Source organism: Phragmites australis, chromosome 3 (assembly GCF_958298935.1).
Source record: "Phragmites australis chromosome 3, lpPhrAust1.1, whole genome shotgun sequence".
Lineage (NCBI taxonomy): Eukaryota > Viridiplantae > Streptophyta > Magnoliopsida > Poales > Poaceae > Phragmites > Phragmites australis.
Window position 1 is genome coordinate 7130476 of NC_084923.1, and position 116139 is coordinate 7246614.

Sequence of the window (116139 nt, forward strand, 5' to 3'; positions counted from 1 at the left end):
AGAGATGAAGCACATTCAAGTGACCAAAATTCGAAAAAGAGCAAAAATATGTCACTTGACATAAGAAGTATTGCAAAAGGCTGAAGAGAGGAGAAGACAAGCTAAAACCTCAAAAGAGGAAAAAAATTCAAAACAAATGCCCTCCCTTGATGAATGCATATTTTTCATTTTTCTTTAAGGTTGCAATTTTTCTCTTTTCTCCCATTTGAAGCATATTTATACATATTCTCATCTTTGTGCATATGCTATCCCCCTTTAGCAATGCATACATCAATTATACAAGATAATGCTAAAGACGTGTAAATGAAATGCAAGCCTACAAAACTTCGTATATATATATATATATATCATAAAGCACTTACAAGGACTAGAGACGTCAAAGCACTATAAGGAGTAAACAGTATAACTCAAAGGCGCACAAGGCCTCAAAGTGAGTTCATGTCACAAGCACTAGGAGTGAAGTAAGTTTTGATCATATTGTTCAATTATCCAAAAGATGCCACCACAAAAGTATCCACAATTTCATGATCAGTGCAAATATTAGAAAAACTAGTGCTATGTCAAGTTCAAACTAGGCAACTAAGTTCAACCCGACGGGCTATGCAAACACCCACATATCAATCCAAGTCTTAGTTTAACAACATGAAAAGAACATTCTTAGGACATTAAAAACACAAGTTAACTTTCTTATATGATCATTTAACTATCATCAAGTGAGCTTTAAGCAACCATGGGTTTACTTCTTTGGCAAACCACATTAAGCTTTAAGCCATGATATTAGATTTAATTTTAGCTCAAAACTTGATCATTTATTTTATTAACTTAATATAGAATTCAAGATATGCAGTTTTTCACAAAGCCAAAACAAGTTGTCCCTTTGCGATACAAAAGAGCACATACTCTCCCAAGGATTAATCATGGGCTAAACATTTACATAGACAAAGACCAAAGACCTCCAATCCGCTTAACTGAACAAAGCGGCCTAGCACAAGCTTTTCATAGAACTAGCCCGAATTTAAGCATTGAGTAGAAAATCAAAACTCATACTCGAGAGTGTGCTTGAGCTATCTCAAAATGCGTTTCACCGCTTGGCGGTGAGACATCCTCGGGGAAGGTTGGAAGTGAGCACACAAGCAAACGACGAGGTGGATGTTAGGTCTTGTTGCCGTCAACTGGGGTTAGTCAAAAACCTCTTAGAAATCCAGTAGTGGGTCATCCACCCTGAAGTAGTAAAGTAGGTGCAGGTAAAACTGGTCTAGTACGCTGAGGGTGAGTACCACGATGAGGAAGACGTACTCTACCAAAACGTTGGGACTTAAAACCTCTTACACATGGATCAAAACCATATGAGTCATGACAAAATCTTTGTCAGGCAACACCTCTAAGAAGAGACGAAAAAACACTAGGGACTCCTGAGTGGAAGCGAGGAAAAGGCTCATGTACACTAATAGAGGGGCAGTACATGTCCCAGATGCTCCACTCCCGCTCACTCCGTTTATCTCTCCTACGGCGAAAGTAGAACCCAACTAAGTGACCCTCTCTTTAGCAGTAGGTGCAGTGGTAGCGTCTCTTAAAAACTTGACTGCCGGTCACTTGTGGCTCTCTCACAGGCTCTTTCATCTTAGGCTATGGAGCTCTCTTGGGTTATGATGCGGGTTTCTTCTTTGTGGGTTGAGGAATGAGTTTTTTGATGGGTTGCGGTGTGTCATTGATTTTGGACTTCTTAGATTCTAAGGTAGAAGGTGTGATGAACACAGTCTTACTTTCCCTACTGTAAGTCACCATTTTAAAACCCAACCCAAGAGCCAAACCCGTCTTATCAGCATACATCTTAGTATTGGCCAAGATCAAATTTATTTTCCCTTTGCCCTATGAGCACTTCTCCACCAGAGAAAGGAACTACTCATTCTCAGTTAAAAGATTTTGAACTTGCTCTCTAACCTAGCTAAGTTTGTCCTGAAAGATGGTGCAGATGGAACAATTTAATTGCACATCCTTAGAACTCCCAACACTCTCAAATCTAGACTCTAGCTTCTTCAGGCGCTTATCTTTCAATTCAATATACTTTGCAAGTAAAGGATAATTCTTACAAGCACCTAATATAGTAGACCTAGACTCCTCCTTAAGAAGCTTCTTCTCGACACTCTCAAGCCGACTGGCGATTTGAGCATGCACTTTACGAAGCTCGACAAGTTCAACCATGACAATTAGGCAACTCTCACACTCCTCAACATCGGGCCAAGACCTAAGCAATACAAGTTCAGTAGAGATTCAAACTTAGGCCTAAGATCTTTCAACTCACGCACAACTTTCTTAAGTAACCTATCCTAGCTAACGAGAACATCATTCAAGGTATCGACTTAGATGGAAAGCTGGTCATAAGAAGGTAATACCTCAGAAGGATCCAACTCGGGGTCGCTGTCATCGTTGTTGTCGTCCGCCACGAAGCAGAGGTTGGTGAAGTCCTTGGCCTTCTTCTTGTTCTTTGCTTGTGGTTCATCCTCCTTCGAGCTCTCCGCCTCGCGGAAGAGGTGTTGATGTCACTAAGAGCCGCCATAAACACCCTAGAAGCCGCCTTTTAGCTATCTTGTCACAATTTTTCTTGAAGAAGGGTTTCTTATTCTTCTTCTTATGCTTATTGTAGTCATGGTCATCGTCCTCCCTTTTCTTGAGGTTGGGGCAGTCCGTCTTGAAGTGGGAAGTATCATCACATTCAAAGCAGGCACAAGAACCACTCCTCCTTCGGTCTCAGCGATTGTTGTAGAAGCGGGTTAACTTTTTCATAATCAGTATAAGATCCTCATCATCCAGCGCGTCCATCTGCTCCTCTATGATAGAAACCAAGTAAGACAAGGCAAATCCACTCTATGAAGTGTTAGCACGAGAAAAGCCAACTACAGATTGATCGCCACCACCAGGTATGGAAACCAACGCCATGTTCTGAGACAGGGGATTTTCGAGACCGATTTGAGCCGCCTTGGCTATCTTGATGAACTTGAGCTTGCTGAAGAGCTCATCACAAGTCAACATATCGTAACTTGGAGACTCTTCAATGCTCGAGATCTTCACTTCCCATATGCTACGGTCAAGAGCATAAAAAAGCTTGATTGCTCTCTTATGATCAGAATAGGGTAAAACATCAGTCGATCGAAAATTGCTAACAATCTCATCAAAATGAGCAAATATTGTATCCAAAAACTCTTTGGAGCCTTATACAAATATTTAGTATTCTTTGTTGTACGTGCTTTTGCGTTTGGCCTTAATATGATTAGTGACTTCATGAAAGACACTCAGAGTATATTAGATCTCTCAGGCAACACGAAGGTGCTGGAATCTATCAACCTCATTCCGACTCAGACTAGTGAATAAAATATTTCTGGTCTTATTGTTGGCCTCATACTGTTTGATTTGAAGCTGAGTCGTGCGAGCAGCAGGGATCTCGTAGTTGAAATCAACTACTTCCTATATTGCACTTCCTTAGTTTAGAAGATAAGCCTTAATGCGTACCTTCCAGTACGAAAAATCACGGTCATCAAACAGTGAAATCTTCTCATTTCTCTCTATGTCTCCTACAGATCACAAAACCGGTTAAGGTCAATAAGTGATCAAACTAGCTCTGATACCAATTGTAGGATCGAGAGTGGCGACTAAAAGGGGTGAATAGACGCCTCAACAAATTTCTTAAGAAATTATTGGTCTTCTCCTATTCGATTACCCAACACACTTTTAAAAGAGAATCACAACAAAAAGCAACACAAATACGCAGCGTAATAACTACACCTACCCAGAAAGTCCGAAGACTCTGGAGATGGGACTGGAGCGTCTGGAATTTTCGAAGAGTCCACAGATTCTGAGAAAGATCAAAAACCAAACTTGAAGATTCAACAAAATCTGGATCTCATTGTTGGAATTAAATACTAGGTTCCTTTGCAAACCAATCTATGACCCATCCCTACATAAATATTGAATCTTAAAAAAAGATCACTCAAGGATCATAAGATGGACATCGAGTGAAAAAGATCTTCAAAATAATGGTCAAAAGGCAACAAAATTCAAGACTATCATATATGCACGTGTATGTGAATTTTATGCATTTAGCATCCGGAAGAACAACCTCTCAAGGTGTCAAAATTTCAGCTAAAAAAATAAAAATCAATACTGAAAAGAAAAAACTTGCACACAAAACAAGTGAACCAATAGAGGGAAATTAGAAGGAGGAGAATTCAAGCATATGTAACAAAATAAACTTAATTACTTAAAGAGATCAGCCATGTTTTAAATAGATTACAAAGACTTTCTCTCAAAACTCTTATCTATTACATAGGTTAAACACTCATCCTCCTTTTCTCAAAAACTCTAACACAATACTCTCAAATAGGTGGCATAAGAAGCTCAAATAACTTGTTCAAGGCTCTCTCTAGCCCTACATCTCTATTTATAGGTATAGAAAATTTAATTCCTAAGATTCATAGTTTTTTTCTAAAAAATACTCCTCTTATATCGTACACTCATACCTACTATCAAAAATATTTTTTTCTATTTTGTTCTTCATTCATCGAACGATCGTGGTGCTTCATAATTTAACTTTATCTCAACGTAAGTTTTATAATAGTACCACATGCTTTTTTCTAATCCTCTTATATTTTTAGGTCGAATAGTAAAACTCTCTGCACGTTTCTCGGAAACCCATGCGGCCAAGCGGATTTTCGCGCGCGGGAGGCAGCAGGATCCAGGCAGAATCGAAAGAACGGACAGAAAACTGTCGTGGCCGCCGGTTGGATAGGGTGGTTCAGCGTTAAAAATCTCGACTTCCTCGAGGTTTTGCCAAGAGATGCTAAAGGCGAGAACTCAGTCCAACGACCGAAAGCTCTGTCCTCTATCTTTCTTTATTTTTTCTTTTCAAGAATACTTGTGGCTGAAGCTACTGATCGAAGAAGCAACAGGGTTGTTCTGTTGATAGCGCGCAGCAGTTACCTGCTAAGATTAGTTGAAGCGTGCTTGAATGGACGTATTTGGTTGGGTGAAGAAAGGCCATCATTTGGTGATGTCCGGTGTGGTGATTGCTTCAGCACAGAACATCGAAGTTGTGTTAGGACATGTCAGAGTGAGATGTCAGATCTTGTACGGCTAGCAACTTCTATAATCAGCGATTGATTTCTTTTCCTTCTAAACTGAATCGGCGGTTGAAATCGAAGTCGGATTGCTCATTTTTTTCTAGTTTAGTGGCAAGTGGCAATTACATTCATTTTTTTTTTTCAAACCTACTCCCTTCTCGTAACCCTGAAGGCTGATGAGTTTCCTGAACTGACGCTCCCCTCTGCCTTGTAGATTGGTTTGCCTGAAACCTGAATAAACAGGTTGCAGAAACTAAGATTTAACAGAGTTTTAATCATACGCATTCATTCAATAGTTTCCTAGACCAACTCATCATTGAAACTTCAAAAAGAAAAAGGCTATGCTTTCGCAAAAGAGATGGAGAACTAGTTATAAACAAGAACACAAACCGAAATATCTCTGTTCATTCACATACCCCAGTATGATCTGCAGGAGGATCGATACACGAGGAGGAATGGACTACATCTCTGAGCCCAGCGAGATGGATAGATACGTACAAGAGGAAACCAAAGAGAAGTCAAAGAAACAAGAACTGTTCCACGGCAACAGCAGCAGAGCTGAAGCGGCAACCTTGATCTAGAAGCCCCGGCAGAGGCGGAACCTGTCGGTCCACGGCCGCGGCTGCCGGCCGAACCGGCTGGGCCGCCTGGGCGCCGGCGCCGGCGCCGTGGTGCGGCTCAGCATCTCCCACATCACGTGCACGTCCTCGTACTCGCACGTGCTCACCTCCTGCCGCAGCCTCCACAGCCCTGCAAGCAAGCAAGCAAGCAAGCAAGAGACGCCATAGTCAGACCAAGCCAGCCAGGACCGCCTGCGGCCGTCGGATCAATGATGGGGAGCCGCAGACGCCGCGCCTTACCAGTTTGGCGAACCCCGAAGCGGGACGCGACGCCGAGCCAGACCCGCCGCACCGGCAGCACGACGCGGTCCCACCAATAACCCATCGATCGCCGAAGGAGAGCAGTCGCCGGAGTTGCGCCGTCCGAGACCGGACCACCACTTCCCCAGTTCCCCTCGATTATTAGAGCAGGGCCCGGTCGTCACGCTGGTCGCTGCCCCTATTAGTACAAGCGGGGGAAAGGGGAAAGCACGAGCACCGGTCCTCCCAGCTCCCGCAAAGCCTGACGCATGGGCCCCGAGAGCTAGTGACGCGTGGGCCGTGGACGTCAGTTGGTTGGGTGGGACGGTGGTTGCGGGCAGTTTGTTAACAGGGGCGGCGGGCACGTGGCCGGAGGCGGTAGGCGACGCCGCACACATAGGCGCGGGTTCCTGATAAAGCGGGGCCCAGGTGGGATTTCATGTGCAGTCGTAGCCGCGGGTATGTGGCGGTTGAGTGGTTGTTACGGGGGGAGGGGGGGATGTCAGTGGAAGGAGGCGGTAGGCCGGTAGGTCACCCGCGCTAGCTGTCTTGCTGAGCCCTCACGCTGCAAACTTCGTAACAGGTAATAAATTCTCGACCCTGTTGGTGCATTCTAGTTCCTCAAGTAGGGCGTAAAGGACCTGATCTTCTGAGTGTATTTTACTGTAGCAGACAAAATAGTAAATAGTGATTTTGCACATCTGATATGTTGATTTTTATCTGACAGTTAAGGAGGGATCCTACTATATTTTACTGTAGCTATCTCTGCAGGATCCCGATCGGGCGAAAGAGCATCTTTAGTTGGTTTTGTATCCGGCTCTCCTAGCTAGATACAGCGATTGGGTTAAAAATAGTAGTTACAATTGGTTCCCTGTTCTCCCTCGTCATTTTCATGCCTCTGTCGCCATATTCGTTACATGTTAAGGAGCTTGCCATCTCGTTTAGATCGTAATTGTGTGTCCTGCATGTCATCCCTCTGGTCATTATTCGTCGCAACTGAGATCAGCACGAACTTCAAATTGACTGGGAGCAAATAGGATTCACATGTCGTTGGGTCTTAACGAACTTCCTAGCGGGATCTCAAGCTCGGTTGGGTGGGAAAAGGAGCTTGGGCTTCAGATTTAGAGCTCATCTTGCACTGCAATGGTGGTGGCTAGGTTCTGTTCGGTTCTGATTCGGCTAGGAGGGAGAGAAGAGAGAGAGCTGCATGAGGGAGGGAGATGGGATGAGAGGGAAAGAGCAGGGCCCGAGGGATAAGCTCCAAGGGAGGGGCGCCAGCTCGGGGGGATTGTGGTGGTCATGTAGATGCTCACCCTGCTTTGTATGGTGTGTGAGGAAGGAGAAGGAAGGAGAGAGAATGACATGTGGGGCAGTCAATAATTGATTCTTCTTCTCCCTCTCTTTCTCTAACTAAATAAAGTACTTCCTGCTATCAAAAAATTCTGAACATTTTTGTGGTAATTCAAAGGTGACCCATTTTACTTAGTTTGGCCAAAAAACCTGAGCCAAAATAAAATTAAAATTCTTCAAAGTTGCCTGTTATAAGAACTTCTACTAATTTTAGGATTTCAAAATAATTCTCAAAAAATTAGTTAAAAACCACTAATATCCTTCATAATTCATGGAATAATTTCTAAAATTGATTCTAAACCTAAGTTGCATAGTGTTTTTTAGTTCCTTAACAACACATCAATTTTACATTAAGTTTTAAAATGTTCGTAATTTCTTGTGAAATCTTTTCTCTATTCGATTAGTTGCTCAAAGTTTTAAGTGAGATGCCAAATAATGCAACATGAGTGCTCATTGCATGATAAGAGACCTGATGATGTGACAAGTATAGATTAGTAAAGTATAGGAAACAAGATTTTAGGAGTCTGTTGGAGCGTGTAAAGTAATAGAGGTAATTTTTTGAAGAGACTACCTATATGTAAATTTAAAAATTGAGATTTAAAGAGCATGTTGAAAATGCTCTAACAACACGACTTTGTGGACCTGTCTTTCCTACAGGGAAATGGATACCAAGCTATGGGCTACGGACTTGTTTGTTCACTTACTTGGCCTTGCTACGGAGGGCATGTTTGGTTCACTTGCCTTATCTTACTTTGGGGTAAGGCGAGGCGAAGGAGCAAACATGTTCGGTTTTTGTTTGCCTATCAAGCAAGCATATTTTTACGGCTGGTGAGGTGTTGGGTTCTATCATATTTATATTAGAGGATTTTCTATGGGTTACTTTTGTTTGCACGTTGTTAATGTGGCAAAGAGAATCTTTTGTGGAGGACGAGATCTTCCGTGTAAGTGAGGATTGTTTAGATCTATTCGAGATTTTAAATTAAAGCTCAAACACATGTGCATTAGTGTGATATCACTGTTTATGCAATTTTTCCTATTCATGTCTTGCAAATGGGGTTGAATTGGACCCTTAAACCTTTTGTAGCCGCAGAGTATGTTGTATTCCTCGTCCACTTCTTGCAATCTTCTTGAAAAGTTTTGTATCTAATTTTGATATACCTAAAGATTCTCACAAGGCATGTCCATGCTTTGTAAGAAGGTGGAAATGATATTGAATAGGCAGGAGGAAATGAATATTATCGGAGGATAATCCCTAACAATGAATCTAGGTATACCGGTCGATGGATGTGTTGATCAATGTTTTTTAGGGTTGGATCCAATGGACTCAAGAACACGAGGATTTTATTCAGGTTTAGACATCCCATGGGATAATAGCCATACATCATGTGTATAGGGATGACAATCGGGTGTGACGGGTACGGATAGTGCTTACCCATACACATACCTGCCAGGTTTTACCCACCCGTGGGTATACCTGTGAACGCTCATGGGTGAAGAATGGGCATCAAACCCGTCACCCGCGGGTACTCATCGCTTGTGGGTATGACTAGATGGGTGGCGCTAGTCTAGGGCGACGCAAGGTACGGCGGGGTGGGTCGGGACGGCTTAGGGCAAGGCAGGTAGGTCAAGGTGGTGTAGGGCCGACGAGGCATGGTGGGGTACCGCAGGGTGGGTCAGGGGCTTAGGGCGACGCAAGGCGGAGTGGCATAAGGCGGGGAGGACGGTGCGTCACGGGGTAGCACCGTGTGGGTTGGGGGCTCAGGGCGACGTGAGGAGGGGCGATGCAAGGTGGCGTAGAGCAGCGCAGAGCCAAGCGGGGTGACATGGCATGAACATGTGGGGCAAAGTGGCATAGGTCTAGGAGGGGCGACATTGGGGGTCGGTGCGATGCAGCACAAGGCGGGGAGGCGTGGAGCAACGCAGGGTGGGTCGGGGAGCTCGGGATGGCATGACATGAGGTAGGGTGACATGGGGCGGGAAAGGGCGACATGAGGTAGGGCAAGGCGGGGAGAAGGTTGTGGGGCGTGCTGAGAGCTCAGGACTCGAGAGAGGAGCAACGTGCTAGGAAATGAATCAGGATTTAGAGGATTGGGTTGCCCAGTTGTCAGACTTATTTCATGGGTAAACGCTGTTTCGTAGATATGAGTACGCCTTACCCATACCCGTACCCATTTACCCGCCGGGTAGCATTTTTTGCCCGCGTACGTATCCATGGGTACCAAATGTTAGTCATACTTTACCCTATTTGGGTATTTACCCACGGGTAAATGGGTAATCGGGATATATTTCCATCCTTACCTATGTATTTACTTACGGATTGGATGAACTTATTACATAATATGTTTTTTATATCCTACAAGCTGGGTCCTCCCCCTATATATAATAGGAGAAAAGATGCACATAAAAACGGATTATATCAAACTCTGTGGTAGAATTATACCTGACAAAGCCAACTACTCCTACTCATCATGACGAAGGATAGGCACACACACCCTGCTCTGGTCATCCTGCATGCCGCGTCCCATCATTGAACACTGTCAGGATTATCTACGAGGCCATCCCGTAGCATCTAAGGGACGGGTCACTGCGCTACCATGTCTGCCCACGACCTTGCTTGCTGAAAGGGAGTGCTTGGGGAAGAAAAAAAAAATACTTGAGTGAGTGACATTAAATATGATTTAACCGGTTAGGTGAGGACCTGCCCTGTGACCAGCCTTGCTGGTTGTAGCATTTTGTCCTAGACTAGGGGACATGTCGCAGGAGCCCTGCCTTAGTTGCAAGGTGAGGCCATGGTCTTGAGGGAATTCGTCCACCGGTTGACACGTGATAGCATGGGGCCCATCAGGTGGGGCACCCTCTTACATATTATACCAACTATAGCCCTCAAGCTCCATTGCGAATATGGTGGACTAAGTGATCATGGTTGTTGTGCGACGTGTGGTCGTGGTTGGGTCCGGTCGTGCCACTTCGGAGCACATTTCTACCTTGGGGAGTGGTCGTCGATTTAGCCCGACTTGGTGGTTGACTTAAAATTCACATCCTGGGGGAGGTTAAATGTCTGGAGAGATAGAGAGATAGAGAACATGGGAGGGGAAAAATGAAATGGCGCCGGACTCGAGGGAATTTCGATTCCCCAAGTGTGGTTTTTTTGAAATTCGAAATGACTGAACTCTGTGGCGGTTGAGATACCTTGGTGACCCTTTAAATTGGAGCGCTAAGGTCCTTCACGAACCTTTTCATCGACTCCCTTAGCCCCCAAACTTACGTGCCCAGAGCCCACCATCTCCAAGCCTTCTATTGGGTTAGGGTTTCATGGTTTGCGCTACTTCAAGGTCTTCTTGAGGTTGATGTCTTGCATTCGATAGTCAATGAGGTCATGGGGGTCACTCGGGACATCAATCCTATCGCCAAAATGATCCCTCTATCGCCTAGTACCGCCTTGGTCGTCAACCAATCTAGTCACGATACAGACTCATCTGGTCACGACAATGACCAGGCTACTGGAATCGACTATTGACCACATGGTTTAGGCTATATGAGCAGTGTTGGTTAGTAGAGGGACAACCAGCCTCGCCCCAATTTGGTCGAGGAGGACCATGCCGCTGCTTGTCAAGCATCAAAGCAAGGAGCGAAGAGATCAACGATAGATTTGGCCTCCCTAGAAGCGTCCAAACGGGCCCGTGGGACGCTGACCATCGGTGTCTCTCTGGCGGTTACGACCCGTCGCCTCCCTGTCTATCGTTAGTGGCTTCGTGAGGACGAGAGTTGTGCTCAACTCTCGGATCACACAGTAAACCCTCCAGCTTGTCGTAGACACTTCGAGTTCTTTTCCTAACTTCGTAATTAATGGTCTTTGCTAGTCCTCGACCCTAGCAACAACTCTAGCCGTAAACCCTCCTCTTACGCCCCAGCCAGACACTACAAGCCCCAGGGTAGCCACGATCCAGACACCGAACTCCGCTGCTGAGGTCTCTACATCCGCATAGCCATCTACGTCATTGCTCTGACCCTCTCTCTCTGGTCACCGGCCTTTCAGCCTCTATCAACAAACTTATCATAGAAAAAGAGGCGGCAGATCGTAGATGTGCCAAGCTGGAGAGGTTGACGACTAATGAGAAGGAGGCATGGCACACACTTCAGCAGGAGAAAGCCAAGCTCGTTGCCCGGACTGCCCAGCAGCTGGAGGTCGAGAGGACGACCCACAACATTCTTAGAGACTCCGCAGCAATCACAGATTCGGACATGGGTAGCACAACCATTGTTTTGGAGCTTGAAGAAGCACGAAAAAAATGCCCCTTACCTGGCATGCCAACTGTTAGGGGATAATCCCTGACAGTGAATCTGAAGTATACCAGTTGATGGGTGCGTTGATCAATATTTCTAGGGGTTGGATCTAATGGATTCAAGAACATGAAGATTTTATCCAGATTTAGACCTCCCATAGGATAATAGACATACGTCATGTGTATTTTCTTATTGATTGGATAAACTTGTTACATAATGTGTTTTTTTATATCCTACAAGCCGGGTCCTCCCCTACCTGGTGCGACAGCTGCCAGGGGATAATTCCTAACAATGAATCCGGGGTATACTAGTCGATGGACACGTTGATCAATATTTCTTAGGGTTGGATCTAATGGACTCAAGAACAAGAGGATTTCATCTAGGTTCAGATCTCTTGTGAGATAATAGATCTACGTCATGTGTATTTTCTTATGAATTAGATAAACTTGTTACAGAATATTTTTTTTATATCTTACAAACAGGCTCCTCCACTTTGTATAACAGGAGAAAAGATGCACATACAAAAGGACTGTGCCAAACTATGGCAAACCTGCACCTAACGGAGTCAACTACTAATAGCTCATCTTGACAAAGGATAGACACGCACGCCCTGCTCTGGTCATCCTGCATACCTATCCCATCATTGAACACAGTCACACTTATCTGTGAGACCATCCCGTAATATTAGATACTACGAGACTAGTCACTGTCTCATCACGTCTGCTCACGATTTTGCTCGTCAAAAGGCACGTCTGCTCACGATTTTGCTCGTCGAAAGGAAGTACATGGGGTAAGAAAAAACACTCGAATAAATGTTATTAAATGTGATTTAACCGATTAGGTGAATACCTGTCTTACGGTCGCAAGGTTTTGTCCTCGACCAAAAGAATTGATTGTATAAGTCATATCTGGGTCACAAGGTGAGACGATAGCGTGGGGTACGTCGGATGGAACATATTTTTTCTTATGAAAAGACATCATATTTAACAAGGGTGAAACTCTACACCAATCAAGCGGAAAGGACATGCGGAGATTAGCCCTGGAAGCCGTCGTCGAACGGTTCCCGTTCCATCCTAGGTGGACGCGAGAAATTCCTCAAGTACAAAGAAGACCATTGGCCTTTCGCTTTGAGAACCTCCAACGGTTGTTAAACCATTAAAGCAACCCAGGCGCTGCACGTTGAAAATAAAATCCACAAATCAAATCAACAAAGTCACAAGTCCTAAATTAGTAGCCTTTATGCGTAGGCATTGGGCAGAGTCTAAATATATTAGATGGAAAAGAGGTATATAGCAGTACCGAATCTAAAATAAAAATAATAAAATATGCTATTTATTGAGTTAGATATTCAAATATTCTACTTTTCAAGTTAAAAGATGTTATATAAGTTTGATACATATCATAAATCATAATAAAATGAAAAATTACTTATATGTTATTCATCCTTTTCAGAAAAGATGGGTCCGTGTCCGTCCCAGATTGTGTACACAACTGCAGCTACTAGTCGTCCAACATTTTTCTATTGAGCTGACTAGTCGTTCAACTTGGTCTAATGGCTCCCATTCCATCTCGAAGGCGGATGTGGCGAATTCATCAAGGTGCAATGGGCTGGCATTTGACTTTGAGAATCTCCAAAGGTGGTTAGTTAAAGCAATCCACCACACTGCCCATAGAGAACAAATGCACAAATCGAATTTTATAGCAAACTACAAGTCTTAAAATACGTACCTTATGCATGATAGTACCATCTAAGTTCCTATCTGAAATTCTAATGGCGCACCTGGTTGGTCAGTGTTAGCTCACCCAGATTACTAGTCTCAGAACAAGAGTGCACCCAGACTAAAGCATCTGCATATCCTGCGTCACTCATGCTGATAAAATCTGATAGAAAATGTTCGTTACCTCGATAGCGATAGCGAAAGGGAGCCATGTGCAGCAAGCAAACCTCCTGATTGCCTAGACTAAACCATCAAGCTTGCACCAACTTCCCCGTGCTAATTAAGCAGTGAGAGCGGCCGGAGCGACGCATGTAATGGATCATTAAGGATGTGTGAGAGTCTGTAAGGATTTTCGTAGAGTTGTAGTGTATATTTTGGATAAGTAAAAGTAGACTGAGTGGGTGTAATAATTTTGAAAAAAAGAGTGTTCGGTTATCTACATGGATGATAATGATAATGTGAAAGTGTTTGGTTGTCTGCATAGATAAATGTAATAATCATATATCTGAAACTAACGAGAGAACGTGTTGTAGTATTGTAGCAGATGCAATACATCACCGAACTAGACTCAATAGAGAAGTTCAATTCAAACTTATCCATCAAATTAGACTCTAATCATATAATTACATTAACAGATATAGGAAAATAATACATAGATGTAACTAAACAAATTTATGAACGAGTAACCAAACATATCCTAACTAGGTTGATGAGCTAAACTGTATCTTGTTCTGTCTTAGAGCTGCTCTGCATTGGATAATTGGAGCCCCAAATGCATCATCATCGGATCCCATCAAGATCGTCGAGGCCAAAAGTTGCCGAAGAGACCATCAGCATAGCTCTAATGGTTAGCACTAACTATTACCTCTAACCATTAAAATATACTTATCAAAATTTATATAAAATCTGTATAAATTTTAAAAGTGTGCTCGAGCCTAACCCAATCTGTATGTCTGTATAAGATCTGGCCTCATGCTTGCAAAACCGAGAAAAACGCCGAGCTGCTGCCGGCGCTGCCATTTGCCATGCCTGGGGAATCCGCGGTTGATTACGCGCTTACCCATGCATGCTCGTGGACCATTACGTTTCCAACGTCGAGGGACAAACACTACGCAACAGCTTGGCCCATGCAAACAATTGAGATGAAAACGAAAACTAGAATTCTCTTTTTTTGCGAGAAGGGTGGGATTTATATTAAATGTGAAGCACAATACAACCCCTTTTACATCCAAGCCCCTGACAAGAGCAGAAATTACAATGAAGTAAACCAAGGGCCTCCTCCTCATCTTACCGAAGCAGAACCATACATAACAACACGCTTGAATCTAACCCTCCTACCAAGATTACCACCAAAGCCCAAACCTTCCCGAAATCTCCCAGGCGCATCTTCCCTTTGAAAGAATATTGGCAGCTTCTATGGCGAAATTGATAGAGAAATCTCACCGCTAGCACCACCACCTTTGGCTTCACCAAAAATGGAGGTCCAGCACACTAAATGGCCGGCATCCAAAGCGGATCCGGTGATTCCGCTCTAGAAACAAGCAACAAAGGGGATGACAAGCATTCCACCTAATCGCTTCAACAAAACATACACATACCTCACATGAGCATCGCCAGAGACACCGTCAACAACAATGACCTCAACGAAGACAACATGGAGGAACAAAAGCTAGCAAAACACCATCTCCGAAGACTCCATCAGAACCTACCTAACTGCTAAAGCTACAAACCTAATACCTGGAAACTATGCTATAAGCTTCACCCGATATCGATCCACCTGACCCCACGTCCTCTAGAGCCAGAGAGACCGTCGGAGAAGTGGGGCCAGTTGGATCAACATCGGAAGCGGTGTCGCCTTCGTTGTCCCCTTTGCTACTGTAGGAAGGGGTAACTCTAGGCCTTACGAAAATTAGAATTTTCGATTTACCTGAGCTCATCTTTGAACTTTTTCAATGGAAGCAACCGAAAGCAATATACTAGGAAACTCAAACAAAAATAAGAAATCTACCAAAATAATAGCGCAAACGAATTCTAGACTTTACCTATCATTTTTAAGTTTTTTCATTCTAAGTCCATAATTACCGTCGATATTGCCTAGTCACTCTCAATTTTTGTTCCTCAAATCCTCACTCGATTCAACCAGTACCCTAACTCATTAGGCTATGACCGCCACCTGCTAGAGTGCCTCCCTGCGGCCTCATCTTACTGAACATGCCTTGTTGTTTGATTTATGATATGTCAATATTATTATATTCCTATGCACATTGCTAGCATCCAGCACTAGGTTCAGTGTTAGTTCTAAATTATACATTTCACATCGATAACGGCATGATTTTATCCTATCAACATTATTTTGTATTTTTTTCACAATACCAATGTTGTATTTATTTTCGGATTATCGTTATCAACTCTGTTCTCGAGAGAAAATATGAAAGCGAAAATAAATTTTCAGATCATTTTCATGCAGCTTTGCTATATCTCACCTGCACAAGTTAAGTGGTGGTCTCACCTGAATTTTCATTTATTGGATCTGTGCAAGATTTACGTTGGATGGTTAGCTTTTTGCAAAATTCAGACTCTCTCCTCACCCTAATTTTTTTATACTACTCACACATACACATTTTATATCAAATACAATTAGTTTTTATTGAAGTTACAACTATTTTACACGAAAATTATAATCATATTTTTATATAATTTTTAAGTAATAATGGTGTAACGGGTAAGAAACATCTCACTCTCATATGAATTTTTGTCACTGCTATCATCCAATGGAAGTTTAAGCAATAGATCTTAAATCTAATAGTCAGAAATATGGGTGAGATTTTTTTTTTAAATCACCCGGATGAGATATAGACAGACCCGTATTCGTGCTGTTTTCATCCCAACTACCAATCACCAAATCGGACGCCTCACGCACGTGACAGCCGATCGGATCGACCTCCTCCGGTTGGACCAGCCAGACGATGAGCCGAACTCCCTGTCTGGCTCGTGCGGTCACCGCCTCACCGGGCGAAGGAAATTATATGAGATCGAGTTTTACAGAAAGACTCTCATCTGTATGTGACATATGTCCTCTGCTCTTTTTATATGTGTTTAATCAAATCGTTAGATCCAGAACGAACGGTATAAATTAGGATCTCACGAAGACATTTGATCTCATATAATTTTCTTCCCTCACCGGGTGAGGATTTGCCAAACCTACAACTCCTACAGCTTAACACTCAAAGCAAACGCGTCCACTCTCACCCTGCGTGAACTTCCGGCGAAGTTTCAGCGAGAAGAGGCAGCGGCAGCGAGCCGAGTCTGCACGGCCGGACCCGTCACCTTGTTGCCGTTTCCGCTCACAAGCAGGCAGCCGCCACATGCGCGCACCGCCGCCCGTCTGGCGCAGGCGGGCGGACGCCGCGGCACGGCAGCACGCCGCGGTCGCGGTCGCACCTTCATAAACTACCGTTTCTTTTCGCCAGACGGCCAGAGCAAAGAGTAAACAAACGGCACAGCCACAGCGCGAGAGCAAGGCGAGGGAGTGCAGCAAAATCGCGCACGCGCACGACGCACTGACTGGCCGCTTGCGCCGCGCCGCGCCCGTGCCTCTCGTCGTCCTCCGCCGAATCCTATCCCACCACGCGAGCCTCTCGCTCCAGCGGCCGCTGATCCCCGGCCCAGCTCGGACGCGTTCGAAGGCCACGCCACCGCATTCGTCTGCAGGGGCAGGGAAGGGAGGGATCGAGGTTGTTCCGTCGCGGGTGGGGTGGCGACGTGGTGTACGCAGTAGTTCGGAGCTGAGATGTTCGCGAGCCGGCCGGTGGTGCATCCGTTGGAGGTAGCGCCGCCCGCGGATCCGGTGGAGCAGCCAGTGGGAGTGCTGATGAAGGACCTGCCCGGGATGCCGGGAACGCCCGGGGGACTCGGCCTGCGCGTCGCGCAGCTCCTCTTCGCCGCCATCTCGCTCGCGGTTATGTCGTCCACCAGCGACTTCCCCTCCGTCTCCGCCTTCCGGTAGGTCCTGCCGCCCGGCTCTCTTCTTCCCCGTCTCTCTTCTGTTCCGCTTTACCATCTCGCTTCGTTCTCCAGTTGCTTGTTTAGGATTTGGGAACTGCATTGTGCGTTGGTGTGAATTGTTGGTTTAGAAAAAAAAAAAGCAAAATGTTGTGATCTGTGCTGCTAAGCTTAGCGGGTAGTACACTAGTACGTGGACACATTTGAAGTTGGAGGTAGTTGGGAGCTTGCTGTTGAGGGGTAAAGAACCAGGGACCTCATGTATTGAATTGTTGCTTAATGCAGCAATGGTCTGTGAAACCTTGGAACTCCATTTCTAGCACGACGTGTGGGCAGTTTTTCCTCTGACATCCTGTGTCAGCTCAGAGTGAACCACCAAGGTGCATCTTGCGCTGGTTTTCTTTCACACTTTTTGAGTTTAATCCGACCAGTATTTTCATTTGGGGCTTGTTTTAGCTCACTGAATTTGAATCGAGTCTCAGGCTGTTACCAACTAAGTTGCAAATCCAATTGTCCCACCAAATTATTGCCATCTTTGGTTAAGTCCAGTGGTTTCAACTTTTCTCGCTGCCATGCGCCTCAGTTAAAGCCTTCTTGGTTGTCACTTAAGGGGGGCACATAGACGAGAAGAATGACAGAGTAAAAAGGGCAAGTTTACTTGGAGTGCCCTCTGCACAAAATCGTATGCTAGCAACATCCAGCATCCATTTCAGTTGCAGTTCAATAGTTGGTGGTTTTGGGGATCATGTTGCAGAGCGTCGACATTTCTTGTAGCCACTGGGCCCCAATGCTACAACGAACATTATCTCTAGTGTGTAAGCTTCATAACTTGATTTTGTTTGTAGATTAGGAATGTGGACAAACATATCTATACCTTTCACAAAAGATTAGTACAAACCATGCTCAAACGTTGCGTAGTATTTTCACTAAACTAACAGGAAAGGATCAATCGACAAAGCAATACCCATCTGATCTCTCGACCATTTCCTATTTTATTCCCTGCTCAGGTTTGAGATGGAGCAGGCCTGGGTTGGGCACTTGGCCTAGACTGACAAGGTTATGAATGAACCGTACTAGTGCTGAGTTGAAATTACATTGAGGTTGCGATGGAGTGAACCTAGCCCCAATGTCGAACTTTGGCAACACTTAAGTTAGGATAATCGTACTATAATATCTGCAAGCTTCTCCAAAGATAGCAAGCTTCTTCCACATTACACACTTAAGTTAGCAAGCTTCTTCCACACTTGGGAGTGCCCTCTGCACAAAATTGTATGCTAGCAACATCCAACTCCCATTTCAGTTGCAGTTCAATTATGGGTAGTTTTGGGGATCATATTGCAGAGTGCCGACATGTACTGCAGCCACTGGGCCTCAATGCTAAAATGGACATTATCTTTGGCGTGTAAACTTCGTCATTTCAATTTATTGGTCGATTAGGAATGTGGACAAGCAGATCTATATTTCTCGCTACAAAAATCAGTTTTGAATTTTGATAACACTTAAGTTAGGATAATCTCACAATAATATCTACAACTTAATTCTTGCTATGTCATTTACCTTCTCCACTGCACATTTTTTTGTCAGAACAGTAGGTCCTCGCGATCTCTACCCTGGTAACACAGGGATCCCAATAACATATGATCGTCATCTATATTATCGAGTTCTTTTTTAGTGAGCAGCAACACAAAATATCATCTTTCACAAGCTGGGGAATAATCAGCCGTTTCTTTATTGTTTTGCTAGCAGATATGTTTAGCAGTAGCTTTTTTTGTATAATGAGCATGGCGTATTATGGCACTTTACCTTACTAAATGATTCCTGGTACCAATATGTTGGATTTTTATGGAACTATGGTCTATGGATGCCCAGCCTTTCAAGTTGACTATGTAGTACTTTTCTGCAGAATTTCACATCAAAATCTATCTTGCTGGTCATACTTCAATATGGAACCTCAACAATTCCGTACAATTCATTACAGTGTGGTTCCTGAATTAAATTAGAATCCTAAGAGGAAAGTAAACAATTTTAATGTAAAAAGGAGGATATTTTCCTAGTTTAGTTTAGCTAATCCTTCCTCTTGGACATGTAGGTATCTCCTGTTTTGTTACTTATTTGCTTCTTGTATGTGCAGCAGTTTCATAAACGCTGTTTTTATAATTACTCTATATATTAATGATTTGTTTTTTATTTTATTGTAATAGACATGGTTGGACACTTTTTTTGCTGACTGCTGAGAAAAAAGTGCCAATGTTGATGCTTGGGTGAAAATGGCAATTCTATTGTGTTGTTATTATTCTTTGTGACTGTTGCAGCATACTCAAGCCTGCCTTGTGCACCATTCTGCATTTCTCTTTGGCATCCTCAAGCCTTTTCCATGAAATTTGGTTTAATTTTGCGTATATGAAACTGATGAGTTTCTTTTCTGCCCAGCTACCTTGTTGCTGCTGTTATTTTACAATGTGTGTGGAGCCTTGCACTAGCCATTGTGGACATATATGCACTGCTTGTTAAACGCTGCTTACGAAATCGTCGTGCTGTTTGTCTGTTTGCTGTTGGAGATGGGGTAAGTAAAACACACGTCCTTGTTCCTCATGATACTTATAGAATCATTAGATTAATCTCGCATGATATTTTGTAAGGTTTACAGATAAGTGTGGTTGAGAAATTTCTCAAGTCCCCTCTTGCAGTGAACTTGCTCGATATACCAAAGCTTACCATATAACTTGACTTTTCCGACACCCTTTAAAGGATATAGGGGTGCACTGATGTAGAATATTAATCGTGTAGCGCAAGTGAAACAAATAAGTAGTTAGATTATGCAGTTGAATGAAGTTGGCCTCTTGTAGATTTGCTTTGGGGAGCTAGGATTGCATTTGTATTTTGACGTCCTGTATTCTGTTTTAGTGACTAGTTGTTTGATTGCAGATCACAGCCGCGATAACCTTCGCAGCAGCATGTGCCTCGGCAGGAATCACCGTCTTGATCGATAATGATCTGAGCATATGCTCAGAAAACCACTGTGCTGCTTTTGAGACTGCAACAGCTATGGCGTTCATGTGTTGGTTCTCTCTTGTGCCGTGCTTTCTGCTGAACTTTTATTCGTTCGCTTCTAGCTGAAAAGAAAGTAGGATAGAGCTTGATTTTAGAGCAAGTTTGTGCACCCAATTGCGGTTTTAGTGACAACTGGATAGAATGGCACAGCTAATAGTATTAGAATTGGAAGCTGATGAACTCTATGAGGCTATGACTCCACGTATCTCGTTTAACTCTGTAAAAAGCATAGGGAGTGGCTTGTTCGGCAAAGGCATTGTTGCTGTGAATCTTTGCAGTTCTATTGAGTAAGGTACGTGTCCTGTAAAATGCTTGGAGCTGTTAATTTTCTCCGTGTCCTGACTCCTGAAGCATACATATTGCATATAAAGAGCTAATGTTGCTGAGGTATTCGTATTAGTCCATTGTCAAGGTTCACTTTTAAATTCTGTTGCAGTTGTCATGATCTTTGTGAAGAAGCATTGAGATTCTTTTTGGGAGAACCATTGAAATTCTCGAGGACTTTTCATCGACAGTTGGCATGCTCGAGCAGGACCCAGATCCTCTGCCGTAAAGAGGCAATGCAGGTCACCGGCTAACTGGTCTGCGCCGTTGGCTTTTGCTTTTGATCTGACGGCTCCGGAGTGACCCTAATACCTCTCTGCAGTTGCCAGAGCATCCCGATCCGCGCGCAGCAATGATCAGTTGGACATCCATGACCACAAGTCGAAAAATGACAAGCATCTCATCACGCAACCATACTCGCTCCTGGTAGAGTGGCAGTGTGGGATTTCTCTCTTTTCCTGGCATATTGCGGTGGTTATAGCCTTCTCGCTTTACCTTCTATTCCTTTCATTTTCTTGTTTGTATCGAGGATGTCCATATGTACAGGAGCCAAAAAGGCATGTCATCATCTAGATGTCATTTGTCAGAGGGAAAGAAATTTTGACCCGGTATATCCAATATATCGGTTTACCAGATCTACTGATGGACCCAGTAGAAAAAAAATCATATTTATTGATCTCCAGTAAATCATATTTTTTTGAATTTTATCCGATATATCAAATAAATCATATTTATTGATCTCCAGTAAATTTTATTTACTAGTAAAAAAATCTGATTTGTCATCACATGTCATCTGTCACGAGCCGGAGATGCAGTCCTAGCCAGGAAAACGCGATCCTAATCGTCCGACAAGAGAGGATAATGCCGTGCTTACACGGTCGCTGTTGCCTGACAAGCACCATATTGGCTGGGGCATCTCTAATGGAAACGACATTTTTTGTACCCTTGTACGTGCTTTTAGCAGCGAAAATGATTCTGGCCGCACCAGACGCTTTCAGCAATTCAGCTCCAGGGTGAAAACGACACGCGGTCATGCGCAACTTACCACAGCAAAAATTGTACAGACTACAGAGCTTTGCACTGAAGTTAAGTTCAAAATTCTATACAGAAGTTCCATTGTAGGACTTTGGTACAATGCGTTGGTAAGATCATCCTCCATCGTATTTCTTTCGTTTCTTTCCTTTTCGATTTCACTCTCCGTTTCCATTCTTTTTATTTTCTCTCTTCTCCAATAACTTTCTTTCGAAGAGATTCGTGAAGAAAAAGTAGAGAGAATCTCGTCCTGAAATTAATGACCTTAAAAATCTCTTCATGACGGAAACTGTGAAGGGAAATCGTTGGAATACTGAAGGGAAAAAAAATCCCTTTTGAAGAGATTCTGAGTCTGTCGGTGACACAGGAACCAGGGGACCTCGAGTCTCGAGACCAGTTAAGCAGAGTGCCACGTGGCGCCCTCCTGCAGGGGGTTATCTCTCCGAGGTACAAGAAGACCAAGACCCGGGAGAGTGTGCTCGGGGCCATAAACAGTGATCCCTAAGTACTCGAGTTTCTCGATGACCCGAGAAGACCAAGTACCGGGAAGAGAGTGCTCGGGGCTGCGAACAGTGGCCCCCGAGCACTCAAGTCCCCGACGACAAGAAAAGCCAAGTACCGGGAAGAGGGTGCTCGGGGCTGCGAACAGTGGCCCCCGAGCACCCGAGTCCCCCGAGGATCCAAGGGAAGTCAGTTCCGGGAGAGAGTGTTCTGTTCTCCGAGGACCCGAACAGCCAGTTCCGGGAGAGAGTGCTCATGGCCGTGAACAGTGACCCCAGAGCACTTGGTTACCCGAGGACCAAGAAAGGGTATATCCGGGAGAGAGTGCTCGGGGCGGCAAGCAGTGGCCCTCGAGCACTCGGTTCCCCGAGGGCCTGAGGAGTCCTTCACCGGTGGCCCCCACAGAGGCCTAGCGGTGAGGTGTCAGCTGGTGAGAGGCCCGATGCTGCATTTAAGAGGACGCGTGGCCTGTCACTTCTAACTGCTCCCCCCACGCTTGCTGTCAATCCCTACCACGGCCTGGCAGGGAGGCGTGGGGACATTTAATGCACAGGTCCCATCGCGCGACATCTGGCGCGCCTCAGGATAACATTGCGAAGCCCCAGGCGCCCCGCCTGCCGCCCTGCTGTGTCAGGCTTGCCCTGACCGGCCGGGCACGTCGGGCTGCTCGGTGGCTGCCCGGTGGGCTCTACCCGCGACGCCCGTTGAAAAACGGCATGATGACAAACAAGACTGGACGGGGGCGCGTTTTCAACCCTCCCCGTCACCTCGCTCAGTAGCCCATGATGATTGCTTTCTATTTATGGTGCTTTGGAACTTGCGCCATCCTTTCTGATCACGCTACCGCCCCAGCGGGTATAAAGATGGGGCGGGCTCCCCGGAAAAGGACGGAGCAGTTTGGGCTAAGATCGAACCCTCGATAACCGGCGACAAGCACCGAAGCATAGATCGGTCGAAGAACAAGGAGCACGTAGCTCTAGACTAGACAAATATTCTTGTAACTTAGCAGATACTCAGAGAGACATTCTTAGAGTATTTATAGCATACACACAGGAGTAGGGTGTTACGCTCAGTGCAGCCCGAACCTGTCTAAAAATCCCAGAGCATTTACTACTTTCTGCATCCGATTCTCCCATTCCACTTGCATCTTATTTACGCCCATTTATTTCACCCGCAAAACGGATTCAGAATCATCCTCCGACTGAATCTCAAAAGGGTCCCTCCGGATTCCTGCTTGAGGAGTTCACCCCCCCCCGACAGAATCCTGACAAGAATCGGTTAAGTGACACATTTACAACCCACTACATCCATGTTCCCTAACATAGTACTTGTGCAAGATTATTTATGTACACGTGAAATTGCTCCCTAGATCTACTCTCACAACTCAAGCCATTCGATTCGTGAGTCATTTATGTTCATGTGAAATTACCATCAAGATTCAAGACGAAAGAAGCCTAGCCGGCCATAAGCATGGGCCACTTCACCAGATTGATCAAGAAATGGAGTGCCTCCGATCCTTGGGAGGCTTAGTGCGCCCTCTCCCGCCACCCACCGCGTCCAGCCTCAGGAACGGGTTCAGCCGCCCGAGCTTCTTGGACACGTTGTTCATGAACCCGCCGCCGCCGCCGCCGCCGCCGCCGCCGCCGCCAGCCTTCTTCGGCAGAGGGGGTCGACCCGACGGCGGAAGGCCACCGGCCACCGGGAACGCCGACGAGTCCCTCATGCGCATCTTCAGGCGCAGAAGCTCCATCTTGAGCTCGTCGTTCTCCCGCTGCAGCCGCGACACCTCGTCCGGCACGCTCCGGGCGAGCCGGCCCTGGAGGCTCGACGCGAGCTTGTAGGGCAGCGACGGGGAGTCGCCGCCGTAGAACGACGACGCGCCGCTCGGTGGCGCCTCGCGCAGGCGTCGCTGCTCGTGGTACAGGACCTGCACAACCGTCTGCACCGGCAAGCGGTCGTTCTGCGCCGCGTGCGCGCACGCCTCGCGCGACAGCTTCTGGCAGTCCATCACACTGCACACCTTCTTCCTCTCGGCCTCGCTCAGATACGGATGCGCCTGCGGAATCCATAAAAGCGATGGACGATCATGTCCTGAACTAGTAACTAATGGAGAAACACTTAGTTGACGTCTTGACGAGCAAACCAGCAAGCAGTAAAGATTCTGATCTGAGAGATTCTTACCTTCAAGTAGATGTCAATGGCGCGGTACATGCCGTCCTCGTTAAACCTGGCGCGTTCCGGGATCATCTCAGCGAGGCCAGTGAACTTGTCAATGGGCAGGTTAATGTCCGAGGCGATCTCGGCCAGGTAGGCTTCCATGAGTTTGCCAACCATGCCGACATCGTTGGGCGGCGACGCCGTCGAGATGAAGTCGTCGTCCGTGTTGTAGTCCAGCTGGGTTGCCTCTCCCTCGTGCTCCAGGTACCCGACCAGGATCCTCTGGACCGCGTCGACGTCGAACGCGGTGCTGGCATCGGGCGAGAAGGACGGGATGAGGAGGTCGTCGAGCACGGCCTGCCCGAGCTGCGCGGCCATCCTCTTCTCGAGGTCGAGACGGCACGCCAGCGTCGTGTCGAGGTAGAGCGCCGCTCGCAGCAGCATCGACAGGAAGCTCACTGACATCGTGTTCTTCTCCCTCGGCAGCAGGCTCACGATCGTTTCAAGAACCACCCGCTTCTCGTGTTCCTGCCTCGGTTCCATCTTCTTCCTATCTCTTCCGTGTATGTCCTGCACCAAACTCAGCAACGTCAGATGAATGCAAGAAGAACTGTATGCTGTGCTGACGTATCTAGCTAATCTTTTGTGCATGTGTTCACCCAACAAACTCACCAGTCTTCGCAGAGACTTCTGAGCATAGAGCATGATCAGTGTGCCCAAAGCAATGCCCTTGAACCCTCTTGACTTCATCGCAATCAGAACTCTCTGGAACGTATCAATGCGCAGCGACGTCAGCTCGTCGGCCCACCAGTCGTCGACGGCCTTCGGCGGCAGCACCGACAACCCGCTCACGCCGTCGTAGCTACCGGCAGTGGTGCCCAGGGACATGCTGAACTGTCTGTCGCTGCAGGTTATGTACGCAATGGCGTCGATGCACCTGCCGATGAGGTCCACCTCCTCGGACACCGGGAGGAGCTCCTCGGACTTGCGGAGCACGGTGACCGCGCCCGCGAGGCTCATCAGCGCCACGGCCTCCAAGTATGCCTCCGTTCTGCCGATCAGGTTGCCGGCCTTGCTCTCGTCGGACATCTCCAGGTGCTCGGCGGCGCACCGCAGCATGGCGACGTTTTCCTCCGTGATCTCGAAGTTTTCGCCGTAGCAGAACTTGGTGACGAACTCGAACGCCTTGGCGCCGCCCGGCATGCCCGTGATCTCGAGGTGGGTGACCTTGGAGCCATTGATTCCTGACACCTGCTTCCTTATGTAACCGCATCTCGAGGCCAATGGAAGCTGCAGCAGCGTTCGCGCACTTGTCACAACTGAAATTTTCTATTTTTCTTAGGATCCCAAGAACACCAATGGAATTATTGCGTTTCATATTACCTTGTGCAAGTTGAAGGTGGATTCCCCAACCTGGATGGTAATATCGCTTGGGAGTTCTTGTGAGAGGATCCTGTAAAAGTCAAGGGAATAAAACTTCAAATTCATAAACCACTGCTTGTGACAATCTTCAAATTCACTGTTTGGTCACACAATAAAGCGAGTAATGACATAGACAAGATCTGAAGTACTAGTCACATGTTGCTTGATGGAAGTTGCTGTTTAACTAAGTGTTTGCTTGATGAGCAATTTGAAGGAGCTGTCTGCGCTGATTACCGAGGTGTATACATCACACAATTAAACAAGAACCTCCCGAATCAATTGCCCAACACATCAACATGGCAATGGAAAGTAAAGCGAGGAGAGCAGCAGGGAGGGAGGAAAGCAAGGTGGTACCAGTCACTGGTTCTCTTCATTGCCGGCGTATCGAACCGGCCCTGCATCCTGCAACTCTCACAAAGTCACAAGCTGTTGTTCTCCTCTCCCCCTCTATCCCTCCCGTTCTCTCACCATATTCTCCTCACCTCCATCCCGGGCGACTTCGACGTCAGAGGAAATCGCGACAGTGCAAGCAGCGAGTGAAGCAGGTGCATCAGCTTCTGGATCGAGCTGCGGCTGCCACCGGACTCGGCGGTTGGAAGCCACACAATGGCACCATCACACAGCTCCGTGGATGGATAGATGAAACGGAATAACACGCATCCGACCTCTTGTTCTTTTGGCACCTAGCTGCGCAACTTGTTTCTTCTGCCGAGGCATCCCGGCTGTTGGAAGAGCCGTGACGACAGCCGCGTCCACGGCCACGCACGCGGCTGGCGGTGTCTAATTCGCGCGCGCGTTAACAGGCCTGCTTGCGTGCGATTTTAGACAGTAAAACGATAATCACGCGGGTTAGCAGACTTCTTTCTTCCTCGCCTCCAGTGGCTCGCCCTCACCTCGTCCTCCTTGGCCTGCTCATGCTCCTCCTCCTCCTTCTCCAGCATGCTCGCCCCACCGTGCCCCTCTCCATCGTGTCCGGTGGCTCCCGTCGCTGGATCCGCCACCGCCACCCGCCGCCACGCTAACCCGACGTTGTTAGGCAGTTGCTTTGTCACCCCCGCCACCGACACTGCTTACCAACGGTCCTCCATCGCTTGGCCGGCGGCACCCTCTAGTACTTGGTAATTCATGAATTTGATCCATATTGCTGTTGCATAGGTATCAATTTGAGTTCTCTTAGAAATATCTGGAGTATCCGCAGATTTCTAAGGAACATCTGTGTATTTGCGGAGGTTCCAAAAAACTCTTCAAAAAGTCAATATTTTGCTAATCTACTGTGTTTAGTTTGTAAAATTTTTAGGTTCTGTCTATTCACCCCCCTCTAGGTGATATCAGATCTTTTTTAAGAAAGCATAGCTCTGAACATGGCCGCGCCATAGGGTGACCCGGTGGTAAGTTAGAGAGCCCACGGGTGTTGGTGGGATTTGCGAGTCCCGACGTGCACAAATGAAATGCCTCGATGCATGGGCACCGCCTGTGGAGCAACATAGCCAGCCGACGGAGAACATGTTCGCTTTTAGTCCTTGGCTAGGTGGTGAAAACCATGACAATGCAAGCACCTCGTGGTCAACTTGCATGTGGCCACCTTGTGGTTGTACTTGTAAGAGAGACAGTTGATGCATTGTCTATTGAGGTTCACTGGGAAGCGGTTGGGCAACCACGGTGAAGGAGGTGGTTGCTCTGTGCATTGTTAGCAACAACAACAGTGGTGTGACTAAAGAGCCTACTAGCCGTCCGTACCCATGTCTAGAGTGGGGTTGGAGGTCCTCGCTGGTTGCAGGCGCTGGATGCCCGACGTGCGTCGGCTACACTCTCAACGCATGGGTGCACAACGAACATCAACCTGCAGGGAGGCCAACCACCAGCTGGGTCTCACGGTGAGAGAAGCAATGCGACTGGCGACTTGGGTCATTGTAGGCCTCCGATGGTCGGTGGGTAATGATTGTGGATGAAAGTCTAAAAGGTGCAGAGTGGGGTGTGGATCCAACACCATGAAGCACGGTAGATGAGCTGTGGTCCTACACAATGATAGATCTCACATGGGGTGGACGACGTGCGTCGGCCATGAAGTCATGGTCCTCGGCGTGGCGAGGGAGGTGCTTTTGGCCACGGGGCAAGGGGGGCCTTGCCCAATGCCACATCCTGATATGACACCTGCGAGGAGGGATGGTTCGAAGATCATTAAAATGCCACAGAGAGTGGATTGTCGTCCCTCTAGCGCACACCCTTGGGACGCCCTATCGACAACTCCCTGGGTAGAACAGTCGCGCAGTCGGAGATTGGGAGGAAGGGAGTGGGACGGCTAGGGTGGTGGCTGCCGAGCTCATGATCAGCATCAGCATGGGGCTGGTGGGTGGGTGTGGGGTTGGGTTGAGGGGGGATGTGTGGTTGGGACTCCGCATCTGTACAAGAGCCAATCCTTATCAAGCTTACTCATTCAGGATACCAACAAATGCATGAATTTCAAAGTTGGTGCAGGCACCGTCTAGGTTCAGTCCACCGATCTTGGCTTCCGTCCCACCACGCTTCTCCCTCGTACCTTCCTCCACAGCTCCCCTCCCCCCTCCTCCCCCCTCCCCTCCCCCAAAAATGCCACGAACTGAGAAAGTCATTGCATAAAAAAGGCCATGGAAATCTAGGGGTTGTTTGTATGCTAGCCCATACAGACCTTACCAAACTTTGATGCTACCCATGAATTTTGGCCACTGCTTGGTTCATTACCGAAGTTTGGCATGCCCTCGGTACTCTGGCGACCTGTACTAGAAATGGCGCCAAATCGCTGGCGTTTTCACGGGCGAGGAAATCGGCCACCAAAATTTGGCATAGCCAACGCATGATAGGCCTAGCCATTGTGCTCACCACAAATAAAAGGGCAGTGGGCCTAGGGTTCTCATTTTCCCTATTCCTCATCACACTGTAGCCGCCTCTGCTTCTCCATCCATGCATGCCATGGATGCAGCTGTGCAGCAATACAACTCCCTCCTCTGATTTGTTGATTGCTAATCACCTTTGATTTATCTTTGCTAATCACCAAAATACTAATCAGTAGAAGCAGCCTAGTGCGGATGAATTGTGGAGTGTGAGCTGGCTATCGATTTGACAAGTCAAGAATTAAAGGTGAGACTTTCCGTTTTCCCAAGTACCATTGTTCTTGTTATTGTTGTTTCTTTTTTTGAGAACAAATCCTTTTCAATCCTAATTTGGTTTCCTATGTGTGCTTTACCCCTTTTCAATTGACCAATCAGCTACCTTGTGCAATTAATCCGCCTTCATCTGTACTTATTCATACCATCCATATTTATTTTGCCTAGATGGACATTAATCTGCCTTCATTTGTACTAGCTATTCTTATTGTTCTTGTGATACTGTGGTGGAGGAACAGATGGTAGGAGGACCAGAGGTAAAGGCATGAAGTATGGTCCTCTAGTTGATACTGATATTTGGAGGGGTAACGAATTAATTAGGATGATCGACACCTCATATAGGACATGTATTAGCTAGTTGAGGATGGGAAGAGATATGTTCTACAAGCTCTGTGCTTGTCTTAGAAATAGGAGGCTATTGAATGACAATTTTCATGTTTCAGTAGAGGAGCAAGTTGTGATGTTTCTGAAGATTTTTGAACAATATCATACTAATGCATCCATAGGATTTTCCTTATGGCTATCCAGTGAGACAGTGAGTCGATATTTCAATGTGATGCTACAAGCCATGGGTGAGTTAGCTCGTGATCTTATTTATGTAAGGTCTACAAATACACATGTTAAGATCATTAGCAGCCCTAACAAATTCCACCCCTACTTTGAGGTATTCTGATCAACATATTACAATAAAGTATACTATAAACAAAGTTACTTAAATTAACACGTGTTTTCTTGTATAATAGGGATGCATAGGAGCACTAGATGACACTCACATCAGGGCATGTGTACCTATTAAAATGGTGGATAGGTTTAGAGGCCGCAAGTCACATCCCACACAAAATGTGTTAGCAGTTGTTGACTTCGACCTCTGATTCACTTATGTCTTAGCAGGGTGGGAGGGTTCTGCTCATGATTCTCTTGTGTTATAAGACGCTCTATATCATCCCAAAAGCCTCAAATACCTGAAGGTATTTTGATTTTTTAAAGTTCATCTCACTAATAATACTATTAGTAAATAGTAGTAGTTGACAGTAGGTCCTTTCTTAACCTTGTTGTTGGGAAATTTTATATGGCTGATGTTGGTTATGCTACAAGGCTAGGAATATTGCCACCTTATCGTGGTGTTCATTATCACCTACAAGAGTTCTTTGGAGCGCAAGATCCAAATTACCCAAAAGAGCTATTCAACCATCGACATTCCTCACTTAGGACAACAGTTGAGTGGGAATTTGGTACTCTCAAGAACCGTTTCAAGATTCTTAGCAATAAGCCATTCATACCACTCAAATCACAAATTAAAGTGGTCATTGCTTGTTGTGCGCCTCACAATTGGATACTAGAAAATGAGCCTGATGAGTTTGTATTTGATGAGGCTACTTGGTATAGTCACCTACCAAGGAGTAGCAACTGTGTCGCTGGCCAAGAGGGTGATGTACGCGAGTGGGTTGCCAAGCATGATTTATTAGCACAACAGACGTGGAATGATAGACAAAATTTGTCCAATAATGAGGCTACAAATAGCGAGAGTAGTGCATTCTTCAACCGTGTCCATGGAACATTGATGGTTCCTACGTTGTATCAATTTTTGTATGCATCTTCTAAGGAGTTGGTTGTTTTGCATTCTTGTAACCAAAAAATATTTGTTGTTAAATGCATTTCCCTTGTTGATGTATCTCTTTTCCATACTATATATACTTCACCATCACATATGCACAAATTTGTATTATTTTTCCTGTTTCTCTATACTAATATAGATAAACCAAGTGGATTGGCACTAGAGGTGATGCAAGGAGAACTGGAACTAGATATCTTAATCTATGAGTAAGAGTGGCTATGGATTTGATGCAACATCATGCAAATTCAATATAGACCTGAGAGAGAAAGAGACAAATATGCTTGGTGTAAGAACTTTACAACCATTCATTCAATAATAAGTTGTGATGAGTATATTTTTGTTTGACTTACATGTTTTTTTTATGGCAGACAACAAGATACAACTATCTTACTAAGCCTATCAAGTTCTTCCATCTTTTAGAAGAACTATTTGTCAACCAGGCCAAAGTTGATGGTTCACTTGCTCTTGACTAGTCCGCTGTCCATGCTGCAATTGACAGTGATGACAATTATTATGTGAAGGAATTAGAGCGCTATGCACTAACAGGGGATGATGATAAAAAATAACTCTGACACCATTGCTCGCAATAGTCTAATTGACTTGGAAGGTAGTGTTGATCCCTATTTAAGATCAAGCAAGAAGCACAAGCATGTGAAATCACCTTCCAAGAAGCCACCCAAGGCAAGTCGCAATGGCAAATTATCAAATGATGAGATGGCTACTAGTATTAATATGCTTATAGACTATTATATGTGGTAACTTTGTTGCCCTTGTTCAACAACCAGCCTCAGCAGCCTCAGTAGACCCTAATGCTAATCTTTGGAAGAGAATTGAAGAGCTAACTATAACAACAAAGGACAAGATTGAGATTGTGATATTTCTTGCTAAGCTAGACTAGGATAACTTTCATAGCTACCTCAACTTTGCAAGTGATGAAATATGAGGAACCGTCCAAACAATATTCTAATTAATCATCAAGAAGATCATTAAACATAATCATAACCTCGACGATTAACCAGAATACCATCCCAGTAGCCTCGGCACATGTTTTGCATCCAAGATCAAAACACATGCCTTCCAACATTTAGCATCACAACATAGCTTAAGAAAGAGCAAGTATTTAAAGTTATACTACAAGTTCTTAAGCATGTAACAAGTTATTACAATTTACAGCGAAAGAGAGCTACAAGGAGACTAAAACCTGCTCAACTCCTAACTAGCAAAAGAAACTAAGCGGCGAAAGACTAAAAGCTATACAACAAAAGAAGTCTACCTTAGGCTCCACCCTAAAAGCACAACATCTGAGAGTAGGATGAACTACTCTTGCCCGTCACCCTGATCGGCAGACACGAACTAGCCAAACACCGGTCCTTCCTCACCTGCAAAACCTGTAGAGGAGCTGAGTACGAAGGTACTCGCAAGACTTAAACCATATATAGCACATATACATAGCTCGACTCCAAGGATTATGTATTGAGCTATTAACAAGGAAAAACCGCATGATTAAGTTAAACATAAGCGGTAAGCAACCTAGACACATAGATATGAGCAACTAACTTAACCAACAACAATATAATTCTACTTGGTCATAACCAACTGAACATAAATAACAGAAACCATTGAACATACATTGAACATATATGAAACAAAGACCAACTCAACCATCTCCCACATATCCAACCATCAACCACAAGCGAAAACTCTATGACCGATGCAGATGGACAGAAGCATGCTCATGACCGAGAGTACGACATTTCAAAATATTTTTACACCCTGCAGGGGGTATTCCTGGACCCACACAACTTGAGGACCATACGGCTTGCATGACCACATAGGTCCATACAAGGGGTACTCATGCCAACCTTTCCCAATAAGCCCCAACCATTTGGATCATGCATCGCTCGACGCGGAGGTACTAGAACTATTCCCGGAGCAAACTAGCACCTCTTACAAGCCCGCCCACTCACACCGTCGATGTTCACACCCAAATGATCACAGCTACAGAGGTATTCGGCTTGCCTTACCATTAAATCGGTATGTGGTGAGTAAGGTAAGTGCTAAAACCGACAACATCGACGATCGGTGCTTAAACGACACAAGTGGTCTATAGTGTCCGGGTTCCTCTCCCAGCCTGCCCCCAGGACTTTCCTCTGGAGCCAATAACACCCCTAGCACCACCAACATCTCGTCTCATACTCACCACTCATTCAACCATCATCAACCCATATCCCACATTGTGATCATTATGAAAGTAAACATCGCCTATGCTCGCGAACGATGAAACAATCACCGCTCGACTTCTACCGAATGACCTATGCATTACTAAGCATTTCTATTTGACTTGTAAACTAGGCATCAGTAACATACTTAAGGCGACAAGGAAAGGATGAACAACAAATCAAGGTAGAAGTAATGCATTCAACATAGGATCTACCCATTTGTACCCGATATCGACTCAACACATGCAAACATACATAAGCATAGTTCATTCAATTTTAGACTTCAGTATAGGAGGCGACGAGATGTACCTTTTGAGATCTTGGAATGCGGCCTCTGCCTCTGGCGTCCACTGGAAGTAGTCATTTTTCTTCAGAAGTTTGAAGAGTGGCAACCCCTTTTCTTCCAACCTCGAGATGAACTTGCTCAAAGTTGCCACACATCCCGTTAGTTTCTGGACTTTCTTTAACCTGGTCGGGGATCTCATCTAGTTGATGGCCTTGATTTTGTCGGGGTTCGCTTCTATTCCTCGGCTAGACACATGGAAGGAGAGCAATTTCCCTAATGATACCCCATACGTGCATATCTTTGAAGGCAGCTTCATGTGGTACTTTCAAAGGTTGTAGAACGTTTCCTAGAGGTCCATAACCAGGTTGTCCTTGGTCCTACTTTTTACGACCACATCATTAACATATGTCTCGATATTTCTACTAAGCTGTGGTCGAAGAATAAGCTGCATACACCACTGGTAAGTGGCACATGCAATATTTAGACCAAAAGATATTTTTACATAACAAAAGACCCCGAAGGGCGTTACAAATTCTCTTCATCTTCTCTACACATGCTAATCCAATGGTACCTTGAGCGGGCATCTAAGAAGCTTAACAGATCGCTACTGACGGTTGAGTCAACAAGCTGGCCGATCCGGGGGAGAGGTAATAGATCTTTTAGGCATGCCTCATTGAGGTCGGTGAAGTTGACGCACATCCTCCACTTGTCACTAGGTTTACGAAATATGATTGGGTTAGCCAGCCACACTAGGTACTACACCTCACGGATGAAGCCTGCTTCTAGGAGCTTGTCTATCTCCTCATGAAGTGCTTCCTTATGGTCGACTGTGAACCGACATGCCTTCTGCTTTACCGGTCACGCGCCCGTTGTACTAATAAATTGTGCTTGATCATGTCTATAGGAACTCCAGTCATATCAGACAAACTCTATAAAAAGACATTTGCATTCGCCCAGAGGAAAGTGATGAGCATTAGTTCCTATTTGGGGTTCAGGTCGGCCCCTATCTAGACCGTCATGGATGGCTCGGAGTTGTTTAGGCAAACCACCTTGAGCCGATCGTCTGGACTGGTGACAATATGGACCTTCATCGGGTCACCACTGGGCCTGCATTGTCGTGCTGTGACTTATTAGTCAGCTCGATCATGTCGAGGCTTCTCTTGCCGTAGTGTAGGATCATCTTTATCTTTGTGTTTCCAAAAATGGTGATAGCCCCCACAAGGCTAGGGATTTTGATTGCTCGGTAAGCGTAGTAGGCGATGGCCATAGATTAGGCCATCGCCGAATGCCTCAGGAATGTGTTGTAAGCGGTCCTAAAGTCAGCCACATCGAACAGGACCCATTTGGTCCTGAAGTTACTCGGTGAGCTGAAGGTGACGGGTAGCTCGATCTGCCCCAATGGCTTAGCCGACGAGCAAGGGGTAATTTTGAATAAGGGAGGAGATGGTTTCAATGCGCTCCTCAGAATCTATCGGGCTTCCAGCGCGTCGGCGAAGAGGAGGTTGATGGAACTCCCTCTATCGACCAGTATGCGACCCTATCGGATGTTTTGTACCGTGGGTTCTACCATGATAGGATAATGACTAGGGCGTTTGATCCACGCGGGGTGGTCTGTCAGGCTGAAGGTGAGGGGCGTGGTCGCCCATACTTCACGGACCACTGACTTAAAATCCATGTTCAAGGAATATGTTACGGTGTTCCCAAAGATATGGTGGACCATATGATTAGCTTGCTGGAAACCTAGCGCCGACTGGTCAGGGTCAGTCCCATCCTCACCATTTCATTACGCTCTCCAAGCTTCTTGTCGATGATGTCCTGCACGATCTTGCATTCTGTCAGGTCGTGGGCGTCTATGCGGTGAATCGGGCAGTAGCCTCAGCTCTTCTTTTCGTCCTTTTTCTCGAAACACTAGCGCGGTTAGTTGGTCTACTCGACTACCATGACAACGAGTTGTCTTGCCTTACATTTGCTCTTTTTCTCCTTCTGGTCGACCCCCTTGAAAGAGATGAGCTGGTCAGATGTTGGTTGCGGCTTTGGGCCGCTCTGGCGCACTCAGGCCTCAACGGCATGCATGCACTTGTTTGTGAGCTTGAAGAACTTGGTGGTACTTCAAACTTCCTTTGTGGCTAGTTTTTTGACCATCTTTTGGTCTTTGACCCTCCTCTGGAATGCTACGACCATGGACTCACCTGTGATCCTTGAAATGGTATTCTGGCATTCGGTGAAACACCGAATATAGTCTCGCAGTGACTCACCCTGTTGTTGCCTGACCTAGTACATGTCATCCTCGACCCTTGGACGGGTGTAGGTCCCCTGGAAGTTAGCGACAAACCGGTCGCACAAGTCCTCTAGAAGTGAACTGACCCGCGAGGCAGGTTCATAAGTCAGGACCATGCTAAACCGGCCAAGGCGGTTGGGAAACAGTTGCCCATAACTTTTCCATGGCCTCTTGTGGCATGCACCATGGTGGTGTAAATCTGCAGGAACTCCTCAGGATTGGACAAACCATCATTTTTTTGGCTAGGATTGTCCGACCAGCGCACCTCTCGTAGCCAGGCGGACAAGGTGTTGCACCCATCCTGTAAAAGGGAGTCACTCGCTGATGGACGGCGACGCGTGCTCAAGGAGAAAGATGATGACCTCACGGTTCTGGCGATTTGGTGGAGGAGTCTGACACCTCTCTGCAATCGGGAGGTGAGTTATAGGGTTGTTTGCCCTTTTCCTGCTCCCGTCGAGCCTAATCTTCCTGCTCCTGGCCAGCCTTGTTACCCTGGATCACACCACGGAGATTGTGTTAGCAAAGAGAGTAACACAGATCAGTGGATCGGCTTTCCTAATGCGGCGGGGCATGAGATCTTTCCTGCTGCATGGCCTACCGCAATTCTTGCGATCTCGGCCTTCACCAGTCCCTGCAACGGATGTGGTGTTCATAGCCACAATTTGGCGTCATGCGGTCTCTACCAAGAGGGCGATGTCGTGTAGCCATGGTGCTACTAGTGAACCCTCTAGCACGACCACCGTCGGGTGGCTAAGAAGTATTTGCACGGTTTGTAGATTCTGCGTAGGCATCATGGCCTTGTAGTCGAGCTGCTAAGCACGAATCGGTGATATATAATGAAGAGGGGAGCCCCCAGTGCTCACGTCATGTGATGGTGTAGATGGCGACGTCATCGAGGGTCGCGCCCTATGCAGTGGTTGTATCGGAGTGCCTCTTTGTTCGGTGCCAGGTTGGTTTCCCCCTAGACGCAAGGCCTTAGGCTCACTAACGGTGCTCGGGACACGAGGGCCTCTGCTACCCCTTGCTGCATGATCTTCCATGCAAACTTCGCATTGATTCTCGAAGCTTTCATGCTCCAATTCAGTGTCTCATACTTAGAGCACACCGAGCTCATCTGGATCCTACCCTATGATGAAAACCTCGCAGCGACCGGAGTCCTCAAAACAAGACTTAGCGGTTGATGTGGATGCGATCATAGATAGCCCAATCAAGTTATTAACACTTCCTGAAACGTGAAAACTGTAACACCCTACTTTACAACTAAGCCTATTTATATGAAAAATAGGACATTTTGGCAGCATTTCCTCTATAAAGAGGTATAACTGACCAAAAGAAATATCACAGACAGGCAGAAACAGATATAACCAGCATATATATAACCTTCACGACGCTACCAGCGTCTCACCACAACATGAACCAAGCAAACGACAGACCACCAAAAACACCATTTATAACACCGGTTGAGCTACCAACAAGGTGATGAGGTAGTGTGTGCAGCTACCAAGATCCATCCCCAAAATGCACGTCAACATCTAAACATACCTGTAAAGAAAGCACGGGTGAGATTCGAAAATCTCAGCAAGTGAAAGGTACTTTAACAAAAAGCTATTTAGCCACAGTTGAATGTGCTAACAATTCTAAATAGAAACTAGTACTGAAACAGACCGCCACCACTAGGAGAAATAATTCTGACTAAGCAAGTCCAACAATAACATTAAATATTTTAACAATCGATTGGTATAAGCCTTCAGAGCCGCATATATATCTATATACAAGCTAACTTAAAGGAAATAAAATTCGATGCGAATGATTCATTGAATTCCATAAGAAGACATAACCATGTACATGATATGCTCTCCTTACCCTTACCCCTCCTCGGGTAACGTAAGGGTGTGCACCATACCCTAAGAAGACATAACCATGCGTATGATATGATCTTCTCACCCTTACCCCTCCTCGGGTAACGTAAGGGTCACCCTTACCCCTCCTCGGGTAACGTAAGGGTGTGCACCGTACCCCTCCTCGGGTGACATACGGTACTGTACCGGTACGGTCGCGGCCAGAAGACGACGACAAACTTCCAATGCATGAGATATATATGTATGACGTGCTTCAAGCATAACCGACATAACTCCCGAAAAATACTTGAGACTTAAAACAACATTGCATAAAACAATAATGAACAACTGCAGAATGGCATATCGTGCCTACTGCACTTCATAAATCAATCATCGAGTAAACTTCTGGAAACGTAAACAACATAGTGCTCAGCCCAGAATCAGTCATTCAGATTAGATGAATGCACTGTAATTAAAGAATGTAGGCAACCCAATATTAGGTTAAAGCATAGTCATACAATACATTCACTTGCCTTTACCGACGATGAAGAAAATTCGATCAAGAACGTCCGGAAATAGTACCACCTGTACAGGCATACTATTAGAACTAAAACACATTTATAACACATAAAATATGAAGCGTCAATTCTACGTCTGAAAACGTCACATATACGCCTACATTCCGAAAAACTGAACATACAATTGTATCACATGAAATGATACACTATTTTCAATTCAGAGTCGAACTAAAATCTCACTAATTAGACTTCGCTCTAATGATCAAAATAAATACTTCGACTCAGATATCGTATCTTCGAATCAATAATGATTATCGAAACAAAACAGACTATTGATCACATGAAATAATACGACAGGAATTGATTGATTCGATTCAATCCAACCACAAACGTTTAGAAATTACCGAGGAATCACCTTCGATGGAATCGACGAGGAATCCAACAAAATTACGAAATTTCCAACTTTCTCCTCTTTTCCCCTTTTTCCCTTTTTCTCCTTTTTTCTTTTCTCTTTCTTTTCTTTTCTTTCCTTCTTTTCCTTTCTTCCTTCCTGGCTTCTTCTTTCTTGCTTCTTCTTTCTTTCTTCCTTGCTTCTTCTAGCTTCTCTCTTCCTGGCTTGCTTCGGTTAGTGCACAGCATGCGGCAGCCGGCACAAAGCACAGCGGCACGACGACACGACGGCTCGGCAGCGACACGCAGCAGCACGCGACGCGCACGCACGGCAAGCAGACAGCAGCACGCGGCGGCGGCAGCACGCAGCGCAGCACGCAGGCGCGCGGCAGCGCGACGGCGAGCAACAGCGGCGCGGCGGTGGCGGCGACGAGCAGGCCGGCGACGGCAGGTGGACGACGGCGCTCGGCGACAGCACGGCACAAGCTGGCTGGGAGAGAGAGAGAAAGAAAGAAATGAGCGAGTGGATAAACACGAGGCTGGATGGATCGGGTTGAGGGCCGATCCATCCGGTATTTATCCAATTTTTTTTATTTTTTTATAAAACAACCAACGGTCTAAATTTATTAGGCTTGCTACGGGTCACAAAGTGCTCGGAACGGACATATGAATAGCAAAATGGGTTCGTCTCGACGAGATGAACGCAACCGCGGTCTCCGATCGTCCATACGAGCAACGGATCAAAAAGTCAACTTTTTGTCAAATCTCTCTCTGTTTTTTTTTCTCGAAAAATTTAGTATTACATTCTTCCCTCCTTAAAAGAATTCGTCCCTTACCGTAAGGGTGAGAAGATCATATCATACGCATGGTTATGTCTTCTTAGGGTATGGTGCACACCCTTACGTTACCCGAGGAGGGGTAAGGGTAAGGAGAGCATATCATGTACATGGTTATGTCTTCTTATGGAATTCAATGAATCATTCGCATCGAATTTTATTTCCTTTAAGTTAGCTTGTATATAGATATATATGCGGCTCTGAAGGCTTATACCAATCGATTGTTAAAATATTTAATGTTATTGTTGGACTTGCTTAGTCAGAATTATTTCTCCTAGTGGTGGCGGTCTGTTTCAGTACTAGTTTCTATTTAGAATTGTTAGCACATTCAACTGTGGCTAAATAGCTTTTTGTTAAAGTACCTTTCACTTGCTGAGATTTTCGAATCTCACCCGTGCTTTCTTTACAGGTATGTTTAGATGTTGACGTGCATTTTGGGGATGGATCTTGGTAGCTGCACACACTACCTCATCACCTTGTTGGTAGCTCAACCGGTGTTATAAATGGTGTTTTTGGTGGTCTGTCGTTTGCTTGGTTCATGTTGTGGTGAGACGCTGGTAGCGTCGTGAAGGTTATATATATGCTGGTTATATCTGTTTCTGCCTGTCTGTGATATTTCTTTTGGTCAGTTATACCTCTTTATAGAGGAAATGCTGCCAAAATGTCCTATTTTTCATATAAATAGGCTTAGTTGTAAAGTAGGGTGTTACAAAAACGCATCCCCTACCTGGTGCGCCAACTATCGAAGGTTAGTCCCTGATAATATATTCGGGTTATGTCGGACGATGGGTGCGTGATCATTTCTAGTAGCTATTGGTGAGTATGTATGTGTCGAAGGAACTCAAGAATACTAAGGTTATCCAGGTTCAGGTCTTCCTTAGAATAATAGCTCTACGTCTAGTATATTTTCTTATGAGTTAGATGATGAACTTGTCCACAATCCCCCTTTTACAAGCCCGATCCTTCCCCTTTATATAACAGGAGGCGAGGTGTATATACAAATAGATTGTGCTAAAATACGGTGGATGTTCTATACCTGACAAAGCCAGTTACTCTTAGATCATCATTACAGGGAGGCAGGCACGCCCAGCATGCCTTGTCCCATTCGCCAACTGTCGTCACGCCCGCTGCACGCTCATCACACCCGCCTGTCAAGCCATCACGCTCGCCTATCAGGTCATCTTGTAGCATTAAATACTACGAGATGAGTCACACTGTCTCTACGTCGGTCCACGATTTCACCCATCAAAAGGGTGCTTGAGGAAGAAAAACGCATGAGTGGATGTCATTAAATACGATTAGATTGGTTAGGTGAGTACCTGCCTCGTGACCAATAAAGGCTAGTCTCGGGGTTTCCATCTATGACCAGGGAATTAGTCGCGTGAGTCCCGCCTACTCGCGCGAGGGGACATAGTTCTGAAAATAATCTTCCAGTGCATACGCTCCTAATAAAAAACCTCTTATTCTTTACATCGACAATTATATAGCTGCATACATATACAGGTCATACAAATAATCACAAGTCGATAGTCTCAAGTGTGCATGCTTACGTGATAGGTGGTAACCTCATCTCTCTCATTAGTAGAGTTAGCATATTTCACCTTCGCTGTAAACCAAACAACAGGTGATAAATTTACCAAAATTTGGTAACTAAAATTGGCTCCAAACCAAACAACAAACATCAACCACACCAAATTTTGACAATCTGTCTTGGCTCCAAACCAAATGTTGTACTCCTGCCAGTGTTTTGGTAGTGCCCAAGCATCGGCGACACCAAAGTTTGGAAAGATTTATACGGGCTAGCATCCAAACACCCATCAACCAAATCCGTCTCGCGGCAGGCGCCCCGTCTGTGCGGCCATGACGAGTGCCTCCGAGCTCTTCACCGTGCGCCGCGCCGGCCGCGGGCCCCGCCTCTCGGACCCCGATCCCGACCCGGATCCACACGCCGACGCGCTCCGGGACACGCACGGCCTCGGCGGCCGGCGCCGCCGCCGCGGGTGCCGCCCGCGCCGCCAGCTCGACGCCGCGGGGGACGTGCGGCAGCACCTGCACACCGGGGCCCCGCCCCCGCGCCGCCGCGGGTCGTACACCGTGAGAATTTTTTCCACGTCGCCCCCTTCTCCCTCCCACTTGATTATCGTTGTAGCATCGCTTGTGTTATGGTTGGATCGGAGCATCCCCGGCGTTGGCTCGTAAAATTCGTGGGGAGGGATTAGGGTTCCGAGTTCGGCTTGCACGCAATTCGCTGTTGATTGGAAGTGCGGAGTTTTAATTTTCCTGATTAAATTGCTTGGGAAATGGAGAACAATAGGGATTGCACACTCGCACTTGTTACCGAGCTTAAACTTTACTCCTCCAAATTTCCAATTGGTGAGACACATGGAACAATAAGCCTATCTGAGATTCTAAGCCAAGCTTCATGATCCCACAGGTACCACCATGTTGCACAAGAGTTGAAATGAGCCTTGCTCATTGTTGCTCATTGTTTGGCGTATGTAGTAGAGGTTGTTTGCTTGTAGTTGTAGACTTGACCGCTTTGCGGGGTTGTAGCCCTACCCTTTTTTTTTTTTGGAAGGGATGGCAAGAGAATTGCCGAGCATATATTAGAATAAGGAACAAACAAACAAAAGGTTTAGTACATTATAGAGGCTCCTGGAGAGAGTAGCAACTCATGGAAGCCTTGAGGGAATACTGTCCCCCCATGTGAAACAGAAACTAGAAAGGTAGAAAGCGCAAAATAATAAACGCTTACAAACTTGAATACTAACAACTTGGATTACATTCAAGCGTGTCCATATGCCATTGTGTGCATATCAATATCCCCTTTTATCTTGTATGACACCTGCAGCATAGTTAAACATTCTCCTTGGAAAATTCTCCTATTTCGTTCTTTCCAAATGTTCCACCAGAAGTATATGGCAGCTCCATCAATTTTTTTCCCAAGGGGCTTCTCAATTTTCAGGCTTGCTTTTTTCCACCAAGTTCCGATGGTGTTGTATTCTTGGAGATCTGGCAGCCCTGTAGAGGTTGTAGCCTTACTGTCAGTGAAGGGTTTCTGGATGACACTGTCTCGTTGCTAGTTGTGCGTATAATTTGTGGGAAGCAGGCATCTGCAGTTTGCTCAAGCGACATACCTCATCAATCTGTTGCAAGGATTAATCTATGTAATAGGCATCTTTAGTTACGACATTTTCTTTCATCTCCATGGAAAATGTAAAGAACTAGTCCGCACCCTCACCTAGTCTTGGACTAGCTTAATATGTTATATTTTGGAACTTTTTCTGTGCCGGTTTTAGAATTCCAGGGTGCCCTGCACATTTCATCTACCACAGTAGTTTTTGCTTGTATATCCTTTGAATTGCACTTGAAATGCTTAATTGGTCAGCCATACCATTTGAGATATTGGTTGTGTGTAGTTGAAACTTCGAATCACGACAAAATTGATGCAACTCCTTTCCCTTTTGTTGTCTATACCAACTTCAGTTGAGAAATCATGCCATGGGCTACCATTTTCGTCTTCATTGTTTATGTCAGGCCATCAAATGAAAACATTTCTCTCTTTTGCTCTCGACAGGATCAGATCTTATCGTACATAGACAATAACAACGTTGGGGATTCTGCAGCTCGGAGGAACAGACTTGACAGGTTGATGTTCAGGAAAAATGAGCGGCTTCCGGGTGCTGTACTGCAAGCACAAGCACGTGTCCTTGAGAGACTTGGAGGCATTTCTCTTGGCTCATCAGTCTCCAGGCCATCCATCTTATTAGATGAATTTTCTGCCAGCGATGTGTTCAGAATCATTGACTTCAGAAACAGGGAAACCCCGCATGAGGCAAATGGGCCCAGCTCATTATCGTTCCACCTGAGCAGTGAATCAGATGAAGAAATCCCAACCATCAGTTTGACTAACTTCCACAGGTCACGTGGACTGAGCAAGGCGGCTTTCTTTCGGCTACAGATTGAGATTTTTGAGGCTAGCAAAGATGACAACAGGGAGGCATCTCCGGAATGCTCCATCTGCCTTGATGGATTTTACGATGGAGATGAGCTGATAAGGCTGCGCTGTGGGCACAGGTTCCACTCGACATGCTTGGAGCCATGGGTGCGGAAATGTGCAGACTGCCCCTATTGTCGAACAAATATCTGATCATGGTCCTGATGAAAAGATCTTGGTTCTGAATTGGATTATACCAGCACGAAGATGCATCGTTGTAAATCACTGTTAATCCGGTGCTCCTATGACATAACTCTATTAAGTTTCGTTTCTAGAACACTGAATCTCTTGTGTCACTCCTGAAGAGGCTTATGTACTGTGCATGAATGGAGGCTGGTAGCGTATAGCGTAGCAAGCACCTTTTCTGTGTTTCGTGTGAGATATTAAAGCAAACAATGTTCTACTCATGATAATGTTCTGATGTCTACATTTCTGTGTTATGGAATATAGGCGCAATAGAGTATGAGATTAGTTTGGAGATATGTTATCTTTTTAATTAGGAGATAAGTTTAGTAATTTAGGATTTGATTTGTTTAGAGATAGAATCAGTTAGGATAGATTAAGTTTAATAGTTACTTGGATAAGGATCGAGACTCTTTAGTCGGCTCTGCTAGTTCTCATTGGTCACGCCGCGCAATAAGCTGCCGACCCACCCACAGGGGTGGGCCGGGGATTTGGTTTTCCCAACCGGGCCCTTCCTTTTTCGAGACCCACGCATTGGCGGCTTGGCGCACGGCACTGGCCCAACCGCCCAACGATGATGATTTGCGAGTTGCTAACGTCGGCCGCCGAAACGTAGAGGTATTTTTAGTACCATACGGTCAAGATAAGCGGGCTTTTCCACCTCAAAATACAACCACATAACCATGTGGACGCGCCAAACGGCGCACCAACCGGTGACTCCGCGTGTGGCAAACACGGCAGCAAATCAAACCTACGTTCAGTTGGCCTCGGTTGGAGCGCAGGAATTTCCTGCCTTCCGTAAGGGGTGTAGCAGAATCATGGTCACGCCATGCCGCATTCGACATGGATGCTTGGCAACTTTTTTCTCCTTATTTAAAAGCATTTTTTATATGGTTAGGCCACAATTATCCAACATGGTTAATATTGAGTTTGATGAAACGTTAGAACCAAAAAGATAGGTTGATCCAAAATATCTTAGAACGTGCTGCAAAAATTCCCCTTCATTGTAATTTTGCAAGAGCAATATGCCATTCTGCACAATCGACAAAATATGGCAGTTGGACAATGCTTGACACTTGATTCTAATTTCAGTGTACAAACAAATAGGACTGCCAGGCTTCTAATTCAGGTGTAAATCTGATAAAGTAACTGCGACAGTTCAGCTGGCAAGTCTCACAACAAAAATTCATCACTCTTCCAAGTCAGGCAACAAACGCAAAAGCATCAGCGCATGATACAAGCGCATTTCAGTTTATAGCTGCATCGTCACCAGTACAGTGCACCACTAATCTATACCACACCATTACATAGGCATCAACTGGCTATCATGAGAATTGAGATCTTGAGGTGCATCATCATGCATGCAATGCATGGTGCGGTGCATATCTAATGATGAGCAGACTGAACTTGAGATGTAGCGAGATAAGTTGCTGTAATCTGACCATTCTACATGCATTTCACCTTTGAGGCTTGAGCACCAGAAACAGTATGCCGTGGTTGCCATATGTGCATGCCTCAGGCTGTTGACCAAAAGTTACATAACAGTCAACGATTGGTACCTTACAAGCTGCTGATCCGGTGAGGCTTGTAACCAGCCAATAAAAAATAGTCACCAAATTGTCCTCAATACGCACACAACTGCAAAGTACAAGAAATCATAAATACAACGGGAAAAAAACAAAGTCGCAATAGTGAAGGATAACTGACAAAACAAAAAATTGGTCAGGTCAAAATATAAGATGTAAATCTGGTAACAAGTCCAATAAAATTGTTAGTGATACGAAAAAGTAACATAGGCATGTAAAAAAGACAAACTAAAAAGCTAGAAGTTACATCTCAGTATAGGACAATTGCACTAACTGAAAAACACTATGGCAGCATTTTTATCAAATTTATTCACCTGTGACTCCGATTAAGTGTTAAAAATATATACAAAGTAAACAAATTTGTAGCACCTTGAAGATGTCAATTAGTAAACTTTACTCAGACATCAACACATTTTTAGATAAGCACCTTGATAATGCTAGCCTTTATTTCTGATTACTTGACCAAGAAACAGAATCAAAGGAAAAATAGATATGGTGAACGGACTTACATATTACAAGAGCAGCAAGTGCTAAAACAATCATTTGAACAGGATGCCCATATCGAATTTGATACTGAGATCTCTGAAGTTGTCTGTGAAGGGCTCCAAGCCAACCATAAAGTTTCTTATTGTATGTACCCTCATTGCAGGTACTTAAGCAACTCTTGTTCCTTTCAAAGCATCCATCTAAGCCCTATAATGAGGAACAGCAATACAAGGTTAGAGCACTAAGATATAGCAATACAAGGTTAGAGCACTAAGATATAGCCAAAGAAAGGAACTATAGAACAAAGGATATATGCACCACTCAAGTACTATTTACCTGACTCAACTGAGAACTTCTTAGAGGGATGGCCTCTTCGGCATCTTGTTGGTCAACACCTGCCCACCTCACAGCTCCACTTTTGCACTTCATTCTAGGCTTAGATTGCAAGGCACTCGTCAATGCACAAGTTTTCAGTATCTTCAGCAGAGGTACTTTGTGTGGGCCATCAGATGATTGATCCACAGCTCCCTCACATTCATTAGGAATCGACATACTCCATGATCCAATATCAGCACTGGCACTAGCTGCCCTTCTATGCCCACGATGCAAATCTTCCTTCACTCTCCCTGGACACAGATCTGTGGAGCCAGATGAATCCTTGGAGCTGTCAGCTGAAATATCTTTTTTCACCCTTGTTGCATTGCCTCCAACTTCGATATCACCCACAGAAGGAATTGTGACCACATTGTCTCTCTGTTGAAGAGGAACGGCAGATAAGAAAGCCGCAAGGTCATCCCGTTCATCCTCACCCAAATGAACCCAACTTAGCGGGCCCTTCCCCTCTGCAGCATTGGATTCTTTCAAGTTGTTCTCAACCTCTAATATGCGATAGCCAATTGCTGCAACGAAGTCATCATGCCTAGCTCTTGTATCCTTCCCGGCCGAGATAACCTTATCGTTTGATCTAATTGCACGCTCCAATTCATCAAGCTAAAAGCAGAACAGATCAAAGAAAGAATGAGCTTTTGAACTGCAGATACTTTTAGCAACAATCTTCAAATTTTTGGTGTATAATTGCAAACACTACATTGTAAAGGTTTGGTTCCTGACATAAAATGGACTGATATGTTATCCAACCTTGGGCTCATATCACCTCAAATCATACCAACATCTATATAAATCGGTTTTTTAAACAATATTTGTTAATATGATAACTCATAAGCGGAAGAAATGAATCAAACTTTGTGCTAAGTTCAATGGTCAGTTTCAAACTTTGTGCTAAGCTTAATTGTAAGTAAGGACTCGTCAACAGCCAAAAAAATTGTGTCACACAGAATAGTCGTCCTGGATAAAACAAAGGGCAGATTCATCAACATCATTTCGCTAAACTATTCGCAAACCTTTCTAACTTTTAAGAGAAATCTCACATCTGACTATTTAGGATACACGGGGCACGCTACAGAACATTCACAATTTCAGCAGAGAGCTACCGGAACCGGACCCTGGAACAGCACAACAACGAAATGAACGCAGAGAGCAACCAAATCACCTGCCACTTGGCGGTGCCGAGCGCCGTGTGAAGCTCGCGCCGAAGCTCGCCGGCAGCAAGCTCTCCGCCAACGGCCGCTGCCCCCGGATCGCCTCTGCTCCTCTCCTGCACCCATATCCTATACACCGATTCCATCCTACATGAACGCAAAAGAAGAAGAAGAAGAAACGGCCAAAAATCAGCACCAGATCCGAACGAACCCAAGAAATCATGGGACGAGGCCCACCAAGAACGAGCGAAATGGGAAACGGTAACGCACCGATCGGCTGACTCCTGGACCTCCTCGGCGGCGGGGAAGAAGGGGTCCTTCTCCCATCGGTCGAACGACGTCGCCATCGCGCGCTCGCCCCCCTTACCGGATCGAAATCGAAAACCTGGAGAGGGAGAGATTGGATTCCGGAACAGCACCCGGTGGGGAACGGCGAGCCTCCTTTCCTCGTCTCCGTTTGCCGCTTTTGCTCGCCGCTATTTTGTGGTGGCTGCCTATTATCGCGCCGCGCTCGGAAACGTCGTGCCGTGCCGCGCTGCGGACGTGGCGGCTGACAGGCGACAACGGGATGCCACTGCTACCATCAAAACTGTCCTCGCCAATCATAGCATGCTGTTACCACCATCGAAGATGCTTGGCTCGTTTGTTTATTCACTTCTTGGCAGCCTAACACGCTGGCGGGCGTTGCTAAGGGAGCGACGCCGGGTGGAAGGCTGCTGTCGCGTAGAGGGCGAGGCCGTGGTAGTTGCCTGGGTGGCTCGTCGGCGTCGTCTTCTCCACGCGTTGACGACTTCAGCGATGGCGGCCTGGCTCGGGCTGCCTGCCCATCGCGTGGTGCTTACCGCGTCAGCTGCCACCCCAAATGTTGACTACTCCTGTGATCCTATTTTAGTAGCCAGAGTACTCTTTGCTTTATACAGCAGCGGCGATCCGTGGGTACCTTTCAAGTTCAACATTTAGGGGTCGTTTGGGAGGTCCGAACCCTACGAGGATCCTGGCCTTTTTCCCAGAGGTGAAAACCCACGGGGCATTCTTCCCTATGCCAGATGAACAGAGCCTTTGGTTGGTCCATTTCACGGGATTTCGCAATCCAATTCGTGTGGTTTTCACGGGAGATATATCCACGTCAGTTCAGGTCGCGCTAGCTTCCCCGTTTGAGTCACGACGCTACTGCGATACTCGTGAACCGCCTCCTTCGCCACCGTGTATCCGTCGGAAGGAAATTCTATAGGATCAGGTCATTCAAAAGACCTTCTTTTTTTAACACGATACGTGTTTTCATCTTTCTGTGTCAACCGTTGTCGGTGTATCAGGAACCGGGGGTCTCCGAATCCCGAGGTCAGGCCAGTCATTCGCCACATGGCGCCATCCCGCGGGGTCTCTCCTGTAGGATGAGAAAAGATCAAGTCACGGGAGAAGGCGCTCGGGGCCACAGTCGGTGGCCCCCGAGTACCCCAGTTCCCCGATGATCCACGAAATCCAAATGCTGGGAAAAAAGTGCTCGGGGAGGTGTACGGTCACCCCCGAGCACCCTAGTCCCCCGACGACCAGGAGAGCTAAGTTTCGGGAGAGAGTGCTCGGGGCTGCGTGCGGCAGCCCCCGAGCACTCGGTTCCCCGAGGATCCGTACAAGAGTGCTCGGGAGAGAGTTCTCAGGGCTGCGTGCGGCAGCCCTCGAGCACTCGGTTCCCTGAGGATCCGTACAAGAGTGCTCGGGAGAGAGTGCTCGGGGAGGTGAACAGTACCCCCGAGCACTCGGTACCCTGACGACCTAGAAAGGCCCCCGAGGGGCCCACCGGTGAGGTGTCAACCAATCAAAGGTCCGAGGTCGCATTTAATGAACGTGCGTGGCCTGTCACTTCCAACTGCTTCCGCCGCGCTCAGCGTCAGTTCTTGCCATGTTTTGGCAGAGAGGCGTGGGATTATTAATTGCACGGGTCCCATCCCGTGCCATCCGGCCTGTCTCGGGATAACGTCGTAAGGACCAAGGCGTTCCGTCTGCCGCGCTGCTGTGGCAGGGGAACAAGACAGGACAGGTACGTCGGGTTGCTCTGCGGCTGCCCGGTGGGCCCTCTCCACGGCGCCCGTTGCCAGGGCATTTATGGCGACGGATGACCGGGCGCGTGCCGTATTTTTCCACCCCCGGTCACTTCGCCCAGAGGAAATGATGACGCCCTTTCCATTTATGGTGTCTCGGAACTCGTGCCCCCTCCTTCCGTTCGGGGCATGTCGCGGCCGGCGGGTACTTAAAGCAGTCGACGGCACAAAAGGAAAGACCAAGTGAAAAGAGACACAAGAAAGAGCATAGCTGAAGAAGACGGTTAGAGGTAACAGATAGATAAGAACACAGCGCAAGAGAAAACTATGAGGAAGGTTGAGCCCAGTCCCAGCCGAAGAACAAGGAGCCCCAAGCTCTTAGATAGACCAACATTTTTGTAACCAGCAACATCCTTGAAGGACTTCCTCAGGACAGTTATAGTATCCATACAGGAGTAGGGTATTACACCGTCGCACAGCCCGAACATGTCTAAATTCCGGTGCATTTACTTCTTCTTGCACTAGGTCAACACCCCCACCACTGGCCGTTGCATTCATTCTCATTTATTTCTCCGACGAACATATTCTGGATCATCCCCCGGCCGAATCTCTAAAAAGGGGTCTCTCGGGATCCCTGCGACTGGAGTTAATCCTCCGACAACCGTTATAGCAGTCGTCGCCGCGCCTCGACCTCTGCCCGCGCCTCCTCTCACGCACTGCCTCCGCACTGCTCGTTGACGACGATGTGAGTCCTCTCCTCACCGGATTTCTTTTCAAACCTCACCGTCAACAGAGACAAGGAGATGAGCCCTAACTTGTTTTCCATGAATTTCTTCTCAGATCTCATCGTCAATAGAGACAAGGAGACGAGGAGGACGATTCGGGGAAGGGAAGACATAGCTACATCGATGGTGGAGGTCATAGGTCATGTCGGAAGAGGTGTTGTGGCCGAATCCAAGGTATCTTCAATCACTGGTGGCCACAGCTAGGGGGCGATCGATGTCGGGAGAGGTGCATTTCGACGCTGGGCTTAGAGTTCCTTTGTTCTCTCTCACTGAAGGTATGAAAGAAAACTTCTCTTTTGCCTCAGATGGTGTGGCGACGCAGGTGGATTGGTATTTGTTCTTGATAGATATGATAGTTACTTGTGTTGATTTCGTGCAATTTTTGGTAGATCTAGTTAGCAGTTATTTTCACAAGATTGATTGATTGGGAGTCTCCTTTTTAGAAGGTTAACCAAATATCTTATTTTCCCCTTCTATGAGGCTTCAACTTGGTTCATTTGTTTATCTTGTATTTCTTTTGTTAGTAGTTTTTTACAGAATCATTTTTTAGTAGAACTCTTTGTTGATTTTACATGCTGATAAAGTTCCATATTTTTATATTTCTATACTGTGATCATCGGTTCTAAAAATTTTATTGTGCCAAGCTCTAATCCTCACTTCAGCAATTTCAAAAGTGACATGAGAATTGGATATATTCTCTTTTGTTTAGATAGGTTCAGAAAACTCAAAAGCTTTTCTGTTTGGGATAGGTAGGAGACCAGTGTTGCCTTCTCTGTACTATGTATCTCTCATTTGTTTTAGTTTTTTTTCCTTTAGTTCTTTTTTCTTGTCAGATTGAAGATCATTATGGGGAGCTCTTGTAGTACCGTTGATAAAAGGAGAGGTCTTTGTACTTTGTGAATCATCTTCTTTGTGCTTGTAGTGCATCAGATCACCCTGTGTGAATCATCACAGATAGGTATGCCAACTTTTCATCTGAATACTTGATGCAGAAGGTTCAGTCTCAAACTGTAAATATCTCATTGTTGTGTCATGCAATATGTGATTGTTCAGTCCTAGAGAACTACTGTAATTTGTGACAAAATACTCTTGTATTGTGTAGCATTCAACTTTCTTATACTTTAATCTTTGAATTTCTAAAGAAAAAGATTTTGTATTTGTGTAGATAGGTTCAGAAAACTTAGAAATGTATAGTAGCAGGTCAGTTGGTTCATGTAGAATGTGGTTGTGCTTGTGCCTATCACTCTATTGTAACAGCTGAATAAGGATAGTCTTATTGGTACCCTTCAGGTTTACATCTGGTACATTTGTAGTTGGGCTGGTGTTAGCTCGGTGTTTTCCCCCAAGCATGCTATTGTAGACTCCTTCCCATTAATATTGACTTAAGATTTGCAAGTGGTTGTATGGATAGCCATGGTTATTCTAAGTACCTATACAGATTCAGAAAGTTAAACATGAAGTGTTGAAGTGTTCAATTTCTCTTGTATTCATTATTCATGCAGAGTCTTTATTTTAAGTATATTTGTTTTACTTGTTCTCTTGCGATTTCAGATGCCAAGGACCTTAGATACCCAGATGTTGATGATTATGAGCACTACCAATAGTATATGAAGTTTGCGGATATAATGCTTGTGTCATATTGTTTCGATTCTAAACACGTGTCAATGTATGTGTGGAGAGAGCCATTCGTGATGTGCTGATGTATGAATACCATAGATTAACTTGGCAATGTTAGTTGGTACCTGAATTCAACTTTCGCGTGAATTCATTTGTGATGTGCTGATATTTGTGGTCGTATGGATGATAAAACTGTAATTTTAGCTATGTCTTTTCTCAAACTGAAAGAAGTACTTCTGAACAGTGCATACTTGAGCAGTTGAGATAATGTGCTTCTGCATGATGATTGATGATGCACAACCCCTTCCATGAGATTATGTTTGCTTTGCCCCTGTACTAAATCTGTTATTGAGTCATTCATGTGCTTCGTGAAATATCAACCTAAATATTGGACTTAGGTTCAGCCTTGGAACTTGCACATGGACCTAAATGTACCATGCTGTTGCTGCCGTGCTGTCTGGTTGCTCAGCTGCATGCTTGCAACATGAAGCGGCTTGCCTTACAGTAGGGTATGTTGGGTCTAGCATGGATGCTAATAATGGAAGTGTTGCGAGCAGTCGAGCACCCAGGTGATTTTTGAATTTTTATTGATCTTGCAATGAGTTTCCCATTTTATTGAATATTTCAGATTTTGTTTTCTCGATTTTTTCCTGATTTTTTAGAGCCATATTTATTTTTTGAGATTTTCAACCCCGGTTCCCAAACAGTGCCAGAGAATATAAACCTAGGCGAGAATCCCTCGACAGAGAAATAAAGTACCATTTAAGGGTGTGTTTGATATAGCTCTCTCTGATTTAAATTCTTTGCGAAGAGTGATTTTCTGGAAGAAGTGATTCTGTGGCTAAAAATGATTCTCTAGAATAAACTATATAGAGAAAGTGATTTTGTACGAGACGTGAATCAGCGGAAGCTGTTTTTTTCAACTCTCTAGCTTCTAGTTCATTTCAGAGAATCACTCATACGGATTACCCTAAAGGAACTAAAAGATAAAAACCGTTGTTTGACAAAACTTCCCCTAATTCTAGCCGAAAAGTTGCTCTGAGAGCTCTGTCAAACATGCACTAAATCCCCCCTGGGATCTCCTTCTCGGTTTCAAACAAAGCATTACATCTGATGACAGTTACAGACTTCAAGCTTTCTATTTCCGACAATTACTCCCTCCAATCATAAATAAGTACACTTTTAGATGGTGTGCAATTAACATTTTTGAACTTTAGCTACAAAATATTCATTATATATTGATTTTGGATATTTGAAAATGATATAGGTTGATTAGTCTTAAAACATAGTTTCATGATAATACAACTTTGATATATTCTATAAACATATTACACTAAAAAATAATAATCAAAGATATATTTTAAAAACCATATCGATGTCTAAAATAATATTTATTTATGACTTGAGAGAGTATATATTTTTTAAAATCATGATAGAAAATTTTGGTCATAGTATTGCAGATCTTCCTCTGTTAAACAAATCTCGTGTGCTGAAAACATCAAGATAATGGTCTAAGATGAAAAACATATGCCACCAACTGAAATCTGACAGGCTGACACTGATAAGAAACTCTCAAGTGTACATGTTATTATCAGATTATGCTTCAAACAAAAGGAGAAAAAAAGAGTCTGAGCCGATGAAATAGGGTAGCAAGCTGTGTACAGCAGCGCTAACAAATTTCTCGGCACGGATCTGACACAATTTCTGCAATCGCACCGTCGGCAACACTATAACAGCTTGTCTCACATCTTCATTTCTGTAGTCCATGTTCCCTGAACACTGGGGCGCTTCGTTACGTGTCTTGTTCTCAGCTTCACCACTTTCCTGCCCAGAGAATTCCTTAGCCTTGTCGCTTGCAATAGTATCTCCTCAGGCGGTAAATTTCTGACACAAACCACTCGCTCGTTATGATTTTCTACACAAGAACAGCTCTGGTTAGAACATTGAGAGAAACCAACCGTTTTGTCAGAGAAGAAAATAAGTGCATGCACCCATGGAAATGACAAAGATAATGCAAGAAAACAGAAGCTATAGGGGTGTTTGGTTTGAGGAATACCCTCATCCTAGTACCATCCAATCCTACAAAATTATATTCGGTGGTGGAAGACCATCAACTCCTATAAGATTTTCCTTGCGTATTGCAATGGAATGAAGCAAATCACCAACTCATTCCACAAGTGCAAAAAATTACTAGAATTAGAAGAATGTGGTCAATGCATAAAATTTGTTGAATGGCCCACTTCCATCCCACAAAATTTGCTTAATGACCCTAAACCATCCAATCCAAGATGGATTTATCAAACCAAACAGACCAACAATTCCCTAAGATGGCGCATCAGTCTCCTTGTGCCGTTATTACTTTTACTATTTTTTACTATTACTAGTACATTTATTATTATTGTTGTTGTTTTTTTTTTCTCATCATCTTTTTAGTTGGATTTATGGGTTTCATCTCTAGCCTACCCCAATTTGCTTGGGACAAAGGCTTTGTTGTTGTTGTTGTTGTTGTATATCTAAACCAAGATTTGTTAGTTCACCTTCAGGCATGTCACATTCCATCACAAGCACTTAAGCAGAGAGCATGGTGCAAGACAGACAACTGACTATGGTGTGCAATTTCCAACTTAATAGGGTAAGTATAAGCTACAGTGCTCTGACTCGAGAAGGCTCATACAATCAGGCGAGACTTGGGGAAAATTACTATTCCTATGGCATTTGCTCAGTATCAACTAAAATATCTAATCCCACTACCAGAAAGCGGCATCCTTTTCATCAATGCAGTTCCACAGAGGTTACTGATTATATTATGATGACAAAAGCTAAGAAGAAGAACTTACTGTAAATGCCCTTCAAGTTAGGATGCTGACCACGGACAAGCTCTGTTACCACCTCTAACTGTGGATTCTTTTCCTTAAAGGCTGGAAGATGTGTCTCCATGAAGGCCCTGAAATTCCAAAAAGCGCTAGTTGTCAAGGAGCTCAGACACTAATTTCCAGTAACGAGAGTATTTGATCAGCACCATGTTTAATCTGAAGCACCATAAAGCTGACTTAGAGTACTGTTACACGAGAAAAGAAGATATAATGCGAGAAATATTCTGTTCAAGGACCACAAATGCAGCTAATAATCCTAATGCAGCAACCGGCAGCTTAACTGCCCTAAATCGTGACCAAACGGAATAACAGACTGTTCTTAAACTCTTCCCATTTTGCAGTATGCTAGTTCCAAAACGAATCCCTCTTTCCAGAAATGAAAAGTCTATGCACAGGAGTTCCCTAGAGAAAGTCCACTCCACAGGGGCATACGAATCGCACTTCCTTTGGTTCACAATCGCGCAAAAATACATACGCGCCAACTCGTCCGCGCTAAACCAAATCCACGTCTCGTCGTACAAACATCCGATGCGCACAATCCACAGACTACTGGCACCAGCCTAAATCAACGATTAAGTGACAGCTTTTGGGTCTGTACCAATTCCGGCATCGAACAACAAGCATCAGCTTCCTGATCCAGGCCAATCCTCGCATCAAACCAACCAAACCGAACAACAAACCCTAGGGGAACACTATATCATACCTGATCCCCCTGCTGCTCCCTCCCCAATCGCAGAAGTTCACCACGAGCTTCTGCAGCTGCCAGACCCCCCTCAGCGCCATCCTGCCGCCGCTCCCGTGGTCCGCCCAGACCGAACCGAGACCGGAAGCCTCGCTAGCTACCTACCTAGGGTACGCGAGGACGAAAGGGCGGAGCGGAGCGGAGGCGACGCGAGGGAGTCCGGCGTCGTGGGGTTGGAGGGGGAGAGGAGACCGGACGCTTCGTTAGGGTTTAGCCCAAAGGAGCCGCCTACGGAGAGCGTGGCTGGGCCGAGTCGAGATCAGGACCGTCGACCCATTGGCCCAACGGTTTTTAGCCCAAGTGCTAGAAGCGAAGTTGCAAGCCCTCGCGAGGCGCGACGCTGTTCGCTCGACTATTCCGAAGCAGAATTCCAGAGGTTACAAAGAACTCATCTATTATATGAAAAATTATAAAATGACTAGGGTGCAGTTGGTCATCTTACTATTTTAAGGCTTCTTGCTTGACATTGAATTGAGCCCTATAAAAATTAGAATGATCTGAGTCTGAAAAAAGAAAATTTTCAGAGTTTATTCAGAAATTTCTAGGGAAATATGGTATTTTAAAAATACGGTCGGAAATTAGGCTAGATTTTTTTTCGTATTTATTGGTTTGGAATCGATCCATTTTTATATAAGTTCTAGAGAAATCAAAAACGATCGAGAAAAACCAGAAAATGATGTCGATCGGTTTGGAATTTTACCATTTCATTTTCATCCCTAATCGTAGCGATTTCAAGTACTACTCGGAGCTATGAACATATGTGCTAGGGTCTCATCGCATTTGATGCTTGGGTTCTCTTCAGAAGCTTGCAGGAGCTGTTGGCACGAAATCCCAAAAAAGATGGCGCATGATCTCGCCTAATGCGCTCAGTTTCCAAACGCCATCGCAATCTTTTGCCCAAAACGGAAGAAATGTTATTTCATCACCACACGAAATCTTCCCCGTGACAATTCAAGTTTCAAACATCTAGCTATATAGAGAGCCAAAATTTTCCCCAACCTTCTTGTAATCTTAAGAAGTTAGGACATCAGTTGACTTGGATTTCCTACCCGGAATCCAGAGGCTCATGGAGCTACCTGGAGAAGGCTTAAGATCCCAACTAGATGACCCAGAAACACCTAGATACCCGAGTAGATGTGCATTCTACCTAGAGATCCAAATTCTCACACGGAGAAATAGCCTGTTAAGATGTTTTTCTCAGCCGGGCTAAGTTTCTTGATCCGCTATAACCTTGTTTCACGTACTGACGGGGACTTGATAATGAGTAGTATATGAATATCCTATTCATATATGAATCCCTTAGGGTGTCATAGATTCTTGGAGCATACAATTGTATCCGAAAAAAGAGTCTCTGGACGTATAAAAACTACCTGCAAGTTCCAAAATATCCCTTAAACAAGGAAGTCTATTTGTAATTTTAAAGATGACAAGATCTTACTCGGCAAAGAGTTCAGAAATCATACAGTAACCCTTATATATATATATATATATATATATATATATATATATATATATAGGAAAACTAGTATGTACTCCTGGGTGTATGTACTCCCACCTCTCATATACCACTTTTACACGTGTGTTATACTTCTTTATCACTTTAAATATACTTTATTAGTAATTATAAGATACTACAATACAAATCCCACGAAAATTTTTATGAAATTCCATGATTTTTATCATAATTTGCGTATATACTTCTTTTATGTATAAAAAAGAGTATATAGCAAAAATGAAAGGCTAACATTGAATTTTTTTTTCATACAACTCATATTGGAGTATCTTAGAATTAGTATTAGAGTATACTAAAAATGATAAAAGAGTATAAAGTGTTTGTTTAGGTGGTATATTGCATGTGGGAGTACATACTCCTAGGAGTATATATATATGGAACTAGGGTAACTTGTGTAGAAAAGGTGGATAGAAATCTAACAAATAAGCATATCCAAGTCATTAGAAGACATATAAGCCATCGCACACTATTGAAGCATACGAAAGATCTATATCCATCAAGCATTTCAAGCATTTCACAGTTAGATCTATATTAACATATCCCCTAACTACACACAAGAGAACTATCTGACTAGGTTTTAAATATATCTAGACTAGTCACACATCTCTTTATAACAGTATCAAAGAGTACTAAAAATAAATATAACATAAAAATATAATTCTAAGAGATACTTGAACCTATATACAAATCTCTTTGCGTGTTCTTTGATTCTTCTATTCGAAGCATATCTTATCTCTCAGTGATCCATCAATAGTTAACACAGTGAGATCAAATAGTCGTACTCCTTTGAGTCATTTTATTAGTAGTTTTAATCTGTTACGGAAGCACCAATCTTTGTTTCATAGTCTAGGAGCCTTTTTCATTTTTTTTTCTCTTGTACCTATTTTCATCCTATCAATATATACCAGCAATTTGCTAGGTGTTTCAAAAAAGTAGCAGTTTGCCAGTAATCAGAAAAAAAATTGTACGTGCTAAGATCATCTTCAACAGTTATCTTAAATTTTCATCCTTAAAAATACTATTACAACATCTTCTATTACTATTGCAGCATCTTTTATTTTTTTCATCATCAGCAGCTACCATATTTCCTACCTTCTACTCCTTTTTCTCTCTCCGACTCCGCTGTCAGCCTCTATGAACAGAACTGCTACAGAACCGCTACGGTGTTTTCCTGCTCCGTATCCACTACCAGTCTTGTAAACAGTACGGCTACAGTGTTACAGATGCTACAGTACTCCACAGATTTACGCGCCTACCTCCTCTCCGTAGCATGGTAGCATTAGGTGCAGATAAATGATTTCCAATGCTACAGTATCATAAAAGTACTGTAACATTATATTCTGCAAATTTTGAGCTATTGTTGGAGTTAACCTAACTCCCTCATAAGCGCAATACTCACTGTAAATCTAGTCTTAAAACCTGTAACAATGACAACATCATAAAAAATACTCAAGCACAGCGTGAATTATTCGACTAATACTTCAAGAAACGATAATCCTAAGAAACCTCGAGCTATCACCAAGCGCCACGAAACAATACAATCATAGCCCCGTGACTGTAGTATCTTTTTCAAACATATGATCCTACAAACCAAAGTGTGCAATCCTGACCTAGCAATATCCAGATAACCAGGCCCAATAGCCACACCTCATAACACCATTGCAAAATACACCGATCAAGCCACATACGCCTACACACAGTTCGCTCCGATCTCCACCAAACCACAAATTCATGTCAATCTTAACGTATATTTGGCAGAGTTCTAGCTCCAAATTTTTTTGAAGTAGAGTATTTCTAATTTCAGAAATTTATGAAAATGGAGCAAAAATACTGAAAGAGTTTAAGTAAGCCATTTGATTTGCATTCTATATTGAAAATAGATATTTAAACTATTTTATATTAACATATAAACATTAGATGAAACTAGGAGTTGATTGCATCTGACTTATGATAGTAGCATCTATGTTCCATCTCCCAAAGTACCAATGGTGGCGGTGGAAATAAAAGGCACCACCACAGTTGCAAGCCGTCGCATCATCATGCTATGAAAAAAATGGAGGTACTAATGTAGGACGCGGTTGTTGATCTTACCCCTATCCGATGATGAGGGTCTCGTGGTCCTAGTACCATTCACAACGGTATAGACGTGGGACTTCGAAGTGGCTGCCGCCACCGCCGACGACAGCGATAAGGAGCGGAGTAGGGCGCCAGCATGTGCCCCTGCCGCGGCCGCGAGCGCTGCGACGGTGCCTTTGGCGAGGGAGCCGACGGTGGTGAGAAGGGAGGGGCGTACGGCACTCGTCGTGGCGGTGGTGGCGGCGTGGCTGGGTTGGAGTTTTTTGGTGGGGTTCGTTCGTCTGGGGCGGAGTGGTTATCACGGCGTGCGGCGGCTTCCCGTTGACAGAGGACGGCGTCGCGCGACTCTGCCACTACAGCACCAACACGATTTTGTATTTTCAAACACGGCCGTTCTTCATCCACACGTTCACAACATCCACACGACACGATAACGCGACGTATATCTGCGTCAGATACGCGCCATTTTCCTTGAAAGCCAAATGGAGCGCCCAACACGGCGTCGGAACCGCGCAGCTTTCCCCGTCGCAACGAAGACCAACCGCTCCCATTCGGCTCGTTCAGACGCCCACCGCCTGAGCGGGTGGAAAGACTCTCCCTGCTTTTGCATGCGCGACGGGCGAACAGAAGAAAACTTGGACAACCTCGCTAACTAACGCGTCTTCCACACCCCGTCGTGCCGTGCTCCACGCGTCCACCGATGAACGCGCGCCGATTCGGCTGGCTCGCCTATACACGCGCACACGCCCGCTGCAGACGCGCACGCGAGACAGACACTCCCCCCCCCCCCCCCCCCACACACACGGACACGCCCGGCTCTAGCTAGAGCGACCGTTCGCGCAGGTAACCCTGCACCTCTCGCCGGTGAGGCACTGAGGCAGTGCGGGAGCAAGTGAGTGATCGGTCCTAGCCATGAGGTGTTTACGGCGGTGGCTTCCGTTCGGCGGAGACGGCGGCTGCGGTGGAGGGGGGAGCGTGGCAGACGGGCTGGTGTGGGACGTGGCCCTCAAGGCGCACGCGTCGGGGGACTACTCCGTCGCCGTGGCGCAGGCCAACGAAAGGCTCGAGGACCAGGCGCAGGTGCTCGCGTCCCCGTCCGCGACGCTCGTCGGCGTGTACGACGGGCACGGCGGGCCCGAGGCCGCGCGGTTCGTCAACGCGCGCCTCTTCTCCCTCATCCAAGGTGAGCAGTCGCGTTCCTTGGAACGCGCTTCTTGCGGTTCAGCCTGTGCTGTGCTCTGTTTCGAGATATTATTAGCTTGAATTTTAGAAAGTTAGTGAGCTTTGATTCATCATGTCTCATCCATCCAGGATTGCAATTTGACTCCCAAAGATGGCTTCTTTTTTTTTGCAGAGTTTGCATCTGAAAACGGTGGCCTCTCGGCGGAGGTGATCAACAAGGCCTTCGGCGCCACGGAGGAGGAGTTCATGGGCATGGTGCAGAAGTCGTGGCCGTCGAAGCCGAGGATCATCTCCGTGGGCTCCTGCTGCCTGGTGGGCGCCGTCGAGGACGGGACGCTCTACGTGGCCAACCTCGGCGACTCGCGCGCCGTGCTCGGCCGCCGCGCCGCCCTGGGCAAAGGGAAGCGGGTCGTGGCCGAGCGTCTCTCGAGGGATCACAACGTCGCCGACGAGGACGTGCGGCGGGAGGTGGCCGAGATGCACCCCGACGACTCGCACATCGTCCTCAACAGCCACGGCGTCTGGCGGATCAAAGGGATCATTCAGGTGTCGAGGTCCATCGGCGACGTGTACCTGAAGAAGCCGGAAATCTGCAAGAACAACCCGATGCTGCAGCAATCCATCTGCCCGTTCCCCCTGCGTCGCCCCGTGATGAGCGCCGTCCCGTCGATCAAGACCCGGAAGCTGCGGCCCGGCGACCGGTTCCTCATCTTCGCGTCGGACGGCCTGTGGGAACAGCTCACCGACGAGGCCGCGGTGGGCATCGTGGCCAGCAGCCCGAGGAAGGGCGTCGCGATGAGGCTGGTGCGGTCCGCGCAGCTGGAGGCGGCGCGGAAGAAGGAGGTGAAGTACGAGAGGATCCGGACGATCGAGAAGGGGCAGAGGAGGCACTTCCACGACGACATCACCGTCGTGGTGCTCTTCCTCGACAAGTGCAAGGGTGCCGCGCGGTCCAGCCCCGACGACATCGACAGCACCTACGCCCCCGTTGACGTATTCTCCTTCAGCCCCGCCGGCGACCAGGACGACCCAACGAGGCCCGTCCTGCGTTGATCGGTGTTCTTCGTGTTGTCGAGACTGAACATACTGTTTTACATACTGTTCTTTCAGTGCTTGCTTTGCTCTCTAAGACACTTTTAGTTGCCACTGACTTTGCGCGGATTCGCATATTTGCGTGATCTCGCAAATCAACCAGTCTTTTGCTTCAGGATTGTACAGTTTTCCCAAGCCCTTCTAAGCCAATTTGGGATGCAGGGACTTTTCCTGGTTCCTGCAAGAATTCAGTTCTTTCGCGTCCAACAAGTATTACTCCATTAAACTACTTGTGTCATGCATGTGTTGTGATTTGTACATTTTCATCAATTCCAAAAAGAAAAGGAAAAAAATGTGAATCTTCAACTGCACTCGACCTTGTGATTCAGAGTTCTTTTTTTTTGGAAGGACTATAATTATTTTTGAAAGACTTGTGCTTCAGAGTAGTCAACCGAAGGGGACATCAAATGGGTTTTGCACAGACAAGCAGAGAAGATCATACCAAAAGAATCGAAGCACTTGCTCGTAGGCACTCAGCAGGCGGCGGCGAACTCCTTCCGACTAGTGAACTGTGAAGCACAGGTCGTCAGCGGTCAAGGTCTTGGCGACAGTTTACCTTGGAATATGTGCGATGCGGAAAGAGAACCGATATCGTCATATCGTGGATCGGTTCAACAAGCATTATAATCAGCGACTTCTCCAGTCAAGAATAGTATCTTCCAAATGGCATTTTATGCTCAGATGACCATGATGGTAGATAAACTGATGAGGTTGCTTTGAATATCTGTTGCCAGTTGGTTGGAGTTGGGGTCCTTTTTTATGTGGCTGTGGCTCCAGTCAGCTGCTTTAATCAACAAAGTTTCTACCGGATTCAAACGCAACTGCAGCGGAGACTATAAACGAATCAGATATAGCATAGTGTTGACGCGTTTGAGCTTTTTTTTTTTTATATCTGAACATGAACTAGAAAGTTCAGACTATTGCGAGAGAACTTTGCCAAATCTAAAACAGCGGCAAGCACACGGCATTGCTCTTCTTCGTCAACGCAAGCAAGCATCTATATGAACTAATACTGTATCTACGTTGACCTATTGACTAAGACCGGGTCTAGGACGGCAGCAGAGTATCCATCATTATCTGATCCTGTTAGTACTATCATGCATGACTGATGACCCAATGACCAGACTCACACGGAAACCACGTCAAGTCAGACCCGTGTGCTGCTCGATGTTCTTGTTTCTACCTTTTCTGGATCATCTCCATGCAGATGCAGAACTGTAGGGGAGGGGGGAAAGGCCAAAAAGGCTTTGAGTCGATCTGTAGAGGTTCTAGGGGTGCATTGGTTTCGATCATCCTGATATCGATTACGAGATTTTTTTCTTAAATACGCAAAAGAGTTACGTATTATTATATTAAAAAGAAGAGTCAAAACATATAAGTGAACTTATAATACGAAATGGTAATACCCTCGTACCAACATACAACACATACACCTACACAACTTGGAAAAAGACAACCAAGTGCCCCTAGCTCATGGCAAAGATGACCTAGATGGTAACTAGATTAGAGGAGTATTTAATTTTTTGCTACTCTACGGGATGTAACTAAATGCCATTCTATCAAACTAGATTGCTCGAATGCCACATGAGAGAGAGTAAAACTTGTTCATTTGCTATTCTCACGTGTGAAAAGGCATGTATGCAAGGCCGACCCGGTTAGCGCCGACAAGTGCGACGAGTAGGGCGCTCATGGAGCTCGTCAGTGGTGACTTGTCTTCCACCACTAGAGCGCGAGCAACATGGTTTGGAGCGCGTGCCACCGTAAGTGGAGTGCTTCGTTTGCAACAGTGACAGGGAGGGTGGCGACATCATGGTTAGGGCTAGAGCAGCGTCTGGAGCTCCCTAAGGCAGGCTAGTGGCGTTTGGAGCTCCTTGATGCCTGAACGGCACCAGAGCGAGTGTTGATGAAGAGGCATCGGAGAGCGCGCTGATGGAGAGGTTGAGGGGGGGGGGCTGGATAGCCCTGGAGCAGGCGTTGATGGAGAGGCGACTAAGCGGTGGTTTCACGACGAGATCTGGCTTCTCATCGGCAGTGACAGGATGACTTCCAGTATGGGCGGACGATGGTGCGGATGCACGGCCATGGCAGCATCGAAGAAGGGAGGCAGAAGAAGAAACCTTGTCAAATAACCAATTTACCCCCAGAATGTGGCCCTAAAGTGGAAAAAAATGAAGCACCCAATAGAGTGGTATTTGGAAAGTTGTTATCTAGTAGGGTGGCAAAAAATTAAATACCTTGTTTTTGAAAGACTCGAGCATTGCGCTTTAACCACAGGTGCCAAGTTATGAGGGCAGGCCCAACATGGGCTACTAAAATCGTTGGCCTCAATCGGCCCCGCCAGTCCGCCACCACCCCATGGACAATGCCGAAGGTGCAATTCCCGGTCGAATCCTTCCAGATTAGGCTACGAAGAGGAGTCCAAGTCGTGCCACTGCCTGCATGAAAGAGCTCTGTGCCTTGATCCACCGTTGTCGTTCTCACCCGGTCTACTCTGAATCGGTCGTCTATCGACCTAGCGCCACCGCCGTCGCCCCGATGGTCCGTGCATATGCCTTGTACCAGCCAGACGAAGAACCTTGAGCGGTGCCCACGTTTCCCTATAAGCCTAGCTCCCTGCAGGCGCGTGCTACCTTGGTGTAGCATCGCATCAGCAAATCACGCCAAAAACTATCCTTCTGATATCCATCACCATCTGAAGATGTCCTCAATATTTTTCATAGGATGGTCCTCCGACAATCGGTCCCAGAGGTGCACGTATTCAACGAGCATCTTAATAGAGAGTGCACCTGAGATGTCTTTGAGGACATGTTTGGTAAAGCTCTAGTTGACCTTGATTTTTTAGGAAAGTGATTTTTTTGTGGAAAACGATTATGTGGCTGAAAATAATTCTTTAGTGATTCTTTAGGGTAAACTCTATAAAAGAAGTGATTTGTGGGGAAGTGAATCAGAAGAAATTGATTTTTTTTCCTAATATTTAGTTTATTTCAGATAATTATTTTCATGAAATTACTCTAGAAGCTAAAAACTATAAATTATCATTTAATAAAGTTCTCATTTATATCACTCTGAGAATGATTTTGAAAGCTCTAACAAATAGACATCCTGTTTGAAGATACCGGACAAAAGCCTGAGGTGTATCGGTTTCGCTGCTTTCGGGCGACTCCTTGGTCCGTGCTCGGCGGTCTTGTCAAGTGCTTTCATGCGATTGCTTGGCGTTTTCGTAGAAATCGTAGGAAATTCAGAGTAGGAATTAATTTCAGATAACGGGCCTGCAACCTCTAAACGATGGCATGGGATTGACATCATGTGAAACATTTGGAAAGAATGTTTTTTGGTAGTTTGAGAGAGAGATCTGGAAAGAATGCAACGGAAGGATTTTGCTCATGGACAATTCTGCCTGTGCTGGGCCTAGGCCCGATGAGCAGAACACTCCAGCTGAGCCCAAACGGTAGTCGAACCGGCCGCGCTAGGCGCCAAGGCATGAGATGCGTTGTCATGGGAACTCACCAAAGCAAAGCTTATCCATGGCGGCTCTTGCCATTGGCCTCCTAAGCAGTTTGTTCTGCTCGAGTTATTCGTCTATAATCATATAGTAATAGCTTGGTGCTTGTCTATCAGACGAAACCTGCTTTTATTTATTCCATTTCTTTCTCCCTTTTTTCTGAGTGGGCAGCAGACAGCACGCAGATGATCATACTCTTCACTTGAAGGACCACAAGGACCACAGCGCATTTTTTGCTACGTATCACTCCTCCCTTTCTGAGTTGGAATGCATGCCACTTTCAGAAAGAAAAAGGAAAACAAAGTACTGCAAAACACACACTTCATTGGTTAAACATTCGGGATGATTGGAACGTCGATCAGCTATAATTGGTGAATCTGTCAGAGTTGAGAGAATTGATAAATTTGTGCATGCAGGCATGCAGCCATCCGCTTTACTCTATTTTGGAGTACAGTTTGTCAGATCAACCTGCAATTAGTTATGGTTCAGACCTATCATGCAATAATGTCAAGTTGTTCTTCAATCTTTAGGGATCAAGAACGATTAAAGCTAGGTTCAATAATTTGCATATTTTTCATGCGCCTAATATACTGGTATGGTACACAGAGAATCAAAGTCGATGCATTAACAAGAAGTAAAAAAAAAAATCAACGTCATTGACAAAGAGTTACGCTTCACTGTGAATTTCTTGCAGATCCAGTCTGCCGTCTGCATTGCTGCTAAAGCGAAGCTAGCTAGTACAATTTTAATTTTTAGCTGCTACGCTGAGCTAGTCGGCTTAATTTAAGAAGTTGCTGGTAGAAAGGTTTGAGTAAACTAAGCTTTGTGGGAATTAACGGCCGCAACTTTAGACCTTAACCACATCGCAAATCATCATCGTCAGTGGATGCATGCCATGAACACAGTCTCAATCTTCGCCCGGCAATGAAAGCTACTGATGCCGAATCGACCGATTAGGCGAACCGAAGCATGCCACGTAGCCCTAGATTAGGAACATGAGTATATATGTAACAATAGTATCAGTTCTGTGATTTGTCTTAAAACACTTTGCTGTTGATTAAGACCTCTGACACTAAGTAGTACTTCTAGTTACTGATCAAAATTGGACGTAAATTTTGCTACCTCGTACCGTCGTCCGCACAAACCTACTGAATTCTAGCACTACTAACATTACGTGAAAAAAAAATGGATGACAGATGATAATATTTATGGGTGACGAGTACAATGATGAACAAAGGTGACAGGTAATAACTATTATTTATCACCTATGACCGTCTTCTATGTACTGGAGAGAAATTTATACGTAACAGGTGAGCTCTTCACCCGTCACTCATACGTATAATAATTGACGGGTAACTCACCTATGAATTATTTATAGGTGACGGGGGGCGTCTACACTCATCACTTATATTCTTTATAAGTGACAGGTCGCTATATTACCTGTCACTTATAGCTTTCACCCATGTACTAGGAGAATGACAACATCCGTCACTTATGTTTCTCTTGCTCGTTAGAAATAAGCTGTTTTCTGGCTGCATCCTGGAACGTAGTCAGGATTTAGCAGCCGTCTTCTCCCTGCAAACAATAGCAACGCATCCAAATACATATCGACAAAGACACTTGTAGGATTACTCACTTCATCACAGAATTACAAATATTACAAAGTTCAAATGTATTCATTATAGAATCACAAATATTACAAAGTTCCGATCAACTCATAATTACTTAAGACTTCACAACTTAATGCTTATGTAGTGGAACTCACCCTGTGGGCTGATAACGTCAGACACTATGAACTCAACGATTCATCGTCGAATATCCAGGAGTGCACCGGCGTCGAGAAACATACACTTGTATTGCTGCATAATTAACGCGTAACCAATGTCATGTTACCATAAAATTAAACTAATTACCGAAATTAGTTATGAATAATCTTGTTTTAAATATACATCGGGGGATTTGATATTCTTTGCTCGGAGTGTGAGGAGCATGTTCCACGCAACATAGAATCCACAGGTGTTGCCTGGTGGTTGTTGGTGGCACTGCTGAAAAGAAACTTTACTGTTAGGTGAAAAGAGAAAAAAACAGCAACTGAGAATATTTGGTATTTTATTTGGTAGCACTTACCGCACACCCAGTCTTGTGTGTCAGCCTACGACCAGCTTTCGTGTCGTAGTCAGGTTGTGCTCGAAAGTATTTATCGAAAGCCCTGCATAAAGAGGGATCGATTATGGAGCCTTTGAATGTTAGAAAAGTTTAATATGTGAACTAAGACAGGCAGAACTTACGTGTCAAGGAGTTGTTTAACATAGCTATAATCACGCGATCTAAGTTTGCCTTTTGCAGATGTTGGTCTTGACGAGTCGGCGTAGAACACCAAGTCCCACTCGAGGTAAATGTTAAGTAAGATCCAATGACCACCGGTGTTGTGGGCTCCCATCAGGTACTTCACTTTTCAGTATTGTTGCATTGCTCTGGCCACATGATTCGCAGCATAGTCGGAGTGAAGTTGGATGACCGATATTGTAATAGCCTCAGGGTCAAGAAATGCGACGGGTTCCTTGTTCTTCCTTATTTCTTTCATCAAGTGTCTACAGATAAGGACACAGTTAGATTCAAGTCTTAATGGTATTAATTAATGAATATCCAGTATCATGGGACTTATAATGTGAAGATCTATAATAACGATACATCCAGGCCATCAAGGTTGAAGAGGTCATATAAGTCATTGAAACCCACAATGAAGTAGCCGTCTTGATCACTTAAGAAGTGTCATCATTTGTACTGTACAACTATGGACTGATTATTGCTATCTCTACAAGCCTGTACGTAATAATTATGCAGGTCGATACATGCTTTTTCCGCCCTTGCTAGCTCATCTACCGTCATCAAGAGCTTCCCATATTTGAATTTCGTGTTGGCCTGAGTCCACACTGGTGCAATGTCCGTGAACTTCTTCATCGGTACAATGGACTTCGACTTCACTGGTACAATGGCCTTCGACATCTCCGCCAGGCCTGATTACAAGGTTGCAGGACGTGGGCCCTTCTAGCAGGTTGATTGTATCCGGCTCAGTCTCGGTAGCAGCTACTTGTTGCTCGATCTCCCTGGAGGCGCAACTACTCTTCCCTGCAGCTCCAGGGCTAAAATCCTGTGGCATGGAAATCTCTATTCCCTTTGCTGCAAGCTGCCCCATGATGCTTGAGTAAACTTTCTGGGTGATGTCCCGTGTCAATGCATCCACATCCACTGCATCCGACGTCTTCCTCTTCTTGTACACCCCGATGTCTTCTGGAAAGCCGTATTTCCAGCCCTAGGAACTTGATACATCTCGCACTCGACTTGGTTGCTCCGGGTTTCCCAGCGCCGCTGTGAGAACATCACTTTCCCTGACCCCGGTGAAAGAACCTTGGCTGGCTTCAACTGTCTTTTCTTTGACTTTTTCTGCGACTGCCTTGGTTTTGCTATTTCTGAATGTGATTTCCCCGCTATCGGATAGCTCACCCCTTGCACGCAAATATGACCGTGATCGTCCCGGGAATTGATTCCAAGGATTCTCGCGGCCTTCTCTGGTTAATTTCTCGTCCTCTGTCTGCCATTTCACCCTTTTCCCAGCGTAACCTGCTGCGCCGGTCCTGTGGTCATGCTTGTTCTTAACACGAAGCTGCTTCTTCTTCTCACTCTCCGTCTTGAACTGCTCTGAGCTCTTCATCTGCACAAAAGCATCCCAATATTTCGGTTTCAGGTGTTTGTAGCTCTCGTAGGGTGCCGCCCCTTTTGCTAAGTAACGATTCACAAGCTTGCTCTTAAAGTTTCGGTGAAGTTTCACGATCGCTTTCATTGTTGCATTGATCGCGGCGTTCTTTTGACGCTTGCTCATGTTTCCAGGGTACTCCAGATATTCCATGATGATATTATTGAACAAGTCCCTCTTCGCTTCGTCACTGAGGTCATTGAACTTAGTCGTTATCGGCACCCTCTCCCGAGTAATGAGCCCTGCGACCCTCCGAAATCTTTGCAGGGTCTTTTCATCCGTAGGCAGCCCATTAGCATCGATTCCTGTGACGGTAACCTTGTCCGTCGGCCACTGTGTTTGTGTCCTTGGCTTTCGGGCGCGTGCAACACTACCAGCTGTCTGGCTTGGAGACTGTGTTGCTGCTATCTAGAGAGAACAAACGGGAGTTGACATAAACAAAGAATATTCCTCCATTCAACAAGTATAAAATGTATTGACTCGCTCATATCAATACCTCTTCGGCGGGATTGTATTCTTTGTCACTTGCCCGACGTCGGCTCTCCCGATTCGGTGATGGGTCAGGACTCAGGCTGTGATACTGGCTTTCACTGCTACCAGAGCAGGACGTCGGGTGCAGGCTTAGGCTCCTATCCACCCCATCTTGTGCCGGGGCGGCCTCTAGTGCTAGCATCCTCTGTGCTTTTGGTTTTTTAGGGTGACAGTCCTCTTCTTCCCCATGTTTCTTAGAGGAAAGAAAAGGAATCAAGGTTAACGATTATGATCCAAATTTCACCATTGGCTCCAACTAATACCTAACGAACCTTATCACGCAACTAACATATATAAGTAACCGAAAAGTAACACTAATAGCAGATATACCAACAGTCCACCAATATCCCATTTCTTAAGTCACAAAAGCATATATAAGCTTTTTTTGGGCAAACCATAACAATTTTCCAACTAGTGTCAAAACATTTTCATCTCTGCAAAAGGTGAGCCTAGCAAAATAGTGCATTGTGAAACAATGCTAATTTGCAAATTTCAATAAGTGACGTTGCAAATTTGCAAGTGTACATGACATTATATGTATTTCATTCATTATTTTTTTGGGATCCTTCTTTTGGAAACAGTGAGCCACATCCTGATTGGCAGCATGGTACCTCAGGGCACCAAATTTGCACTCGGGAAAAATGCAACATATCTCATATGACCAGAAATTTGAGGAAAGACAAAACATAGTAACAAACGATTAGTAATCATTCCGCATATAGATGCACTATGATTTTATAGTACTCTGCAATTCACATCGCTCAGATGTGTACGCCAATGAAGTACTAGTATAATAGCAATATAGTTGAGCCACCATGAAATGGAATTAAACATTGCCTAAATGGAAATGAACTAACTTTATGTAACTTAAATTCTTAATTCATCAAACATGTTATACAAAGAGGCCTTGGAAAGTGGAAACTAATAAGATATGGACAATGTGTAGTGTTTCACGCAGTATATGTCTCTAGGCATGTAATAAGGGGTGCATTCGCATGTGGTGTGTGTAGTAGTGTGCATGCATATGCATCTTCCTTTTAATCATAAAAAAAAGAGAGAAGTGGCATATATAAATTGAAAACAGTTGAAATATAAGCAATTGAACCATGGTGTGGAAGAACAAATTTTCGAAACTTAGCTACCCACGCAAACAGATTCAATTAAAAACGTAAATCCTTGATGTTTTATCTCCGGAATGAAAAGTGGAGTTTAGCTACCTACGCGTGGCGACGGCGACGGCGACGGGGTCGGGGGGGGGGGGGGGGGGGGACGGCGACGGCGACAGCGACGGGATCGGGGGGCGACGGCGACAGGGTCGGGGGGGCTTAGGCGCGTGGCGACGATGACAGGGTGGGGGGGGGGGCGACGGCATGTGGCAACGGGGCGACTGCGAAGGGACGATGGCGACAGCGACGGGTGGACGATGACGGCGAACCCTAGCTTTGCGCAGGCAAAAAGACTTAGGCAAAATGAGACTAAGCGCGCGGGGGCTAGCTAGGGTTATATGAAAAAAGTCATCGGTGACAGGTGATAATATTGCCCATCACCTTTTATCAGTCATATGTGGCGGGTGATAATATTACCCGTCACGTATTGTAGGTAAAAGGTGACGGGTTATAATATCACACGTCACCTTTTACTTCTACTCGACCTGTACATATAAGTGATAGGTGACGTTTTATAAATGTCACATGTCACTTATTTACTGTAAATGTGACAGGTTATATTAATAACCCGTCACCTATTGGAAGTAAAAATTCAAATTTTACATTAATATTAAATTTTCAAATTTGATATTAATATTACAAATTCAAATAACTTTGAAAGTTAAAATTCAATTTTGACATTAACATTAACAATTCAAATAACTTAAAAGTCAAATTTTCCATTAATATTATAAATTTGACATTAATATTACAAATTTCACACTGAAATTAAATTCGTCGTTTTCGTGCTTTCTTGACATGGATCCCTTCGTTATGATCGGGGCGGATGTATGGAGTTTCCTCGATCGGCGAAAGGCGTGGCACGACTGCAGTAGCAAAAGGGGGGATTTCATCGAATTGATTGAACTCCTCCTCATCAACGACATTTGCAACTCCGACGATGCGTCTTTTCCCAGTGAAAACCACATGGCGTTTCTTCTTTGTTGTGTCACTCACATAAAAGATTTAGCGAACATCTTTAGCGAGTACGAAGGGTTCAGACTTGTATCCGACATGTGTGAGATCAACGCTAGTGAACCCATACTTGTCATTAGTAACGCCCTTTGCCCCACTTACCCAACGGCACCGAAACAGGGCTACCTTGAATCACAAGTAGTTCAGCTCCCAGATCTCCTTTATTTGACCGTAGTATGTGCCCCTCTGCATGTCGTTGTCATAAGCTTCTATACGGACACCACTGTTCTGGTATATGCTCTTTTCATCTTGGCAACCGTGTAAAATCTGTATCTGTTTATATTGTACCCTTGATATGTCATAATTGTGTATATAGGGTTCGATACCAATTTTTTTTATCAGAGCACTTGTAGGAGTACTCGATTGTCTCTCGGAACCAAGTCGTAAACCTTCGCATATGTTGCCTCGCAACCCAAGCTTCAGTCTGCCCTAGATTCTCTTCAAGCAGCATCTGCTTGTGGTCATCGACATATCGGCACACTTCGCTCATTTGTTGCAGCACGAGGAATTGAGTTTGGTTGTAAGCCTTCGGATCAGTAGTTATTGCCATCTTTCCCAGAACTCCCACACCTGCGAGCCTCCCCTCATGGCGAGACTTAGGCACACCAATTGGGTTATTTGGGTCAATGTAACATACCACTCTAATGCCTCCTCTATCGTGTAACCCTGCACGATGCATCCCTCAGGAAAGGCTCAATTTCTTACGTACGACTTGAGAATGCCTATATATCTCTCGTATGGAAACATGTGATGCAGGAACACAGGGCCAAGGTAGTGTATCTCCTTCACGAGGTGACAATAAGATGTACCATGATATCGAAAAATGATGGTGGAAAATACACCTCAAGAGTACATAGAGTCTCAAAGTGTCTTCTTTCTAGCTCCTCCAGCGATTTTGGATCAAGCACCTTTTGTTCAATTGCATTGAAGAAAAAGCATAGGCTCAGGATAGCCTCGCGAACCTTTATTGAGAGGATGTTCCTAATTGCTACCACAAGCAGTGACGTTATTATCACATGGAAATCATGGGACTTCATCATAGCGAAATTCATTTTTAGCTCTTTCACCGAGACAAGTCTTGCGATGTTGGACGAGTAACCGGAGGGAACTTTCACACTATGCAAGAACTCGCAGAATTCTTTTTTCTCCTTCCTGGAGAGAGTGATAGCTGCTGGGGGTAGGTGTTTTCCTTTATCCGTATCTTATGTATGGAGCTCCGGCCTTAAGCTCATTTCTTCAAGGTCAATTCGTGCGTTGTCATGATCATTTCCTTTTCCCTTCATTTGGAGCAATGTACAGATCAGACTCTCGCAGATATTCTTCTTTACATGCATATTATCGATAGAGTGATGAACATCTAATTTTTCTCAATACTTTAGCTCGAATAGTATTGATTTCTTGTTCCACATTCCTAACTGTTCATCATCCTTAGAGAATTGATTTCGCTTGCTAAGGACAACATTGATATTCTTAACCTGATTGTAGACATCTTCCCCGCTGAAATGCCTCGGAGGTAATGCTTTCTCCCTTGTGCCATCGAACTGCTTTTCCATGTTTCGGTACGGGTGTTTCCTGGGAAAGAAACATTGATGCCGCATGTACACTGTTTTCTTTGAGTTGTTCAACCTCAAACTGCATGTGTCATCTAAGCAATGGGGGCAGGCTTCACCTTTTCTTTTACTCTGACCTGACAAGTTACGAAGTGCAGGCAGATCATTAATGCTGACAAACAACATAGCGTGCAAGGTAAAGTACTCTTGCTTGTACTGATCCCAAACCTCGACGCCTTCTGACCAGAGTTTCTTAAGATCATCGACTAAAGGTCTGAGGTACACATCTATATCGTTGTCAGGTTGTTTCGGTCTTGATATCAAGATCGACAACATAATGTATTTCCACTTGTTACAAAGCCAGGGTGGAAGGTTGTAGATCGACAATACAATAGGTCAGGTGCTATGTGATGTACTCATGTTACTGAATGGATTCATGCTATCCGTGCTCATAGCAAACCTAATATTTCTCAATTCTTCAGCGAACCAATCAAATGTGGAATCAACGATTCGCCACTGAGCGGAATCTACTGGGTGCCGTATCATTGTGTCGCTCTTACGACCCTCCTTATGCCAACGTACCAATTGAGTCTCCTTTTTGTTGGCAAACAGACGCTTCAAACGGGGAATTACAGGAAAATATCACACCACCTTCCTAAGACCACCATTAGTTTTGTTGCCTTCATCCCCGTCACCACCGTCATTTCTACGCTTATATCGATGGGTTCCACACACAAGACATTGATCCAGCTCTGCATACTCTCCACGAAACAAGATACAATCCTACTTACATGAATGTATTTTTTCTATTTTCAGTCCTAAAGGATAAATTATCTTCTTCGCGTCGTAGACGCCCTCGGGCACCAAATTCTCCTCCGGTAGCATGTCCCTTAGCAGATCCAGCAATATTTCAAAACTCTTGTCAGTCCAACCATGAGTTGCCTTCAGCTGTAGAAGCTTCAGGTTCCCAAAGATCCGCATGTACCTCTCCTTACAGTTGGGATAAAGGGGCGTTTTGGAATCCCGCATAAATTCCTATAATTTAGCAAACTCACCATTGTTATACTCGTCGTGCCGCTCAACATCCCGTACCATCTGGTCCACATTCTCCACAAAATCCTCGATATCATTATCATTCAAACCTAATATGTCCTCATCCCTGAGATCATGATCCTTTTCATCAGGTGTAAGTCCTTGATCTACACTGGCGGCATGGGGGCCCGATCCATCTCTCCCTCGTTAAAGCCTTCTTCGCCATGTTTGTTCCAACATGTATAATTCTTTTTAAATCCACGCATGACCAAGTGTGCATGAATATTGTTAGTTTCAGGAACTTCTTTTCATTCTTGCAGTTGCTACATGAACAATACATTGTCGTTATACCACGATCTTCCATATCCGCCAAGGCAGCACTCATAAAATACTTCACTCCGTTATTACTACTCATAAGTGACGGGTTAAATTATGACCCGTCACTTATTACTGGACCAGGGAGACCCATCACCTATGCCACGTCATAAGTGACGGGTTGTACCATGACCCGTCACTTATGACTGGTACTGGCAGAACCGTCACTTATGATCAAGTTATGGGTGACAGTTTTAATCGTTACCCATCACTTATTCTTTGTTATAATTCCGACGAGAGGCAACATAAGTGATGGGTACTATAATAATCCGTCACTAAATTATGTCTCTTTTGTTCGTTTTTTACGTAGTGTAATTGGAAATTAAATTACTTGTATCATCTGCTCAAGAAAGTTCGTTTCCGGCTCCTGAGTCCTGAACATAAAAGGAGGCTTTCCTCTTTCGTGAAAAGAAGTAAACAAGGGCATATATAATATAACCCATGTCTAATTGAGTAATTGTATATATGTCCCACACTCCCACTACTTCTACAAAACCCTACTCTCTCTCACTCTTTCCCTTCGTTTCTTCTACCTCCCTTAGATTACACAAGAACAAGATTACTCGTTGTTGTACCAAATGGAGCTCAACACCAGAAGGTCTAGCAACAGCAAGGGCAAGGCCAAAGCCATGGCCAAGATCGTGGAAGAAAAGGAGGAGGAGGAGGCTGAATATTTCAGCTCAAGCGGTTGCGGCTGCGGCTGCTTCCTCTGCGTTGTCAAGCAGCCGGACGCCCGGCTACGCCGCGCCAGCCTTGCGGCCTTCTTCAGGGAGTTGCCTTACTGCGAGGATGACGGTGGCGGCAGTAACGGCCAGTCATGTGCAGCGGCGGTTGGCGCCGTATGGCGCGCGGCCATGGCCGCGCCCGACGACCCGGAGCTCCCGTCACTCGGCGCGATCCGGTGCATGTCCCTCCTCCTCGCCCGCGCGCTCGCCGACGCGGCGTGGTGCCGTCGCGGCGACAACGTGTATGTGCCGTACTACGCCGCCCACGTCATCGGCTCGTACGCCATCCGCTCCTCTGCGCACGCCGAGCTGGCCGTCGCGGCTGGGGCCGTGCGTCCCCTGCTGTCTCTCCTCGGCGGCGCCATGACGTGGGTCGAACAGCGCGCGGCAGCACGCGCCCTGGGCCACCTTGCCAGCTACGACGCCACGTTCCCTGACGTTGCGCGGCACGCCGCCGACGCGGTGCCTCTCGCCGTGCGCGCCGCGTCCACCTGCATCCGCGACGTCTACGCGAACTTCGTCGCCCTGGCACCGAGCAGGCGGCCTAAGTACCAGCGGGACCTTATGGCGCGAGGTAATGGCAGCGGCGCCGACGCCGAGGACCGGAAGGCGGAGGAGTGGGCGAGCCAGCTCCAGTGCTGGTCGCTCTACTTCCTGAGCTGCCTCGCCTCCAGGGACCTGTCATCTCATGACATGATATGCCAAGATGCCGTGTTCTTGCGCGAGCTGTCCCTGATGTGGGGCGGCCTGGCGAACGGCGACTCGCCAGCCGGCGTCGGGCTGCTGCGCCTCCTCTGCAGGAGCGCAGTCGGCCGCGGCGCCATCGCGGCGTGCCGCGACGCGCTCTCCAGTCTCTGCGACCTCGCGCGGTCCTCCGACGACTGGCAGTACATGGCCATCGACTGCTTGCTCCTCCTCCTTGAGGACCGCGACACATGGCACGCTGTTGCTGATGCCACGGCGCCGTGCCTCGTTGACTTGGCCGAGCTCCGGCACCTCGGCCCAAGGCGATGGCTCGGCGATGCCATTGCAAGTGCACTTCTTCTTGATGATGATGACTATGTCGGTGGCCGTGAACTAGGCGTGGAAGCAAAGGAAGTGATTGCCAGCTTGAGGGAACTGAAGGTAGAGAGGAAGGAGAGAGAGGAAGCAATGCCTAGGGATGAGCTGCTCAGGAGAGAGATCCTAGCGAAGGAGAAGAAGAGGCAAGGCAATGAGAGGTTCTTGCGCGGCGACGTGGACAAGGCGATTGATATGTACACCGAGGCCTTGGAGCTGTGCCCCTTGAGCAGAAGGAGGGAGCGGCTGGTGCTGAACAGCAACCGTGCGCAATGCCGGCTAGCGCGGCGCGATGCTGACGCGGCGGTGAGCGACGCGACGCGCGCGCTCGCCCTGGCGAGGCCGGTGAACGCGCACGCCAAGAGCCTGTGGCGCCGTGCGCAGGCGTACGACATGAAGGGCATGGCCAGGGAGAGCCTTCTGGACTGCTTGGCCTTCGCCGGCGCGTGGCTCGACCGCCGGCGGAAGCACTCGCGGAGGGCGGTACGCGGCGCCAACCCGAAGCTGCCGTACTGCGCCGCGCGGATGATCAGCAAGCAGATGAGCGCAACAGGGCTGTTCGCCGGCGTGGCGATGAGCGGCAACAAGGTAGGTAGCGATGATTGCATGCCACGGGGCAGCGAAGACGACAACGGGGACGACGAGGATGATAGTGATGACGACGACGATGAAAGCGAGGAGGAATTTGTTGACAATGCAGGATTAAAGATTTGCACGTCAGGTTAATTAGCAATAAAAGTTAAATTGTGTAACACCATATGTTATCTTAAATTGATCAGTAGTATTGATCATGAAGTGTTTTTCTTGAATCAGGTAGGGATTTGCCGATCATCACGGGAGATGTTTGGAGGAGGTTGTCACGGAGAACACAGTGCAAATCGTTTGTTATCTCATGATCCACGTTGTAAGCTAGCTCAGTGATAAGCGATAACCGTAGTGAGATCAGGACTTTAACTGCGGTTTTTGCCAGAATCAGAGTTCAAGTGATAGGTGCAATGGATAAACTTCGATGCAGATGGTCACTTTTTTTTTTTTTTTGAAACTGCAGATGGTCACTTGTTATTTTTGCATCTGTTGGTTTACTTGACTAGTGTTAATCATGATCATGAGTCGTCGAACTTTTATCTTATGTGTCTCAGCATGACTGACTTTTTTTAGCCAATGAGTCCACATGCATTTATTATGATGCCACAAATGGTAATTTATTCATCTTCTTGACACCGGCCTTGCGGTTCTTGCAGTTCAAGCAACTTGCACTGCCTAGGAGTATTTCTAAATTTATCTGAATTTCTCACCTAAAAAGTCTACACGTGTGGACATAGAGTTTTTCTGCCACATTTCTGACTTTGCAACTTTTCTCATTGTGAATATATATAGTGGGCCTAACTGATCAATAGTCACCATTGTTCCAAAAATTGGTGATCGGTAACTGCTCAGTTGTTCGAGGGGTAGAGATTAATTGGTTAATCAAAGATTAACTGATCAATCGACTATTAATCGGTTGGTATAGAGTACCTATGTAAACACATATAAAATACTAAGAACTAACTAGGACAACAAGGTGTTACCTTGATGGCTTGATATTGTAGTTTTGATGATGATTGAAAGGCAATAAATCTACAAAATAAATAATAATCTATGAGTATGTGCTTCAAATATAAACTACAAATTCAAAAAATAGTAATGACCATTCTCATTCAACCAAACACGTAAAAAATGGGCTCAAAAGTCTGGGGGTTAATCAGCCAGTTAACCCGATAAATCAGTAGTCAACTCGATTAGTCAGGTTGTTAGGCTGATTAATTGGGCTGGCCGATTTTAGAGCTGATTTTAGATTAATCTACTTGTGCCTGCCTATCACCGATTAATCGGTTGATCGGCCAATCTTCTCATCAATGATCATGATAATCACAAATGTGGATTATGCATATATTATTCATTTATGTGGCTATTTTGAGAGCTGGTCCTAGCAGGAGAGGTAGGCCTACGTTTAACAAAATTGACCAGATTTCGTCATATATTCCTCTAGACTCTGGCATCACAAGTCTTGAGAAAATAGAGTCAAATTATCAGTATAATCTTTTTCACAGGTCAATTCTTTACAGAAATATTTTCACACGACTAACCAACTATACTGTAGTTATATCACAAATTGACCAAGTTAATACAATATGAATAAATTATCTAGGAAAATACCTTGTCCCTTCCTTTTTTTTTGCGATTGCAAGGAAAATACTCAAATGGCCAATTCAAAGTGGAAACAAATTTGTTGTATCGCAAAACTATGTTTCCAATTGTATCAAGTTTATTTACCCTGAGGCCCGTTTGGATCATAGGAGTTCCGTAAGTACCTTGAGATGGAAGTATGGAACAAAACAATTGCAACTCTTTGACACTGGAATGACTGTTCTTCTTCCCCACTTGATTTTATACAGCTTCACCAATGAAACTTAACTGAATTATCCAAAACAACAGAAACATATGAGTTGTTATAATTGTGAACGTGTTGTTATAATTGTGAATGAGGTTTGCGCAAAGAAAAACATACTAATGAAGTAGTTTTGAAGGGAAAGCGTACGGTTCAGCTAACTCTAGATCTTCTCTTCGTATCAAAGGAGATCACTGCGAATGAGGTTTGCACCAAAGCAAAGAAATGGTGCACGGAACAAAAGAGCAAACCAAGAGAGCTTCAATCGATCCATGGGCTGCAATCGTGAAATTTTTTTCTCTATTTTATGCTGGTAATGTTTAATTTATCTGATACAAGTCATGCAACTACGATTAGTGTAGCTAACAAACTGAGCTCTAGCACATGCAATTCTTAAACATCAATGATACATAATACCTTTGTGTTATAAAATTACATACGTACACATAATTTTTGCGCATGATCTCATAGAGGACCACCACTCAACCCCCATAATCAGCACACACCTTAGGCTTCACATCCATGCCTCGTGTACTTAATCTCCATATGGAACTAGTAACAGTATATCGATCACATCGCAACGTACGATTACAGAAAATGAACAGACCACGGCTGGGCGAAAGATCGTTAGATCGAGCGAAGCCGAGAGGCAGTACTGCCGACAGGGACGCATGATTAAGCGGGAGCCAAGTGCCGACCATGTCCTGCAGACTCGATCATCAACTGAGGAATATTGCAGCGATCGTACACGCAATTTGCACGTATATAGATCCGTGCCCTACGCGAAAGCAAGCAGGAATTATTTGATTTGGCAGGCGGTTAGATAGTGCTAAAAGTGATTATGCGTGTATTATTAAACTGGCGGCCGGTGTGCTTTAGGCGCGCACATAATGAGCAAACGCCAGTGACCGCTTTCCGGATATAGCAACGGCTACCTGGGAATCAGACTACCTGGTCTCTGAACCTTTTTAAGCATGGGTTTTTCAGCTCTCGGTTTGCAACTTCAGGTCCCGTTGGAAACCTTCCTTGTTCCTGCGGGAATCGAACCGTTTACCACAAAAATCTTGCAGTATTGTACCTGTTCTTTTCTCCACTGATTCCATCTTTTCCATTTCTCTTTTGTAGCCCTGAGCATGTACAATGGTTACTTAAAGGATGTACTTATGGAAAAGAATTAGATTTTTTTTTTCTCAACTAAAATAGCACATGTGCTTAGACAGAGGGTCATCTCATTATAGACCGAAAGGGGTTGGTATTTTTTCAAGAAATCTCTAGCCAAACTTCACCCAAGAGGTTAACTTCTATCAACTACTATTCTAGCGCCCAGTTGTGCTATGTGTTTATTCTATTCTGCGTCTTGTGGTGTATCCCTTCCGTGTTATCATTCACAGCTTCGTAAGGCAAGTTCATCATCTCTGTGAGTTTGATTGATAATCTTGAGTTGTCATCTTTCGAAAGAAAGTAACTTGCTGGATGGAGAGCTAGCTAGGAGCCAAAGCTTCTACTGTAGTGTAGCACCAGGGGCTTAAGCATCGTTACTTATATTAATGCTAATAAAATAGTTAACTATATTTAAACATATGTAATCTTTATTAGTATTAGAAATTATAATTTTTATGTAAGTGTTTAACGCTCTCTTTCTTTAAACACAGACATAAACACTTCTCATTATGTAGCATATTGGTTGCGGAAAACTTCTGTTATAGAAAATGAAAAGGAAACAGGAAGGGTAAGATGAAGGATAAAGGACAGATTTAAAAATTTTACTCGGCCGATAACCGGCCGGTTACCACTAGTCAGTGGTCCTCTCTGCCTTTTCTTGAAAAAGAGAAATAATGGCCACATCTAAATTTTCTTTTGATTTTTTTAAAATTTCTAGAACTTCTAACACTATACGACATATAAAAAAGTATACTAACTCATTAAGCATGTCTCCACCAGTGGCAACGGTGCTGCATTCACACTCACTGCTAAACCCGCTGGGTTATGTTTATGCCTGTTTTGCAACCCTGGATCTGACCAGGAATCCACTATGCATCATACTGGACAATAATTCTGTATACGGACCAAATCAGCCGTATGAGCCCTACTTTCGTATCCAATAATATAAACTCCGGCACCTGGCACAATGATAGCTGCAACAGGCAGACGCAAATCATACATCTGTAAAATCACATGGATAACAGAAACCATGCGCCCAAGGGATCATATGGGCATCGACCAATATACCCGCAGACAAGACCATCACCTCCGGCATCAAGGAATTACGCTTAACCAATAGGGCATGTGAAACATCTAGAGGAGCAAATAAGATCCAAGAGAAACAGCAGACATCAACTTACATGCAATAACACAGATACTTAAAAGATGTTTATTATGTCTCAGGATACCGCAGATCTTCTCCTAATGTGGGGGGATAGTGCATAGCTTTTCCTATCCCCCCGTCTATTGTCCTCGATTCAGAAACACTAGCTATCAATGTTAACCTCATCGTCTTCAGTTGCTTCATCATCGATGCCAGAGCTGTTTCCATTGGCAAATTCCATCTGCTTGCTCTTGCATTTTGTGGACTTGCCATTGGACTTGTTATTTGTTGTTGGTCTTTTGACCTTCTCAGCCTGCTGTAACTCAAGCCCCTTTGCTGACAGCCGCCGTTTCCGCTTTGGATTCGTCCCTTCCGCTGGGTCTTCAGCGGTAGAATTATCCACTGCAGAGGAACAAAACAAAGAATTGTGTCCATGTGTGAGAGAGTTAGCAGTATATTGATAGTAGTTATCCACAAATACTAGAAGTAACATGAAAAGCTCAGGTCTTCAAGATTCTATCCCTGGCTGCAATTGCATCATTATCTGTAGCTACTAATGCAACTTACTCTACTTTGAATAGGTTGTAACCAATGGTTTTGCTGTACCATGGTTTCCCAAAGTACAAGCAATTCCATAGTTTTGCATAAACCAAACTGAGGACCAAATTCCATTAATGTTTCATCCTGATGGTGCAAAACTAAGTTTACCTCATATGATGTTCTGCAAGTTTTTTATATCAATACAAAATGAATCACGCTGCTAGTAGAGTCCAATTGGAAAACATGTCATAAGTGTGATTACTGTACAGTAACGGTTGCACAGAACAAGAAACAACTGAAACAAGAAAATCAGAAAAAGGATAGCTTACCTTCCATTGGGCTTGATGCCAGAGGAATGGCCTGACCATTCTGTACAGCATCCATTGAGGATGGGGAACCAGAATGGTTGCTGTCCTCCAACTTTGATGAGCTTCCAAGGCATTTGTCTGGCTGCTCATCAGGAGCATCTGGGGAAGGAATTGCTGGCAAGAAGACAATCTCATCGACAGAATTCTCCACATCACTGAACATTGCATTCTTCTCAGATGTCTCTACATCAATATCAGCATTCTCATCTATCACTAATTCCTCAGCCTACATAGAAGATTTACAGAGAAAAAAAATGTTCAAATGCATACCATGAATAACAGTTAAAAGACAAGTAATGAATTTTCATTCACCTGTTCTTCATGTCCATTCAGGTCAAACTCATCCTCTCTTTCAACATACTCTTCATTCTCTTCTAATTCCACGAAATCAGGAGCAAATGCACTCCAATTCTCTACATGCTCCTTGGCCCAAATGTATACAAAGCCTGCTACAGATACTGTAGCAATTGTAGGTTCAACAGGATGCCAAGCAAGATCGATGAGAGCTTCTTTTGGGCCTTCAAGGATCTTTACCAGGCGCCCTGATTGGTCCCATATTTGCAACCTGTGCTCCCCTTTGTTTGCAGAAGCACCAACAATCCACTCACCATTACCACTGAAACATGGTGCCTTCCACTGTATCTTTGTGATGGCATCCGAAAGTTCACAGGAAAGAACTAGGCAGTTTGCACCATTTGCTTTTACCTTGTCATAGTGGCTTCCATGGGCATTACTGTTGTTGCTTATGTTTTCAATCTCCTCTCCAGAACCTTTAACAGGCAGAAGATTCTTGTAGACTCTAATGACCCGATCGTTAGAATTTGTCAGCAGATATTGGCCATCCCTGCTGAAAACAATATCCTTAACCACAGTTCCACCAGGGATAGGAATTACTGCATGTACCTGGATGCTTTTTGAATCTACAATTAAAATTTCTCCCTTGGAGTTGCCTACATATATCAGATCCCCGTGCTTATCAAACCTTGCAGCTGTTGGTGTAAAAGGTGGGGTACCATCCGCGAATTTATTACGAGAATTGGGTGCAGGGGGGTTACCATTCTCAGAGACAGAGACAGGGAGAACTGTGGTACTTCCAGTGTTCAAATCAACAAGAAGTGGTGCAGAAGACAGAGGACATGCCAAACAAATAGATGGGGTGGGAGAACCAGGATGAAGAAAGGCATGCAATGGAGTCTGCTGAAGAGTTATACGTGCAATCTTTTCCCCAGTTGACACATCCCAAAGTGTCAATGACTTGTCAGTAGCAGAGGCAAGTAAACGATGGCCATACTTGGACCAGGAGACGCTTGTTAAAGGCGCAGTGCAATCTTTATCACGAAATTCTCTTGCAAGCCCCCTTGTTTCAAAGTCCCAGATAACACAGCTACCATTTGAGCATCCAGCTGAAAATATGTAACAGATATTGTTATCGATCATTGGAAACAATTTCACAGCCGAAATATATTCAATACCATCCAAAGATTTATTGGTATGTTCATAAATAATGTTTTGACATCCATAGATATCACAAGTTTTTACAGGCATGCAGCACTAACTTCATATGGAACTAAGGATTATAAAGTAAAAAACTTATAGCTTGAAGAATCTACACAACATTCCCTTTTCACATCACCATGTTGTATCAGGGCATCAAAACTTGCAGAAAGGAACAAAGTATGATAAACTCCTATTGCAGCTTTTCAATTTTCGCCCATCTCCAAGCAGAAGTACACCACAAAGAAAACTAGGCACATACAAAATACACAGTGCACCGCAAATCTAACACACATTCTTCACTCTCATCCTGACACCCATCAACAACCTTGGTTTGAGTGTTTATTTATAAATATCCAGGATATTGTATTCCCCGTGTATGCAAGTATATTCTTCTGTTTTAATGTACATGATACAACAGAGGGTAATTGCACTATAAGAAAAGTAAGGGTAAAAGTTTAAACAAACCAGATGAGCCTACTTAAATGTTTACACTAATTATGGGTCAACAAATGGGAGACATTAGAAACATGTTCCGCATGGACAAAGTGGGTCTTTTTAGTGTGGCCGGACTTCTTTCAATCATTAGTCCTTGTGTTTCCTCAGTCGTTGGTCGTTTTCCTTTTTAGCATGTAGTAGCATTAGTTTTCGGTATGTCCCCTGCAACTCCGTCCCTTCCTTGGGTTGGAGTCGATGCTGTATGTTGTTTCATTGTTTATAAACTCTCTCCTTAATGAAATGTGTGCACAGCACGTTCTCAAAAAATAAAAAAATGGACAGGAAAATAACACAACATTGGTGATCTTTTCAAGTATAGCATAGAAAGCAGGGGAACCAGTAACTGCAATAGAAGGCAGACAACCCCAATGGTACAGCCAGTAAAATGGACTTATTGAGCAGGTAGCAGTGACAACAATGCCAAACAAGAAATTGCTTTGCCAGACTAGAAGAAATTATTTTAATTCTTGTTAACCAAAGAAAAATTCAACAAGTTAAAACCAACACTAATCGAGAACAATTAAAGAAACCAGCATGTTTTATATGAACTAGGAAGATAATTACCAAAAATAGTAACATGAAAGTACTTAGGAACAATCACAGATAATTACCAGCAAGAAGAGTCCCCGTACGGTTAAACGCAATGCATTTCATACTGCCATGTTCCAAGTACTCCTCGATTGTCTCAGGAAATTCACCTTGATATGGATCTACACCAACACAGAACATAGAGCACTTAAATATCCTGGAGATAATTTTTATATTTCTTGTCAACATAGAAATATAAGAACACAAATAAAATACGCACAAGTATTTCGCAAGTAGCAGGCATGATTTAACTTCCTTCTCAAATAAAATAAGATGTTTCAGAGAATCAGCCAGTGTACACATCAGTAGCAGTAATATAGATTACTAAAAATCCCCTAAACAGTGAGACACAAACCTTAAATGTCAAAGAATGAATTGTTATCTTATCATTAAAATAGATATTTTGCGAGACAAAACACGTGGCAAAATGTATTGATTCTGCCAGAAAATGTGCCTATCAATTCCCAGACTTCAACCAAATCTGCTGAATTTCTCCAATCCATCTGCATACAAATGAAAAGCAGCACCAAAGGCGTACTAACTTTTACATGAGACACTTCTAGCGAAGCAAACCAAATCTAAAGCTCTCGTTGAACCCGCTAAATAACACTTCATTTTGCAGCCACAGAATACTGAGACCAGCAGAAGCACTCGCCAGAAACAAATAATCACTGATGTAACCGGAAAACTACCTACATTATAGGGCAAAACATGGGGTTATCAGCACATCGAAACCCACTCGCCCGTAAGGTAATTTCACCCAAAATCCCAAACTTCCGAGTCTCAAATCACCTAAACGAGGGAAAACTTTAGGATTGAAACAGAGCAGCCCTAATCCCCGCAAATCCAACATAAAACCCTAAAGCCCCCAAAAAACACCACGAATCCGAAACTTAACCAGCCAGATTCCCCCAAGATTCGCCCGAATCATCACGTCCCAAGCCAACCCGACAAAAATCCCCAACGAGAATCACAAGGAGAGCTCACCAACTATAGGCACGTTCATCGCGCCGCCGAGCCCCTCCCCTCGCAAGGGAGGACCTAACGAAGAGATCGGCCAAGGTAGGGAACCCTAGGCGAGCGCGCCGCCGCCTGATTCCCACGAGGCGAGGTCGGAGGAAAGGGGGGTGGGAGCGTGTGCGCTGGCGCCTCGCTCCTAAAGCCCTAGTAAAAACTCGCGCGTAGCGGGAGGAGCGAGGGAGGGGGAGAGGAGCCGCGAGGCAGACACGATTTTGAAGCGGACAAAGGCGAGTCGACGCGCGCGCGGAGGGGAAGGATCCTGCGCCCCCAGCACCGCCGAGGTGCGTCGGATTCCCACGGCAGACCGGGTCTGATACATCGACGGAGTGAGGGTAGCAAACACACGCGGCTAGAGAAATTTGTTGGGAAATTAGGGCAAAAGAAGTTGCATTAACAATTGTACGGGACAGTAGAGGTAATCCGTCTTGATACAACTTCTCTCACAGTATATCGTTGTTTTTTGTGTCTGGATCGTACTCCGCTTATCTGGTGAAGACAACTTCTCAGACGAATCATGCTAGCATAGTTGTAAGATGTCATATTGGTGACAATTTAGTGTCTCATCGACTGAAGTTGGACGATAGAGAGTATCACCTAACTTTGGAATTTAGATGGTGGCGTCGTCGCTTGAGCTCGCCTCCCCCCCCCCCTCCCATTTGACCTTCTGAACATGTTAAAGATCGATTTGGTCGGCGCCACACCTCAATTTCATCCATTGTCGTCCGATTGTGCCAGCATCTCCACTCGATTTCACACGATGCTGCTTGATTTCTACCGTTGCCACATGACTTGGCTAGTGGCCATCATGGCCAAAGCATGGATCTAGATGCTGACGGATGGTTGTCCATGGATATGTGAGAGGGGGAGGTGAGGGAGAGGATCGTAGACAGAGACACTGCAAATTAGGATCAAGGGAAACACATGAGTGTTGAGAGGGAGGAGCGACTGCCAATTCAGTGGCAGCTGCCTAGTGCCATCAATGCTACTATTAGGGCATAGAGGGAAAGTGAGCTCAGATGTGTTGTTGGGCTTCTAAAAGGTATTGTGCTGAGTTATGTATGTACAGTTTTTTCTTTTATTTTATTATTTATATATGTGTTATATAGGTATTGTCTAACCACCCACCCCTAGATTGGGCGCTCAAGGGGTCGCCATGGCGCTGACAACTATGCTCTGACAATGGCGTATTTATCGCACTCCACCACTCCTCGACGCGACACTATCTAAAAAATGAGGACCTAACAAAGAGACCAAACCAATGTAGCCTAGGAGACCACGCAGTCACCTTATCCCCACAAGGCGATGAGGGAGGAATAGGGAATGGGAGAACATGCACCTAAAGTCTTAGAAAAATTCACACGAAGCCAAAAGGAGTGAGGGAAGAGGCAAGGAGTCGTGACGCAAACTCGCTTTTGAAGCGAAGGTGTTAAATTAGGCAAGGGCATGAGGCAATGCGAGTGCAGAGAGGGGGTGACGATTTGTGTTTACGTTGTGCCCTCAAACCTTGCCCATACACATCGGAAATCGTCGAATGGTACAGACATGGTTCAAGTCACCAGATCTAATGCATCAACAAATTTGATACGTTGCAAACACACATGGCTAACACATGTGGGGCATTTGGCACAGAATTCGCACGTGACGGCAGAAGCCACCCCTCCAGATAAACTATCTCTCGTGGTGAATCGTAGTTCTCTGGTGAGGATACATCCTTAGGCAAATCATACTCCGATGATAGCATTGTGCCGCTGCAGCTCCTCTACATGGAGGAATGTGAAACGGTAGCAAGCGTGATGCATTGCATTCCTAAAAGCCCTAGAAAAACTCACGCGGAGCAGGGGGTGAGGCGAGAAAAGTGGCAAGGAGCCGTGAGATAGACACGCCTTTGAAGCGGAAGTGCGAAATCAAGCAAGGGTGAGGTGACACGTGAGTAGAGGGGGACTTTAAATCCGTGTTTGTGTTGCCCAAGCTACCACCTACCCCAGTCGAGGTGCATTGAAAATTGACAGTAGAGATGTGTTCTAGGTTACCAGATCTGCTGCATCGATGGCTTTGATGTGTAGCAAACACGCGTGGCTAATAGAAAAAATTAGGGACAGAATTTCATAACCAACTATACGCAAAGGCGGTAGCCATCACTCTAGGAACACCTTCTATTTGTGGTCGATTGTTCTCTAACAACAGGATATTAGCATTGTAACAGTAGTTCAACTAGCAATACATAAACTAGGGAAGTCTATGTGTACACATTTAAAAGTTTACAGGTTTGCTCATGTGCCATTTCACACTTGCTATCTGTGTGTCGGTCATTAGAATCTGCATGCATGTCACTGGAAAGTGGCACACACACAAACTCTATGTCGAGGATAGTTGCAAACACACAAATAGCGAGTTTGGAATGGTATGTGAGAAAAAAAAACTAACTCTCTGTGGCATACACGCGAATTCTCTATAAGTTGCTAGAGTTACAAACTAAACTTCCCATCTATATGTATGTTTAACAACAAAAGGATTCAAAGCTGCAAAACAATTATAACATTGGATTTGAATCATAACCAGCAAAATGGATACAACTTTTAAGACTTGGTTCAAATTTTGAGTAAATGCTGCTATGACTAAATATTTATAACCATAAGACTATAAATAACAAAGCAGTGTTATTTAAGGAGAGATCATATTATTATGCTCTATATTTTGTGTGAAGAGCATAAGCATTTCCTACAAGTGTGTAGCCCAATTAGTATAGAAAAGACCATTCATGAAGAATTATATGAAAATGTGAAATATCATGTTTCATTACCTTTTCTATTCAAGCAGGCTATGGGCCTACCGTTAGATTACACTGAGTAGATGATGTTTACAGCAATAGAAGAATAACCCTAGGCAAGCGCGCCGCCACTTTATCCCCATGAGGCAAGGTTGGAGGAATAGGGGTGGGAGCGTGTGCGCTGGCGCCTCACTCCTAAAGCCCTAGAAAAAAAACTCGCGCGTAGCGGGAGGGGTGAGGGAGGGGAGGGGGAGAAGAGCCACGAGGCAGACACGATTTTTGAAGCGGGAAGTGTGAATTCAAGCAAGGGTGAGTCGACGCGCGCGCGGAGGGGAAGGATCCGTGTTTGCGCTACACACCCAACACCGCCGAGGTGCGTCAGATTCCCACAGCAGACGGGGTCTGATACATCGACGAATTGAGTGTAGCAAACACACGCGGCTAGAGAAAATTTTTGGGAAATTTGGCAAAAAAAAAGGTTGCATTACCAGTCGTACGGGACGGTGGAAGCCATCCCTCTTGATACAACTTCTCTCACGGCGGATCACTGTTCTCTTGTGTCGGATTGTACTCTGTCTCTCTGGCAGAGACACTTTCTCTCACGAATCATACTAGTATAGTTGTAAGGTGTCGCCTTGGTGACTACTTGGTGTCTTGTCGGCTGAAGGTGGACTATAACACCACAGAGTCCACTACAAATTCGGAATGCTACTAAAACCAACCTACAAAACCGTTAAATCTTAAAGAAAAATCTAGCAACACCTCCCCTAAAACTAGAGCTATAACTGATATTATCACACACAAAGATAGATAACGATTTGTGTGAAGAGCATAAGCATTTCCTATGAGTGTGTAGCCAATCAGAATAGAAAAGATTATTCATGGAGAATTATACAAAAATGTGAAATATCATGTTTCATTACCTTTTCTATTGAAGCAGGCTACAGGTCTACCGTTAAATTACACTAGTGGATGATGTTTACAGCAATAGAAGAATTGATGACGTGGTTCAAAGTGGTTTCGAAACTGAGATGACACTCTTTACCGAGAATACCGCTATGTTTCATTTCTGGAGGGAACAGTATGCATGTTGGCTTATGATAGATCACCAAGTGCAAAATCATTCACTATATTCCATTTAAGCTGCAGTGGAATATGCAGTGAAGTCCTGGAATTCAGAATTGCACCAATGAGATATCCACTGCAACGTGTGGATCAAGGAAAAATACAGTTCATCGGGCATGAGCTGAGGCGTGGAGCATCGAGCCTTATGGAACATTCGGTAATTTTCGTCTGCTCATAAGGAAATTGCGGCAGATGAGTAACCAGAAGGAAATTGCGGCAGATGAGCAATCAGGCAATGTCATTATGTCAATAGTGTTCTTCACATCACCATAATCCTCAGAAACGAGAAAGAAATAAGAAATCTATCTACTGCGTGTAACATCAAATATGTGAATACTAAAGGAGAAGCCTACTACCAAATATCCCACAAATACAAGTATACAAGGGATATATACCGGCTTCTCTGGAGCCAACGCAAATAGGCAGTGGTACACGCTTTACACGGAGCGGCAGATTTTTTCCGGTATTATCCACTATTCCAATTCATCATGGTGGCAAATGACGACGTTGAAACACTCATGAGCTCTTGGACATTGATAACCAAAGGCGAGAATACAGCGAAGTATTTCGCATAATAAGATATACGATGAATGCAAGGTAAATAGCCAGCACAACACACAAGCTGGAGCGAAGCAATACACTCCGGACATCAGTAACATAGAAAGACAGTATAAGATAACCATTGATAAGCATCAGAAATATCGTAACAATCCAACTAATCACCTGAGGAGAGCACAAAAGGAGTTAATATAACAAACTAGGATGGGCAGTGCCACTAATATTTGTGCAAAGGAGCATCATGCCATCAGACAAATAACAGCAGACTAAATACATCTACAATTGCTTGAGAGGTAGGCTAATCATATCGAATAGAGTACAGGGAGGCAGAATAACATGTCAATGGTATATATGAGAGATGACATGTCCAAGGCTAAGTTTTATGATATAAAACATTGAAGAATCATGTTAAGGCGTCTCAATTTAATAGTGCCTGAGTAAAATCAGCAACTGAAGCTAAGGAGTTTTTTTAAAGGAAAGAAATTAAGGACTCCATCACCTTTTAATTCTTTCAAATACTGAACAGGCATGATGTAGTGAAATAACAAGATCATGGTCTCATTACAGCAATGGTCAGTTCGTCATGAATTCAGAGATGAACTTTTAATAAATAAAACTCAAAGAAAAACTTACTTTGGTGATAGGACCAACTACAAAAGACCCCATGACTTGTTCCTTTGAAACAAGGGTGATGAGAGGAATTAGTGCAAATGGAATCTGTATGGATTGAAGAACATTGAGTGCCTCGTTCAGAACATCCATCGTAGGATCTTCAGTATTGAAAAATAAAGCCACAATCATAGTTGGAATAATGGCAAAACTTCGAGTAATCATTGCTCGCAACCACTTCTTCAATCGAAGATTAAGGAAACCTCCCATAACAAATTGGCCTGCATATGTGCCAGTAATTGTGCTACTCTGTCCAGATGCTAATAAACCAATTGCCCAGATATAGAGGATGGGAAAGAATGCAGTTCCGTATTTTTCCTGTAAGTACTGTCCGGCATTCTCAAGACCTATATTGTCAGCTTGTTCAGACCCATTAAATCCTTTCGCGAAAACCGTTGTGACACAGATGTTAATAAAGAAGGACACAATGAGTGCAAGAATCGACTCAATGTTGTAGTAGTACACAGCTTCTTGAACACGGGATTTCTTGTTTGTGTCAATCTTCCTGGACTGCACTAGTGCTGAATGCAAGAAAACATTGTGGGGCATGATGATGCAGCCCACAATTCCTACTGCCTGCTTAATGGTCTTTGAACTCAGTTTTGGAACCACCAAACCTGCATTAAGAAATAAAATGAATAATGTTCTTTGCTTCTCAAGGATTCAACATAAGCAAAAGCATTTCGCTGACATGTAAGTTACCAATCAGAAGTTCCTTTCCACTAGGCTTTGTTTCACCGAACAAAACTGCAAATGACAGAGCCATGGTTGCAATCAATACACCAAAAAATGCTTCCAGTTTTCTCACACCATAATTCTCCAAGAAAAGGAAGATGAAGCTGGAATCAGGAATATGTCACATCAGTCAAATATATATCAGTTTTGCTGAACATTTTTAACCATGAAAGGGAAAAAGCGGTTGGCTATACATAAGCAGTACCTAAGTCAAAATCAGATAAACATTGAGTAACATAAAAAGGATAAGTGTTGTCATTTATCATCATCAGAATATTTATTTAGCAGAACTCTTCTAAATATTATTTAATCCTTTCTGTTACATTCATTATTACTGATTTCATCATCCAAAGCCCGTAACCTTGTTTAGCAATTAGTAATGCAGGAGGAAGGGGTTTGACCAGGGGAGCAAATAAGCAGTAAGTAGAGGTGTACAGATAGTCGACAAGGATATGTCCATAGTATATGTCGACAGGGGAGCAGATAAGCAGTAAGTAGAGGATTACAAGTCTTTAACTGAAGAGAAATAAGAAATATTAAATCGACCAATAAGCATCCATTATCCTCTGACCCAAATGAAATCTAAAATGAAGTGATTGCAAAAACAACAGACCAATAGCTCGTAAACATTCTGCAGCCTACTAGATGCTGCCATCGACTAAACCAACAGAACAAACAAAATCTCAATACGAGAGCGAGCAGAGGACGCAAACAACAATAACAATTTTAGAACGCAACATGATTCAATCAGCAAGCAGCACATCCAGAAGCTACAACAATACAATACTAAGTACTGTAACTTTCAGCTGATCGGGAAGCAGACTGAAAACACCAGAAAACTGCAATCATTCATGGAATGCTTTTCTGCACCCAAAACAGCAAGTATGCATGCAGAAAAGTAAATCCGTTGTTTGAAGGTAGCCATTATGGCATCACCACACCAATTGCACAGTGAGAACCAGAGATGATACCCCAAAAATACTAAACTTTAATCAGCAAAGCAACACCAGGAAGCAAACAAGGGAGCAATCCAACTCAAAATCGGTTGACTACAAACACACCACACCAAAAAGACGCAAACTTTGTTACCTAACAACAGAGGGAACCAAGAGAATCCAAGACAGAGATCGGATGCCTGAAGGAGTAAAGGTAAGAAGAACGGACAAAAACAATTGATCGTGCGAAGAGAAGGCACAAACTTTTCTGAGATGTCATCCGCTCACGTCGAACAACAAAGCACAAATTCTACTCGCCGCATAAACCCAGCAACTGAAACGCAGCAAAAATTACAGCTTTCAGATGAGGAGATGAACAACAGTGAACTAGTGAACAACAAACATAACCTTAAATTAGGAAAGCATCAAACTTTCCTATCGAAAAAAAGAACCTCCAACTCCCCAAGCAGTAAGGAACTCTATAAATTTTCTCACAAATTCTACGCGCCATGGCAAGCCAACTTAATCAACATCAAGCCAAAAAAATCTAGGACTTTTGGGTTCAGAACCCAGAGTGAAAAGGACAGAAACGTAAGCGCTCTTGCAACCACGAGCGCGAAGTAACTCACCAATCGAGTGCGGTGATGACGACTCCGCCCCAGAGCGGCACGGTGCCTCCCGAGAGGATCTTGATGGCAATCGCGCTGCCAATCACCTCCTGTATGTCGGCGCCGACGAGCGCGAGCTCGGTCATGGCCCAGAGGGCGCGCGTGGCCCAGGGCGGGTACTCCTCGCGGCAGAGCTCGGCGAGGTGCTTCCCCGTGGCCACGCCGAGCCTCGCAGACAGCAGCTGCATCAGGGCGCCCATGACCGTCGCCCACAGCAGCAGCCACAGCAGCTGGTACCCAGCGGCCGCGCCCGCCTGCAGGTCGCCCTCCAGGTTGCCCGGGTCCAGGAACGCGATGCACATGAGGAACCCGGGCCCCGTGAAGCGCCAGAGCTTGCGCCACGAGAAGGGTGGACGCGACGTGGGGGCGCCGTCGGGCCCCTCGGCGTCGGAGTCCGAGATGCAGATGGTGACCTTGTCGTCGGAATCGTACGCGCGCTCCTCGTACTCGTCGTTCGAGGCGGAGGAGGCGCCGCCCCCACCAGGGAGGAGGCTCTCGGCGAGGTCGCGGGACGCCATGGGCGGATGCGTGCGCGGGCGAGTGGGGCTGAGCGAGTGGGACTGTGGGAGGATGGCAGTTACGTTCTTGGAATTAGGATTGGTTTCTGAAAGAATTTATACTAGTTTTTTCCTAAAAAATCAACTTTTTTACTCTGTCTTTTTTTTAAGAGCACTTTTTTACCATGTTATTCCCTGCTTTCTTTGTAGACGGCGATTGGCAGGTCGATAGATCATTTGTTAGCACATAAATATCACTATTTGTATTTATTTGGAGAAATCGTATAGATAACATAGAAAATCGATGATCTTAAGGACAAGAGGAATCACCAAAGTTAGTACTACACGAATACATTGTTTCAAACTTTGTATTAAACACTAAACACACAGCAATGAGGAGGTACGGAAGATGCTGAGTCGTCTATATCTTAGTTTAGTTTGAGGACTGTTTGGTAGAGCTCTGATTTTGTGGTGAGAGTGATTTTATGTTGGAAGTAGGGTGGAAGTGATTTTATTTGTAAAATCGTTTGGTATGTTAGTGGTGGAAGTGATTCCTGAGGAAATATTGTGTTGAAATCGAGGAGAATCAGTCGGAAATTAAATGAAAGCTAGTTTTTTCAGCTCCCACCTCGCCATACAAAACGCGTGGAATCACTCCCCGATCAACCCGTTTGACAGCGTTGGGAGTAATTTCAGCGCGGAATCAGCTCCTAAAACTCTACCAAATAAGACCTTAGTTTAGTTTAACAGTGTCCCATAGACATTACGAATTTATGCTTTCTTTATAAAAAAAAAAGAATACCCTTTTCGTACATAGGGTTAACTCCAGATTACGAATGTCAACGCATCGTACTTGTAGGTCTCCAAATATTGCCTGTACCGAGCAATGCTCCACCGTGCTGACATCGGACTATTGGAGGCACTTCACAAAAATAATCGGAGATCCTATGGAATTCTAATTGGACACGCTATGAAACTACCTGTAATCACATACTTTTCTGCCGCTTGGAGATCCTTAGTCGTGCATTTGTAACGCTTACGAGTTCAAAATTTACCGATGCACATGCTGCATTGGCCTGTAATTGTTGTTGTTTAAGCGTGACCATGATGTATGATTTATGATTGGACACCGTTAGGCAAGTTGCGCTCTCTAGTTCAGTCTAGTTGACAGGATAACGATCACTGACGAGCTCACTTTTCCTCTGAAAAGCAAAAGCTAGCTAGAAGGAACCGATACCTCTCCTTTTACTTTCTTTCCTTGTCCACTTTTAACGGTTTGATCTATAAAAATATAAAAATAGATAACATACATTACCATATTTATTAAAAAAGATAATATATCAATGTATTTACAAATCTATTACTCGTATTCAATACCACATGTTCTTAAAAAAACTTAAAATAGTGGACTCGGGCCATATTTGATATATAAGGTATCGAATATCAGCAATAGTGTCGTATTCAACACCTCAGGTGCCGTAAATTACCTATATCTGGTATTTCAGATGTCGAATACGGTGCACGGTGCCGTATTCGGGACCTTAGGTCTCGAATATGGCCCGGCCTGTTACGCGATCACCTCCTATTTCTGCTTTCGGCGTGCGGTGTTTTCCGGTAACCTAAGGTATCAAATATAGGAAGTTTTTGGTATCTAAGATGTCGAATACAATGGAGCCAGTCTTTTTTCAGTGTTTATACCGAATTCAGATTTTTGAATTTTAAAGTGCCGAATATATATGTTAGATTTGTAAATAAGCTAATCTATTATCTATTTTAATAAATACGTTGACATATATTATCCATTTTTGCTTTTTTACTCGCTCGATGGGCCTCGACAACTTTGCGCGTAGAATGGAAGCACCGTTTCACACTTGGAGGTGCTGCACTCGGCGTCCGTCCTCTCGGACGGTGCAATCTCACAGCGTGCCGAACCCCGTATCGTCCAAAGCTCGGTCCCCTTCGTTCGCTCGCGTGCCTTGTGGAGGGAGCCGAGCGGAGCCGTTTCCCCGTCGAGATGGCGGAGTCGCGAACGAAACCGTGCGGTATCGGCGGAGAATCGCATGGCGCCGGACGCCCCCGCGCCCACTGCCCCGCCAATCACCGTGCCGAGGACGGTGGCGTAAAGCCGTGCGAAGCGACATGCATCATCATCGTTCAAGTTGTTGACGCAGCACGAGCTTATCCTCTCTAATCCGATGGTTCCGCCATGATTTGCCACTTGCCGTCCCAATCACTCGATCGGGGTGATCGATCAGACATTCAGACGCCCCTCCCATCTGAAACGGAGCAGAGTTAATGATCGCGCACAGCATTTGCGTTCAATCTCCCAGCGGAATCAGGAATTTTTCGGTCGCTGTGCTGCTGTGGACATATGGGCAGGTTGTCGTTCCACCATTTTTTTCCATCTCTGTGAATTTGAAACGACTCCTCAAATTTAGTGTGTATTCGGATAGGATATTCCGTGCATCCAAGTTAGCAGCTGCCACGATTTTGCTCTTACCGCGCTCGTTGTGGCTGTTTGGAACCGGAGAATGTTTCATAGTCACATGTTCCACGAGACGAGAATGCAAACACGACTACGGACTACCGGTCCTGAACTTTGGAATCTTGCCTCGTGGTTGGTTGAGACAAATCTGGCCCGGAGTCCGTGTAGCGCAGGCAGTTCTGTTCTACTACACTACACTACCCTAGTTTATCCTATCAAGCGGGACTGCGTGCAGGGCTTCCGATCTGGCAGTGGCAGGTTTGTCCACTGGGCAGTTGAACGGAGGCCGTGCGGGGACGTGGCACACACGGGAAAGAAGCCTTCTCCTGCGTTCTCGCCACTGGCCTGACCGTGGCGGCGCCGTGGCGCCACGGGCCTGCCTCGTGCCCTGCGAGAGCATGGCCTGACCTTCCCTGATCTGATCTCCAATAAAGCTGCTGCTCGAGAGAAATTTATATGCTCGTGGCAAACCAGGCCACAGCCCATGTGATGTGATCCGGCTATTCATCTGGGGCGGGGGAGTATTTCGTCGTCCAACTCTGCGCGAGCAGAATCAGGTCGACCGCAACGGCAACTCGCAATAATATCTGGCTCCATCACTGCACGTATGATTGTTAAGGACTTGGATGGATATTCTGCTGCACCGTGTTCGGCTACTTTCGTCTGTTACGGTTAGATAAAGACGGACACCAAACATTTTTCTGCGAAACGAGGCACGAAGCTCTGCCGATTCAATTAAGATAGGAATTTTTAGAAGTAAACAGCAACCACCCCTAAGTACATAAGTGATCTACTTGCATCCAACAAAGACAATGTGGGGCGGTGCGGAAGACAAAAGCGCTCACGGGATCCTAACACATGCTAGGCCGATCTCAGCAAAACTTTGGATATTGCCCGACGCGGATGACATGGTGCTTTTCATAAATCCAACCCAAAACGAAAGGATTGTTGTAAAGCAAACTCTTCAAACTTTCGAAGGCACCTTAGGGCTTGTGACAAACTTTCATAAGAGCTCCTTCCAAATTTCCCATGCCTTTATTTGGGACTATGGCTCCACGTCGTAAACTTTGCAAAACGCATGTCGGTCCACTTATTGACAAAATGCGAACTAGACTACCCAGGTGGAAGGGAATTTATGTCAAAGGCTGACCGCCTCACCCTCTGTCAACTTTGTACTCTCCTCCATGACTACTTATCACCTCATGGTATTCCCGCTTCCAAAATGGGACAAGAAAGAGATAGATGGCATTAGAGGATCTTTTCTTTGGATGGGGGAGAAGAGGCAAAGGGTGGACATTGCTTAGTCAACTGGGCGCCTGCATGTTGACCCAAAAAGCTAGGCGCCCTAGGCATCCTCAATCTACAATGGTTCAGTCGGGCCCTCCGTCTCGGATGGCTTTGGCACTTGTGGGCATCAGGCTCCAAACCGTGGGTTGGCATTGCAGTCCTTTGTGACCATTCAAATGAAAAACTATTCGAGGCTTATACCATTATCACGCTGGAGGTGGCAATAAGGCTCACTTTTGGCACGATTGTTTGCTTCTTAGCACTGCCCCTAAAGTCCTCGCTCCCTCCCTCTTCCACCTTGTTCACCGCAAGAATAAATGGATTAGAACTCTCAGTCGCAAAAATCATCACGCCAAACCACCTGACTGAGTTTATGACCATGTGGGCTCCGATGCAGTAGATCAACCTCAACCTAGATGTTCCCGACTCCATCTCATGGTGTTGGACCTCACATGGCGAGTACATCACAAAAATTGGCCTACCTCACCCAATTCCGTTAGTCCATACAACCTTTCGACACTAATGTCATTTGGAAGGTGAAATCCAAAAACAAGTGCAAGTTCTTCGCTTGAACCATGATCCAAAACAAAATACCTATAGCGCTATCGGAGGGTGAACTCCTATCGCAGGGATCCGGAGGGACCTCTTTTTGAGATTCGGCCGGGAGGATGATTCTGAATATGTTTGCGAGAGAAATAAATGGGTGTAAATGCGATGGCAGGTGGGATGGAATGATCTAATACAGAATGAAGTAAATGCACTGGAGGGATTTAGACAGGTTCGGGCCACACTGAGCGTAATACCCTACTCCTGTGTGGATGCTATAAATGCCCTGAGAATGTCCCTCAGAGATGTTGCTAGTTACAAGAATGTTTGTCTATCCTAAAGCTTCAGGCTCCTTGTTCTTCGGTGGCCTCAGCTTCTGTGCTTGTATTGAGTGTCTTCTGTCTTCGCTCGGGATTCTTCGCCTCTATTAGCCTCTGAGAATGTGTTCTTGTTCGTGCTCACCGGCTCTCTTAAGTACTCGCCGGCGGTAGCATGCCCCGAAAGGGAGGGCACGAGTTCCAAGGCGTCATAAATGGAAAAGCAGTCATCATGGGCTGCTGCGCGAAGTGACGGGTGGGGGGGGGGGTTGAAAACGCACCCCCCGCCCGGTCTCGGACGCCATGATGGTATTGGCAACGGGCGCTGCGGAGAGGGCTCACTGGGCAGCCGCAGAGCAGCCCGGCGTGCCCGCCCGATCTTGTTCGCCTGACATAGCAGGGCGGTAGGCAGGGCGCCTTGCTCAAAGAAGTATATTGATCACCATAGTGTTAGAGCACTTGTATCTCAACCATATCATGAAACAATCAATCACCGGTTACATGGGACAAATCATATCATCAATTATTAAAAAGCCACTACAAAAGTAACAAAATATAACCAGTAAACAAAAAAATCAGTAGATAGAAGACTCACCTTGTGGCTAACGTATAGGATCTCTTATCAGTGCTCACTCCCGCGATGACTTACCACCATTACGAACATACACGAGCACAAATAATTCTATGCCAAAAATATTCTATCTCAGGTCTTGTTTATTGCAAATTATAGCCATGAAAGCAATCACATAAAGCATATTATTTAAAATGCAATTAGTACATATAGAAAAAAGAAATTGCGGGCAACACTTACTGACAATCATATTATATGACAAGCCTTAAAGGAAATATAAGTGATTATTTTGATATATTCAGCCGAGGAAATCACAGCTATAACTAGGCTCTAGCATGTTAATAGCCGTGTCTTATTGAAATCATGCCAACACCAGTTGCAATTCAGATTAACAACTATCACATGGATTTGCAAAAAATCATTGATTTTAAAGTTCATTTTGAATCAATCGATTTGCCATCTAAATTCTGAAACAGAGGCAAACAGACAAAAAAAGAATCACAACAATTCAAGATGCATTTGATCAAAACAACAATGCAGCCCTAAATCAGTCAAAAATCAATATGGTGAGTATATATTTATGGATAGGAGAGGATAACCACAACAAGCTAGGCAACATGTTCATTTGGCAAACATAGATGTTTGTTTGTAAACAAATTCATGGTCCTTGCCAATTCAACAATTGTACATAGATTTTTGTTTACTTCGCCACAAATGAAACCCAAAATATTATACAGTGCGTAATCTTATGAACGGTGGCACACATCCAATATACAAAATTTGAGAACTAACCATCGCAAAGACCAACAAGAGCAAAGGAACTGACGGTAATGGAGGAATTCAGTTGTTTCACACTCTATCATTATCTGGAGGCAGTATTATCTCCATGCATGAGTCATTGCCTACTTATAGAAATCTCACTGTAAGCAATCCACCAAGCAAGGAATACATCGCAAGAGATGGAGCACCAAGTAAAAAAATTACAAACACACGAATTTAATCTGTGGAGATTTTTTTTTGGAAAAATAGATCATCTAGCAGCAGGGGTTGAGTCTGGCGTACTACTTGCACAAGCAACATCACCTGAACTCGATGGATGCCGCTGAGAGCGTCACCATCCTACAGACAGGGTGAAGGCCCTTTCCTGGCATCACCATCCTACACCACGCAAAATAAAATCTACCCAAAGAGAAGATGAAGTCATGGAGACGCACCGCAGATTGATCGACTCGATAAATGGGGAAGAAATGCGGAGAATTTGCACGTGCGTACCTCGAATCCACTGGATTCATGAGGGATCGATTGAATTCATGGTGCTCTCCGCGGCGTCCACCATTGGCCTCACACTCGTTGGGAACGAGTGGGCCATGATTCCTTCGTCCCTCGGTGATTCTGTCGATAAGCGCTCACGCTACCACAGTAGGGCCACCAGGGGTCAGTGGAGAAAGGGCAGAAGGAGGCAAGGCGGTGGCATAACGGCTTGGGGACGTAGTGGTTGTGCGCGTGGATGGACGTGATGCTGCAGGAGAAGCACCGCAATCGCCGTGGATCCTGCACCACACACACCAAAATCTACCCAAGGAGAAGTGATCTCCCTTAGTTTTGAAGTACATGTTTCACATTGCAAAGAATGTGTCTAGTGGTTGTTGAAGGAGGTCGAAGGCGATGGTGGTCCCCTCCAGGGCTGTGTCGAGGAGATCTATCATAGCTATGGCCGATAGATCCAAAGTGCAATGGCAAGGGTAGCTGATGGGTTTGGAGATAGAGACAATTGGAGAGGACCCTGGAGACAATCGCGAGAAGAATGGTGACGAGCGTTCCGTCGGGGTTTCGGCGGAGGCACAGCACGGATTGCCAGTTGCGAGCGATCCAATCGGACGCGTCTTCGGGGGACAACGACGCGAGGAGGAGTGTCTGAGAGGCGCCATCGGGATGGGGCGCTCGGGAGGAGCAATCAAGGATAGATGTGCCGTGGAGCGTAACTGGCGGAGACGACATGGCTTAGGGAGGGGAGACATGGGGTGGTTACGAAGATGTGTGGAATCGGGGGAGATGACGCGGGGAGGAGGCGTCGGTGCTCGTTTTGATGGGAATGGAGTGGAATGGGAATGAGGGAGTGGAAATGGGAATGTGGAGCAAAACGGGAATTGAACCGGAATGGAAAAGACAAGTTGTTTTTTAAGTATGATAGATGGTCAATATTTTCAATGGCAAATCATCATTTTTTTTAGTTTTTGCTAGAATAAATTCATGATAGGTTATTGAATAACTGCTTAATCTGTAATACATCATCCACGATGAGATACACGTGGGGCTCCAAATAGCCCAAAAACAAGCCGAATCACCGAAAATATGTCCCATTATGAGTTCGGGCCAGCCCGCTCGAGCTGCAACCACAGTGGTCGCGGTCGCCACCTCGGTTCCCCTTCCAAGCGGCGGACTCCGCGCCGCGCCGCGCCGACGACGCCAAACCCCTCCCCAAACGCCGCCCGCCTCGCGAAAAATGCCGCCCAAACCCGCGCCGCGGCTCTTCCTGTACGTCTCCAACAAGTCGCGCAAGACGCCGACGTCAACGGCGCTCGCCGCCCCAGCCATCCACGATGCCTCCGCGTCCGACGCCGACGCCGACGCGGTGTACCGCATCGTCACGGCCGCGCCCACGCCGTCCGCGATGGAGTCCGCGCTCGCGGCCTCTACCGTTCCGCTCACCGCCCCTCTCCTCGACCTCGTGATGCGCCGCTTCCGCTTCGCCCACGGGGACCCGCTCCGCGCGCTCTCGCTCCTCTCCCTCTCCGCCGACCGCGGCGGAGTCGCGCCCTCCGCCTTCGCGCTCGACACCGCGCTCTACGTGCTCGGCAGGGCACGCCGGTTCGCGAACATGTGGGAGCTCCTCCAGTCCATCCGCCGCCTCTGCCCGGATGCCGTCACCCGGCGGACCGCCATGGTCGTCCTCGGCCGCGTCGCCAAGGTCTGCTCCGTGCGCGAGACCGTCGCTTCCTTCCGCCGCCTCACGCGGATGTTCCGCGCCGCCGACACGGCCGGCTTCTTCAACGCTTTGCTCCGCACGCTCTGCCAGGAGAAGAGCATGTCCGACGCGCGCAACGTCTACCACGCGCTCAAGTACGAGTTCCAGGTGAACCGCCAGACGTTCAACATCCTGCTCTCCGGCTGGAAATCAGCCGAGGACGCGGAGGCGTTCTTCGCCGAGATGCAGGAGCTCAGGGTGGAGCCCGACCTGGTTACCTACAACAGTTTGATCGATTGCCACTGCAAGAACCGGGACGTGGACAAGGCCTACAAGCTGCTCGACGAAATGCAGGAGAAGGACATTTCTCCCGATGTGATCACTTACACAAGCTTGATTGGTGGGCTGGGGTTGATTGGTCAACCCGACAAGGCAAAGGACTTGCTGAAGGAGATGCATGAGCTAGGGTGCTACCCAGACGTCCCTGCATACAATGCAGCGATCAGGAACTTTGTTATAGCGAAGAGGCTTGGGGATGCATTTGCATTGATGGATGAAATGGCCTCAAAGGGACTGATGCCGAATTCCACAACTTATAACCTTTTCTTCAGGTGCTATTACTGGGCATACGACATTGGCAGTGCATGGCGGTTATATGAGCGGATGCGGTTTGAAGGATGCTTCCCGAACACGCAGTCTTGCATGTTTATCATCAGGCTGTGCCATCGGCATGGGAAAGTGGCACAGGCACTTGAGCTGTGGAGTGATATGGTCAGCAACGGGTTTGGATCATTTACCTTGGTATCAGATGTGCTGTTCGACCTATTGTGTGACGAGGGGAAGTTGGAGGAAGCCGAGAGGTGCTTCCATCAAATGATTGAGTTGGGGCAGAAGCCTAGCAATGTTGCATTTAGAAGAATAAAGATACTTATGCAGCTTGCCAAACAGGAAGAATCTATTGCTAGGTTAACTGAAAAGATGGCACAATTCGGGCGATTGGCACCTGAAGATTGCCAAAGGGTTCATAACTCTGCTGAAAACAGGCCTTATAATGGTGATGGAGCTGATGCTGATACAATGGGAGCAATTTAGCATATGCTTTTGGATGATGACGATGATGAATTGGTGACCATAAATTTGGTCGAGCAGATAAATAATTATTGGATTTTCCTGAGTTCTGTACTCTGATGTATACCATGAAACTTTTCAAGTTTCAAGATTTCCCTTGTTCATTCAAACTTATTGGTCATGTTGCTTTGGTAGTTGCTGACGAGCTAACAGCGACACACAATTCAGTATGTCATCTACAGATGGCCCAATTGTGCTGTCAAATACCATAGATTCTTTTTTCCCAAATAAAAAAATCATTTCATGAAGGAGCATTCTAGCCTGCCTGTTGAAATGAAAGGTATTCCAACATGACAACAGAATCTTGATGTCTTACATGTAAAATTGGTGGAATTACTGTTTAGTAACCACTTGTTTTTGTAATCAAGACAGGCTCCATGATTGTTTGACAAGTGCATTTGAATTGCAGGGGAGAATTCTTAGCACAAAGTGCCTTGTCTGGGTGGAGGCTTCAACAGACGAGACCCTATTGTGCTCCGAGCCCCGGATTACAAATCAGGGCCAAGCAATGCACCAAAGCCGCAGGTGTGTGTTAGTATGTAATACTCCAATTGCTTGCACACGACCGTCAAACGAACCTACATCACTGATGCAAACATAGTGTTGTTTTCCCACAATTACCATAACACTTGGGAAATTTAATCTCAATTGTTGGCGGTGATATTAATATTGCTGATCTTAATTGCAGCTAGACGCGTGAAACGTCATATTGAACAGTGTGGCTAATCAAACAAGTGCGGCAGCAGCATCTTGACACCACACTGTTCGAGTTCCAGTACCTAGATGTTGGTTTATTTATGGATTTTTTTTGGAACTAGATCATGCGATCTCTAGGTGTTTTTGATCTGTCACGGTCCATGCCATTGTGCCATTGCCGTACGCGTACGCCAGTAGTCCTGTGTTGGTTGAATGACTTGTGGAGTCAGGCTGCAAGTGAATACGTGAGTGCTAAGTGGGGTGGCAAACTTGACAGTTTGCAAGAGGAATTATCCTTGTGTTGTTGCCAGTGTTGAGAAGGTGGAGTTTAATGTAAGTGATCTTGTACCGCACAACAAGCAAACAATGAAATCAAAATTTGAGTTCCTTCTTCCATTCTCTTTTCCTATCATGATGCCAGTTATCTGTAACATCTGCTCTAAGGGCGTGTACAACGCAGTGATATGGCGGAGTGCTTAGAGCAGTTACGGGAAAGTGTGCCACGGTGGAGGACAGGACATGCGATCACGGGCGCTCGCGGAACGCGTCGCCACTCGATCAGGCGGTCGACGCCCGGAGCTATTCTCACGCGAGCGTTGACTCGGGCTATTCTCTCTCTTTAAGAGTCTGTATAAGAGCCTCTACATTGTACATGCCCTAAGGGCATGTTTCTTTTAAATTTAGATTATGAGAATCTAGTTTAGTATGTAGAATTTGTAAAATCTCATTTTCACTAAATTATAGATTATAATTTTTTTTAAGTATAACTTGACTTGTAAATTATAAAAAAATACTTTTTATATTATGATCATTTGTTTTTACTTTTGCTTTGCTTTTAAAACTAGAACCTATAATTAGAATAAAATGCAAACAACGCCTAAATTCGTACTCCCTTCGTTGTGCTTGATTTCTGTGATCTCGTGGGCCATGACCAACCGCTCACAAAAAATAGAAACAGCCGCGGATTGAGTCTGCTCGTCTTCCACAACTCGAGTTCTCACTTCGTAACAGCATCCGCGTACTGCGCGGATTATAAACGGAAACCCCGCGACGGCCCCAACCTAGCACACCAGACCACCATGCCTGTGAGCAATGCCGAAAACGATCCAGCACGACGCACACCCTCCCTTGCTCCGCGGCTTCGGCAGGTACCGCTGCGACGCGCGCGACTTCCCCGCCGACGGCCCAATTCCTCTTCCACGGCCAGCACCCGCTCGCCTTCGAGTGGGCCGCCGTCTGCGACATCTGTGCCACGCCCATCGACGGCATGCATTATCGCTGCCGGCCATGCGATTTCGACGTGCACCCCGTCTGCTCGCAGCTGCCCGGCACCGTCGTCTCGCCGCTGCACCCGGAGCACCTCGTGATGCTCACTGTGGGCGCCCCAAATAAGTGCACGCGCTGCAGCGCCGACTGCGTCGTCTGCCACGTCAACCTCCACCCGAAGTGCCTGCCGGGGAATGCGCGGACGCCACTCAACATTCCCAAGAGCAACTAGTGATCCAACCATACGTGCCGCTGCCGCCCATGAATGACCGTACGTGATCCAACATCCCCAAGAGCAACTAGTGATCCAACACCCGTCAGAACGATGAACCTGCAACAGTCCGTGGTAGTATTGTTACTACCGAATCTAATGTGGTTCCAACATTATTAATCATGCCATTTCTTGATCAGGAACGCATGTTTAGTATGGTATTTCCAGGATGTTTTCACGTGCTTGTTTGTTTATCTGGCCACCTACAGTGGTGAATACATGTGAGTCAGATAATAGGTTTATCCAAATCTCTCTTCCTCTTTTCTCTATCTTTCTTTTTCTTCTTCTCTCTTCCGTAATAAAAAATTGCTAGGGACTCACAAAGAACTATATCAGATTTACTACATTTCAATCTATTGAAATCATAGCTTTATTTCACTCAACATGTTATCCGTCTGATCGTCTAATCGTGCGTCTATCCGAGGTTTTTGTCTGACGTACACCATAAAATTATATATATTTCTACTATAAAAAAATATTATTTACTTATGAATTAATTTTTTATTAGCTGTTAGATCTTTATCTAACAGTTGCTGTTGTCAAGTGAAACATACTCTTGTTTTCTGCCCAAGAGGCAGGCAGGCTTGAAAACAAGGTATCCCGGTTGCAAAAATTTCTAGGGTAGCTTCCTAAATTCCAATACGATCTACGTGTCCCAGTTGTTTCACATGGGGCCCTACAAGTCGGCGAGACCAGACCACGCAGGCCGTGTGCAAGGGCATTTCAGGTAGCAGATGCCCGCCTCTGAGCCACATTTCAAAAATCAAAACCGCGTCAAATTTACCGCTTCCCAGTGAAAAACCAAGGCAACCCAACATCTCATCTCAAAAAACGAAGCCGCGCGAGCATCGGCAGCAGCAGCAGGAGCTGGCGGCGACCGGCGATGGAGAGCAAGGAGAATGCGGCCCGCTCCGCGCCGCTGCCTGTGAAGAGGCCTCGCGGGAAGCGCAAGGCCCTGGCCGACCTCCCGATCACCGGACCGAACACGAGTGACGGTTCGGCCCCGCGGGCGTCGAAGCCGAGGACGCGGTCGGCCGCGAGAGCGGAGGCCGAGGTGGAGGAGGCGAGGAAGCGGCGGGAGGCGGAGGACGCCGCGCGCGCGCCCGACGTGTCCCGTCTGCTGGACCCGAAGCGGGTGAAGCGGCCCGACGCCTGCGCGGCGCAGGCGGCGGTCGCGCCGTACCTCGGGGACATCGACCGGTACCTGCGGTCGCTGGAGGTGAGGGTTTACTCGATTCCTCTGCCCGCGCGAGCCTGGGTGTGGGGAAATTTGGTACTCGGGTTTGGTTGATTTGGGTTGTGAATGTGTAATCGTAGCTGATGTAATTGGGAGGTTTGGGGAGGCGTGATCACGCTTTACGCGTGAATGCTGGAATTGCTGGGCTCGTTTGAATTGGAATTAGATTTTGATTTGGTGAAGGGAAATGTTCTTTCTGTATAGTTTCAGTTGCTACTGTCTAGATAAGTGGTGAAACTAAGACGTTGCACCATGTAGTGAATTTTCCAGTCCAGAGCTTAGGTTTTGGCACCTTCACTAACGAAAATGGAGTCTTTGGAGCTATACTCCATTAGAAGTTTGCTTTGCTTCGGCCCGGTTAGGCTGTTACAGTTTGTGATTGCTTCAGGATCCATGCCATCCTAATTTGCTGAACTTACTAGCACTATTTCGAATAAAATGCAAGATATTTTGTGTTTCGGTCGACGAAGATGGGGCGTTTTAGCCTTTCCGGTGTGACTTTTTTCTATAATTTTTGTGATTGTTAGGTTGAGCCGTTGATTAGACCAAATGCAGACAATTTTTGGAAGATTCAGAAAGACATCAGTCCAAATATGCGGGCTATCCTTGTGGACTGGTTGGTGGAAGTGGCTGGGGAATTCAAGCTTCAGGCAGAAACACTTTACCTTGCGGTTTCATATGTCGACCGCTTCCTCACAAGGGATATCATTACCCGGGACAAGCTGCAACTGCTGGGTGTCGCTGCATTACTCGTTGCTGCGTAGGGGACTATACTGTTGTTTGTCCTTTTTGTTTGTCTCTTAAAACTATTCCCTGAGTTGTATATTTGGAATGTTGCAGGAAGTATGAAGAAGTTGAGTCTTCTAAGATGAAGGTGAACAAATACAGTGATATTACTGATGGGACTTACACCAAGCAACAAGTAGTCTTTCTTCTGCTAAATTCTCCATTCTTGGTTATTTCTCCTGGACCGTGGATGGTAGATACATTTTTTTAGTTTGTATGCACCGCAGGTTGTGAAGATGGAGGCTGACTTACTGAAATCTCTAAACTTTGAGATAGGGGGCCCCACCATAAGAACGTTCCTACGGTATGTGTTCCATTAATTTCTTTTAGTGTTTTGAATAAGCTTTCATGTTTTACATAACTTTCCTTGGAATTTAAATTGGTAACCACGTCTGAATGATGTTACATAAATAGCATTGCGGTTAGTGCCTTACTGGGCTCAAATTTTTCTGGGTCTAATGCTAGGTAGCTGTCTGTTGTAGGCTATTCATTACTTCTTTTAGTGGAGGCAATGTAAGTATACTTTTGGCGCATTTGACATTTATTTCTTTTAGTGTTCTTTTGATAATTTGTTCTTTTTTCTTAAAATTCAGGGTGCCAGTGCCAAAAAACTGGAGTCCATGTGTAGCTATCTTGCAGAATTGAGCTTGCTGGACTATGACTGCATAAGGTACCTGCCATCAATTGTTGCTGCTGCCTGCCTGTTTGTAGCCAGGTTCACGATCCATCCAAAGACTCGACCTTGGGTAAGAAGATGACGTTTTTTCCTGACTATATCTTACGCTTTACATTCATATGACATCAGTTTGTATTATTGTCCAGAACTTGATGATTCAACAAAACACGGGGTACAAGGTCTCTGATCTGCAGGACTCCATTTTTGCAATACACGAATTACAGTTGAGCATAAGGTGGCCGGACCAGAAAGCCATCAGAGAGAAGTACAAGGACCGCAAGGTACATCCCCCCCCCCCCCCCCCATTTTGTTGCTGTTATCTGCATGTTGTATTCTCTGTTCAAATTTGTTTGCTTAAACATTTTGCAGTTCGGATGTGTGTCGACAATGGCTTCACCACGAGAAATCCCTGCGTCATTCCTTGAAGACCACAATAAGTGAAGTCCAGAGAGTGTTTCTGCGGTTTCGCTGCAGGCGATGCAGAAATTAGTTTGGTGGTAGCCTGGTAGCCTGGTAGGATAGGTTAGATTATCAATCATTCAGTCGTGAAATCTGTCATGCACAACTTTGTAAATAGCTGGTATTAGTCTGCCCGTTTTGGTCGCATCGACAATGCAATTGCATTGGTATTTTGGTATAATGTGCGACTGAAGTGTTTTTCTACAGAGGTTAGCCCTAACGACTGATGAATTGTAAACGATATAACGCAAGTCAAAGCCTATTTTGTATTGCCGGCAAATTTTGCTGAATAATTAGTGCTCTGGAAGCACTGATGAGCAGTTTACATAGAGAAGTGCACTAGATAAAGCAATAATGTCCCTACTCCTTTAAACGTCGTGTGTCATGCGCGTCGCAGGCCTGTGTCCCGCACCCCTGTCTTCACCCGCGCTTGGGCCAAAATTTTGGAAACCAGGCCATCAGGTCCAACCCACCACGCCACCACTATGTGAGTCCTCTAAGCCTCCCCTGCCGTAGCTACCCTACGTCCTTGGTAGCACCCACGCCCCCCGTGGTGTCCCCATTTGGCTGTAGCTCCCACACCTACCGCTCGCTGCTTTTATCGTCTGCACGCCATGACCGACACTCTCTTCTGCGCCATGGCCACCGCCATAGCTGCGGCTAGGACGGGCTCGTGTGAAGGGATCGGTGACGTTTTAAGAGTGAGAGATGAATTAAGACACTTAAAATCTATTGATTTCAAAAACTACATAAGATAAATCTATATCAATTTTTATTTAAATATGCTCTAGCTTTATCTAGCGTATCTACTCTACCGATTAAAGTACTTACAACCTATCTAAGAAGGTAAATTGCAAGAATATAAATACGAAAACATAAATAAGGTAGAGTGAGCAAACTCGGCACAATGATGTTTATCTTATGATATCGATAGCATGAATGTCACCCCTAGTCCACGTTGGAGCTTCACAAAGGATAAACTCCCGGTCGGCACCTAGTCACGACTCTTGAGCCACCAAGTCACAAAGACAAGGCATCCACCCAGATGAGCCACCAAGCCACTAAGGTAAAGTCTCACCACTATCCTTTCTTCCGGTTCATTGCCGTTGTGATCACTTCGGAGCTTAAGCCACTAAGGCAAGAATCACCGCGTCCCCGTACACGTGTCTTGCCATCGCTCAACAACAGGTCGGAAGGTCAACAAGCTTGAACCACCAAAGCCCAAGATGCTGACGAGTCACCAAAACTCTAAGGCACCGACGTACCACTCGTTACAAGTTAGGATCACTCCTTGATCTCTTCTTCAAGCTGCAGCACATAGCTACAACTCACTCTACTCCTGTAAGCACTAAACACTATTTAATCTTGTGCTTAATTGCTTTAGATAATCACTTTAAGCACTTTGGTGGTTTGGATGTCTTCTCGAGTGTGTATGAACTTACTCTAAACTTCAGCGGCATGCCACATCTTCAAATGACTGAGTGGAGGGGTATTTATAGCCTCAAACCCGCGCACTAATCGTTAATCTAACGACTCAGAAAAGTTGTTAACACAGGATAATCCGGTGAGAACAATAGTACTAGCACCGGATCATCCGGTGAGTACACTCTCACAAACTAGCTGTTAGAACCCCAGTCAAGCCTCTGTGAATACCAGACACTCCGGTGTATACTTGAGTTATCCTGGACCATCTGAGCCTTTCCTTCTTCTCTGTATAAATTGCTCCGGTGAATATATCCGGTGCACATCACTTTATCACCGGACTATTCGATACCTTGAACTTTGTTTTGTCTTTTTGCATTGTTCATTATCCGATATATTGTCCGGTGTAGCCTTGTTTCATCACCGGACCTTCAAACAGTTGTTTAAAATTGAGGTGTGGCACAATGACAAATTAACACCATATGATGATCAATAGAGATAATGAAATGAAATAATCACCAAGCCACATTAGTTAGAGAGATAGACAGGTAGTTTCAGTTAACTAATGTAATGTAAAAACCTTATTGTACTAAAGCAGGAAAACCATCTACAAAACAAATAGAAAAGGCCAAAATTACCGAAGTTTCTGGGGCTAGGTGTTTACTCTTTAGATGAAGATAAAGAATTGTGTTTGAGTACTCGAGTTGTACACATGGTGAAGTTCACATATGAAACATGTTATATTAGTTTGAAATCTAACACATGATCCTCATACCAATTAGAAGTAAACCAATAAAAGAAAATGACATAGGCAGGCCAATCCAGTCAAGACTTAAAAGAAAATTGTGGGGAACCGTCTAAACAATATTCTAATTTATCACCAGGAGGATTATTATTCATAATCACAACCTCGATGATTAACCAGAATATCATCCCGGTAGTTCCGGCATGTGTTTTGTGCCTAAGGATCGGAACACATGTCTTCCAACATGTACATCACAACATAGCTTAATAAAGAGTGAGTAATAAACATTTATATTATAAATATTAAGCATGCAACAGATTTCAATAATTTACAACAAAAACGAGTTAGGAGGAGACAAAACCACTCAACTCCTAACCACAAAAGAACTACGCAGCGGAAAGTTAAACTTACGAACAACATAAGAGAACGACGCCACATGCCCTTAGGTACCGTCTCAACACGCCACCTTAAAAGTAGGATGCACTACTCTTGCCCGTCACCCTGATCGGCAGGCACGAAGTAGCCAAAAACAGTCTCTTCTCTAGCAACAGGAGTACCTGAAAGCGCAGGCATGAGTACGAAGGTACTCGCAAGACTTAAACAATATAGAGCACATATATATAGCTCGAATTCAATGATTATGCATTGATCATTAACAAGGATGAACCACAGGTTAGGTAAAACATAAGCACTAAGCATCCTAGACATATGTGTGAGTGATTGAAACTTTACCAAAACATATGAAAACTACCCTGCAACTAACAACTGAACAAAGGTAATTGTAAAAAACATGTCTATCAATAAGCAACAAGAACCAACGCCACCATCTCCCACATACCGAACCACAAACCATACTTGAAACTCTATGACCGATGTAGATGGACAGAAGCATGCTCATGACCGAGAGCGCGACAGTTCGAACTGTTTATACACCCTACAGGGGATACTCCTGAACCACATGACACGAGGACCATTCGGCTTACGCCACCGGCCAAAGTGCACACAAGGGGTACTTGTGACAACATTTCTCAACTAGCCCCAATCTTTTGGATCAGGCATCGCTCGGCGCGGCGGTACTAGAACTACTCCCGAAGCAACCTATTAACGCTATAAGCCCGCCCGCTCACACTGTCGATGTCCAAGCCCAAAAAACCACAGCTGTGAAGGTATTCGGCTCGCCTTACCATTAGATCGGCATGTGGTGAGTAAGATAAGTGCTAAAGCCAACAACATCGACGATCGGTGCTTAACAGGCGCAAAGCGGTCTAGGTGTCCGGTTTCCTCTACCGACCTATCCAGGGGAACTCCACATCCGGACAGGACAAAACACCTCCTAGCACCGCCCATACCTCGTCTCATACTCACCACTCACACGACCATCTCAACCTCAATAAGTGTATGTAATCATAAGAAGGTCCTATGCTCGCGAACAACGGAATGCGCCGTCGTTCGACTTCTACCGAATGACCTAAACATGGCTAAGCACATAAGTCGAACTCATACCTAGACATTGACAACATCCCAAGGCTACAAGGAATGTGAATACATAAGTATTCAAGGTAGAAGAATGCAATCGGCATAGGTTCTACCCATTGGTACCCGACACTGACTCACTAAACTTGCATACATATATAAGTATATTTCATCAATTTTAGACTTATCCAATTTCACAAAAGGGATTAATATGCTTAGTTGCTTGCCTGGATGCATTAGCTCAAATCGGTGGGGCGCCTCAGGATCGCCCTCAGCCTCCGGGATCGACGGATCGGCGCTCTCTAAAAAGGATCAACGCGTGCAATGCAATGAGTATGAATGAAGTGCAAAAAGGTATGCCACAAAGCTTAGCAACATGCTAGAAGTATAAGATATGCGAATCAATGCAATACTAAATGATCTAAACGATCCGGAAAATAACAGTCATCCGGAGTATCCAGGTTGTTTCGGAGTATCCAGGCTCGGACCCTCCGGGTTTGACCAGATAATCCGAGTGATACAGACTTGGGTTCTTCACGATTTTTACACTCGGGTGATTTGACTCACATTACAAATCTATGGTACACAAAGGTGCATATGCACTATCCAAAAGATTTTAAACAAAACTCGCACCCTAAATCCTAACCAATTTTGAACACAATTCAACGGACTATTTCTGCTGAACCCGGAGTATCCGGGTGAGTCCGAAGTATCCGAGCCAGCCCAGAAAACTGTTCTTGAGTGGATTTTTGGTTGATTCGAGTTGCGATATTTTTCAAGCCTAAAGGGACATGTTAGGGATAATCTAAGGGTACTAGAACTTACTCATCAACTACCAACACGACTCTATTGCTCATTTTCGACAAAAAATACATTTTTGCTCCAAAAAGCTCAAGAATGCCAAGAACTTCAAGAACTACTCGATTCTTCCACGAGAACGAAAATGGATTGGATAGATGAGTAGCTCATGAGCTAGAGAATGCAATGGTACCACATGCATACCTTGAATCCTCCACTTGAGCTCGGATTTTGGGAGAAAAGAGAGAGTGAGCTTGGCTGGGAGAGTGAGAGAGGGGGAGAGTTGCTGCTGCAGCTGGGGGGATGTGTTGAGTGAGGAGAGGAGAGGAGAGAGAGGGGTCAGGTGGGGTGCTGTCCACTTGAGAGAGGGAGTGGGTGAGGGGTGGGGCCCACATGTTAGAGAAAATGGGTATTTCTAAAGCAATTTTCATTCTTTTCTCCCCCAATTTTCTTTCTCTTATCCAAATGATTTTTAACGAAGTGCATTAGCGCTTCGAATTACCATTATGCAAAATTAAGCATAATGCTTAAGAAGTGCGATTTTGCTTCAATGCGTGATTAAGAATTTGGAACGTGACAAAAATAACATAGGCAGGCTAATCCAGTCAAGATTCTTATATTTTTCAATATAATTTTTATACAACCGAAGTTATCTACCGAAACCTACCAGATAGCACTCATATGTTGAAACCTCAGCTAGACTATCACCATTGTGGTGCGAAGAGGTTTGAATACGAATCATTGGGATTTTGTTGCAAGGATGGGAAAGTCAAACTAGAGATGCCAGAACCACCTGAAGATCTTCAATTGCTATACATGAGTGGGGATCTTGAATCACAATATTTTTGGGACATCATTAAGTTTTTCAATGATCATTTCTCATTCACCACACTCTATTATGATTATGACTAGGAACTCGCAAGTGAAAGAGATGGAGTGCACACATTTAAAGCTCATGGACAAATGTACTACAATATACACTCATTTGGATAACGAGATGATGACTCGAGCCATTTGCAGCTATGATGATGATCCTTCCTTATCACACCATTTTTTACGCACCCAAGATGAGGCATATAGAGCAAGAGATAGGAGTGTTATTAGAAGTTTGGTGGGCATCTTTAGAGACAACCTCTACTTTGAAACATTTAGGAGCCTAAGACAAGTTGAAGACATTGATGAATATCATATTATGCTAAACACTGAATACAAACTGGACCAGAGAGTATATAATAGGCCATTAACATCATAGGTGGCTGCTGTGTGGGTCGAGGGGAACAAGCTGCACAAACATTTTGATCACAGCATAACTCTCTTTGGTAATAATGACACATATTATTCAATCAGGCATCATCATGAGTGCTATGACCCTTTGTCATATCCTCTCCTTTTACCAAGCGTGGAGCTCGATTGTCATCCAGAGATACCAAAACAAGGCATTGATATTAGACAGATATGAAGGTCTCAGTCTGTAAATCCCGACAACCCAGGTTAGTTAAGTGATATATAGTTGCATCATATCCATTTTCTTATGGTACTTATCAACCTTTTACTAATTAACTGATCATGTTTACTCTTTTCTTGATAGACACTAATAGTTAGTTGTGCGTCATGATGCGTGAATATTATTGCTACAAGGTCCATATGCATCGTGGAATCTTCAACACCATCTTGCACGGGAAGCATCTATTCCAGCAATTTGCAGTTGATACATATATAAAGCTTGAAACATCACGCCTGAACTACATTCTGAACAACCAATCAAGAATATGCGCATATCTTTACCAGGACTTAGTCGATAGTGTATCTGCAGGGGAGAATTGAGCGAGTGCAGTGGGCAAAAGATGGGTCCTTCCAACATCATTTATTGGTAACCTGAGGGATATGAGAGATACATGGATGTTATGGCCTTGGTGTAGAAGTACGGTAAACTAGACATCTTTCTTACCATGACTTGCAAACTAATTGGGAAGAAATACTTAGGAGGCTCAAACCTGTCCAGACACTACAAGATCATCCTAATCTTGTTGTGCGAGTATTTAGAGCCAAACTAGAGGATCTCAAGTTTCAGCTCTTCCATAATCACATCCTTGGTGTCGTTGCAGCACAAGTCCATGTCATCGAGTTCTAGAAAAGGGGTCTACCGCATGTACACTTCCACCTTATCATGCAGTCAGACTATAAGCTAACATGTCCAGAACAGTACGACACCGTCATTTCCGCAGAGTTTCCAAACAAGGATAGGTATCCTGAGCTTCATGAAATGGTAATCAAACACATGATGCATGGCCCCTATGGTTCGTTGAACCCCGGTAATGTATGCATGAAGATCAAAATCATACATGCAAAAGCTATCATCCACACCAGTTTACTGACACAACTCTCCAAGGCAAGGACTCTTACCCCATCTACAAAACACGGGATGATGGGTATAATGTACATGTAAGAGGGCATGACTTGGACAACATGTGGGTTGCGTCGTATAATCCTAACCTACTAAGGAGGTATGATTGCTACATCAACGCTAAGGTTTGCTCAAGCATTGAGGATGTCAAGTACCTTTACAAGTACATCTACAAGGGGCATGACAGAGCATCTATTTCTATCAATGATGCCGATGGCAATCATGAAATTAATGAGATTGATGATTACAGGGAAGCTAGATGGGTAGCTCCACAGGAGGCATTGTGGAGAATATTTGGCTTCGATCTTAGTGGGATCTCTCTGCCAGTGCTGCAGCTGCATCTTCATCTCCTAGGCATGAATCTCATGCCCTATAGGGAGAACGTGGACGTACGTCGGGTTTTGGACCAACAAGGCGCCTCTGAGACCATATTAACTGGGTATTTTAAGGCGAACTGTGAGTTCACGTAGGCATAAAGCATACTATATAGGGAATTCCCAGAATATGCAGTTTGGAACCCTAGATTGAAGAAATGGAAACAAAAAGAACAACGCACACAGGTTGGGAGGATCATCTCAGCGCATCCTGCGGAGGGAGAAATATTCTACCTAAGGGTGCTACTAAACCACGTGGCAGGTGCTACTTCATATGAAAATCTAAGGACATTTGATGGTGTTGTCTACCCTACCTTTCGAGAAGCAGCTGAGAAAAGAGGTCTTATTGAGGCAGACAATAACATCGATGATTGCCTAACAGAGTCGAAGTATTCCATATGCCATCATCTCCTCGAAAGCTGTTTGCCACAATATTGGTTTTCTGCGAACCCAACAATGTTCATGGGCTATGGAACAAGCACCTAGAAGCAATATCCGATGACTCCCGGCGAGACCAAATGAACTCACATGTAGTTGAATAGATGGTTCTGTTGGATATTAGAAATATGCTACAGTCAATGGGTAAGGATATAGCATCATTCTCTCTTCCTGATATCAAAGAGGAACATGACACCATGTCTGGAGAGGTAAGAGAAATATTTGAAGAGAGATCTATAGAGGTAGATCATGAATTCACCTTGGCTGTGTTATCTCTTAGTCGTGAACAACGGTATGCTTATGACAAAATATTATCATGTGTTGACAGCGGTAGTGGAACTACATTCTTTGTTGATAGTCCTGGAGGGACCGGAAAGACATTCATATACAAAGCTTTGCTAGCGAAAGTCCGTAGTGAGGGACATATAGTTGTTGCTAAAGCGATGTCCGATGTTCCTGCCACCATCATGCCTGGTGGTAGGACTACGCACTCAAGATTTAAGATACCACTGAGCATACAAGGAGGGGTGTGTAACTTAACGAAGCAAAGTGGGACAACCAAACTTCTTCGAATGGCTTCACTTATATTATGGGATGAGGTCTCTATGAAAAAAAAGGCAGGCAATTGAGGCACTTGATAAGAGCCTGAGAGAAATCATGGAAAAACTCGATCTACCATTTGGAGGAAAGACGATAGTTTTTGGGGGTGACTTCAGGCATGTCCTTCTAATTGTGCGAAAGGGGACACGGTCACCAATAATAAATGCAACATTATGCAGAACTAACCTATGGGGCAGTATGCAAAAGCTACGACTTGTTTGTAATACGAGGGCTTAATCAGATTCATGGTTTTCTGACTACCTACTGCGTATTGGGAATGGCACTAAAGAAACCGTCTAATATGACTATGTAAGGGTACCTGACGAGATATATGTGCCTTACCCTGGTGCAGAATCTGACATTGATACGAGCTATTTTGTCAACAAAGAACGAGAATGTCGATGGCATAAACACGAGACTTATCGAACGCTTTCCTGGCGATGAGATGGTCTATCACAACTATGATATTGCAGCTGATGATCCTAACAACTACTACCCCCCCCCCCCCCCCTGAATTCTTGAATCTCACCCCAAATGGACTACCACCGCACATCCTCAAGCTAAAGGTCAATTGCCCTGTGATTTTGCTTAGAAATCTAGATCCAGCTAATGGGTTGTGTAATGGGATAAGGTTAGTAGTTCGAGCATTTG

The 116139-nt window shown here is 45.1% G+C and overlaps 12 protein-coding genes and 2 long non-coding RNA genes across 18 annotated transcripts; 7 read left to right on the forward strand and 7 right to left on the reverse strand.

Moving 5' to 3' along the window:
* Nucleotides 1-5501: 5501 nt before the first annotated feature.
* On the reverse strand, nt 5502-6166 carry LOC133911861 (uncharacterized). Its single transcript, XM_062354304.1, has 2 exons — nt 5975-6166; nt 5502-5864 (listed from the first exon to the last, which is right to left on the reverse strand). The coding sequence occupies exons 1-2, from the start codon at nt 6057-6059 to the stop codon at nt 5692-5694; spliced, it is 258 nt and encodes an 85-aa protein (XP_062210288.1). The 5' UTR covers nt 6060-6166; the 3' UTR covers nt 5502-5691.
* A 10446-nt stretch (nt 6167-16612) lies between these two features.
* Nucleotides 16613-21361, forward strand: LOC133911862 (CASP-like protein 5A1). Of its 2 annotated transcripts, XR_009908724.1 has the most exons (4): nt 16613-17328; nt 19759-19891; nt 20254-20671; nt 20816-21361. XR_009908724.1 is itself a non-coding variant. In XM_062354305.1 (3 exons), the coding sequence occupies exons 1-3, from the start codon at nt 17117-17119 to the stop codon at nt 20443-20445; spliced, it is 537 nt and encodes a 178-aa protein (XP_062210289.1). In that variant the 5' UTR covers nt 16613-17116; the 3' UTR covers nt 20446-20804. The 2 variants fall into 2 exon arrangements, 1 of the variants encoding a protein (XP_062210289.1); XM_062354305.1 differs by lacking the exon at nt 20816-21361 and having other exon boundaries at nt 20254-20804.
* A 2140-nt stretch (nt 21362-23501) lies between these two features.
* LOC133911863 (BTB/POZ domain-containing protein SR1IP1-like) lies at nt 23502-26428 on the reverse strand. Its single transcript, XM_062354306.1, has 5 exons — nt 26170-26428; nt 25777-25846; nt 25066-25683; nt 24418-24963; nt 23502-24292 (listed from the first exon to the last, which is right to left on the reverse strand). Exons 1-5 carry the CDS (start codon nt 26214-26216, stop codon nt 23729-23731), a joined length of 1845 nt encoding a protein of 614 aa, XP_062210290.1. The 5' UTR covers nt 26217-26428; the 3' UTR covers nt 23502-23728.
* A 10166-nt stretch (nt 26429-36594) lies between these two features.
* On the reverse strand, nt 36595-38889 carry LOC133911864 (uncharacterized). Its single transcript, XR_009908726.1, has 3 exons — nt 38114-38889; nt 37565-37776; nt 36595-36895 (listed from the first exon to the last, which is right to left on the reverse strand). It is a non-coding gene; the product is annotated as an uncharacterized LOC133911864 (long non-coding RNA).
* Nucleotides 38890-40715: 1826 nt separating this feature from the next.
* On the forward strand, nt 40716-43207 carry LOC133911865 (probable E3 ubiquitin-protein ligase RHY1A). The gene is made up of 2 exons (XM_062354307.1): nt 40716-41029; nt 42513-43207. Exons 1-2 carry the CDS (start codon nt 40796-40798, stop codon nt 43083-43085), a joined length of 807 nt encoding a protein of 268 aa, XP_062210291.1. The 5' UTR covers nt 40716-40795; the 3' UTR covers nt 43086-43207.
* An 883-nt stretch (nt 43208-44090) lies between these two features.
* On the reverse strand, nt 44091-47596 carry LOC133911866 (uncharacterized). The gene is made up of 5 exons (XM_062354308.1): nt 46996-47596; nt 46737-46872; nt 45524-46177; nt 45211-45394; nt 44091-44753 (listed from the first exon to the last, which is right to left on the reverse strand). Exons 1-5 carry the CDS (start codon nt 47070-47072, stop codon nt 44725-44727), a joined length of 1080 nt encoding a protein of 359 aa, XP_062210292.1. The 5' UTR covers nt 47073-47596; the 3' UTR covers nt 44091-44724.
* Nucleotides 47597-49451: 1855 nt separating this feature from the next.
* Nucleotides 49452-51413, forward strand: LOC133910940 (uncharacterized). The gene is made up of 3 exons (XR_009908566.1): nt 49452-49821; nt 50363-50504; nt 51098-51413. It is a non-coding gene; the product is annotated as an uncharacterized LOC133910940 (long non-coding RNA).
* Nucleotides 51414-52691: 1278 nt separating this feature from the next.
* Nucleotides 52692-54985, reverse strand: LOC133911867 (large ribosomal subunit protein mL43). The gene is made up of 3 exons (XM_062354309.1): nt 54740-54985; nt 54001-54107; nt 52692-53078 (listed from the first exon to the last, which is right to left on the reverse strand). Exons 1-3 carry the CDS (start codon nt 54817-54819, stop codon nt 52906-52908), a joined length of 360 nt encoding a protein of 119 aa, XP_062210293.1. The 5' UTR covers nt 54820-54985; the 3' UTR covers nt 52692-52905.
* A 3854-nt stretch (nt 54986-58839) lies between these two features.
* Nucleotides 58840-60952, forward strand: LOC133911868 (probable protein phosphatase 2C 29). The gene is made up of 2 exons (XM_062354310.1): nt 58840-59550; nt 59722-60952. The coding sequence occupies exons 1-2, from the start codon at nt 59280-59282 to the stop codon at nt 60600-60602; spliced, it is 1152 nt and encodes a 383-aa protein (XP_062210294.1). The 5' UTR covers nt 58840-59279; the 3' UTR covers nt 60603-60952.
* Nucleotides 60953-74095: 13143 nt separating this feature from the next.
* Nucleotides 74096-76366, forward strand: LOC133910941 (uncharacterized). Its single transcript, XM_062353177.1, has 2 exons — nt 74096-76070; nt 76163-76366. Exons 1-2 carry the CDS (start codon nt 74144-74146, stop codon nt 76243-76245), a joined length of 2010 nt encoding a protein of 669 aa, XP_062209161.1. The 5' UTR covers nt 74096-74143; the 3' UTR covers nt 76246-76366.
* A 3660-nt stretch (nt 76367-80026) lies between these two features.
* On the reverse strand, nt 80027-84925 carry LOC133911869 (protein RBL-like). Of its 2 annotated transcripts, none has more exons than XM_062354311.1 (5): nt 84558-84925; nt 83594-83692; nt 81303-82393; nt 80952-81216; nt 80027-80484 (listed from the first exon to the last, which is right to left on the reverse strand). In XM_062354311.1, the coding sequence occupies exons 1-5, from the start codon at nt 84574-84576 to the stop codon at nt 80246-80248; spliced, it is 1713 nt and encodes a 570-aa protein (XP_062210295.1). In that variant the 5' UTR covers nt 84577-84925; the 3' UTR covers nt 80027-80245. The 2 variants fall into 2 exon arrangements, with proteins under 2 accessions (XP_062210295.1, XP_062210296.1); XM_062354312.1 differs by lacking the exon at nt 84558-84925 and adding an exon at nt 83791-84541.
* Nucleotides 84926-88701: 3776 nt separating this feature from the next.
* Nucleotides 88702-92631, reverse strand: LOC133911870 (metal transporter Nramp2). Its single transcript, XM_062354313.1, has 4 exons — nt 92009-92631; nt 90412-90548; nt 89674-90326; nt 88702-89205 (listed from the first exon to the last, which is right to left on the reverse strand). Exons 1-4 carry the CDS (start codon nt 92563-92565, stop codon nt 88999-89001), a joined length of 1554 nt encoding a protein of 517 aa, XP_062210297.1. The 5' UTR covers nt 92566-92631; the 3' UTR covers nt 88702-88998.
* Nucleotides 92632-100122: 7491 nt separating this feature from the next.
* Nucleotides 100123-102910, forward strand: LOC133911871 (putative pentatricopeptide repeat-containing protein At1g02420). Of its 2 annotated transcripts, none has more exons than XM_062354314.1 (3): nt 100123-102123; nt 102216-102368; nt 102532-102910. In XM_062354314.1, the coding sequence occupies exon 1, from the start codon at nt 100254-100256 to the stop codon at nt 101805-101807; it is 1554 nt and encodes a 517-aa protein (XP_062210298.1). In that variant the 5' UTR covers nt 100123-100253; the 3' UTR covers nt 101808-102123; nt 102216-102368; nt 102532-102910. The 2 variants fall into 2 exon arrangements, with proteins under 2 accessions (XP_062210298.1, XP_062210299.1); XM_062354315.1 differs by having other exon boundaries at nt 102253-102368.
* Nucleotides 102911-104928: 2018 nt separating this feature from the next.
* LOC133910942 (cyclin-A3-1-like) lies at nt 104929-107456 on the forward strand. Of its 2 annotated transcripts, none has more exons than XM_062353179.1 (8): nt 104929-105295; nt 105841-106073; nt 106154-106235; nt 106327-106403; nt 106582-106612; nt 106693-106845; nt 106922-107056; nt 107145-107456. In XM_062353179.1, the coding sequence occupies exons 1-8, from the start codon at nt 104960-104962 to the stop codon at nt 107214-107216; spliced, it is 1119 nt and encodes a 372-aa protein (XP_062209163.1). In that variant the 5' UTR covers nt 104929-104959; the 3' UTR covers nt 107217-107456. The 2 variants fall into 2 exon arrangements, with proteins under 2 accessions (XP_062209163.1, XP_062209164.1); XM_062353180.1 differs by having other exon boundaries at nt 106955-107056.
* Nucleotides 107457-116139: the final 8683 nt, after the last annotated feature.

Bases quoted from the DNA above. Each gene is read 5' to 3' on its own strand.
- LOC133910941 (XM_062353177.1), top strand. From the start codon at position 74,144: ATGGAGCTCAACACCAGAAGGTCTAGCAACAGCAAGGGCAAGGCCAAA. The intron at 76,071-76,162 runs GTTAATTAGCAA...TTCTTGAATCAG, and splicing joins ATTAAAGATTTGCACGTCAG to GTAGGGATTTGCCGATCATC.
- LOC133911861 (XM_062354304.1), bottom strand. From the start codon at position 6,059: ATGGGTTATTGGTGGGACCGCGTCGTGCTGCCGGTGCGGCGGGTCTGG. The intron at 5,865-5,974 runs GTAAGGCGCGGC...GCTTGCTTGCAG, and splicing joins CTTCGGGGTTCGCCAAACTG to GGCTGTGGAGGCTGCGGCAG.
- LOC133911863 (XM_062354306.1), bottom strand. From the start codon at position 26,216: ATGCAGGGCCGGTTCGATACGCCGGCAATGAAGAGAACCAGTGACTG. The intron at 25,847-26,169 runs GTACCACCTTGC...TGACTTTTACAG, and splicing joins ATGAAGAGAACCAGTGACTG to GATCCTCTCACAAGAACTCC. The intron at 24,293-24,417 runs GTAAGAATCTCT...TGGATTCCGCAG, and splicing joins CCATTGACATCTACTTGAAG to GCGCATCCGTATCTGAGCGA.
- LOC133911865 (XM_062354307.1), top strand. From the start codon at position 40,796: ATGACGAGTGCCTCCGAGCTCTTCACCGTGCGCCGCGCCGGCCGCGGG. The intron at 41,030-42,512 runs GTGAGAATTTTT...TGCTCTCGACAG, and splicing joins GCCGCCGCGGGTCGTACACC to GATCAGATCTTATCGTACAT.
- LOC133911868 (XM_062354310.1), top strand. From the start codon at position 59,280: ATGAGGTGTTTACGGCGGTGGCTTCCGTTCGGCGGAGACGGCGGCTGC. The intron at 59,551-59,721 runs GTGAGCAGTCGC...TTTTTTTTGCAG, and splicing joins CCTCTTCTCCCTCATCCAAG to AGTTTGCATCTGAAAACGGT.
- LOC133911867 (XM_062354309.1), bottom strand. From the start codon at position 54,819: ATGGCGCTGAGGGGGGTCTGGCAGCTGCAGAAGCTCGTGGTGAACTTC. The intron at 54,108-54,739 runs GTATGATATAGT...TTGGAATTTCAG, and splicing joins GGGAGCAGCAGGGGGATCAG to GGCCTTCATGGAGACACATC. The intron at 53,079-54,000 runs GTAAGTTCTTCT...GTTCTTGTGTAG, and splicing joins TAACTTGAAGGGCATTTACA to AAAATCATAACGAGCGAGTG.
- LOC133910942 (XM_062353179.1), top strand. From the start codon at position 104,960: ATGGAGAGCAAGGAGAATGCGGCCCGCTCCGCGCCGCTGCCTGTGAAG. The intron at 106,074-106,153 runs GTAGGGGACTAT...GGAATGTTGCAG, and splicing joins GCTGCATTACTCGTTGCTGC to GAAGTATGAAGAAGTTGAGT. The intron at 107,057-107,144 runs GTACATCCCCCC...AACATTTTGCAG, and splicing joins AGAAGTACAAGGACCGCAAG to TTCGGATGTGTGTCGACAAT.
- LOC133911871 (XM_062354314.1), top strand. From the start codon at position 100,254: ATGCCGCCCAAACCCGCGCCGCGGCTCTTCCTGTACGTCTCCAACAAG.
- LOC133911869 (XM_062354311.1), bottom strand. The intron at 82,394-83,593 runs GTAATTATCTGT...ACATATTTTCAG, and splicing joins TACGGGGACTCTTCTTGCTG to CTGGATGCTCAAATGGTAGC. The intron at 81,217-81,302 runs GTGAATGAAAAT...TCTTCTATGTAG, and splicing joins TGAATGGACATGAAGAACAG to GCTGAGGAATTAGTGATAGA.
- LOC133911866 (XM_062354308.1), bottom strand. From the start codon at position 47,072: ATGGCGACGTCGTTCGACCGATGGGAGAAGGACCCCTTCTTCCCCGCC. The intron at 46,178-46,736 runs GTGATTTGGTTG...TTCTGCTTTTAG, and splicing joins TCGGCACCGCCAAGTGGCAG to CTTGATGAATTGGAGCGTGC. The intron at 44,754-45,210 runs GTAAGTCCGTTC...TGTACTTTGCAG, and splicing joins ACTTGCTGCTCTTGTAATAT to TTGTGTGCGTATTGAGGACA.
- LOC133911870 (XM_062354313.1), bottom strand. From the start codon at position 92,565: ATGGCGTCCCGCGACCTCGCCGAGAGCCTCCTCCCTGGTGGGGGCGGC. The intron at 90,549-92,008 runs GTGAGTTACTTC...TCCTGATTCCAG, and splicing joins GTCATCACCGCACTCGATTG to CTTCATCTTCCTTTTCTTGG. The intron at 89,206-89,673 runs GTAAGTTTTTCT...TGCTCTCCTCAG, and splicing joins TAGTTGGTCCTATCACCAAA to GTGATTAGTTGGATTGTTAC.
- LOC133911862 (XM_062354305.1), top strand. From the start codon at position 17,117: ATGTTCGCGAGCCGGCCGGTGGTGCATCCGTTGGAGGTAGCGCCGCCC. The intron at 17,329-19,758 runs GTAGGTCCTGCC...TTTTCTGCCCAG, and splicing joins CCCTCCGTCTCCGCCTTCCG to CTACCTTGTTGCTGCTGTTA. The intron at 19,892-20,253 runs GTAAGTAAAACA...GTTTGATTGCAG, and splicing joins TGTTTGCTGTTGGAGATGGG to ATCACAGCCGCGATAACCTT.